The sequence below is a fragment of the Eretmochelys imbricata genome, chromosome 5, assembly GCF_965152235.1.
Source record: "Eretmochelys imbricata isolate rEreImb1 chromosome 5, rEreImb1.hap1, whole genome shotgun sequence".
NCBI lineage: Eukaryota > Metazoa > Chordata > Testudines > Cheloniidae > Eretmochelys > Eretmochelys imbricata.
Genome location: NC_135576.1, coordinates 83,418,375 through 83,562,553, shown reverse-complemented (window position 1 = coordinate 83,562,553; position 144,179 = coordinate 83,418,375). Strand labels below are relative to the sequence as shown.

Genomic DNA, 144,179 nt, shown 5'->3' with positions numbered 1-144,179 from the left:
CCTACCTACATGCCTCCAGCTTTCACCCTGACCACACCACACGATCCATCGTCTACAGCCAAGCTCTGCGATACAACCGCATTTGCTCCAACCCCTCAGACAGAGACAAACACCTACAAGATCTCTATAAAGAATTCTTACAAACTACAATACCCACCTGCGGAAGTGAAGAAACAGACTGACGGAGCCAGAAGAGTACCCAGAAGTCACCTACTACAGGACAGGCCCAACAAAGAAAATAATAGAACGCCACTAGCCATCACCTTCAGCCCCCAACTAAAACCCCTCCAATGCATTATCAAGGATCTACAACCTATCCTGAAGGACGACCCATCACTCTCACAAATCTTGGGAGACAGGCCAGTCCTTGCCTACAGACAGCCCCCTCAACCTGAAGCGAATAGTCACCAGCAACCACACACCACACAACAGAACCACTAACCCAGGAACCTATCCTTCCAACAAAGCCCGTTGCCAACTGTGCCCACATATCTATTCAGGGGACACCATCATAGGGCCTAATAACATCAGCCACACTATCAGAGGCTCGTTCACCTGCACATCTACCAATGTGATATATGCCATCATGTGCCAGCAATGCCCCTCTGCCATGTACATTGGGCAAACTGGACAGTCTCTACATAAAAGAATAAATGGACACAAAGCAGATGTCAAGAATTATAACATTCATAAACCAGTCGGAGAACACTTTAATCTCTCTGGTCACTCAATTTCTGATCTCAAAGTGACTATCCTTCAACAAAAAAACTTGGAAAACAGACTCCAACAAGAGACTGCTGAATTGGAATTAATTTGCAAATTGGATACAATTAACTTAGGCTTGAATAGAGACTGGGAATGGTTGATTCATTATAAAAAGTAACCTATTTCCCCTTGTTTATTCCTTCCCCCCACCCCCAACCCCACTGTCCCTCAGACGTTCTTGTTAAACCCTGGATTTGTGCTGGAAATGGCCCACCTTGATGATCATACACATTGTAAGGAGAGTGATCACTTTAGATAAGTTATTACCAGCAGGAGAGTAGGGTGGGGGGAGAGAAAACCTTTTGTTGTGATAAACACCCATTTTTTCATGGTCTGTGTGTATAAAAACATCTTCTGTATTTTCCACAGTATGCATCTGATGAAGTGAGCTGTAGCTCACGAAAGCTTATGCTCAAATAAATTGGTTAGTCTCTAAGGTGCCACAAGTACTACTTTTCTTTTTGCAAATACAGACTAACACGGCTGTTACTCTGAAAGTAGTAAAGAATGACAAGAATACGTTTTGGGGCCTATATGAAAAGCATAGATGCTGAATTTTTCATAGTACCAAGAATGATACAGTCAAATGCAGTGATAGCTAGTCCCCTCAAAATATATATTGGTATAAATAAATATTAATGTATTAGAGAGATTTCACATTGAGATTGAGTTCTGTTTTTTGAAGTAAAAGTATTTTTTGTTGAATCATTAAAGAAAAAACAATTGGGGAAGGAGAGACAGAAATTTGCCATAGTCTTTAGTTCCATCTGCAAGTCAGCTGAAGCTACAGCATATTAACCATAGAACCTGCATGATGTTTTATAAATAATGTAACAAACAGATGGACGAAACTGACAAAGTTATTGATATTTAAGCTATTGCTGGGCTAAAATTAAGAGCTTCCTTGTTTCAGCTGCGTCTACCCTCTTAGGTTTCATCCTCCCTGATACAGGTTGGCAGCACCAAATATCTTCATTGGCATATGAGACACAGTAGCCAGTTGAAAAGCCACAAGGCAATGTTGACTCAGTGTGTCAGAGAGCATGGGCAGAGTAATAAACATTCATCTGCTTGTGCCTGAGAACTGGGTCTTTTAAACAAATTCGGTTTGAATAAGAAAACAACACAGAACTTGCCATATTTACAAAGCCATGCTCCTTTATCAAGAAAAACAAAAGTGCAACTTTTTAAAAAAAAAAATCAGGCTTTATGTTTGATAAGCCAAATCTTAGCCTGTTGCCTAACTGAAATATCTTTTGCTCATGACCTTTGTAGTGGTAGCTGCTGAATTATGGGTTCTGTTTAAAAATACAAAAAGTATGATAAGACCTTTTCACCTTGAGAAGTCAATAAAAACAACCTTATCGTGGGTTTTATTAAACAACTGTAAATATTTAAGAACCCAGGCAAAAGAGGAATTAGTGTTTCAATCAATTACATAAACAGAGATTGTGGCACATTTTTATTCTTTTGTATAGAGAAAAAAGCTTGCATGCTTCTTGGGTTTTGTTTGTTTTGTTTTCAGAGATAATACTTTTCAACAAGGTTAAAGAGATAACTATTTCAATTCTTGTTGAGATAAACTATCAAAATTCCCCAACCTGATGTTTGACTTGTATCACTAGGATTAGCAATGGAATGTAGATGTAATATTTCAGGATGTTAATTTATGATTCACACTTCCAATGAAGTTGACAACAGACGACCTACTACTATATTTGCACCAAAGGAAATCAAATACAGAGAAACCCCTGACAAAAGAAACATTTTTGTGCACCCAAATGTAAAGAAAAAGAAACTGGAGTTAACAAGTATACATTTGTTATTGTGGATGAAAATACAGAAAATCCATTTAAGGTTTGTAACAAACAGCAAAGCTCTATTAAACACCTGTTGTAAAACAATCTGAGGCAACCAAGTTATGCACTTTACAGGTTCTTCCTGTAATATTTTAAAATCCCAGCAGGAGATTCTTCCCTCTGGCGATCTGTGTGAATCACTACTGACTCCAAAATATTTCCTTCATGAAGATAAAATTTTGCTCCCATATTTAAAAAAAACCAACCAAACAAAAAACCAACAAAGACACAAACCTTTTCCTTATTTTGTTTCAACCAACACTAGTACACAAATACTGAAGCAGACTTCTATACATTTTCAATTACTATAATAATAATTTGTAATAAATGTTTGTTACTGTAAGTGAAATGGTACAATTACTATCACAAGCATTCAATGCAACTCAGGACTTCCTTTCTTCTTAAAAGGAAAAATAATCCAGAAACCAAAAATTATTTCCTCCCCCAAAAAAATCCAGGGTTAACTTTGGTTTCTTTTTAATGTTTTGGAATTTAAAATGCTAATATTAGGTGCTTCTCGCTAATTAAACAACATTAAACACAAAAATTAAGGTAATTAATAAGCTATTATTCCAACATTTATACAAAAGTTCACTAGCTAGTCACAAAAGCTACTCCCATTCAACCCTGGTATATCTTTCCCCTCAACGGTTTTCCTACAGGCCTGTGGAGGACAAGAGATGGGCTTGCAGCATTCGGAGGAGGTTAACAAATATGGGCTCTGGTGGACAAATGGAAAAAAACAAGTTCCAAAACCAAGGACCCTTTCATAAAGAATGCAATGCTGCCAGACCCAGCCCATTTAAATGCCATTTAAACAGAACAGCCTTTTTTTCAATCACCTCTGCAACTGCAACAGTAATGTCTTTTGGGGCGTGGGGGAGAAGGAAGGGGCAGAGTTTCTGTTGTAACCCCAGTTTTCAAACAGTTAGGGTTTCACAGGTGAAAACCAACATCTCAACCACCAGAGAATTGTGGAGAGCCAGGGCAGATCCCAGAGCACTTCTGTGATGTACCTCATGCATGGAAGGTCTACTTAATCAGTGGACATCTGCACTGGCTTCAATTTCCAAATGAGTCTCAAAAGCTAGCCCTTGTCCAGACTCTAATCTTAGAGAAACACTGGATCATTTGTTCCACTGCAGTAGCCAGGTCTAGAGCAGGGTTCATGAACATCATGTGGGGGAGGTTTAGATTGGATATTAGGAAAAACTTTTTCACTAAGAGGGTGGTGAAACACTGGAATGCGTTGCCTAGGGAGGTGGTGGAATCTCCTTCCTTGGAAGTTTTTAAGGTCAGGCTTGACAAAGCCCTGGCTGGGATGATTTAACTGGGAATTGGTCCTGCTTCGAGCAGGGGGTTGGACTAGATGACCTTCAGGGGTCCCTTCCAACCCTGATATTCTATGATTCTATGATCAAATCCCATGTCATTCCACTAACCCTCCCAATAACCTATATATATACACACACACACACAGGAAATATAGAGAAATCATGTATTTGGAAAGCTCCTAATAGTATAGACTCTACTGAAATACAAACTACACCCATGATCCCAATAAAACAGAGCCTTGTTATACCTCACAGAAGAGATCCCACAAGGCAGAGAAGGAATTGCTCAATATTACCCTCAGAGATTTCCCTGAAAAGAGAAGCACAGAGCAACTCCATCCACACCTAGTAAAGGACTCAAATGTGCCAACAGAATCTCATTGCTGAAGTCTTCATACCCAAGGCAACTAACAGGGCCAAAAGACTTAGCATGGATAACCTCTCTCTCAGAAGGAGATCAAGCAATACCACCAGTTCAGTTAAAGGTAAGCCCAAAACCCGGCCTAAAAACTGACTGACAGATGCAATGGAAATTTGATGACCTAGAAAAAGCCAGAGTTGCCAGGTTACCACCTTCTCAATTACTTTCCCCCAAAATATGAAATTGGGTGCAGCTCACGAGTTAGCAACACTGCCAGCATAGAAAGATAGTTTACTGAGCAAAAGATAGGAGGTACCTGCCTTCCACCACATTCCCAATCAGATGTTGACAAGCTCCACCAACAATGGAACCATGTTTCCTCAATAACCCACATCCAGAAATGGATGTGAATACAAGCCCAGAGATTTGTTGCCCAGATTGCCTCAGCACCTCACAGAACAACATGAGCCAAAATTCAAGCAAAGATGACTTATTTGTCTCCCCAGGACACTGTTTTAGCTCCATGGTGGGAGACAGCTCAGCCCACGTCAATGCAATTTTCTCTGTAAAGAAAAACAAATTCTGCACAGCAAGTAGGATTCTATAACCAAGGGGAGGCAGCCTGATTATCTAGGAGATAAACCACTCAGCACAATTCTACTGAGGGACAACTTTTTCTAAAGGCTACAGCGGTGAAAGTAAGCCGGTATGATCTGGAACGGTGTACTGGTAAAAAGGGCTGACGGTACCAGCAGGGCCGCTTATTTTTTTTTTTTTTTTTTTTTTGGGGGGGGTGGGCATGGCGGGGCAAAAAGGGCAGCTGCCCCATGGCCCAGCGATTTAAAAGAGCTCCCAAGCCCCCAGCACCGGTGCCCCGGGGCTCCAGCAGCAATTTAAAGGGCCCACAGCTCCCGGCCACTGCTGTGCCTGCGGACAGAACCTCTGACCCTTTAAGTCACCGACGAAGCCCTGGGCAGCGGGGGCTGGGCAGCGCTGAAAGGCTGGCTGGGGGGATTTTGGCCCAGCCCCACCCCTTCCACCAGAGGTCCCACCCCTTCCAGTGACCCAGAGCCACTCCCCACACACCTTGCCCAGGACCCCAGCCACCCTGCGTACCAGTAATTTAAGTTACTTTCACCCCTGAACGGCTAGCCCCATCAAAAGTTTTAAAAAGCGGTTTAAGCTGGATTTCTGACATGTCATGATCCATTTAGGCCTCATGAATGGTCAGTGAGTCTCCCGTTATGAAACATTTTTGCTCTACAAACAACTAATCATTTTTAAATGAAGTCACAACTTCATGTATTCTTCTACTCACTATCATACTCTGTCTAAATATATGGTTCTTGTATGTGGCCCATCACCTTAGCATCTCAGTACTTGTGTACAGTGATGATAAATATAGCGCTACGGTTAATAAACACTGGCCAGCAGTGCCTTATTTCTTGATTTAAAGTTTAGGTAGTAATGAGCAAAAGAACACAGATGTTTAGGTCTTCTTTGATGTTTACCTTAATGAAAAGACTAATTTGTAAAAGTGACTTAACTAGTGAGGGTAAATATCAAACTTCAGATATCACCTTCTGTACAACTAAGTACAAAAGCAACATAAAATGCTGGAAACTTACATGGATAGCGACACATCTGGTATTAGGAGCACAAAGAAGAAAAGGAAGAAGCCAACATGGAGGTAAAGGGGTAAACAGAAAACAGAAGAGATACAAGTAACCAACCTTATCACTAGAGCAGAGCTTAAGCCATATTTGGTTCAGGCTCGTTTTTGTTACTTCAATTCTCAGGCTGTCAATTAATCACAGTTAATGCAAGCAATTAACACAAAACAAATTAACTAATTAATTAAACAAATTAATTAAACAAATTAAAAAGTCCCATTAATCACAGCTGTTAAACAACAACAGTTTAAATTAAACAACCAATTTAAATTTATTATAAATATTTTTGGATTTTTTTCTACATTTTCAAATATATTGATTTTATTTACAACATAGAATACAAAGTGTACAGTGGTCACTTTATATTATTTTTATTACCAATATCTGCACTGCAAAAAAGATAAAAGAAATAGTATTTTCCAATTCACCTCATACAAGTCCACTCCATCCTACTTCTTGTTCAGCCAATCCCTAAGACAAACAAGTTTGTTTACAGTTATGGGAGATAATGCTGCCCACTTCTTATTTGTAATGTCACCTGAAAGTGAAAACAGGCATTCGCATGGCACTGTTGTAGCCAGCATTGAAATGTATTTACATGCCAGATATTCTAAAGCATGATGGACATACAAATGTTTGTGTTTGAGTGCAGTTATGTTAAAAAAAATGTAAAAGGTTAGATTCAAAGCATGAAGGGGCAAACCAAACAAAGTAATAATTCTACATTTGTAAGTTGCACTTCTGCGATAGAGATTGTCCTGCAGTACTTGTATGTGGTGAATTGAAAAATACTATTTCTTTTATCTTTTTTACCATGCAAATATTTGTAATAAAAAATAATAATATAAAGTGAGCACTTTACACTTTGTATTCTGCGTTGTAATTGAAATCAATATAGAATCATAGAATATTAGGGTTGGAAGAGACCTCAGGAGGTCATCTAGTCCAACCCCATGCTCAAAGCAGGACCAACACCAACTAAATCATCCCAGGCAGGGCTTAGAGGTTTTTAAGACCCAGTTTGACAAAGGATGGAGATTCCACCAACTCCCTAGGTAACCCATTCTAGTGCTTCACCACCCTCCTAGTGAAATAGTGTTTCCTAATATCCAAGTTAGGCCTCCCCCACTGCAACTTGAGACCACTTCTTCTTGTTCTGTCATCTGCCACCATTGAAAACAGCCTAGCTCCGTCCTCTGTGGAACCCCCTTCAGGTAGCTGAAGGCTGCTATCAAATTCCCCCTCACTCTTCTCTTCTGAAGACTAAATAACCCCAGTTCCCTCAGCCTCTCATCGTAAGTTATGTGCCCCAGCCCCTTAATCATTTCTGTTGCCTGCCGCTGGACTCTCTCCAAATTTGTCCACATCCCTTCTGTAGGGACCAAAAATGGACACAGTACTCCAGGTGTGGCCTCACCAGTGCCGAATAGAGGGAAATAATCACTTCCCTTGATCTGCTGGCAATGCTCCTACTAATACAGCCCATATGCTGTTGGCCGCCTTGGCAACAAGGGCATACTGCTGACTCATATCCAGGTTCTCATCCACTGTAATCCCCAGGTCCTTTTCTGCAGAACTGCTGCTTAGCCAGTCGGTCCCCAAACTGTAGCGGTGCATGGGATTCTTCCTTCCTAAGTGCAGGTCTGCACTTGTCCTTGTTGAACCTCATCAGATTTCTTTTGCCCCAATCCTCCAATTTGTCTATATTTGAAAATGTAGGGGAAAAAAATCGAAAAATATCTATAATATATTTAAATTGGTATTTATTGTTTAATAGTGTGGCTAAAATAGTGATTAACTGTGACTATTTTTTTAAGCTTGTGATTAATTGGAGGGAGAGGGTTAATTGTTTGACAGCCCTGATTAATTCTGGAAGTCAAATCCTAGACTGCAACTCCAAGAGATGAGAGCTCTTCCAGAATCCCTCCTGAAATCTTGAGGGACTGAACACAAATTTCATATTGACAGCTCAAGATTTATTGGAAACTTAACCAGAAAATGGAATTTTGATATGATCTCGATGTGGAAAAGGAACTCCAAGAGCCCACACACTCAACAGGACATAGACTTGGAATCAAAGTGAAATAAAACTATTGCTTCCAAAATCAAAAGATAAAATCAGCAGTGCAGGCCAGAGGAAAACGAGTCCAAAAGACTCATCTTCTGCAACTTCTTCTTTTCACACTTTAAATCTCCCTTTCAAAATACAACTTCCTTCCACCCTTGATTAGTAAATAAGGTCCATAAGACTAGCAGTTGAATACACCTCATGATTAAATACTGTTCTTCAAATTTCAGAGTAACAGCCGTGTTAGTCTGTATTCGCAAAAAGAAAAGGAGTACTTGTGGCACCTTAGAGACTAACCAATTTATTTGAGCATAAGCTTTCGTGAGCTACAGCTCACTTCATCGGATGCATACTGTGGAAACTGCAGAAGACATTATATACACAGAGACCATGAAACAATACCTCCTCCCACCCCACTCTCCTGCTAGTAATAGCTTATCTAAAGTGATCACTCTCCTTACAATAAGAAAAGGAGTACTTGTGGCACCTTAGAGACTAACCAGTTTATTTGAGCATGAGCTTTCGTGAGCTACAGCTCACTTCATCAGATCTGATGAAGTGAGCTGTAGCTCACGAAAGCTCATGCTCAAATAAACTGGTTAGTCTCTAAGGTGCCACAAGTACTCCTTTTCTTATTGCGAATACAGACTAACACGGCTGTTACTCTGAAACCTCTCCTTACAATGAGTATGATAATCAAGGTGGACCATTTCCAGCACAAATCCAGGCTCTCTCACCTCCCCCCCCCTTTTTTTTTTTTCCCAAAAACCACACACACAAACTCACTCTCCTGCTGGTAATAGCTTATCCAAAGTGACCACTCTCCTTACAATGTGTATGAAAATCAAGGTGGGCCATTTCCAGCACAAATCCAGGTTCTCTCACCCCCCCCAAAAAACACACACACAAACTCACTCTCCTGTTGGTAATAGCTTATCCAAAGTGACCACTCTCCTTACAATGTGTATGAAAATCAAGGTGGGCCATTTCCAGCACAAATCCAGGTTCTCTCACCCCCCCCAAAAAACACACACACAAACTCACTCTCCTGTTGGTAATAGCTTATCCAAAGTGACCACTCTCCCTACAATGTGCATGATAATCAAGGTGGGCCATTTCCAGCACAAATCCAGGTTTTCTCACACACACACCGCACACACAAAAACTCACTCTCCTGCTGGTAATAGCTCATCCGAACTGACCACTCTCCTTACAATGTGTATGATAATCAAGGTGGGCCATTTCCAGCATAATTCCAAGTTTAACCAGAACGTCTGGGGGGGGGGGGGGGGGGGGGATAGGAAAAAACAAGGGGAAATAGGCTACCTTGCATAATGACTTAGCCACTCCCAGTCTCTATTTAAGCCTAAATTAACAACATCCAATTTCCAAATGAACTCCAATTCAGCAGTTTCTCGCTGGAGTCTGGATTTGAAGTTTTTTTGTTTTAAGATAGCAACCTTCATGTCTGTAATCGTGTGACCAGAGAGATTGAAGTGTTCTCCGACTGGTTTATGAACTTCAAAACTTCAAATCCAGACTCCAGCGAGAAACTGCTGAATTGGAATTCATTTGCAAATTGGATACTATTAATTTAGGCTTAAATAGAGACTGGGAGTGGCTAAGTCATTATGCAAGGTAGCCTATTTCCCCTTTTTTTCCCTACCCCCCAGCCCCCCGACGTTCTGGTTAAACTTGGATTTATGCTGGAAATGGCCCACCTTGATTATCATACACATTGTAAGGAGAGCGGTCAGTTTGGATGGGCTATTACCAGCAGGAGAGTGAGTTTGTGTGGGGGGGGGGGGGGGCGGAGGGTGAGAAAAACCTGGATTTGTGCTGGAAATGGCCCAACTTGATTATCATACTCATTGTAAGGAGAGTGATCACTTTAGATAAGCTATTACCAGCAGGAGGGTGGGGTGGGAGGAGGTATTGTTTCATGGTCTCTGTGCATATAATGTCTTCTGCAGTTTCCACAGTATGCATCCGATGAAGTGAGCTGTAGCTCACGAAAGCTTATGCTCAAATAAATTGGTTAGTCTCTAAGGTGCCACAAGTACTCCTTTTCTTTTTGTTCTTCAGATGGAGATGAAGGTATCAGGGATCCTTAAAAATCCCCCTTGATAGATCAAACTGGAATTAAAACCCTATGTCTTTGGGAATGGTGGCAGTGGCAGAAAGAAATATGTAGTACAAAGAGTATTTTTAGATTCCATTTGCTATGTATATTTTGCTTTTGGCTAGGAAACTTTGGGTAACTGCTGAAGACTGCATATTAAACAGAATTTGGAAAATTATAGGATAGATTTACTTGCAAGTATGCATGGTTAATTTTTTTTAAATATTACAAACTTCAGCAAGACCATGAGAGAGACATCACTTACAAAAAGACCCTGTAAATTATATTGAATGGTATGTGGCCTCTGTAGAGCTGTGTTTCAGCAGGAGAAACTGACATCATTACAGCAGCTGTGGAAGCCATGCCCTATCTAGCAACAGCTGATTGACAGGACAAGCATGCTATATCTGGCAAACTGAGAATTGGCTGGCCATTTTGAGGAGGGAAGCCAGGCCATTGGAGGGGGGAGCAGGGACTGAGCCAAAACGTCAATAGTCTGATAAAGTGCGTGGGACTAAATGGCTGACTCAGGGCAATACATGCACACTGACGCTCTGACTCCCTTAACTCCTTACACCATCAATCACAACTCAGATGGCGTCTCTATTTACCCAGATCTGAAACATATATGGCTTTAAAGGTTGTAAACGGGGGTTGGGGGGGGGAGGAGGGGGAGTGTTACATTAAATCACATTTGATTTGTGAATTTAGTGCTCATGAATGGTACTAGTTTCGGATGGTAGACAAAGTCGATCAAGCAATAAAAGGCTCTCCCCCTCAGATGAGGAAGGGGCCACAGAACCCAGAATTTAATGCATTACAGGGAACAAAAATGAAAAAACAGGAATGGGGTTGCAGATCACTGTATCAAAACAAGGAAACCACCAGAGGAACTGAGACTACTCCCACAAGGAGTTAGAGGATGCTGTGCAGAGGATCTCCGCTTGGATGCATGCATGGATGACAGATTGGAGAAGCCCCCATTCAGCTTTTTCTCCTGGAATGACAACGGTGATGAAGACAGAAGTCCTCCATCACAAAGTACAGATAGTGGCAGTACAAATTTCCAAACAAACACTGCCCCACAACGTGCCTCCACCCTGACCACCTGTAAGAATATGGTTATGTGTCTTTATACAATAAACCGTAGACCATTCTACCTGGGATGGCCAAAAAGGCTGCCAACCACAATGACAGTTTATGTAATGTGGACAACAGTCCACTGGGAATTGGACCTAAATCAGTTACCCCATCTTAAATAACGTAGAAAAAGCATTGAACCCTAATTCTGAAGGAAAGGCACTCAGATTATTTTGGCAAATAGCTTTAGATTTATGAGAGCAATCTCAATAAGAATGAGTTCCAGCATACAACACAGACAAGCTTTTCAAAGAGCACCTTACTGAACCTCATGGTGAATAGATGCTCATACGGTTAAAGCTAGGCAGCATTACGCCATATTGTCATTACATTCTATAGAGAAACAATAACTGAGTATAATTTAAAACAGCTAATAGATCACAAGCTTTAATGCAGTGTTTAGCTTTCAGCTCTGCAATGCCTGAAGAGATTCTGAATTGCAAAAATAAGAGGATTATTGTCGTCCTCCCCCAATAATTAAATGTTACAGAGTCCAGGAACAGAATAGTGGAGGGCAATCTAGAAGATCTCAGTACCATTAAATAATCTCACTTTTATAAGGTGTTTAAATAATATTCCAGTCCTAGAGAACAGACATCTTTATTGTGCACTACATTCCTGCCATTCCAACCTGTCTACAGGTTCCTGTTCATGTTCTATCTTTTTTCTTTCCCCCTTGTAGAGGGTCTCCTTCCATGAAAACATATTGCATTGGTAAATTTCACAGAAACCTAAATTTTCAGATGACATGCCTGAAGTTTAAAATATTACTTGAAAAAAAATGTATCCTTAAAAAAAAAACCTTGAGACACAGACCAGATGGTATAGAAAGCAAATCAAAGCAGCACAAGGGTTATTAAATTGCATCCACTTGGAACTCTTAACTGGCTGACAACCAGTGCAGATGGAGTTCCAAGTAAGCCTAAACATGGGATAAACAGGGATAGAGTTCTAGGCCCTGATTTAACAGCAGCAACTCAAAACAGAAAAATACCATTGTAAATTTAATGAGGAAAGATGTAATATAGTTTTTAACTGCAATACAAGGAAAAAAAGTTTAAACAAAAGAATACTTTAATACAATTTACAACGACCCCCTTGATGGGGAGAATCTGAAGACAGGACACTATCCACAGTAATCTGCTTAAACAGAAAAATTCTTCCACTATAATGTGGAGTGGGAGGGAAATTTAAAAGCCCTAAAAATATGATACTTCCTGAAATTCTCACACATGTATTTTTTCCAACAGAAGACAAAGGTGCTCAGTACGTCTGAAAATCAGCCCACTTTTATTTAAAAGTTTGAAAAGTTTAACCCTACTGCACAATGCACAGGTGTAAGGGTTTCAAGAATGCAAAAATTAGCAAGAGTTTTTCCATTGCATTCAGTAGCTGTATCAGGAATGGAGAGACATAGCGTCTCCTTGTTGCTCTTCAACGCAGGTCCACAACTCTTCAGATACTGCTCACGGAGAACAAAATAGAAAAAAAACCACTCCACAAGAGAGGAGTTTGTTCGCGTTAGAGCCAAAGATTAGTGTAATTACACCACAATAAATCATCAGTTTGGCTACCCATTTAAAAATAGCTGGTTGGCTGAGAAAGCATTGGCTCATATTCTAGAAGGGGCACCATGACAGCTCAAGCCAGAGTGTTCCAGGGCAAGTAATAGAACGGAGCAGTTAGTAAGTGGGGAGGAGGACTTAAAAATAAGTACTTCTACTTTACAACATGTAATTAAGAAGTACCAATGAAATCTAGAAGGAGAAATCAAAATTGAAGGGGAAAAGGCAAATGGACCAGTTCAGGAGGAAAGGGAATTACAGACAGTCTAGAGAAATGGATTATTAATAATATCTAACAAAACTTTTCATCTTCAAAGCACTTCACAATCAGTCTCCTCCTGCTGAGGTTAAGGAAGCATTATCCCTATTTTGCAGATGGTGAAACTGAGGCACAGGTGGCTTGCCCAAGGCTGTAGAGTCATTCAAGTATCAAACCCAGCATCATCAGTTTCTGGCTCACAAGGGATTTTCAGTTGAAAACAAAAGAACAACTCTTGACTAGAAAGAAAAAAGAAAGAGACCAAAGCAATAACTATCAGGAAGAGGTGATGAACGAAGAGAGCCACGCTCTGTTTTTGTTTTTGATGTTTAAATTGAGGGACAAAAGCAGTGACTGGTAAAATTGTCCAAAGCTGAAAGGAAGCAAGGGACAGCTGCACTAGCCCAGGGCCTTGGAAGCAGAAGAAAGGTGAGAAAACTTGTATGTGTTTAATTATTTCTTTATTTAGTTCTCCTAGTAATCCAAGAGGCTGGGAGAGGGGAGGCACTAAAGACTGTTTTGGAACTGAGCTTTTTCTTGGACTCCAGAAATTATGGATAACTTCTGCCTTTACAGACTGTCAGACTGAGTGCTGCCTGGTGACACCATATCCCAGAACACAGCGACAGCTGTGAGTGGAAATCTCAGAACTAGACTGGTGTCTTAAATGGTATTGAGTGTTTGAGGATTTTTTTTAAATTTTTTTTATTATATATATATATACACACACACACACACACACACACAGAGAGAGCACATACCTGCCACTTGATTAATCAGTTCTTTGACTAATACACCTGTTTTCTGGTATCTGTAAATCTATTTCTTTTGTTGTACTTTTTACAACTGTTTTGTTGCAAATCTGGATGGCAAGATAAGCCGCATGAGGCTTCAGGTCGTACACATGCATTGCAACAAGGGAGTCCCATAGATCAAAACCCATGCCTCTTCAGCTTATCTGCCATTTTGAAATACAGTCCATCAAAAATATGAAGAAACACTCCATATATGGTCATTGACAGGAATTTAAGTTTAAATACTAAGGCTCTCCAAAATAATTTACTCATCAAAAATGCAAAGACTGAAATTTGAACATCCTTTAAGGCAGGAATCATTTCTCATCCCTGCTGCACTGGGGAAAAACCAAAAGCTTGATCTGGCTTTAAGGACAGTGCCCAATATTCTCACAGTTAACAACCACCATGAAACTGAGAGCTATTGAAAATAATATATCCAACAATCAAAATTAGAGTCTGTCATGTTTTGGGGTTCTACCCAGACAAGTAGACACCACCCGCCCTGTAAATGCGAGGCCTTGTATGCTCTACTGTTGTGGCTCACAGCCCAGACACCAGCAGCCAAGCATGCAGTTCACGGAGTGTCTATGTCAATGGTGGGCAACCTGTGGCCCACAAGACAGTGTTTACATTGACCATCCACAGGCACAGCCGCCTGCAGCTCCCAGTGGCTGCGGTTCACCATTCCCAGCCAATGGGAGCTGTGTAAAGCAACGCAGGCCGCAGGGACGTGCTGGCCGCCACTTCCTACAGCTCCCATTGGCCAGGAACAGCAAACCATGGCCACTGGGAGCTGCGGGCGGCCATGCCTGCGGACGGTCAATGTAAACACTGTCTCACGGCCTGCCAGCGGATTATCCTGACAGGCCACAGGCTGCCCACCACTGGTCTATGTGCTGTGCAGCCTTGGTTCAGCATTCTTACTCCAGCAACCTCCCTACAACACAACAGTGCCACACTGGTCTTCACGAGCCTGGATTACTACCAACATACTCTCAGTTCTGAATCTCCCCAAAACCATCTGCCCTGAAGTGTCGAGCCCTCTCCTAGAACACTAAGAAGTAATAAGGTTAATTGCCCCTTTTAAAGACACAAAAGCACAACCTATTACTTTAACTAGAGCTAACAATCATTTTAGTTCAAACACAGCACTGAGTTGGGTATAGATTAAAAGGAAAACAAGTTTATTTAATCAAAAAGAGCCAAATAAGAGATGTTTTAAGTGAGTTCAGGTACACGGGATAAAGACAAAAATGGTTACAAGCAAATAGAAGAAAAATTATGCTTTCTAATGGCTAAGACCCAACTTAACAAGCCAGTGTCTTTGTTCAAGGTAGATTTCTTACCAATCTTTCTTTTTTCCAAAATGACTGACTTTTTGCCAGGGAGGACCTTCCACAGAAGTACAAGGTGCTGGTTTCCCTTGTCTTCCTAGGTGAAAGATAAAGATGGAGTCTCTCTCTCTCTCTCTCTTACTTATATCCCCAAAGGGATATCTTTGTCTTACAAGTCAGGAACACCTGATCAGGATTTAGTTTCCTGTGTGTGTCTAACAAGCAGGAACCATGTTCATTCTCCATTTCTTGAGTTCAGGAACAGGATAGTCCCCACTGGTTTAGCTTGACAGCTTTGTTTACTACTAATATGTAAAATGAGGTAAATCCACATTCTTTTGTCTACGACAGACTTGTTTATCATATTTTACACAAATGTCATTGCATTAGTGTATAGGGTATAAATACCAGGGTGCCTAGGGTCACACAGTCCATTATGCAGAAAAATCAGTGGGTGAAATCCTGGTCCTGTTGAAGTCAGTGGAAAAAAAATTCTTTCATTGATCTCAGTGGGATCAGGATTTTACTCTGTGTGTTTGCGAAACAAAACAAAAAAAAAAAGACAACTTACAATCTGTGCCAAAGTCATAGGTAATTCTATACAAGATAAAGACGCACCATCTAAATTTTTACAAATTATCCTTCATATCAGCAAGCTTTGTTTTAGTATCAAACATTATCTATGGGCTGTTAGGAGTCATCTTCTTTCTTTATCTTCCCACACTCTCAGATGCACAGGGCATTCACCAGAGTGTCTACCATTTATTTCTTTCGGTCTTGTGCTGGTCTGTTCAGACTTCTGAGTGTCATGTTGATGAATTTTGCTTCTTTCTGTATTGCTTTGCACAGTGTTTCTCTAGGTCACCCTCTTTTTCTCTTTCCAGGTGGTGTCCACATCATCACTTAACATGAAAGTCATGATGGTGGAATCCTTAAAGTACATCCATCATCTTAAAATTTCTGATGTTGCAAGAAATTCTTTCCAATGGACTCTGAAGATCTTCTGCAGCACTTGCTTTGGAATAAATTGATTTTCTTATCCTATTCTTGGGCGTTTAAAATACCTTATTTTTCTAATATTCACTTGCAAAGAACTGAGCAAACGGTGAACAGTTAGACCATAAATAAGCAAACCAAATGGTATAATCTGCACACTTCTCAATTAAATGTTAATAGAAAAACAACAAAGCAGGTAAAATGGAGGACTAGTGATAGGCAATTTCAAAAGGATACCAAAAAAGCTTGAGATTAAAATCAGTCACTATACCTTGATCCACAGCTAAAAGAATAGGAGTACTTGTGGCACCCTAGAGACTAACAAATTTGAGCATAAGCTTTCGTGAGCTACAGCTCACTTCATCAGATGCATTCAGTGGAAAATATAGTGGGGAGATTTATATACATAGAGAACATGAAACAATGGGTGTTACCATACACACTGTAACAAGAGTGATCACTTAAGGTGAGCTATTACCAGCAAGGGGGGAGGGGGAGGGGAACCTTTTGTAGTGATAATCAAGGTGGGCCATTTCCAGCAGTAGACAAGAACGTCTGAGGAACAGTAGGGGGCGGGAATAAACATGGGGAAATAGTTTTACTTTGTGTAATGACCCATCCACTCCCAGTCTCACTCATATTGACAGAGCCAGAAGAGTACTCAGAAGTCACCTACCACAGGACAGGCCCAACAAAGATAATAACAGAACGCCACTAGCCATCACCTTCAGCCCCCAACTAAAACCTCTCCAACGCATCATCAAGGATCTACAACCTATCCTGAAGGACGACCCATCATTCTCACAGATCTTGGGAGACAGGCCAATTCTTCCTTACAGACAGCCCCCCAACCTGAAGCAAATACTCACCAGCAACCACACACACCACACAACAGAACCACTAACCCAGGAACCTATCCTTGCAACAAAGCCTGTTGCCAGCTGTGTCCACATATCTATTCAGGGGACACCATCATAGGGCCTAATCACATCATGTGCCAGCAATGCCCCTCTGCCATGTACATTGGGCAAACTGGACAGTCTCTACATAAAAGAATAAATGGACACAAATCAGATGTCAAGAATTATAACATTCAAAAACCAGTCGGAGAACACTTCAATCTCTTTGGTCACTCGATTACAGACCTAAAAGTAGCAATTCAACAAAAAAACTTCAAAAACAGACTCCAACGAGAGAGAGCTGAATGGGAATTTGCAAACTGGATACAATTAACTTAGGCTTGAATAGAGACTGGGAGTGGATGGGTCATTTCACAAAGTAAAACTATTTCCCCATGTTTATTCCCGCCCCCCCACTGTTCCTCAGACGTTCTTGTCAACTGCTGGAAATGGCCCACCTTGATCACCACTACAAAAGGTTCCCCCCTGCCCCCCCGCTTTCCTGCTGGTAATAGCTCACCTTAAGTGATCACTCTGGTTACAGTGTGTATGGTAACACCCATTGTTTCATGTTCTCTATGTATATAAATCTCCCCACTGCATTTTCCACTGAATGCATTTTCCACTGAATGCATCCGATGAAGTGAGCTGCAGTTCACGAAAGCTTATGCTCAACTAAATTTGTTAGTCTCTAAGGTGCCACAAGTACTCCTTTTGTTTTTGCAAATACAGACTAACACGGCTGCTATTCTGAAACCAGCTAAAAGGATGTTATTTACTATGTTACTGATAACTCCCGTGTATGTGAGTTGGCCTAAAGTCAGACCTTATTATCTAAGCCATTCTCAGCAGTGAGGAAAGTCATCTGTCAACTTTACAAGGCTCAAAATTTAACTTTTTTTTTTATTTAGTGATAGATCCTCAGATGGCGTAGATCAGTGCAACCCCATTGACTTCAATGGAACCATACTATGCATTAATCTACACCAGCTGAAGATCCAGCCCATATTTTTTGAAGTGTCTTTCTGAACCCATAAAACATAAGTCTTGTAAAGGAACAGATTTCACGTTCTAGCTATGTCCATTGAGACAGAACAAAAATGGAAAACTGACGGGTGAATATTCTATTGTAGTCAGCAGTATAAAAAGCTACGTACCATGTGAGTGAATGAAATGGCAGAGCAATTCTGTAAAAAGTGGTTTCAGAGTAGCAGCCGTGTTAGGCACGAAAGCTTATGTTCAGATAAATTTGTTAGTCTCTAAGTTGCCACAAGTACTCCTTTTCTTTTTTCTGTAAGAAGCGTGTCTGTTGCTGGGCTCTACACTAAAGGCACAACCTGCCACCTACCTCCTGTAAACTAGTCAGAAAAATATTCCATTTCATTTTGAGCAAATTCTTCCTTCAGGATATACCCAGTGTAGTCATGATTCCATTATGCTCTAGGTACTCAAAACATTTGTACTGTAACTGACCTCACTGCAGCGTGCTTCTGTGGTACACCAGACCCCTATGATGACTGGTAGTGTGCTCTGTGAGCTCAGAGATAGGCTCTGGAGGCACTCCAAATGCTAGATTCTACAAACAAGACCTTGGTGAATTCCCATAAACATTTTTGCTTTGAATAACAGATTTGTTTTACTAGATATGGCAAAACATAGGGTGCAAACACACTAATACTTACAGTAAACAATCAGAACAGTTCCTAATTCAGCCACAGGGCAGTCCAGTACATGAGTATAAAAGCAAGAGGGCAACCAGAATTTTCTTATGGATGGGAGGTGGGTAGAGATGGTGATGGCTTGTGAACTTTGGGGGAAGTGGGGCATTTACCAACTCAGCAGAGAGGAGTTGGGAGTTGCTGGGAGGAAGATAGAGGCAACGAGGGAGCTCGGGGTGACCCAAGAGAACAGGCAGTGACTCCCTGTAGAGTCCATCCTGTCCCATTTCCCCTCTATCTGTGCAAAGCTCCTGCTCCCCATAGAGGACTCCACTGTGGGTGGCCACACTACCCAGCTCCCCACATCATCCAACTCTGCCTAGGACTCCGGGTGGCTCCAGCCCCCTCACATCCCTCCCCAGCTTCAGTTCCAGCTGCAGCACCCCAGCTCCCGCCACAATAACCCATTGGCAAGCACCTGCCAGCTTGGAGGACACTGCAGTCCAGGAGAGAAAGAGGCCACCTGGCCTGGGACCATCTCCCCTACCAGGTACTAGCGCCAGGGCCCTGTGTGTGCTCTGTAGCCAGGGCCCCAGGCAGGGGCCTATTTGTAAGGGGACTGTTGCCCCCTTACTAACATTCAGTGGGGGTGTTTTAGTTGCTAGCTCCCAGCACTAAAAAGGGGGAAGAGTCGATGGGGAATCAGGACCCTGAGACTGTCAGCCCCCAGGAACAATGGGGAGAGGCCAATGCTCCAGGTCAGCCTGAATGACAGGACAAGCAGGTTAATCAGGGAGACAGGAGGCCAGAGAGGTCCCGTCCTCCGTGTGAGCTGGATTTGCCTGGGTCAGACAGAGTGGGGCTGAGCTAAGGAGAAAGCAGGGGTCCAAGCTAAACTGGGGAGCAGAGCTATTCCAGATCCAGAGGGACCAGAAAAGCAGCCCAGAGAGAGCAGCCCCTGTCCTGGGAGCAGAGCTACAGCCCAGAGAGAGCAGACCCTGTCCTGGGAACACAGCTGCAGCAACCAGAGCCAGAGGGGCCAGAAAAGCAGCCCAGGAAGCAGGTCAGTGCTGGGAGCAGAGTCACAGAAGCAGCCCGCAGAGCAGACCTGTCCTGGGAGCAGAGCTGTAGCAACCAGAGGCAGAGGGGCCAAAGAAGCAGCCCAGGGAGCTAGAGGCAGAGCAGCAGCAGCAGTGCAGAGACAGAGTGGTGGAGCTGGGGCTGGAGCAGTCCGGAGCTGGGTGCGGTGAGCAGCTAGGGAGAGTGAGGGGGACCCTGGGCAGCGGGCCCAGCACAGGGAGACGCCTCAGCCAAGAGGCTCTGCAGGCCAGGCTTGGATCGTAACCCCGACAGGGCAGGAGCGACACTGGGAAGAAGGGTCCTACCACTTAGAGCCTGAGCGCGTGTGGTCACCAACAGAGCAAGTGTCCAACCCACAGCATCCCTGCAGCACAGCCAGGGCCTGAGAAGGAGGCCTGAGACTTACAAGGAACAGACTGTGAACTGCCCTGACATTCCAGAGACACTGTTTGTGATGTTCCCTGCCACAGAGCGGGTTGATGTGTTTCCTTTAACCTTTCCCATTTTTCCTTATTCTTTTTAAAATTTAATTAAATAACTTGCATTTGCTTTAATTTGTATGTAATGGTCAGTGGGTCAGAGAAGTGCCCAGTGCAGAGAGAGTACCCCGGAGTGGGGACACCCTAGCCCCTGTCCTAGGTGACCACAGCAGGGGTGGGGGTCGAGCCCCCCAGGAATCCTGGGCCCAGCCTTGTTGGGGTTACGAGGACTGTGCCAGACAGGAGAGTGGAAGGGTAGTCCTCAAGGGCAGGGAGGCCACTGGGTAAAGGAAGTGGGAGCGAGGACTCAGATCCTTTCACTAGCTCACTTCACCGGGGTAGTGCAGAAGCCAGGAAAGTTCCTCACAAGAGCGGGACTATTTCCCCCTTACATATTGCCAAGGGGATCACCCTTACCTCATCCCTCCATAGTCCCAGGTTCATTCTGCTCTGGGGTCTTGCCCCAGAAGCTGAAGGACAGGGGGAAAGGGCAGAGAGCACCCTCAGCTGCAGAGCCCGGGGCACACACTGCACAGGGATCCATAGTGTGGCTAAGGAGAGCAGGAAGACCGGGGGCCCAACCCTACACCTCCAGCTCTTTGCCTCTGGTATAAATGTAGCAATTTCAGTGTAACTCCTCCATGCTACTCTCCTACCTGCCAGCCTCTTCTGCTGCAGCTACTGATTGCCCTCTGCCAGCAACAGAGTGAATTTGTTTGGCTCTCTGCCTTCCAGTCCCAGCACCCAGGCTACAGTTCATACTCTCATGCAGCTTCTGGTTGTCTCCTGAGCCTAGAACCCTCTTCCCCCAGATTGTACTTCCCTTTCTCATTCACTGGGGATACTGAGTGAGGGAAGTGGAAGTACCCAATAACTAGCTAGTACAAGGGTTTTCAACCTTTTTTTCCATTTGCAAACCCCTAAAAGATTTCAAATGGAGGTGCAGACCCATCAGAAACCTTAGTCATAGTCTGTGGACCCGCAGGGGTCTACAGACCACCGACTGAAAACCACTGAGCCAGGAGGTTCTATTGCTTTTCTAGAGATGGAAGTTAGAATTGCCAGCATTGTTCTGTTTTCAGAAAAAAGATCAGTATCCCACTGCTTTTCCCTGACCTGCATGCCTTGGAGCAATTAGGGGAGGGGACATACTAACCGCTAGCCACAATCACAGTCTAAAAAATATTCAGCTTTTCCAACTGTTCCAATACAACTAGAATGACAAATTTTTCATTGTTTTCTAATTGTTCGTATTTCTTTTCCTATTTTTCTTGTTAAAAAACAGATTTAAAAAGAGAGTTCAGTGGCTAAGCCATTTTAGAAAGATTGTTGATTTTAACTATTTATGAACAGGCCTACTTTTGCTCTTGTATTTCTGTTTTCCCCCAATAAAACAGCTTTTCATCAGTTGTTAGCACTGATTTATTCTGCAGGCATAAAAACTCTGGATATCTGTGACTGGATCCCTCTCCCCTTTTTCATTCCCAGTACTACATTTCCATTACCAGTGCATCAATCCTGGTCAAGATAATGGAATGGCTGATATGGGACCCAATTAATAAAGAATTACGGTAATATAATCAATGCCAATCAACATGGATTTATGAAAAATAGATCCTGTCAACCTAGCTTCATATTTTATGAGATTACAAGTTAGTTTGATAAAGATAATAATGTTGACATAACAGACTTACGTAAGGCATGTGACTTGGTACCCCACAACATTTTGACTAAAAACCTAAAAGGATATAAATAGCAACTATGGGGGTGAAACCAGACAATCACTATTCTCTCGAATGAAGTCACACCGGAAAATGATAAAGAAAAACACCACATCACCTGTGGGTGAACACTTGTCTGACCTATCCATCCTCAAAGGAAACCTGCACAACACTTGCAAAAGATGAGCCTGGGAGCTTAAATTCACTACTCTGCTAGACATTAAAAATCATGGACTGAACAGAGAAACTGGATTTATGGCTTATTACAATAATCTGTAACCCACTAAGAGCCTGCCCCAGCTGCTTTCCCCCACCCCTTCCATTCCTCCCTATTACTGGAGGGGTGTTAACGGGCCATTTCACTTTGAATGGTCCCTTAAAATGTGTTAACTACTTATGCTAAACAATCTTTGTACCTTGTATTTAGGTGTGACACTCGGAGTACATTTCCCAGGCCTTGTCTACACTTTCACTTTATAGCGCTGAAACTTTCTCGCTCAGGCATATGAAAAACTACCCCCACAGCGATACAAGTTTCAGTGCTGTGAAGTGGCAGTGTAGACAGTGCACCAGCACTGGGAGCCACTCTTCTAGCGCTGGTAGCTACTCCCATTGTGGGGGTGTTTTTTTACAGTGCTGGAAGCATGCTGGTGCCATGGCAGCGCTTTAACATTGGCAGTGAAGACACACCCCCAGACCTGAGGAAGAGCTCTGGGTACACTCGAAAACTTGTCTCTCTCATTAGTAGAAGTTGGTCCAATAAAAGATATTACCTCACCCACCTGGTCTCTATAAAATAGACATGGCACACATTAAATGAATTAAAAGCTGGTTAACAGCTTGGTCTCAAAATGTAATTGTAAATGGGGAATTACCATCAAGCGGGTATGTTTCTAGTAGGTCCTGCAGGGATAAGTTTTTGGCCCTAAGCTATTTAATATTTTTATCAATGATCTAGAAGAAAACTTAAAACCATTGCTAATAAAGTTTGAGTGACAGAAGACTTGGGAGAGTGGTAAATTATGAAGACGACAAAAAGAAAAGGAGTACTTGTGGCACCTTAGAGACTAACCAATTTATTTGAGCATAAGCTTTCGTGAGCTACAGCTCACTTCATCGGATGCATTCAGTGTTTGTCTGTGTCTGAGGGGTTGGAGCAATGCGGTTGTATCGTAGAGCTTGGCTGTAGACAATGGATCGTGTGGTGTGATCTGGGTGAAAGCTGGAGGCATGTAGGTAGGAATAGCTGTCAGTAGGTTTCCGGTATCGGGTGGTGTTTATGTGACCATCACTCATTAGCACCGTAGTGTCCAGGAAGTGGATCTCTTGTGTGGTTTGGTCCAGGCTGAGGTTGATGGTGGGATGGAAATTGTTGAAATAACGGTGGAATTCCTTGAGGGCTTCTTTGCCATGGGTCCAGATGATGAAGAGGTCATCAATATGAGAGCAAGTAGAATAAGGGTATTAGGGGATGAGAGCTGAGGAAGCATTGTTCTAAGTCAGCCATAAAAATGTTGGCATACTGTGGGGCCATGAGGGTACCCATAGCAGTGCCGCTGGTTTGAAGGTATACATTGTCCCCAAATGTGAAATAGTTATGGGTGAGGACAAAGTCACAAAGTTCAGCCACCAGGTTTGCCGTGAGATTATCAGGGATAGTGTTCTTGACGGCTTGTAGTCCATCTTTGTGTGGAAAGTTGGTGTAGAGGGCTTCCACATCCATAGTGGCCAGGATGGTGTTTTCAGGAAGATCACCGACGGATTGTAGTTTCCCCAGGAAGTCAGTGGTGTCTCGAAGATAGCTGGGAGTGTAGGGCCTGAGGAGGCAGTCTACATAGCCAGACAATCCTGCTGTCAGGGTGCCAATGCCTGAGATGATGGGGAGTCCAGGATTTCCAGGTTCATGGATCTTGGGTAGCAGACAGAATACCCCAGGTCGGAGTTCCAGGGGTGTGTCTGTGTGGATTTGTTCTTGTTCCTTTTCAGGGAATTTCTTGAGCAAATGGCATAGTTTCTTTTGGTAGCCCTCTGTGGGATCAGAGGGTAATGGCTTGTAGAAAGTGGTGTTGGAGAGCTGCCTCGCAGCTTCTTGTTCATATTCTGACCTATTCATGATGACGACAGCACCTCCTTTGTCAGCCTTTTTGATTATGATGTCAGAGTTGTTTCTGAGGCTGTGGATGGCATTGTGTTCTGCACGGCTGAGGTTATGGGGCAAGTGATGCTGCTTTTCCACAATTTCAGCCCATGCACGTCAGCAGAAGCATTCTATGTAGAAGTCCAGTCTGTTGTTTCGACCTTCAGGAGGAGTCCACCCAGAATCCTTCTTTTTGTAGTCTTGGTAGGAAGGTCTCTGTGGATTAGTATGTTGTTCAGATGTGTGTTGGAAATATTCCTTGAGTCGGAGACGTCAAAAATAGGATTCTAGGTCACCACAGAACTGTATCATGTTCGTGGGGATGGAGGGGCAGAAGGAGAGGCCCCGAGATAGGACATATTCTTCTGCTGGGCTAAGAGTATAGTTGTATAGATTAACAATATTGCTGGGTAGGTTAAGTGAACCATTGCTGTGGCCCACCATCAACCTCAGCCTGGACCAATCCACTCAAGAGATCCACTTCCTGGACACTATGGTGCTAATAAGCGATGGTCATATAAACACCACCCTATACCGGAAACCTACTGACCGCTATGCCTACCTACATGCCTCCAGCTTTCACCCAGATCACACCACACGATCCATTGTCTACAGCCAAGCTCTACGATACAACCGCATTGCTCCAACCCCTCAGACACAGACAAACACCTACAAGATCTCTGTCAAGCATTCTTACAATTACAGTACTCACCTGCTGAAGTGAAGGAACAGACTGACGGAGCCAGAAGAGTACCCAGAGGTCACCTACTATAGGACAGGCCCAACAAAGAAAATAACAGAACGCCACTAGCCATCACCTTCAGCCCCCAACTAAAACCTCCCCAACGCATCATCAAGGATCTACAACCTATCCTGAAGGACAACCCATCACTCTCACAGATCTTGGGAGACATGCCAGTCCTTGCTTACAGACAGCCCCCCAACCTGAAGCAAATACTCACCAGCAACCACATACCACACAACAAAAACACTAACCCAGGAACCTATCCTTGCAACAAAGCCCATTGCCAACTGTGTCCACAAATCTATTCAGGGGACACCATCATAGGGCCTAATCACATCAGCCACACTATCAGAGGCTCGTTCACCTGCACATCTACCAATGTGATTATATGCCATCATGTGCCAGCAATGCCCCTCTGCCATGTACATTGGTCAAACTGGACAGTCTCTACGTAAAAGAATAAATGGATACAAATCAGATGTCAAGAATTATAACGTTCATAAACCAGTCGGAGAACACTTCAATCTCTCTGATCACTCGATTACAGACCTAAAAGTCACAATATTACAACAAAAAGACTTCAGAAACAGACTCCAACAAGAGACTGCTGAATTGGAATTAATTTGCAAACTGGATACAATTAACTTAGGCTTGAATAGAGACTGGGAGTGGATGGGTCATTACACAAAGTAAAACTATTTCCCCCCCCCCCCGTTCTTCAGACGTTCTTGTCAACTCCTGGAAATGCTCCAACTTGATTATCACTACAAAAGGTTCTCTTCTCTCCCGCCCCACCTTGCTGGTATTAGCTCATCTTAAGTGATCACTCTCCTTACAGTTTTCAGAGTAGCAGCCGTGTTAGTCTGTATTCGCAAAAAGAAAAGGAGTACTTGTGGCACCTTAGAGACTAACCAATTTATTTGAGCATGCTTGTGGCACCTTAGAGACTAACCAATTTATTTGAGCATGCTCAGATAAATTGGTTAGTCTCTAAGGTGCCACAAGTACTCCTTTTCTTTCTCCTTACAGTGTGTATGGTAACACCCATGGTTTCATGTTCTCTGTGTATATACATCTCCCCACTGTATTTTCCACTGAATGCATCCAATGAAGTGAGCTGTAGCTCACGAAAGCTTATGCTCAAATAAATTGGTTAGTCTCTAAGGTGCCACAAGTACTCCTTTTCTTTCTCCTTACAGTGTGTATGGTAACACCCATGGTTTCATGTTCTCTGTGTATATACATCTCCCCACTGTATTTTCCACTGAATGCATCCGATGAAGTGAGCTGTAGCTCACGAAAGCTCATGCTCAAATAAATTGGTTAGTCTCTAAGGTGCCACAAGAACTCCTTTTCTTTTTGCGAATACAGACTAATACAGCTGCTACTTTGAAACCTATGAAGACAGGTTACTAATACAGAGTGATCCAAATTGGTTGGTAAGGTAGGTATAAGCAAACAATATGCGTTTTAATAAATGTAAACAAATAGATCTATGAGCAAAGAATATAGGCCATCCACACAGGATGGGTGACTCTATCCTGGGAAAGCAGTGACTGAAAAAGATATGGGGGAGGGAGTGAATAGTCAGCTGAATATAAGCTCCCAGTGTGATGCTGTGGCCAAAAGGGCTAATGTGATCCTCGGATTCATTAACAGGGGAATCTCAAAAAAGGAGTAGACAGATTATTTTACCTCTGAGACCACTGATGAAGCACTATGTGCAGTTCTGGTGCCCACAATTCAAGAAGGATGTTGATAAATTGGAGACAACTCAGAGAAGAGCCACAAAAATGATTAAAGAATTAGAAAACATAGCAGCAGTTCTCAAAGTGTGGGTCGGGACCCTGTTTTAAAGGGGTCGCCAGGGCTGGCTTAGACTTGCTGTGGCCCAGGGCTGAACCCTGAGCCCCACCGCCTGGGGCCAAAGCCCAAGGACTTCAGCCCTGGGTGGTTGGGCTCAAGTTACAGGCCCCCTGCCTAGGGCTGAAGAACTTGGGCTTCGGCTCTCGACCTCCTGCCCGGGGTGGTGGGACTGGGACTTTGGCTTCTGGGCTCAGGCTCCACTCCCTTCTCCTGGGATCATGTAGTAATTTTTGTTGTCAGAAGGGGGTCGCGGTGCAATGAAGTTTGAGAACCGCTGCCTTATAACAATTGAGCTCCTTGAGTTCATCCATTCGACTTAATGAAGAAAAGGTTAAATGGTGACTTGGGGTATGTTTACACGGCAATAACCCACAGCACAACTGCTGCTGGCCAGGGTCAGTAGATTCAGGCTTGGACTGCAGAGCTATAAAACTGCAGTATAGACATCCAGGCTCAGGCTGGAGCCCAGGCTCTGAGACCTAATAATGGGGGAAAAGCGTCTCATAGCCCGGACTCCAGCCCAAGCCTGAATGCCTACACTGCATTTTTAGCTCCACAGGCCAATCCCCACAAGCCCGAGTCAGCTGAACTGGCGCTCAGACTCAGTGCTTCAGGTTTTTTAGTGTAGTGTAGACAAACCCTTGATTTCAATCTACATGGGTAACAGATATTTGATAATGACCTCTTCAGTCTGGCAGAGAAAGGTATAACAGTCGAACAACTGGAAGCTGAAGCTACACTAATTCAGACTGGAAATAAGGAGTAAATTTTAACAGTAAGGATAATTCACCATTAGAACAATTTACAAAGGGATGTGGTGAATTCTCCATTCCTGGCCATTTTTAAATCAAGATTCAATGTTTACTAAAAGTATACTGTGGAAATTATTTTGGGGACCTTCTCTGCTCTGTTATGCAGGAGATCACACTAGATTATCACAGTGATCTCTTCTGGCCTTGGAATCTATTAACCCTCATTAAGAACTGTAGTGCTACAAGGTTTAAATGCATCACGATTTTTTTAATTTCTCACTTCCCATGATCAAAATCTTCATGAAATAAAGTCAGCATTATCTGCACTAGTTATTTTTTTTTCTTCTTCCCTCTAAAGTTAAAACAACAGGAACTTCTAGTTCAGGATTTTTATTTTAGCATTTTGGTTGGTTATTCTCTTTTTTAACTCTTACAGGCTCATCCGTTAATATATTATGCACCTATGCGTGCACATAAGAGATTAGCTTATATCAAATAATACTTAAATAGACCCTACATTTCCCTTGCTGTATTTAAGTGTAAGATTATTTGCAAGATTCGTCAAAGGAGACTAGAAGATTAATGACCTTCCAACATTATCCTCTGCCCAAGTCATTAACTGTATTCAAGTCTCTGGGGCTCATTTACAGTTTTATTAGTCTTATTAACTTTTTTCCTACTTATCAAATGCATGCAATGATTCCTATTCAGTTGCCAATCTCCGATCAAATGGTTTCTTTTGGCTTTTTTTCCTTACTGCCTTTATTTATTATTATTATTTTAACAATCCAGCGCAATCTACAGTGTCACAGTACATTCCTTTTTTATTGGGACATGTCTGACACCAAAACATTCATTCTCCATGCAGAAATTGCCAAACTGAATTAACCAGGATCAAAGTCAATCTTTGCAGTTCTGTAATGGCAAAAAAAAATCAAATAAAAATACATTGTTTTATTTACAGTTGAAAACAGTTTAAGAAAAAAAATCACATCGTGAACTTGTTTAAGACATTTAATCATTATACTTCAGAACGGAGGCCTGATGATGATCCCCTAGCTTAAGTCTATGGAAGTTCCACTATTCTCTTCAACAGTTGCAGCACTGGGTTCTTAAGATTTTCAAATATATTTCAAAATAAAAGACACATTAAAAGCAGTTCTTAGGTTACCACAAGATGTGACCTAAGCACAGGACTGGAAGCCAGAAATTCCAAATTCTAATGATGGCCCTGACAAAACCTCTCTGTGGTCTACTCACTTAGCCTCTCTGTGTCTCAGGCTATGTAGCTAAGTAGTATTGTTCCAGTTTAATAGCTGTGGAAACTTAGGCCTGGCCCATACCTAAAACTTAGGTCAAACTAGCTGTGTCAATCACAGTTTGAAAAATTCGCACCCATGAGATGCGCGGGCACATCCACACTACAGCCCTAAGTCGACCTATGTTAGGTCGACTTACAGCCACTGCAGTAAATACTGCATTGGCTGATATCCACACTACCCTCCTTCTGTCAGTGGTGCATATCCTCACCAGGGTGAGGGGCTGAAAGCCAGGACACTCAGCTCTGTGCAACTCCCTGCCGTGAGCTCAGCTGCTTCCCTGGGCTCTCGCCTCCCGCCCAGGAGCAACAAAAATAGCCGCCCAGGGCTTCTCACCTCTCTGAGCAGGTAAGCTGGACAGGCGCACCCCGGCGGGGAGTGGGGAGCCAGGGGCAAGGGGTCTCTAGCTGCCCAGCTTTCTTGTCAATTTCACAGTCCCAGCATGGAGCCGTGAAATCGACAAGACAGCCAACAACTGATGTACATAATGCAGGGAGTCCCCCTAACTACACCAACATAAGCACTATGCCTCTTGTAGAGGTGGAGTTGTTATATCCATGTAATAGGGCACTTATATCGGCAGGACAAGGCTATAGTATGTACACCGACATAATTAGGTCAACCTAAACTACCTCATGTTCACCTAACTGTGTAGTGTAGACCAGGCCATAGTTAAACCAAACCTAAGCCCTGATATAGACACTGCTAGGTTGTCAGGAGAATTCTTCCATCAACCTAGCTACCACCTCTTGATGGTGTGGATTTAACTCCAGTGAAAGGAAAAACCCTGTCTGTCGCTGTAGCAAGTAGCTACATTTTTTACAGTGCTACAGCACAGGATTTGAAAGTTTAATTCATGGTTGTAAAATTCTAGGAGATCTTTGAATTTAAGTAACACCTGTTACTTAACCAACCCCCAAATCCAAAGTATTATTATTTACTTGCCAACTCACAATATCTCAAGCATCTAAAGCTGTGTAAGGGATGTAACTCCCTGCTGTGTTTTAGGGGTTACTCATTAACTGTTGGAGAAGTAACACAAAAACCTGGATTCAAGTCTCAGCAGGTAAACTTTTCAGTTCCAATTTTATAAAGCAATATTGTCTCTGTATAGTCCTTTCCATACTTTGTTATGGATTCAATAAAGTACTATACTTTCACTGAAATAACCTGGTTTAACACAAATGGGAAAATTTGTTATCATATTTAACAAAGAGGAGGAAAAATTATCTCAGTGCACTTTTCCTAGGATTAGCACTATATTCGCAACAAAGTGGTTTTGAGAAAACCTGTGGTGCTTAGATCAAACAAAAAGAGAGCGTCTGTGATTTAATTAACTCCTTGCACTTCATCTGTTGAATTATATTACCACTACTTTAATATCTAATGAGTAGCCTTTACCACTAGGGAGTGTGTGTGTGGAGGAGGGAGTGGGGAGAAGGGACCCAAAAAATACAGATGGAAATGTCTGGCAGAGATATTGGCCTTCCACACTGCATGTGATAGAGCAGAACTGGGGGGCCTTTAGGCATCAATAGTATGCAGAGGGTAAGGTTTTACCATCTGCTATGGATAGACACACAGAGAATACTTACATAAATGGCTCCATTTAACATGGGATGCGTAAATTCACTCCCCTGCACAGGATCAGTCCCAGCAGCTGTATATTTGACAGGTTGAAAGAAATAACTGAGGGACGTATGCACAGGAAGGACTAATTCCTGTACTGTTGTTCAATAAGAGATCATTATTTTCCAAACAAAAATATATACCTACCCTTCAGAGTTTGGTATGCCACTGGCAAAGCCAGGGCTGAATTAACCCATAGGCTAATAAGGCTTAGCTTTAGGCTCTCTTATTTTTAGGCCCTACTGTAGGCCCTCCATTCCATACTGAAGTAACAGCTGAGTGATGATAGCAGGGCCATCGGAAATTTTCTCTCTAATTAGATATTGCTTTGTACAAATTAATCCATCAAGATTGTGAATTCAATTCATGGTGGTTGTGATTTTGTCTTCGTAGACTAAGCAAGTGTTTGTGGGCCCAAGCAATATTGAACTTTGTACACAGTAGGCCTACACTGGACAGTAGAAGCCATGTTGAAAAAAGGAGACTGGCAGAAATTGAAGGAGGCCAAAGAAAGACAGCAAAGACAAGATGTAGTGCTGAAAGGTACTCCTTCTTTCCTAACGTTTTTTCCTCCTACTAAGTCTGGTGGTGAAGGCGGCCAGGAGAATACCAGCCCAAGTGATCCTGCTTCACCTACACCTGATGAAAAGGAGCAGCCTCCTGTGACTTCTCTAGCTGCAGTCTCACCCCACTCCTCTGAAGACTTTCCCAGTGATAGTAATACAAAAATATCCTCCTCCAACGATCCAGGCAAGCAGGACATGACTTCAAGATCTCATTTCATATTGGACTGAGAAAGGCCCACAGAAGTGCCAGAATCTAGATGCTGACTTTCCACTGACAAAGTGAGAGTACACCAATCAGAATCGTTATCTGACCAAATCAATGTTTGAATAAGTGAAGCCTAACAGATGAGCCATTCTCGATTGCCAATCTATTCGCCTTCTAAGTATTCTGTTTTTATTGCTGCCTCTTTTCTGATACCAAAATGTGGGGAATATTCAGTGAAGGCTTCAGTGATTGGAAGAATACTGCATACATTACCAATCATGCAATGAGTGAGCAGTGCACGTTGTCAGTTAGCAGCTATCATGCCCAAAAGAAAGTTAGTGGCAGAATTGATACCCAACTGGAAAACCAGTTTTTGGAAGCTCATGTTTATTGGAAGAATATCCTCATATGCACAGTTGAAAACATAGTTTTTCTTGCTAAGCATGGTCTGCCATTCCGTGGCTCATATGAGAATGTTGGATCGAAACCCAATGGCAATTACCTTGGCGTTCTAGAGCTAATCGCTAAATTTGACCCTTTCTTAGCTCAATACATCAATGAACATGCAAGTCATGGAACAGGCTATACATCATATCTATCAAAGACTACTTGTGATTAATTCATTGCACTGCTGGCAAAGATGACACTATCAGCCATTGTAGATGAGATCAAAGATGTGGGATATTTTTCAGTGTCCATCGCCTCAACACCGGCAGTGTCATATATAGATCAGCTGACTGTCATCTTGCGTAACGTGCTACCCAGCGGACCAGTTGAACGTTTCAGGACCTTCATAAACATCACCAGCCACACAGGGGAGAAACTTGCCTCATACCTACTAAATTTCCTCACCGAAAATGGGATTGACATCAGACTTTGTCATGTCCAAAGTTATGACAATGCAAGTAATATGAGTGGCAAATATTCAGGGATGCAGGCAAAGATAAAAGAGCACAATGCTTTGGTTGATTACATACCACGTGCTGCTCACTCACTCACTCGCTTGTTGACCAGTCTGCTGTGGATTGTTGTGTTGATGCAGAGAAAAAAATTGTACAATTCTTGGACAAATCCAAACCGCATCAACCGGTTGATGCAACCAAATGCCGCAAAAGACAAAAGACATGCGACAATGCAACTGCCCACTCACTCAGTGACAAGGAGGCCTTCAGAGTTGCCTTCATCACAATCATCGACAAACTGAAGAGTTCACTAGACCATCGGATTGAGCTTATGAAAATATTGACAAAACTGTTCGTGTGCTGACAAATTTTTCACCTCACATTTCAAGTTCCAAAGTCAGTGAAGGTATTAAACGTCTGTGTCAGAAGTACCCAGATGATCTCCCAGTAGATTTTACTAAAGAATTTCTTCAGTTTGTTGAATTCACATCACTCTCAGATATAGAGAGAAAAATGATGAAAGCAAATCTATTTGGATGTACCGAGTTACCACTGAATCCAATATGATAGAATGTTTCCCAAATGTTGTAACTGCATTATGGCTGTGCGTGTCACTAATGATCACTAACTGTAGTTAAGAACGTTCCTTCTCTCTTCTAACAAGGGTCAAAAATGCCCTCGATACACCATGACTCAAGAGCATCTCAGTGCTTTGTCCCTTTTGAGCACTGAGAATGAAAATCGTCAGGTCTTTGAATTACAATGACATCATTCATGACTTTGCCACAGCTAAAGCAAGGGAAAAAATGTGTTTGGTTGAAGATCTGAGTTTAGTGAGAGTAGAATAAACTTGTTAATTTTACATAAATAATATGTATGTTTGATGACTTCATATTTTTTTGCAATATGTAATTCATACTTAGGCCCTTCCCTCCCATTAGCCCCTCATAACCTTAATCCAACCCTGGGCAAAGCTACATTATTTGTGGCACTAATCATGCAGGACCAGATCTATGAGATATTAACTATAGGTGATAAGTAGTTTACAGGCAAAATATGAACTCAGAACATGTTTATGGAGTCATGTCTTTCAAGTTCAGTTCAATGGGGGGAGGGGGAGAATCCGGGACAAATTTCTGTCAGAAATGATTCCTGGGTCCTGAAGTTTGAAAAAGGTCCATGTTCAAACAAATGCACTTTCCTCCCCATGGTCAGATCTTTCTTCCCCATAATCAGAATCTACAAGCAAGGTTTAGCTTCAGGGCCATTCTCACCACTTTGCTGGTTCACTGAAGCTGGAAATTGAATAAGATCTCATCCCTATTGCAAAAACAGAACTTCGTCTCAGGGAAACAAATTTCCCCTTTTAAGTCTAACCTTTAATTAAGTGAGCCAAAATATAAAATAAAATTGAGCTATTTCCCAGTAACTGGAGGAACTGCACTACAGAAAGCCACTACCTGCCAGAGTCAGACAGAAACAGAGACTACAAAAAAAAAAAAATAGTTTTTTCCACCTAAACTGGAACTCAGCTAACTTGCAGCCTCTCTCAGAGAAACCAATCAAGAATCACTTCTGCTGAGCTGACACTCAAGAGGCACATTTGATATGCCCAGCTAATTAATGACAAAGGTGAAATACTGTGCAAGTTCCCCCACATGATGTATTACAATAAACACTACTCAACATTCAATATATCATAGAATAGCAGTCTGACAAAGTTTGCCAATATACAAAAAGGGAGAGGAAAGTTTGCAAAAAGCTTCTACAGGCCATTCATAGATATGAACAATATTTAGAGAAACCACTGCTGGTTCATGGATGCAATTGAAATTCAAACCAAGATTAATTTTCAATAATTTTGCTGGCAAGTCAAAAAACCTCCCACTAATTTACAGAGAACAAACTTTCTGAGGAGGAGACCATCTTTCCATTACGGGTGGATACAATGCCTAGCACAATGAGACCCCTATTTCTAACTAGGCCTTATGTACTACCACAATACAAAACAACTACAGTAACTAGACAAAGATGAAAAAAACCATACTGCTGGTATCACAAATGTCACTTCACCGCCAACAACCAAAAACACAAAAAAAACCCTACCACCACTAGCAGTCGATCAGAAATGCTAATTGTAAGTCAACATTTCAGGTCCATTATTAGGCAAAACTCATGTAAGTCAGTCAATGGGAGCTTTGTCAGAGAAAGGAGCTCAAGAATGGGTCTTTATTTTCAAATACATTTCAGAGTTTATATACAGCATAAAGGTATGAATTTAAATTGTTCTGTAAATCAGAAACTTTGCTCCCTGGGACAGCCTTGTGCACTACTCATCTAACTGAAATGGTTTCAGCCTTTCCTATGGCAAAGATCAGCTTACAATAGTTCTGAGCAGTTTCCAGAAATTTAACTGATTTAAGTGGTTCTAAAAGATTAAAACTATTGCATTTAATTTTAACATATAATTTGAAAGTGTATTTATTTTATTTGCTAAGCAGCCAACTTTTTGCCCTACTCCAGAGACTAAATTCACCACAGAGTAGAGAAATTTTACCACTTCATAAATATCTTGTTAACAGCTAAACTATGACCTAGGCAGGATACTTCATCACAAAACAGAACATTAAATCATCTGAACTCATTTTTGTTAAAGAGGCAATGTAAACTGTAGCCCTTGCACAGCGAAAAAAAAAAAAATCCCCTATGGAGGGAGGAATGATAACTAAGTAGTAAAACTGAAAGCTCTGGTCTTTTACCCCGGGACCTATGGTTCCAGTCCAAATTATGTTTTTAAATTAAAGACATTTGGTAGTCTCAAGTCTTAGTATATTTTGGACATTCATCCAAATCACAAAACCACCACACATTTCAGTATAACTTGGCAATCCCTCCACAGAAAAGCCCAAATCTGACCTAACTGACTCAGAATTACCAAAGAGAGCGGCCTTGCTAGTTCATAGATAAAAGTCACTGGGAGAAAAGTATGAAGAAACTCGCACAGAATGCATATGTTATATGTACTAAACGGAGAAAGGATTTCACAATTTCCACTTTTTTGTAACCAACAGTATTAATTCACAGAAAAAAAGAATGTTGACGTCTCTCAAATGGTTAAAAGCCAAGCCCATTATTTTTACTGTAGCATTGTAACTCTCAAAATAAAATGGAGGAACTCATCTCTCATCACTGATTCAAATGTAACCATCTGACAGCTGTTCAGTGACTTGAGGTACCTGCCCATCATAAGAGCCACCACTGTAAGTGGCAGGTAGACCAAGATCTGGACACAAACTCCACTCTCGTCTAATCCTTGGAGTAGGGCCCACACTGGTGGAGATGCATGTACTGACAGTGCTATACCTGTTGACTAAGGCAAATTAAGAATCTAGAGTTTTAGGAGATTGGGAGAAAAGGGCCAGAATGAAATTGAGTGTGGGCAGAGAACAACATACCTAATCGGGTGGAAACAGAAAATATGTAAAGAGAAGGGAGAAGTTAGAATGAAGAAACAAAACATACAAAGATGGGGGTTAAAGGAGATGGACAGGGAAGGAGAAAATGCATGATACATGGCAAACATTTATGAAATGCATATTTTTATAGTATTAATTGGCTTTAGTTCTAAGCTTAAATATTTATTTAAATTAGTCTGAAGATTCAAGTTTACTATGATGATGAAGAAGTTGTATGTTCCGAACTATGCAGATACTTGGCTCTGGGCTTGCACTGAGAGATAGTGTGGAGCCAAGTCATCCCAAGGGGAGCTGAGGGAGAGATTGGTCCTAAGGAGGAACAATCCCTCCTATATCTCTCTGGCACACAGTGGGAGCATTCAGCCTGCAAAGTCTATACAGTACAGACCAGTTTACGCGCGGATGTCAGGAGTCAAGCCGCCACAACCGCGTGTTAACGGACTGCGGATTAAGAAGGCCACGCTGAAAAAAGTGTCTCTGATTCACTTAGAAAAAAACGCCGTTTTTTTCTGCTCTTTCTTATGAAGTCTGTCATTTGCCGTAGATGAATGATTTCGATATTTTCCGCATTTTGCTCCTCCATAAATCTTACAACAGTTTCTACAGCACTAAGGGCTTCTGGGGGCAAAATTTTGACCTTTTCAACAACGTCCTCGCCATCACTTTTGTGGTCCGACGTAGCCTCTCAGCCCGTTAATATTTCTTCCTCGGACAGATGTTCTGAAGTCAGGCAATCTTCATCCATCTCCAGCCACTCGGTAATGATTCCAGTGACGTATCCAAACTAAAATCTTTTATCATTTGAAAGGGAAGTTTACCTTTATCCTCTTTTGTCTGCGTGTGTGTTTGTAGAACGTCTTCTTCTGAAAATCATTCGAAATCTGGCTCTGGATCAGTGCCACCGCTGGAGTTTTCCCGAGTCTGAGCTGTCTTTGACAGAAAAGGCATCACCAAGAGCCTTCATCCAGCAGTTTTCAATGGACTTTTGTTTACTCCATCCCAAGCTTTTTTAACTAAATAAATAATTTCCCTCATGTTTACCTGTTTCAGGAATTCGGAAATGCCTGAAGATGTGCATGACACGATCGCCGAAATCAGCTCCCATCGATAATTGTTTTTAAAATTCTGAATAATGCCCTCGTATAAAGTTGAATTTTTGATGTTGTGTGATAGTAGGTACAGCACTCGACTTTTTCCATCACTTGATGCCAATGATTTGGCTGGAGGATGGGCTCGATAATTGTCAAGTAGCGAAAGTGCTTTGGCTTCAAGTTTCTTCGACCACAGATGCTTATGAACAGCTGGAACAAAGCTGTTGTGGAACCAGTCATCGAAAATGTGTCTCATCATCCAAGCATTTTTGCAGTTAGCATATATTACTGGCAGTTTGGCTCTATTGAGGTGATTAAAGCGGCAAGGGTTATGAAAGCAGCCAATGAGAAGAGGGGCAAGCTTATGGCTGCCCGTCTTACTAGTACAGAAAAGAAGAGTCACACGATCTTTTTAAATCCAGCTATTTTCTGTGTCTCGTAATGAAAAGCTAAAGTCTTATCAAGTAGCAGTTTTGCAAATAAAGCTGTTTCATCACAATTATAAAGTTGTTCTTTGTGGTAGTCTTAATTTTGTAAAATAGATTTTAACTCAGTGGGAAACACACTTGCAGCGGATTCATCGGCTTTCTGCAGAAATCGATACCTACTATGCCATGACACTTTTTAAAACTACTTATAAACCACTTGCTGGCTTGGAATGATTCATCCCCCATTAAATTTCCAAATTTTGTCGCATAGGTTAGAAGAATTGGCCCACTTCGCAGCATTCCTTTCAGCTTTCCTGAGCAAACCACGTGCGCATGACTTTGTCTATTGTGGGTTTTGCTGAATAGTGCACACTTTTTCGCTTAAACCCCGCGGCAGAATGAATATTTTGTACAAAGCCATTCAGTTTAGATTTGTTTTTAGCAATCCTCGGAGAGTAGATTCGGCAATCCCAATATCTTTTGGGACTTTGGCCTGGGTTTCTCCGCTATTTACTCGATCTATTGCAGCTAGCTTTTCTTCTACAGCATAGGAATGCTGACGCTTGCCCCCTGCTATTATATTAGGCCTACAGTTAAAATTTTCTAATGTAGTATATACGTATATTACTACATAACTACTATATATCTCTCCAGCGTGACAATGACTAAGCATACGTGATACGTCTTTACCGAAATTATTAAGATAACACGTTTCTGCTCCGCACTTCCTGTCCATTTCTACGTCAGTGAGCAAATCCGTAGCGCTACATAGCAAGTTCCTGTACCGCGTGTTAACAAGTCTTGCGTGTTAAACAGGTAACACTGGGAGGCATGGCGCTACCGCATGTTAAATGGATTCGCGCGTAAATGGGTCTGTACTGTATATCCATGTTGCCTAAAGTGTGGGTGGCATCCCTCAACAGTGAGAGAGTAGTGCACAAATGACTAGTGGGGCTAGGGGTGCAGACAGACCTCAATTCTTCTCCAGAGTCAGCTTTCACCTCTTTCGCCCCCCCCCCCCCCCCGCTTCTTTCTTTAAGACTTTAGCTGTTATGGTTACAAAAAAAAATGAAATAAACCAACAACCACCACCTCAGATTGTTAATCAGGTATAACAGATGTAAAGATGCTTTACTGAGATTGCAGAGAGCCTAAAATCATAGCTCTGAGATATGAACTGCCCCATTCATTTCAATAGATGGTACTCCTCCAGAGTAATCTGGACCTCCAGGAGTGCACAGGGAATACATGTAGTACCTGAACTCTCTGAAGTTCTCAGAATTGTTCCTTGCCATTGGATGGGGTACAATGTCATAGGAAAGAATCAGTCCTGGAACTTTCGCTTCCTCCCCCTACACAAGGGCCAGGGGAGTCTGGTCCTTGCTTAGTAAGACCACGTTCAAAATAATTTCTGTATGGCAAATCCATTGCCTACTTTTGAGGTAGATTTAACATATCACCTCAATGAGATGTGCAAGTTTTCTTCAAAAAATGACATGATCAGAAACAATTATCTAGAATAGACAGAACATTTGTAAGACATTTTTCATCTAATATTTAACCCATGCACACTGTCTGCAACAGCAATTACTAGATTCCCCATTCCATAAAATTGTTCATTCATAAGTATCCCATTCCTAACTTTGTGAATGATTCCCAGAATCCTTCTGTTTGATGCCCCTATGGGCACCTATTAAAATGTTTTAGTAATATTATGATCACACCTCATTTCTTTATAATCTTCATTATGTTAGAAGATTTTGTAAAAATGTCTAATCTATATGCCCTAAAATTTTCAAAAATAAATCATGAAACTCTAGCTAGTTTGATATACTTAAAGTATCAGGATTTAAAGAGATTCAGTAAGTCTTCTACAGCACTATGCTGACAAAAACAGGACAAGGCAAATGAGAGAGGAGCCTCAGAAGGTTCTAAAAGCTGGATAAGTACCCAAAAATTCACATATTAATGTCCAAACCAACTGAGTCTGCAAAACTGGGTTACAATTCTCACAAGAACAGACACAGTCTTTCAAGACATCTAGTACTGCTTCTGGTCTGGCTGGAAATACTTCAAGATTATTCACCCTTGCAGCATTAAATTACTTCGAGCCAGAACTAGGAAGTGCAGTTATTAAAAAAATTAAAACAGCAAAGTTATCCTCAAATAGGTTTGGTTCAGATCCTGTTCAAGCTTGTAATTTTACCCAAGCCAGATCACCTATCCCTATGCAAGGGATTTTGGTCAAAGAGAAGAGAATTTGCTATCAGCCACCACAGTAACCAGAGAATATTTTAAATTTTCAAGGTCCCAAATAGTGTCAACTTCAACTATCAGGGTTCCCAGGGTACTCTAGGTGATGTCTTTATTTCCTGTTCCCCAGTAAAGGTATTCCCCACAAGGTTAGTATGTTTTTGGCTTGTCAAAAGATTTTTTTTCTTCAGCTTTATTTTAAAACATCTCTTCAAGATGATGTATGGTCTACATCACTTCTTTCAACACACTGTCCTAATACTTATGGGGTAATTATGAATAGACACACCTTCTTCCTTGATACTTTGAATTCAGTTTTATCCTAATATATATTCCAACTATACTTTAATTTTTTATTTTAAATATAGTTAATGTTTTAGTAGGAAGGTATAAACTTCCTCTAGTTGGCATGAGATCCCAGTAGCACATAATTTTTATCTCTAGTCCATATATCATTTTTATGTCATAAAAATAATTATGGCAGAAGACTCTCCTACCTGACACATTCAGTTTAAAAATGTTCATTCATTTTTACCTACTATGATGCAAGGCTTAGGATGTAGGTCCTAAAACTGAGCTAAGCAGCATTTGCTGGAGTTTACAATCCAAGTGGTTTTTGAGGTTCATTACCTTCCTCATTCTGGTAAAAGAAGTGGTGCTTTTGAGCATTTGTCTTTAACCAACAATTACCTAGAAGTTTGGCTCCAGACAGGACACTTGGAGGCCAATGATGTCCTATATGGACATTATGGATGGAGCTCAGGAGCATAAGATTTGCGGACATTTGAATCCTAAGTGGCAATCAGCGGTGAGAATATCCTGAAAAGGTCTGTAATAAAATCAAGCCCAAGCAATTAGAAAATATACGGCACACGCAAAAATATTATCTCTCTTTTAGGTTGTTTTAGGTACAAGATAAAAGAGAGTATGTGAATTTTATTCTAAAATTTATTTGAAAGTCCCAATTCAAGTTCTCAAGTTTTGTTAGTAAGAGAGGTTATAAATTAGAACCACACAGATAAGAGATTATTACTTGTAACCTGTAGAGCATCTAAGGCCTTGTCTACACTACACAGTTTTGTTGACAAAACAGTGGAGGTGTACACACTGAAATGCTTCTCCTGCTGACGTAACTCCCCTGATATGCCAACATACTAAAACATGGGTGGCGAAACTATGGCTCGCAAACCACATGCGGCTCTTTTACAGTTAAAGTGCAGTTCATGGAGCTCCCCTCTCCCGCACCTACCAGACTGGGAGAAGGGGGGAGCTTGGGGTTTCTACCATGCAGCAGGGTGGTGGGGCTAGGGGCTTCTGCCAAAGACAACTGGCCTACTGAGAGCTGGGGGAACAATTTAAAGATTCATCTCCCCCAACAGCTTGAGTCACGCACCCCAGACATGCCCCCCCGTACCCTCAGCAACCCCTCCATGCAGCTCCCAAGTCTTAGCTCCACCTAGACATGGAGTGGCAAAGAGCTGCTGCAGGGAGGGGCCACTATTTTAGCTCCATGAGGAGAGGCTTGTTTTGGGAGCCGGTGGGCTCCGAGGGGGTGCTCTAGGCTCTCTCCCCGCAGATGTGGCGCACCAGCTGGATGTCCTTGGGCATGATGGTGACTCTTTTGGCATAGATGGTGCACAGGTTGGTGTCCTCGAAGAGCCCCACCAGATAGGCCTTGCTCGTCTCCCGCAGGGCCATGACGGCTGAGCTCTGGAAGCGCAGATCAGTCATGAAGTCCTGGGCAACCTCCCATACCAGGCGCTGGAAGGGCAGCTTGCAGATCAGCAGCTTGGTGAATTTCCCGCAGGACCATGGTGCTGGGGCAGTAGCAATAGGGCTTCTTCACCCCACATGTGGTGGGGGCACTTTTCAGGGCAGCCTTAGTGGCGAGCTGCTTGCAGGGCGTTTTGCTGCTGGTAGATTTACAAGCGGTCTGCTTGGTACGGGCCAGCCTCACTGCAGCGCACTACCAACCTCTCTATAGCCCAGCAAAAACAGCAGCACTCCCTGCAGCTCCCTGCTGTTTGCTGCTACCTCTAGCCATGGCCACAGCTCCCAGCTGGGCTCTCAGTCCCCCATACTGCCCCTCTTCAGTTGGTGGAAGCACTCCTGGTAAGGACGCATACTACCGACAAAAGGAGGGTAGTGACATCAGGCATCGCAGTAATTAATGTGGTGGCTGTAAGTGCACCCAGCATAGGTCGACTTAAGATGGTAGTGTAGAAATAGCCTAAAGCAAATGTTTCTTGAGTATAAATAAGTGACCCTTCAATATAAACAATTAAAGGGACTAGATATATTAAATCCACCATCCATTTGGTTGAAAAAAAAAATTTTTTTTTCCCTTTGATGACAGTCCACTGGAAGATTTTTAAGGTACAGGGATACAGACAAGAGAAACTGATCTTTCTTAACCTCTCAATGAATCAAAATTACCTTACAGCTCAAATGGAAGAATAATGTTGGGAAATTACAAATTTAAAACATTTTTAAAAAAGAAATTCTAGAGGAGAAATTCTAGAAGTGTATTTTATGGAATTCTCTGGATCTTAGTTGGGAAATGCACATTTATTAAAGTACTGAAAATACTACTGATAGGGCCATATCGGAAAATAAAAAGGGAACTTCTGATTGGCATATCCTTTCACAGACACAGAACTACCATAAGGGTAAATTATTTTAAAATTGTGTACTCTTGGATCTCATGCCAACTAGACTAAATTTACAGGAGAGAAAGTCTAATAGGTGTTGGGGGGTGATGCAGGAAATTCTCTACATATTTGGTGGGAATGCCCAAAGGTAGTAAAATTTTAGAAGCAAACAGTTATACATCTTAAAGAGATTACAGGTCATGACCTCCCTCTTGAGCCACCGATATTATATTTGCATGTCCCAAATGAGAAAGTATATATTTTAGAAAAACAAATTAATGAAACAATTTACTGGTGGCAGCCAGATGTGCAAGTGTTGATGGCTGGAAGAGGAAGGAAGTATCTAGTTTAAAAATGCAGCAAGGCAGAATTTGTATTGATCATGGAAAAACTAGTCTAACAGACATAATAATAAGGAAACGGTATTTCCACGTGCATTAACTTTCATCAATTCTTAAAATTTCTTAGCAAATAAAGTCAAACTCTTTATTTCATATACTAAACAGTATAGATGAAGAAATTATAGATATTTGACCCAAGTCCTGATGTGCAGTATTATGTTACCTTATTTCAGACAGTAGGATTCTTTGATACTCTGATTTGGATTAATGTTGCTTTATACATTTTGTGGACATATTATTGTATTACTGAAGCATTTTCAGGGATGAGAGAGAGTTGAAGAACAAAGGGAGAGTTCACACTGTCTCTCTTTTGTTTGCATACTTCTTTATGGTTGATCATTTTAATGTGTGGATATGCATAGCTCTGGTGTGTGCATATGTTGAATTATTAACAGATTAATGTCTTACAGATGCAGATATATGTAAACAGATGCTGTTCCCATCTTGCTACCAAGTATATACATAATACAAAAGGTCTTGGTCTATATTTACCCCTTTCCTCACATGTGTCTTTATTGTTAACTTAAAACAAGAAAATATGAACCTTAGCCTAAGCTTTTTCTGGAGTTAGATTGTTCCTAAAGTTCTCTCTTCTGAACCTCTCTTTCTTTGTCCCTGGCTCCCTAATCCTCTGAAAAGCACTCAATCCCTTTTCTATATCTGAGTTGGTGCTAATGAAACCCACCTGGTCTGGCTGTCAGGTGAGTCAGCAAAATAATTTTCTGAGATTCTCCCCATATAGTAACCTTATTTAAATGTCCTAGGCTGTAGTTTATGTTGTGATAGAAATTTATTTTTCTTTATAATAAAATTTAAGAGAAGAAATGTATTTGGCTAGTACAAACAATATTGATAACTCTATGCAATTACACTTGTAACTGTTTTTCCTGGGGAAAAAATGTGAGTTTAAAAATTTAATATCTTTTACTCTAAGTTACATGGTACTCCAATCACTCTAAACAAAAATGCTATATTGTATGATCTATAAGGATAATATTTTATTTTAACATTGTAAAGTTCAGTTTACAATTCAGTTGGACAGTTACGTATGTTGTGTTGAAAAGTTAGTTTGAATTAATTGAGTGTGAAGACTAACTTGTAGCAGAACCATGACTGAATTTATCTTTTCTTCATACAACAAAGTAAAGTCATTCTAGTTAAATACACAAAAGTATAGAAAAAGAACGTTAAGGCATTAAGCTGGCAAAAGCAAGGAAAATCAGTTAAAGAAGCCTCTTCATCCTGAAATAATACTTACCAGATGAGCTGTTAATGAACCGCCTAAAACAATTTTAAACAGAACAAGGAGCAGTGACCTAAAGTGATGGAAGAAATGTTTAGGCTATAGATATTCGAAGAAGTAGTTTGTAGCAGTCAGAGCAATTGGAAGCCAGAAATCTAAGTTCAGTGAGGTTCATAGGTCTCCCCAGGTTTCTCAGTGAGTTTTTTCCAATAGGAGAGAATAACACTGATTAATATTAAGACCACTAAGTCATCTAGTCTGACTTCCACTATGTTGCAGGACACGAAATTTTATCCAGGTACTTTATATTAAGCCACAAAGACTTTAGTTAGACTAAAGCATTTCAGTCCCCAGGGGACTTAACTGTGTGCTACAGGCAGAGAACAGGAGAGGCCCAATGCCACCAATGCCCAAAGTTTGTGCAATGGCAGTGAACTGATTAGATGAGATATGCCCAGATGATCCCAGCTGGCAAATCATGTGCCATATACCACAGGAATGCAAAAAAAAAAAAAAAAAAAACCCACAAAACCCTGTTGGTGAGAGAGAAAAGCTTACATGGAGCTCTTTTTAGGTCCTTAAGACCTTGTTTGTCATCAGTACTTTCATTGACCGCCTGTTTATTGAATGTCTGTATAATTGATTACAACTGGTAATATCTTTCAGTGGCTGGTTTCAAAGAATATAACCTTAATTGATGATTGGGTAATACCAAATCTAGTAACAGGCAAGCCCAAAGGACTCGGTCCGTGGACACAAATGGACTTAGGCTCAGCACTGCAATGTCCAACTTCAGGTGCCCTGCCACCACTCTAATGGAATCTCCTGTTGAAACTTTCTCACTTTGTTTAAAATACCTGAATTTTCATTGGGGCAAGGACTTGAACCTGACTCTCCCATGTCTAGGAGAGTTTCCTAAATACTGGAATATAGATGCTGTCTCTATTCCCTCCCACCCCCAGAATATTTCATTATTTTGTACAAAGTAGAACTGCTTCAACAGGAGAGAGCTCTGCTGCAAAATACTCTATAGGCCAGTCAGCTAAGAAGTGGAAGACCTGGATTCAAGTACCTGATCCAAATCAGGCAGAATGGGGATCTGAACCCAGGTTTTCCTGCATTGTGGGAAAGTATTCTAATGACTTGGGAGGACATGTGATGCCACCTCCTCTGGTTGTGCTTTATGCAGGGCCTGATCTGGTAGGTGTGCTCTGAACCTAGTCTGGGACTCCCACTGGGGCTTAAGGCATAAGATAGGCATTGGGCATCAGGATTTAAGCAGCTGTATGCATGCCTATTGGCAGAAACTCAGGCACCATGGGAATTTTGGCACCAACAGGGTCAGGCAGAATCTGAGCATCTAACTATTGAACTTAGGCACCTAAAATAACAACAGACATCTAAATGCTTTGTGGATTTAGTCCAAGGATTTTAAGGCATGGAAAGCATATCAACTCAAAAAATTAGGATCCCCTAGCAAACCAAAATAACGCAAAAGCAACTCCTTGGCAACGCAGTATGACCTTGATAATATTGAAGTAGTCACCTATGTGGTAAAAACCTCACATCATATGTAATGCAAAATATGACCATATCAGGGAAAGAGAATAATATAATGCCTAAAGGGATTCAGAATGCTACTTTACTTTTTGCAGTCTGCATTTAATACAGAATAAGACAATGGTTAAATTAATGTCCTTTACAGGCAGGCATGGTGTAATCTATTTCTAATAATTATGTGCACTGGCCCTCCCCTCTAGAACTAGAATACCCAGTATGAGTCAATTGGAATCAATTGCTGCTAGGTTCTACATTAACTGTAACTACTAGGAAAAAGAGCTGAACCTTGCTGTAGATAGCTCAATTAAAAAGGCAACAAAACCCAAAAAAAAAAGGGTATGTATAAAGAATGGGATAGAAAATAATGAAAATATTATAATACCATTATATAAACCAATGGCTCGCTCTCACTTGGAATATTATCTATAGGTCTGGAGGTAACCCCATCTCAAAAAAGATATGAAAGCAAAAGGAGTCTAAACACCATTGGCCAGAATGATTAGTGAAATGGAAGGATTTCCACACAGAATATGAAAAAGATTGCAACGACTTAGTTTAGAGAGGAGACAAACATAGTGAATGGTATAGAGAAAGTAAACCAGTTGCACCTGTTTAGCCTTTCCTAATACAAGAACAAGGGGACACTAATTTCAATAAGGAAATAGATTTAAAAATAAGAGGAAATGTTTTTTACACAATCTATAATTGACCTGTGGAACTCACTTCCACAACATATCACACCTAAAAATTTAGTGGTATTCATTTACATGCGGCAGTAGACATTTATATGTATGAGAACCTCCACAGTTATATTAGACAGAATAAAACTTTTTAGAAGAGACAGAAACTCACCTAGGATAAGAAAGAATCTCTCTCTATGGGCAGTTATTCCATAACTGTCCACTACAGAGTTTCCTGCACCTTCCTGTGATGTCAGAGAGGGGATACTAGGCTACATGAACCACTGAATGCTCTGAATCAAGCTGTCAATTCCTAAATTTTGGGCCTTTAATTTACCTTTTAAAGTTTTCAAGAATCGCTTACATTGTTCTCTCTTGGCCACTTGTAACAGTTCTAAATAAGCTGGGTACCAAAACACAGTTTGTACTCACAACACAAAAGTGAAAGTTTGTTTCCCCCTTCTTGGATTCATAATTTCCAAATCGGCAAACTATAAGAAACAGAAAAAACATACTAGGAATTGATAGATATGATCAGCTTATTGACTTTTGTGCAGATAATGAATAAGCTAATTGTATCTGTCCAAACTGTTTCGATTTCATTTTGAAACAGAAACATCATTGAAGAGAACTATTTTCTAGAATGCTTTTTGCAACAGAACTAATATTGAGCCAACAGCTCAAAAGGCTTGTACAGAAGTAAATTGGTAAGGGACATTTGACTTCAAACTATTCACATCTTTAGAAGAAAGAATCATTTAAGTTAAATTGTTATTTGTCCCAAATAACTATGCTGCAGGAGCCTGCAGTATTAGTAACAATAAAAAACAGGATTAACAAACAATGCATCTTCTGTCAGTGCAGCAAAATCCTGTTGTTCCTTTTCTTTGAAGCTTTAACTACTTTGTAGTCACTGGATTAGAAGACTTGAGCACTTGCCTACTTTCCAGACATGCTGACCCTAGTGACAACTTCCTTTACAAAGCAACAACTCCAGAGAGAATAAACAAGCCTAAATAGCAAGCCATCCTTCACACAGGGAGCCTAGTTACAAGAACATTACAAACTAAATGAAATATTATAAGCAGCATTTCTTCCCTGTTAAGAGAAACACCACACCGCACTTCTATAAACATACTGAGCTGATGCATAACAAAGGTGGTTCGCTTTATTTGACACGACTGCTGGGCAGACAATGTACGAACTATGAAAAGGGGACTCTGAAAAAAAGAACTTGACTACTGACTGCGAAGTTGTTTCCAATATATACAGAAGCTAAATGCATCTAGCTATCATTTTAACTGAATACAACATTTCACTTGACAATAGAGGTTCTCTGAAGATACAGTCTGAGAAAGACACTAACAAATCTTTATTTAGAACTCATATAATTATCAATGGAGATTCAATACGTCTTGCAACAAGACCCTTTCCTTTTTAATTTCATTCCAACCAGTATTTGTTGCTAAAGCTGCTAGTTTCATAATTAATGAACAAGTACATTTCCATACAAATGACAATACTCAGTACTATTAACACCTTGCCCAAAAGTGCAGTGAATTTAAAAAGAGATCAGCTTTCCTGCAAACAACTGAAAGCTCACTAAATAGGATTAATTCACCCAGCCTGTCAATCTGCCTTTTTCTCTCCACGAAGTTGCATTTCTGTGCTATTTACAGCAGAAAAGAGATTATGGAGAAAAGCATTTGTGATGGAATTGCTATTAACAAAAACAAGACACTCCAGGGAAAAAAAGTTTCAGTGGAAACTTCATTTACCTTTTGACTCAAAGACAAACTGAATGGCTATACAACTGGCATTGTAATTATAACAAAAAAGATTTGTGTCTTGTATGTGGAAAAAAGCTTAGTGAAATGTATTACTAACTGTATTAAGATTCCTCCATTTTCACAGCTGCATGGGAATTAGCCAAATAATCTATATTGACTTTCATGGGAAGTCTCTGGCTAAATCCCATTTATTAAAGTCAAAGGGGAAGGAACGGGTTGGTAGATAAATCCAATGCAACTTTAGAAATTCAAGGTTTTTACTACATCTAGTAATATATTTAAAGGCATTTAGATGTAATCTGCACTATAATAATAACTTTAATACCGTACTCAAAGAAATGTGTTCTCTTCATTAGTAGCATCTACAATTTTATAAAGTGCAGTATTCGTAAAATCATAACACATTTCAGTTTTGATTTCTCTACAAGTAGGAATTTTATTAACAGGAAAAAAATCTTGCACCAATGTCCTGCATCCTTTCTAAGGTACATAAATGGCTGCTATAGGGTCATTAAAATGTGCAGGTCTTGCTCCTAACATTAAAAAAACAACATTTTTAGAGCCCTGCAAATCTGCAGATTCTGAGGATCGGATGCAGATACGAATTCTGTATAATAATAGGAGTTCTACCACATGCATGCTAATATTTTCAGATCAATGTACGTTTCAGCCAACCTAGCTCTAGGAAAAATAAATAGAGGAAAAAAAATCTCCCAACATTTTTTTAATTGCATTTTTTTATTCTATTTTTAGGATCATTCCAGCACAACCAAGACATATTGCCTACAAAGGCAACTACAGAAATAAAACTAGTATTGTCAATAGAATCTCAGACAACAACAAAATTAAGATTGTGCATGCACAGTTTATATCACCCAACCGGGTTTCCTTAGAATATTTTGTCTTCCACTCAGTGCTTTTGTCCCCACCAAAAAGACATTCCCCTACTAATTTCCCAGTAGAGACAACTGCTGCTCACAGGAGATGCAGAGAACTGTTTGGCATGTCTTTGTTTTTGCAGTCAATTATGCAGAGCTGTGTCACTAGCAAACGTTGTGTGACTACACCCTGCGAATAATACTTAAGGGGTCACCCATCAAAGACATCCGCAAGGGAGGGGGAGGGGAGGTTTCTTCTGCCAGCACATGAAGGGAAGGAGTGAGCCGGGAATGTCAGATAATCAATGAATATGCAGATTTGTGTAACAGGCAGCCAAATGTTTGGATTATATTGTTTAGTTACGATGCCATTCATCTATGATTTCACTGCCGAAGCCCTCAAGAGTTTTTCAAGAGTACAGAAATCATCTCACCAAAATCAAACTAAGCATATAAGGCAGTTTAGGACTTTGCCTAGAGACTCTTTGTTGAAAGGGAAGGGAGGCGTCCCGTCCTGCAGAGAAGGGTAGAGTAAAACTTTCTGGAAATCCTGTGCAAGTCCTTCATGTTGGTCCCTAAAAACAGATCCATCTGTTTTGAGAAATTGGAAGAAAATGGTGGGGGAGGGGGATGGTATCTGGCATTCGAGCTGGAACGACAGCATACACCGAAAGATCGCCATCTCCACAGCCCAGACTTCGGAAGGCTTTTAAAGGCACCCACTGAACGTCTGCCCCCCGGCTCACACCCCGCACCGCTAGGGGCTTGCTGCTTGTGAAATTTCGGCTCCGATGTACACCGAAGCTGTGGCTGAAGTTCCCTGCAGGGAAGCCAGGGCAGCAGTGCAGGGCGCTGCAATCTGCTAGCGCTGCCCCCAGGCCCTTCAAAGGGAGCAATAAAAGCCTCAAGAAAAGACGGGCAACGGGAACTGACCCCAAGTCTCTGAGGTGATGCTCCCCTCCTACCCCACCGCCTCCCCCAAAACCCTCCAGCTTTCTCGTGCCTCCCCCCTTCCCTCCATGCTAATGCAGCAAATGGCACGACCGAGGAGCCCAGAGCTGACCAACAGGAAATATAGACATCTGTCACCTCCCGGGGAGAGGTAAATGGATTACGAAACCAACAAAGGAAAGAAAAACCCTTTCAAACATGCAACTGATTAACAAATCCCCTCCAATCTGCAGCATCACTGTTATTCCTTACAGACATCGTCGGGTTCCTCATGCAGGTCAGGGCAATTAAGTTAAAGCCTCTTAAAAAGTAATGAAGAGTCACTAGTTATCAGCCAAACCATTCCGTCGTAAAGTTGACCCAAGACGGACCGGTTACAAACCTGAAATGCACATGACGACTCGGTGTCATCTCCTCCCCAGGATCACTGGGCAAAACGTCTCCGGGAAGGGGTTTAGGGAGCAAAGTTTATCAGCTGGGGGGGGGGCACTTTTCCAGAGAACGGTTTTGAGAGAGATCAAAGAGTGTCGGACTGAACCCAGCAGCAGCTCCCATCGCCCGTTCCCACTCCACAACCTAGGGGAAAGGAAACGTTAACCCTCTCCCTGCCTGCTTCAAGGGGAGGGCCACACAGCTTAGCTGGGCATGAAACACGCAGTCCATGGATGGAGCTTCTCTTACAGGCACTGTAACGCTTACACCAGAGCAGCTCTCCCGCCCCACAGGCTCCCAGAGCTCGCTATAAATCCTGGCGTTGTTGGACCAGGGAGATGCCGGACAAACTGGCAACGTTTCAGCAGCCGCAGCCAGTCCGCCACGGTGCGAGGTCAGATGTTAATAGGGCCAGTTTATTTAGCTCTCCAAACAATCGCAGTGCTTGGTGAACCGAGTCCGGACGCTTCCTGATCCCCAGGGCTGCCCCCTCGGCTCTCTGCGGAGGGTACACACAGGAAACGGGACCCTCCAAAACACACACACACACACAAAGAGAGACTCAATTAAGCCTCCATCAATGCCAAGCACCGGTGCTTCCCCCCCCCCCCCCACCGCACTCAACCTTAATCCCCACCCCCATCGTGACTCTGGCAACACTCAGCAGCCCAAGTAACAACACATTATTATAGCCACTCGATGGGGGGGAAGGACCCACCCTGAGCTCCCCATCAGGGCCTCTGACTGCAACAAACGTCCCCCCTCCCCTTCTTTGCTGCCCCCCCTCCCCTCAAAAAACCAACAAACTTCAGGCCGGGGCACCCATGGCTGAAACCCATTAAGCGGCTCAGCTGCAGGAGCAGCTGGGGGTGAGGAAGAAGAGACGGTGATGGATCACGGGAAGGGGAAGCTTCAAAAGCTTTTTCTCAGCAGTCACCTCCCCCCGCCCCAGCTCCGGGCCTGTCCTGCACAAAATGTAACATCAGGTTTCTATTGGGCCCCCGAAGACAACAACAAACAAACGGGCTCCGCCAGCCCCAGCTCGGAAGGAAGGCGGGCAGGCTTTGCACAGCTAGTCTTCAACCAAGAACACCCCCCCACCACCACAAAAAAGTAGCATCCTCCCTCCGGCCGGGTGGGCAAGGCGGGCAGCCAGCGAATAACGACCGAGCCCAACCAGCGGGGGGGGGGGCACCCACGGTTGAAAAAGCCCTTCCCCCCCCCGCCCCCACCAGCCCTGTAAGGGTGTCCCAGAGCCTCTTACCTGCCGCATAGAGGAGCAGGAGCGAGGAAGCCGCCAGCAGGGCGAGCAGGGAGCTCGCCGCGCCCCGCCGCTGCGCTGGTGCCCCCCTGACCGCCCGGGTGCGGACCATGCTGCCCGCGGGGCTCCCTCCGGTTCTGCTTCGCCTGCGAGGGAGGCGGGCGCCCGGCCGCCGCACAAAGAGCCCTTTGTGGTTCAGCCGCTCCGGTCCCCGCGGCCGCTGCCCCCTCGCAGAGGCGGCCGGGGCTTTTCCACGCCGCGGCTGGAAGCGGAGGCGCTGCCCGGAGCTCGCTGCGCCCGGTGACAGCCCGGGGCTGGGGGGATTTCACCTCCTCGCTTCAGCGCCGCGCAGCTCGCGTCTGCTCCGGCTCGCGGTCCCTCCAGCGGCGGCCCAGTGCCCAGCAGGCGGGGGCGGGGGCGCCCGGGCTCCAGCCAGCGCTCACTGTAACGGGCCGCCCCGGACTGAGCGAGCAGCGAGCCTCGCCGCCGCCTCCGGCATCCCAGCGTCACTGGGGAGAGTCTCACACAGGGGACGGGGGGCGTGCACAGCCCGCGGCTCACGCGCGGCGCCGAGGGGACGGAAAAGCCCTGCGCTGCTGCCCCCTCTGCTGGCAACCCAGCAAATGCCAGGAGGGGGAGGAGAGCCGGACCCTCGGGAGGGGCTTTTCCTGCTCAGTTCAGGGGCGGCTGGCTCAGGTGCAGTCCGATCTCCGGCTCTGCCGCGAACCGGCCAGGAGTCTGCGTTTGGCAATTTACTCCCGTTTTCAGGTAACAAAACAGTCGCTGCTGGGAGAGCTGAGCCTGAGATAAGGGCTGTTAGGGGAAAAGAGGCCGCATTAAGGAATGAATTAAGTGGGCAATATAATATTTGCAGAGGACTAGGCACATTTAGGCCATGCAACAAGCGCGTCCCGTAGGGAAAAGCTCCAGTATTGTTCAAGATACCAAAAAAGGGTTTGAAAAGGAAAACGTGAGGGAAGAAACAATACACCGCTTGATGGGACTTGCCTCCCTTTCCCTAGCAGAAGAAAGAGCAGCTTTTTCACTTCCAGCTCCTGTCAAGTGATCACAAACCATTACTCTTTCCAAGGAAACGTCAAGCCTCATTAGCGCTGTAACGCACATGAGAAGAAAAGGAGTACTTGTGGCACCTTAGAGACTAACCAATTTGTTTGAGCATAAGCTTTCGTGAGCTACAGCTCACTTCATCGGATGTCCATGCATCCGATGAAGTGAGCTGTAGCTCACGAAAGCTTATGCTCAAACAAATTGGTTAGTCTCTAAGGTGCCACAAGTACTCCTTTTCTTTTTGCGAATACAGACTAACACGGCTGTTACTCTGAAACCTGATACATGAGAAGATGAGAGTACCCCGAGAACGTGATCCTGCCTTGAAAGCACAGTGGATACTCTTTAGTTGAAATGTTAAAAATAAATCGTCGAATTTTACCCATGAGGGGCAGGATTTGTTCCTTAAAGCTGCAAGACACAAACCGTAATTTATTACAGTTAGTGCTAAATATTTTGAGCACAATTTAAACTTTTTTTTTTTTGCTTTCTGAAATTTCTTTATTTTGCACATACAAAGAGGTCTTCAATATGAAGAAATCATTCCCTAATGATAATGCAGAAAACAGAGTAGGGACTTGTTCATTCCATGATATAAAATCTAGAGGCCTGATATATTATTTGCAACTGAAATAGTATTTCTAGATATGTATTTGATTTGTTGGAATAAATAAAAGTTGGAATGTTGAAATTTCATCAAATAATTGAGGCTATAAATATATAAGATCTTACAAATATTATTATTCTTTGTTATAGGTATTGTGTGTAATAGCCTGATGCTGAGTAGTGCTCAGCACACACAACTCGCATTGATTTCAGTGCCTCTCAGAATCAGGCCTTGAATGTACATTTCTTTCAAAATATATTATTTTTTCCAAAATTTTCTACTTACCATAAACAAAGACAAACACAGCAACATAGTCCTTTATGTCTTTGTGGCCAGTTTCTTTCCTCTAAGTTTTCCAGTCCCAAACTGAAGATTTCTGTGGCACCTCATAATGAAAAAGGAAAGAGACTGGAATAGTCATAATTTCCTCTCTGGTCATTGCTTAGTTAATGCTAACAGCAGATCATCATTAGGCAAAGAGGCCTTGATTCATGAAAGCAGTTAGGCACTTTTGTGAACAGGGATGCTTTCCTGAATGGGGGCTAGTAATGCCAGGACTACATTGAATCTGTTTCCACCTCCAGCCATCCTCAGGAAACTTTTACCACCAAAGGCAACCTACACAGCCAATATGCCTGAGACACAGTTTATGGGCCCTGTCCAGATGAAAAAATCATTCCTGAGATTTTCAAAGTAATGTAGGGGTTTATGTAATTTCCATTAATTTTAAAAGAAGTTAAGTATCCAGATTCTCTAGCCTGCTCTGAAAATGTATATTTATTATAAAAAAAAAATCTTATTTTAAAGGAATTATTATTACTAACAACAAGTCTGATTAAATTATAACATTAAAATCAAATTTATTGTTAACATTTTATGTTAAATATTGTCAGGCCACACAGCTTGGACAGGAAAAGTAACTAGATTGGTCTATTTCACTTTCTAATTAGTAAACTTCACCTTGCTGGTTTTTATGTACTAGCACACACTCTGCTGCTGCCTTTAGGATTCCAACACAACATTCCAACTTATATCTACTGACTATAAGGACAAGAATAAGATTTTCCCACTTTTTTGCTCCTGTTTGTACTGTAGAGCTTACACAGTCATGGGAGAATAAGGTAGGCTTGATTATTCTTTCTCCTGTGTCTTTAACAAAACTGTCCACTACATTCTGTTGTAAAAATCTTTTTTTCCCATGCATAAATAAGTAATTAAAAATAGTTGAAGTAACTATCCTATCAGTTACTTAAAAGAAAAAAGCTAGTAAGAGAACACTGTAGTTTTCTCAAAAATAAAAGGATTCTAAAGTATGGAAATGTGCAGTGAGCATTATCTAAGCAACCTTAACTCTTTTCCTGTCCCCTGGCAGATCTCACACTTGTTATAAGTAAGGCCATCCTGCTTATAACATGGAGACAGATTCTGAAGCCAGTCAAGTCACTCTGGTGTAAATTAGATCAGAATCTGGTCCAAAGACTGTTAGACAAAACAATGTAGAAACATTTCCTAAATGCATCCTAGCAGAGTTCTTTTCCCAGAACCTCCTCCCTGGGTAACTGCAGGAGAAGCTGATTTTTCCACACACATACCAATCCTCCCCTCCACCCCCCACGATTACACTTTACAGAATCAGATGCAGTGACTGTTCTGTAAAGAGCAATTATGGATAATATATTTACTGAATTTATCAATTAATTTATCAAGGGACAGTCAATACTGAGAATGAACTACTGTACCACTAAAGAAAATTGCACCAGTTTAACTAAAAATTGTGTTTTAAACTGATTTTGTTAAACCAGTACAAAAGGCTGTGCGGACACCCTTATTTCAGTTTAAACCAAGAATATTTTGGTTTAATTTAATCTTTAAATTGATTAAGATTCAGTTTAAATTCAGTCACTCTTAAATGAAGAGTGTCTACGTAGGAATTTGCACTGGTTTAACTAAATCATTTTTAAACCCAATTTAAATTAAACAGTCAACTGACGGCCTATACATAAGACCTAACTCCCCCTATATTTTATCCTTATACAGCTGAGTTTTCTTTGTTATATACACTATGAAGCAGCAAATCCAAATGCATTTACTTTCATGTATAACTCGTTTTCATTATGCACATGTCCCCATAATAATAAATAAAATAATAACATAAATAAATACTTTGCCTTTATTCAGTGCTTTTCATCTGTGGATCTCAAAGCACCTTGCAAAGTAATTAGGATATTGGCCTGAAACAAGATCCTGTGTCCAAATAACTCTGAATTTAGCGATTGATCAGATTCTGATGGAAATCTAAATGAAATATCATTATTCCCATCTCACATAGGAAACTGAAGAACAGGGAAACTTGACCAATTAATGCAACAAACATTTGCATTCAAAGGCATATACAACTAGGTCTCTTTGACTCCAAAGACATGGTTTCATAATATTCCACTTATGAGCATACTGCATGCTCAGGGAGAATCAGTTGGTAGAGCTAAGCATAAGAAACCACAGTATAAATTCCTTCTCTGTATAGCAAGAAATATGTGCTGCAAGCACAAAATGGTACATTTCTTCTGGGTTTGCTCACCCTACTAATTTAAAGTATTAGAGCATTCACTTGTGTTCTTTAGCATATGGTCCCAAACTGTTCTCTTGCTATTTGATTACGAAAGATCTGTGCATGGATTTATTTGAATGACCAAATGGTTTGAAAATGTGCCTGATAGGAGCAGTTTAAAGCAGTAGGTGGGGCTAGTTGGTGGATACTTATTTGAGAATCTGATAAAAAATTGAACAGATTCCTTTTACCATATTACTTCTATATCCCATATTAACCATGTTTTAAGGAGGCTTATGAGCTCTGGTGTGACTTGGGCTTCAGTTCATAAAGTTTCAATGATCCCATAATCACTTCCAAAATCCAGAGAAAATCTAATTCATGCACTAAATCTACTACATAAATCAACGCCTGGTTAGGGGCCCAATATTTATGCTCATGTAATTAGGCCCATGGAAGGCAATGAGACTACTTGCACAGGAAAGGATTGCTTCTATGCCTCAGGCTTGCTGAATCAACCCCTAGCTCTTCACGTGTAGTTTTCATTAAACAGTTGGCAAGTACTTGCCACATAATTCAACTAAATCAATGAAGTTTCACTAGAGATGAATTTGGCTCCTCATTCCTAAACACAACCTTTTCCCACCCCCACTAAGAATGTATGACCTCCAAAATATAAGTTATATTTTTATAGCTTTATACAATGGCAGTATTAATTACTAATATATTTTAAACATACACTACATACAAAAACAAAACTCTAGTTTTATGTTAAAGTTTTCAGAAGACTCTACTAGTGGTAGTAAAACTCAGAGATATGTGACCTTCTTACTACATTGGAAATGGAAATATTTTTAACTTTACAAACTTCAGGCTAACAAAATGGATGAAATTCTTCCCTGTGCAGAGGGTCAGCTCAAGGTCTAAGTACCAGTTAAGTGCCACGTAAGTCCTCAGCATAGGACTTGAATGCTACATAGGCCTTGTGCATTTCACCCACTGTGAATTATGCTCTATGTAATGTCCCTATTATTCAGAACAAATTTGCAGGTTTCCCACATTTTTTTAAAGAGACATAGAAATTACAAAAAGAAAAGGAGTACTTGTGGCACCTTAGAGACTAACAAATTTATTTGAGCATAAATAGTCTCTAAGGTGCCACAAGTACTCCTTTTCTTTTTGCGAATACAGACTAACATGGCTGCTACTCTGAAACCCATGGAAATTACAGTTCTCAATAGCAACCAAAATATGAGACTGGACAAATTATGTTAATTAGAAAGCATTTTTCTTACAGAAGTGTAATAGTGATATATTTTTGTAGATAACTACATATTTTATAGCAGATTACACATAGTGTACATTAAATATTACACACACACACACACACACACACTTGCACTAATTAGTAAGTTAGCACAAAAGAAATAAAGAAAAAAAATTGCAGGAATCTCTCGTCTCTCTCTCTTCTGCTCTCTCTCTCAAGTGCACACACAGGGCAATTGTCTCCATGTTTCTTTCACCTACATAAATATACCACACTGACCACAGATGTTGGTCAGTCTCATGCAGCCAACAGATGCTGACAGGCATTCATGTCATTATAAGTGATATGTTTAAAAGTGAACACATTATATCTCTAGAATTTCCCCTTCCTAAAAAATAAAATAAAATAAATACAACTTTTTATTATTTTTTAAAGTATGCTCAAGAAATGTTCAAAGAGACAGAGCTTGCCCCCATAATTCATAGGTGATCTGGATTATGAAGCTCTGAGTAGTATTTTGCCATCTGAACCCTCTGACACTCATAAAACCAGAAAAATTGAAAAAGGGGGAAAAGCTTCATTCCATCTCTTCAATGTCAGTTATTACTACAAACAATGCAACCAAAGAATTCCTTGCTGATGCTCAAAACTGAACACAGTGTAAGATCAAGCTTCTTTAATAAGGGCAAATAAAAAATTGAAGTGCCCCAACCTGGAAAAAAAATTTCCATTTAGGGCGAAAGTCATCCCTGGTACTCCTCTGATTTCACTGAAGAATGAGTTTGTCTGTTTTAATCCTCCTTTCCCCAAATAAAAATAACTTAAAAGAAAAGGAGTGCTTGTGGCACCTTAGAGACTAACACATTTATTTGAGCATAAGCTTTCGTGAGCTACGAAGTGAGCTGTAGCTCACGAAAGCTTATGCTCAAATAAATTTGTTAGTCGCTAAGGTGCCACAAGTACTCCTTTTCTTTTTGAGAATACAGACTAACACGGCTGCTACTCTGAAAAATAACTAAGATACTCTTTTTAATGTGATTCCCACTATAATTAGTTGTTGATTGCACTGAAAGACTCCTATCAATCTTAGTGCAAGTTATCAATCTTAGATACTTCCATGGCCCCCATTACCATAGTATCTCAGTCTTTAGTGTATTTATCCTCACACTACCCCTGTGATGTAGGGGAGTGCTCTTTCTCCCCATTTTCCAGATGGGGAACTGAGGCACAAAGAGGCTATGTGACTTGCCCAAGGTTCCACAGGAAGGATATGGCAGAGCAGGAACTTGCATCCCAAGTCCTAGGCTAGTGCCCTAATGATTGGATCATCTTGTTTCTCTCACCAAGAAAACTGAAATACAAAAAGAACTTTTGTTGTTCCTAACTTAGATGGGTACAGGGTCAGGACTGTTACAGGTCTAGATACCATGGAACGATATACAAGAGAGATGGTAAAACTAACTAGAAGTGTATTGACAAATATACAGGAGCTCTACAACTTAAAGAACACACAGAACCAGATTTTCAAAGGAGCTCACAGCCAGATTTTAAGTGCTCAGCACCCACAATTAGAGCCAGAGTTTCAAATGGATCTTCCCCATTGTGGGGTGACAGAACCTAGGCTCCAGACAGAGCCTGAATCTCTACATTGCAATTTTATAGTCCTGCAGCCCAAGACCCGCCAGCCCAAGTCAGCTGATCTGGGCCAGCCACAGGTGTTTTATTGCAGTGCAGACCTACTCTTATTTTGGTGCCTAAATGGGACCTGAGCTCTTTTCAAAGTCTGGCATCAGTTGTGGATGATGGGCACTTTTGAAAATCTGTTCCGGTCTCCGGACCACGTAAAACAGGAATATCATAAATATAAAGGGAAGGGTAAACCCCTTTGAAATCCCTCCTGGCCAGGGGAAAGCTCCTCTCACCTGTAAAGGGTTAAGAAGCTAAAGGTAACCTCGCTGGCACCTGACCAAAATGACCAATGAGGAGACAAGATACTTTCAAAAGCTGGGAGGAGGGAGAGAAACAAAGGGTCTGTGTGTCTGTTATATGCTGATTTTCTGCCGGGGATAGACCAGGAATGGAGTCTTAGAACTTTTAGTAAGTAATCTAGCTAGGCATGTGTTAGATTATGATTTCTTTAAATGGCTGAGAAAAGAATTGTGCTGAATAGAATAACTATTTCTCTCTGTGTATCTTTTTTGTAACTTAAGGTTTTGCCTAGAGGGGTTCTCTATGTTTTGAATCTAATTACCCTGTAAGGTATCTACCATCCTGATTTTACAGGGGGAATTTCTTTATTTCTATTTACTTCTATTTTTATTAAAAGTCTTCTTGTAAGAAAACTGAATGCTTTTTCATTGTTCTCAGATCCAAGGGTTTGGGTCTGTGGTCACCTATGCAAATTGGTGAGGCTTTTTATCCAACATTTCCCAGGAAAGGGGGGGTGCAAGTGTTGGGAGGATTGTTCATTGTTCTTAAGATCCAAGGGTCTGGGTCTGTAGTCACCTAGGCAAATTGGTGAGGCTTTTTACCAAACCTTGTCCAGGAAGTGGGGTGCAAGGTTTTGGGAAGTATTTTGGGGGGAAAGACACGTCCAAACAGCTCTTCCCCAGTAACCAATATTAGTTTGGTGGTGGTAGCGGCCAATCCAAGGACAACGGGTGGAATATTTTGTACCTTGGGGAAGTTTTGACCTAAGCTGGTAAAGATAAGCTTAGGAGGTTTTTCATGCAGGTCCCCGCATCTGTACCCTAGAGTTCAGAGTGGGGGAGGAACCTTGACAAGGAATAAGAAGTTGTCTACTCCCAGGAGTCAGAAAGAGGTCTCCAGATGACAGAGCTAACATAACCAGCCTTGTAAGGGTGTATCAAAGTAGGCCACAGCTTTGGAAAAAATAGCTTGAGATATCTAGCTAACTGACATTCCCAAAAAGTTGTACGAGTGGCAAAGTGCAGGAGAAAATAAAATAAAAAACAAGAATTGCAACCTAATATTTATCATGCCCAAGAAAGCAAGTTTGTAGTAACTTTTAATGTGTGTGGTGGCCAGGAAGTGATCAGAACATGTGACAAGCCCAGCCAAACAAAGAGAAATTAAATATGTGGATTTGTCAGTCAGAGATCAATTGGGTGGTAAAGCAGAATTTCCCCTGCTCCGTCGGGCACATATAAGACAGCAAAAGCAACCATGGATAAATATCAAAGACACAAAAGACATCGTTCGTGGGAACATCCACACAAACTAAAGCTGACCGTAGTTGCTGCTTTCTGTGGCAGTTAAGTGCTGTTGGATTTGAGTCCATTTTCTGATGTGCTTTTTCTTGCGTTTTGTGATGTTTTTGAGGAAGTCATGCCACATTTTCTTCCTCTCTCATCTTATTCCATCCACTTTTATTTAGCCCACAGCCTCCTCTATTCCTACTATTTATTGTTCAAATTTTAATTTTAGTTATACAGCCCCTGAAATTGACAAGAATAGGTATGTGTGCAGAAAAAAAAGCTAACTAATCTTTTTTCACTGTCCAAGGAGAAATGCAAAAAGTAAACAAACAGCATGAAAATAAATTGGGCAGCTGGTTAACCCCACTGACATCAGTGGGATTAGGACTTCCCTTAAGAGTCATTGGAAGTCAAGCGACTAACTACCATTTGTGCCTTTGAAAATCTCCCCTCTGAAGTGCTATATCTAACAGGTTTTTTTTTAAATAAATAAATATATTTGACATGTTTTTGGAAATGTTAAGGTTTTTATTGTATGTGGATCTGCTGGCTTCTAGTTCTCCTCTGGCAGTTTTACCTACAACATATTATTTTGTCCATTTTCATCTGCTTTGTCTTACTATATTACTTTCCCCTTGTCTATGCACAATGCAATACACATAAGCATATGGCTCAGAGAGAACAGATATGTGAGAGGAAACCATAAATTTCAGTTCACTCTGTCTTCCTTCTTGTTTCCCTTCCCAATCGTGAAGTCAGAACAATCTGAACAGCTATTTTAAATTACTTTGTACAGACACTAAGGTGAAAGAGCAACTGCAGAAAAAAACAGTCAGCTTTATCCCTGCTGATATGCCATTGATTTTAATGGAAGTACACCAGCAATTAATTTAGTCCCAAATAGCTAAATATTATCATTTCTTGTATATTAAAATTATGCAGTTAATAAACATGCAGTTCTGTGCCAAGATCTCCCTTCTCTATGGGTACCTCTGCCACTCACACTCCCTGCTATTGCTCCTTTTACATTTTTGCCCCTCTTTCATTCACTAAGTGGCAAGACCAGAAACAAGCAGCAGTTACAGAAATTATGTGTATTGTCTATCAGGGCTAAATTGTGACTTCACAATCTGCCCTGAGTAAGGGAAGGCATCAGCTGCTGCATCCAGCAGATCAGACAATAAATTATCACTCAGAGTCAAACTGTCCCCTGCTGCCTCCTTTCTCTCCAAAGGGTGGGGCAAGAGTGGAGGGGAAGTATATTACTTCACCCCTTTTTGTCTTCCCTGAGACCTGACCAGCTCTGTGTGTGGAGTGGGGGCAAAGTTAGGGCTTCTCTCACTCTATTCCCCTCTGCGTCCTCTCTTTGGTCACAGCTGGAACTATTGGGCAAGTTGCTCCTGTTCTCCCATTACATCAAGAATCACAATCTGAGCAAGATCAAGGAAACCTGGCCTTATCCCTTTACTCCCTTCATGACTGAGTAAAGACTCTGACAACTCAACCCTCAGTGGTTTTAGTTGCTGCTGGTGAGACCGTAGTTAATGTTGTGAAAAGGTTTCCATTGTAACCCTCTTGTCACGGAGTCACCGGGCAATCCTTGGAACTACTCCATATGAATCCAGTCAGGACTCTGGGGGAGCGTGCCTCCTCTCTCTGAGCATACTGTCACCAGGGCAAGAAGCTTACACAGCTTCGACCTTCCTGGATCTGACCTCAAAGCATTTAGCATCCCCTTCCACACCCTGCACTTCCTGCAGCAAGTCCACCTGGGCGGAGCTCCTGGGGAAGCCAGAGGGCCCTGCACCCTAGCTCCGCAGTCAGACGTGACTCTCAGCCAGCCAGTAAAACAGAAGGTTTATTATTCAACAGGAACACAGTGTAGAATAGAACTAGTTAGCACAGAAATCAGTGACTTTCAGCCAAGTCAGGCCAGAAGCCCTGGACTCCACCTCCTCCAGTCACCCCAAGCAGACTGCCAGCTTCCAGCGACCCAACCTCCGACACCCCCGTTGCTCCTTCGCCTTCTCTTGCTTCCTGGGCAAAGAGTCACCTGGTCACCACCAGGTTGCATCCTCCTCCTAGGTCTCAGATTACGAAGGGCACCGGTCACAGCACACATGCAGGCAGCTGGAGCAGCCTCACCTGCCCCAGAAGTCTCAGCCAAAGTCACACACCCCTATTCCCACCACTGAGGTACTGGTGCAGCACACAGGGAAACTGAGGCACACACAGTATCCGCGCAAAACAATAAAACTCACATAGGCTCAACAGTAAGATGTGCATAGACTCACATACAACATAACAAGAGAAAACCCCCACTTCGTCACACCTCTCTTTCCACATGTTCATATCTTTCCTGAACTTCACCTTCTGTGTTGAATTTTTTTATGCTTGGCCACAGCCTCAGGGCTGGCTCTAGGTTTTTTGCCGCCCCAAGCAAAAAAATTGCCATCCAAAGCTCCGAGAGCGCAACTGCCCAAGCAAGAAAGAAAAAAAAAAAAAGGGGGTGGCCGGAATGCCACCCCTGGAATTGTGCCACCCCAAGCACGTGCTTGCTTTGCTGGTGCCTAGAGCCGGTCCTGCACAGCCTGAACATGGTATTTGTATGTATGGGAATACAAAGTTGAAGCAAGATACCATCATCTGTGTTTGACTAATAAGTGAATGGGGGAGAAAAAAATCACTTTTCCCATCAGAGAATAGATTTATATGCAGATGATGTAATATTATTTTAATCTGTACCAAATATTTCCCTAAAATTAGTATCTGAAGAAATCAATCACTTTGGGAAAGCATCTGGATTTAAAGTAAATTATGCCAAATCTAGCTATAAATTTACCAGACTCTGATAAGTAATTCCCCAGAAAACTGTTGTCTAATGAGACAGGGTGACTTGCTCCCTTAAGGGGAATGGGACCTAGTGGTCATCTCATAACTTTAGGATGGTAAGGGGCATGGCCCCTTTAAGAGTCTGTAAGTGAGCTGATGTACAAAGGCTGAGGGTATAAGGGGAGAGATGAACTGGTCCTGGGAATAAGTTGTGCTTGGAAGGAATCCTGCTACTGTATCTTTAAGGGCCTGGGACTAGGAACCTTGCAGAGTGAATGGGGCAAGGCTCCCTTCTCCCAAACAATTGGGATGAACTTTGGGAAGAGAACCAGCATATATGCTGCGTCTTCCCTCATAGCAAGACAGACATCATCAGAAGAAGGTTCCAAGCTGGAGAATGAATTTGAAAAAGGGGCTCAGCTGGTTAAAACTCTGCAGCTGGCCTGAACCACTGATGGCCTATGGTGGAGGAGACTCCTGCCTTAAGGAGGAAAATTATAGGGACAGTTTGGACTATAGCCTAGTGTGTGCCAGAGAAGCTGAGGAAACACCAAGAGCAGAGACTCTCAATAGTAACTGGCTGTGAGTAACCACCCAGAAAACCAGGATCTTGGAGGAGACAATTAGAGGATTGAATCAGAGGAACAGCCTGCAGGGCAAGCGTGGTAGGTAGCAGGCCAGGGACACATTAAAGGGTTAGGGGGAGACTGCACCAATGACTTTATACAGGGTCTTGGCCTGGAACCAGAGAATGGGTGGGCATGGGTTCCCGTACCAAACCCAACAAGAGAATTTTCTTAAGGCCTTGAACAAGTGGACCACACATAAAGGGAACAGGGACTATATGCCACTCAGCTAGTGCTACAGGTCTCCTGAATCATTGAACTCTTCAGTACCCTGAAAGAGGAAAGGAGTATCAATAATCCAGCCATAGGACTATGGTCAGGACAAAAGACTAATACTAAGTGAGTTAGATGGCGAGGGGTCTATTGGAGGATGTAAAATGAAGCGGGCTTGCTGTGGTGCTTGGTTTTGCTGCAAGCGGGCACCCAAGCCAGAAGCCAACCAGTTAATGGGTACAAATGAGCAACAAATTCTATAAGATATCTGGGAATTCAAATATCAAACAACCTAGAAGAGCTCTATGATTTAAATGTCAAACCACTACTTCATCAATTGAAAACAGATCTGGAGTGTTGGGGGAAGTATGTAATTTCTTGGTTGGGAAGAATAGCCACAGTCAAAATGAACACTTTGCCAAGGACATTTTTCTTGTTTCAAAATCTTTCTGTAATCACCCCAGATAATCCTCTAGCAGGAATACAGAGAATGTTGTTAGAATTTATACAGAATAAGGAAAGACTGAGTGAGTGCAGACGCTTTATACAGACCCATTAAACAGGATGGACTAGCTGTTCCAAATATTGTACGGTGCTATCAAGCCAGCCAGCTCAACATACCAGGGGACTGGGAGCACTCTAACCTACCCAAAGACTGGATCGTTGTTGAACAAGCAAACAATAGCAGTATAAACATGCATAGGTTACTATGGATTAGTAATAATTAAAAAAAACACTCCAGAAATGTATACACCACCTTTAGCACAAAAAAATTCTGTATGTACAAAGAGGCTGAGTTAATGCCATTGGTGAAATTTTTTTTTTTAACTGCCACCTTAATTTTTCTTTAACATAACAAATAATAGCAACATACTTCTCTATAGTATACTTGAAGAATCCCAGTATTTACTATAGTACATATTGCATGACTAAAATGCAGACATCTCTATGTGCAAACTGGGATACAGAACACTTCCAAGCAGGAGTGAGGAAGAAGGAATTGTTGCCAGAAACTCTGGACCAAATCCCTTTAACAAAGAGTTATAAGATGTTCAGCATTCATAATAGTGCAGACAGGATAATGACATTTAAGGTCTTAGCCAAAAGACACCTCCACCTCCTGCCGTTTCCCTTCTCTCCCCATCATAAATGAAATGGGACTCATTTATTTGCCTTCAGTAGGATGAAAAGTCAATATGACCCTGCCAGGATTTGAACCTCTGGTTCCAGTAAGTCTGTTTAATACTAATGGGAGTTACATGCCTGTATCAATGGAAGGATATAGCCCCCAAAGAATCCATTTAAAATCAAGAAGCTGTTTTAAAGATGGAGATTTGTATCAGAGTATTCTACAATAACTATGCAAGGATTTCAACTTGAACCACACTTAATGGGGTGTGTCTGTCATTCAAACCATGTGTTATCCGCTTGGCATGTAAGGTCTAACACTGTTGCTGTCTGCATTTATTTTAAACTCTGATGAAATATATTATAAAAAAGACTTGAACAATGACAACTAAAATTTGTTGGGAAGACTTGAAACAAAGAGTTGAATAAAGTTGAAAACTTATGGAAATAATATAAATCCGAAATGTTATAAAGAAGAATTTAGTATCCACATGGGAACTACCCTATAATCTTCTTGGCAGATCCTAATCGGACATGTCTAACAAAAGTAATATAACTAGCTTCTATATAAACAAAAACATGCATACCTTCCACCAAAAGGATTAAACATTGAAGTTAATGTACTGTTAGGAGTACCATATATAGAAATTTCATGGCAATGAGCTTTATAAAGAATGTGCAGAAGAGGAATGGAACTATTTCCAATACACATCTATTTAGCTGGTCATCTCTTATTAACTTTATTTTCCATGGTGGAGAATGTATTTATACTAATATTTGCAATGTAATTCTATCAGTTTTGCTCTATGCAGCAACTATTTTAGTCTTTTTAAACTTCAGGAGATACTTTTTTGTTCAAGACATATACTGACAACTATATAAGCCTCTCAAGAACCTGCCATATTTAAACTCCTATAAAGTTTTATTAGTAATGCCTACGTATTTTATCATAATTTCCTATTTAGACAGGCCTGTCAGAACCCAAGGAGGAGTTCAGATGAAGTAATTTATTTCCCAGAGTGATCTAAAGAGCAACTTAAATTACAAAGCACAGACAGTGCATGAAGGGCTAACTAAAGACACAAAACTTGGCAATAGAGTCCTCTTTCATAACAATAATTTGCACTTATATAGCTCTTTGCTTCTGAAGCTCTCATAGTGTTTTAGAAACATGTATGAATAAAACCTCAAAACATAGCCTATGATGTAAGGAAGCATTATTACAGTAGAGGAAACTGAGGTATAGGCATGTTTAAAAAAACTTGCCCAACCTCCCATAGAAAGGCTGTGGCAGATTTGGAAATAGAATCCACATCACCTGTCTTGTACCTTAATTGGAAGATCAGCTGTACTCTCTAGGAAAATCCTTCCTTCTTTCAGCAAAAGGTGAAGCCTCCTCCATGCCTTAGAACTATACCTGATCTCATTCTGATTAGCTTTAACATCTTGAGAGCCACAGTATGGGAGGGGGAGGAAGGGAGAAATATATGGAACCAAGTAAGAGTTCAATGCCTTATATTTCATACAAACTGTATCCCAAAAATGCTTAATAGAATTAAATACAAGATAGGGAATACAGTTACTTTGCAAAACAGCTGCGTAAAGGCACTGGGTAAGATTCTGTGCTATGCTTCTTAGAGGGAGAGCGGGAGTTAAAGTGGTTTTAAATTATCTTTGCATAATCTCATCCCTGAGAAGCTGCTGGCATAATTTAGACAGTATTTAGGAGCTAAATTACAGCAGCCTCCCAGGCTGTCCTAGGGGTGGCAGAAGAACTGACTAGAATCTTTACAACACTGTATACTGTAGTGCCACCCTGCCTGCTATGCCAGGGCTTGCAAGGGAGAGCTTGGAGGTTAGCCTGGAGTTGTCTTCTGCAGCCCATGCATTGGGGGAATCATTCCCAAATCAGAACTTGGGCTTTTAGGGCCCTTGAACTTGGTGAAAAAGGAGCAGAGCAGGGTAAGGATCTCACTCGTGTGATTAATTAAAACAAAACATTCATAAGGCCATTAGTGAGAGGCAAAGAAAAATAGAGAATGATGAGCAAGGAAGAACATATGTTTGGGAATAAAATCTGATAAAAAACAGAGATGAGATATAAGAAGACTGTTGCAGATGGTAGAATAGAACACTTTTGCATTAACTCTTCTGATAACCTCCCCACAAAGAAAGAAAGGGGACCAATGTTATAGGGACCTGACATAAATGCCACTGAAATCAGTAAAAGTCTTTCCATTGACTTCACTGATCTTTGGATCAAACCCTTTGTGAGTAGAAGGAATGGGAGGGGAACAGTACAGGAGTACTTCAACCTGCGAACTATCAAATCTGGGACACATTGTGATACAAAGACCCAACACACAAGATCTGTGTGGAATGTAAGTAACTTTCTGACTAACAGTAGGGACATAAGGGAGGTATGGGGACATGTTCTTTGGGATAGGTTGGAGCAAAGCCATGGAAAGGTTTGGAAACAAGGAAAGCAACTTTGGATCCTAAAATGAATGGGAAACCAGAAGAATAATATGAGGCTGGAGGTGATGTGGTCATGCTTCTTGTAAGAGTGAGAGGACAAGCAGTAGCAATCAGCACATGCTGGAGTCCAGAGAGCTGGCACTTCAGGAGGTCATAGTTTCAGTAATAATGAAAAAGAAAATGGAAAGTAAGGCATAGATTTCAGAAAATGTAGAAATGAAATTGTGGCACACAGGGGCAGTGATTTGAAATGTATGACAGCTGTATCTGAAGACAAAGGAGAGTGAAGGGAGGAGTGTTCTGGGTGACCGTTGGTATCCGGTTAAATGGTAATGGAGGCAAATAGGAGGTCTGCGTTGAGGAGTGATAGATGACATGGAGTGTTGACAGAAGATGCTTCTTCCCTCACTCCTGCGCTCCAAAAGAGGCACTTCTGTTTTCAAGACATCTAATTGAAAGAAGCTGAAACCAAGGACCTAATTCTGCCTCATTTAAATCAATGGCAAAAGTTCCATAGGTTTCAGTGGGAGCAGGATTTGATCCCAAGCCGTGAATATAGACACAAATAGTGACAGAGACATTCACAGTTGAGTGTGGTCAGTATAAAACTGGTAGTTAAATGTAGAAATGAAATGAAAGAAATGCTAAAGAACGAGAAAGGCTCAGAATTGAAGACTGGCGGCAGTGTTAGCATAGATATGGTGCTGTCATCATAGAAAGAGTGCTTTACTAGGCAGTAGTAGAACCACAACAAAGGAGAACAGAGGCTCCCAGCGGAGATATGGAGGAGAATGGAATGCTTCGTAGTGCAAAGGTTGCATTTAAGCAGAGTGAGGAAGAAATAGCATGCTATTGTCAGCAGGATTGAGGCTATTAATAGAGTGTTTGAATTTTTCAGTTGCATAGGCACAGGTATTGAACTATCCAAATCTGTGTATGAAAATGCATTCATACAATGGAAGCTGGGTTGAGAGCCTTCTGAAAATTGGGGTCAAAATTCCTTCTATTATATTTTATTGTGGTCTTTCTCTAGCTTTCATCACAAAGACCAAATATCCGATTTCCAGGCACATACTAGTATCTAGACAAAGATAAAGCGTATGGCAACAGTATGTTAATTTAATCTTCATAGTTTCTAGGGGCAGGAGGACAATGCATGTGGGGCATGCCGTTATCACATTATAAACCACTCCTTGACATGCATTATTACTAATTTTGTCTTACTTGTCTTAGCTTCAACATCCATCGCTCTATTAATTGGCCAAATTCATCCCTAGTGTGCCAAATGGATTTGTACTCCAAGGCCTTATATCAGCAGTGAATTTAACCCAATTTTCCCTATTATAAGGGGATTTGTATAGATTTTTACTTTGAAATTTTCTCCATTTCCTCATGTATCATTTCTGGGAAAGATAATCAAATAATAAATAACAATTAACAACAGTATAGTTTACCTGAGCTTTACCTAATGCTTTGTCTTCTGCTTGAGGAGTCTGGAAGGTAAAAGGACACCGACAAGCTTTCATGCGTTCTGGACTGCTGCATTCTTCCACCAGTCTCTTTGAAGAAACATTTCCCCTGTTTGCTGTATTTATACCGTGTATACCACAATATGGTAATTCATTTTGGCACTCTAGTGCTGCAGCATAAGGATCCTTAAAGATCAGTTCAGTGGGGCTCTCTATCTAGCCACAAAGCACAGCACCTCCACACGTTGCCCCAGGTTGGACATGTGCCAGAGCAGGATTAATGTGAACTAACATCTCCATGTTAGATGAAGACAGTGATACTGCTTTTGCATCAATGGATGTTGCATCATTCCTGGATAAAGGCCGTGGAGGGTTAGCTTCAAGGTACGGTAGCTGGCACTAAAATGTTAATATTTGCCAACAGACACCACATTGTTTTCATCATTACTTCCTGTTCCAAGTAACTGTTGGCCTCCACACTGAAATATAAAGCAATGTGTATTCCAGCCTGATCTTTTTCATACTTAGTTTAACATTCAAGAACAACCACTGACTCCAAAGAAAAATATTATAAACTGAAATGACTATTGCTGTTTAAAACTGTTCAAAATCCACAAGTGACACAGAGGAAAGAAACATCTGTACTACTGATTGGAAACGTAATGCCCCTAAACAATTGAAAAGTTGTGCTATGCCTTCATAATCCATTAGGAACTAAGAGCTGATTTTTCTCATTTCCTAGGTTTGAGGGTCCCATGCCATATCCCAGTGCTTTAAAGTCCTAATTATCATAATTTAGGAAAGCATCCTCCCCATTCATCATTATCTTCAGCACATCAATGTTTTCACTATCAGTTCCTGCAGTCTCAGGTCAAGAAGTTTCAAATGATACAACCTTGGCACTTACTGGATCCTGAATCTCATCCAGACACTTCTCAAAGTCCTCTTGAATCTTTCAGACACTGTTTGAGCCCGTGCTATAGACTGGGATGGAATGGATGGGAAACTAGGAGGCTTTGTGGAAGCTTGTGACAGACTTGCTGATCTCTTTAGCATGTCAGTGTTTTCTAGTCAGGCATTACACAGCACACCTCTGTCTCTCCAACTACTACCATCATCAACACAAATTGCTAACAAAGGCATCTTTTAAAAGCAGGAAAAATATCAGTTGCATGCCATCTACCAATATGGCCTACCTGTGTAACCTTCAGTCCCATACTTTCTTTTATGATCACAGACTTTCTTTCTATCCAGGACTTTTCAAAGTCTGCATGGGAGACTTTGGACCACACTGAACAGCACCTGAACAAACCATGGAAGATGCAGCTACTTGATGCACAAGTGGAAAATCAAAGGCTTTCATTTGTGCAACTGTGGTGAGCAAATCAAATACATCATAACACAGTGCCCCAAATATGGATTCTACAATGAAATGGATGATATCCATAGCACCACAGAGGAGGCCTTGAAATGGCTTACGGACCTACAGCTGCAGCTACAGAATGTTGCTCTACAGATGCAATGCGCGCATGTGAGGACTTTTCAGAGTTTATTTTTCACCACAGGCATAGGAGGAAAAAGTACAATTGAAGACATAGTTTGGGTATGAATAATGACTTGTAGACAACTGTTTTTTATTTTCATTTTTGTTTTCACTGACTGCGAATGTAAATTGAACTTCAGTGCTATTGTGCTTTGTTCTCGCTCTCTGCATAGAAATGTGTTCTGCATTACAGTGCATGGATAAACTAGAACAGTCCCAAATATCACCCCTCAGCTTTTGTATAGCACAAAAGCCAAGAAAAGATAGAGAATGTGGTTTTATGACCAACAGATGGTGTAATTGGTATCATAGATGTTTTTATGTTAAGGGGTCAGAGGTTCAGCCTCCATCTGGAGCCTTCTCAAATCCACTGTATATCTAAATGATTAAAGAAGTTACACTGGGTCAAAACATAACCATCTGCACACTGGGGAAAAATGTGGCTTTCTCCATTTTAGCTGTTAGACTAGTTAGGCTTTTTGTACTCCCTGTTGTACACTTTACGCTGATCAATATACTGATGATATACTAGCCTTCTGTCTCGCAGAATCATCCAACATCCATTATTTCTCCATATCCTCAAAGACTAGTTATCCATGACACACCTTCTGAAGAATAAAAAGTGCAGTTTTCATTACCTTTATTCTGATCTGAACTAATGAATGAACAGAAAGAAACGTTACAATTATATTTGCAATTGGATGTAGAAGTTAATTTTGATGTGCACCAGAGTCAGCCTCGTCTAGTGAACTAGATATGTGTCTAGGACCCAGCAACTTTCAGCTTTCTAAAGAAAGTCTTTTTCTGGGTCTTGGTTTTCTCATCTGTAAAGGAGATAGACCCCAGCTGTAAAGTCTGGCTTAGAATCAGAACATCCTCAAAGGTGTTCAGATACTATAGAGGGGACAGGGCACACAATGACCTGGATGGATGGATAAATAAATCTGTGGCTAAAGTTCAGGCACAGCTCTTAATTTAGTTCTCTCTCAGGGGGCTTGTGAGGTTTAGTTTGTTAGCGAACTACTACAGGTTTGAAGATGTAAAACCCTACAAGGGCTAAGTACAGAAGGTGGGTGAATTTCTGGCCTCAGCAAAGTAAAGGGCAAAACTCTGATTCCAGTGGGCCAGGATTTCACCTGTTTTTCTTCATCTCTTGCCTTATACTGTTACGTAATTTTGCTGCATCACTAAATGGTTGTCACATTTACCCCAGTAGCAGCCGCATTTCAATGGTGATTGAAGTGATTCGTATATGTATAGCTTGTGGAATTATTTTGTAGGATCTTTAGGTCTTTAGGATCTCTTTGAATGAAAGATGCTGAATACACTTGACATTATTAATGCTAAATTACAAATTAAATGACCCCTTACTGTTTTTGATTTGTTGGTTTACAGTACACCAGTGATGCTATGTGTTGTTCCTAAGGAGGGTACATATACACACAGCTACTGTAGGAAAGCATCATTTGGAAATTTTATGTCCTGTTGTCCAGAAGTAGTAATAACTTGATGTATTTTTGGTGAAAAGGGACATGAACGCTTATCCTCCAGGAGAATGTTGTGAGGCAAGTAGTGGATGAATTTAAAAGGGCAGACTCCAGCACCTTTCAAATATAACTGCACTAGGTATTAGAAATGTATTAAAATGGAATTTATGTTATGAAAGCTTAGTGCTCACTTATTACTTGTTTTCTGCCTGAGTTAAAGGTGTAGACAGAATTTTCAAAACAACAGTTTACTCAGAAAACTACCTCTGAAGCAACAACAGACTAGGATTTATATTTTTTTCAGAATATTAACAAGAAATGTAAAGTTACCATCTCATAAAAATCCTGTGACTGGAATGAGATGCACCTACTTGATTTTAGTTTGCCCTGAATAAAACAAGAGATCCTACTCCATTTGGTGTCAATCAATTTTAATACAATAAGACTATATTAAGAAAGCCTTGAGTAGGTATTTTAAAACTGACCAAAAAACTGGGCAAAGGGGTGTGGGAAATGGGAAACAAGGATCAGCTATTTCAAATTAAATGACAGAATTATGCCTACTGTATTGCTTTGTATCCAGCTGCTATCATTGAATGCCACCATTACTTAGATTTAGGTATGTTATGGGTGGAGGGGGGATGTGGATGTGCGTATTTTTATCATAGTTCCAATTTTAAAGAAGTGTGTGTGTGTGTACCATTATGCCGAATATAGTAAAATGGAAGCAGCAACTTTAGTTGTCCATATTTGAAAATCTTGGCCTTCAATATATTTCTTTTTCTCTAGCTTTATTTTTATTTATTTATTTTAAAAGGCAACAAACATCCTGCACAAACACCTTTCTTTCCTTCCCCTTCTTTTGCTCTGTCTCTCCCTCTCTGTTCCCTCTGTGAAGAAGCTCATGCTCTATGGGCTGGGGAACATCCAGTGTTGGTTGGCTTCCTGGGCCAGATGGCATATGGTTTTGCAGCATAGCTAAGTGCCACAGAAACAGAGAAGAGAAGCTTAGGCCTGCAGGCTGTTTCCTGAGACAGACTGTAGCCCAGTACGTGAGAGCTGTTTTTGTAACCAGTTGTAGTCAACTCTCCCAACCAACCCCCTAGGGTTAAGCTCAAGTGGCTCACCTGAGTCTCCACTCCGCAGCCACAACATCCATGCTATTTTTAGAGTGCTTGCTGGAGCCCCCTTATTGCAAGTCTGTCTACCTGAGCTGGGAGGTTCATTCTTGTGGAAGCAGGGACAGAAACTAGGTGCCTTTGAAGGAGCAACCCACTGCTTAATCTACACCAGCACATTTGCATAGGGTGATGACAGATCCAGATCCATGCAACTTTCTGCAATTCCACTGCTCCCCTTTGCTCCAGGCCACCCAGACAAATGTAGGCCCTGCCAAGGTGGCTGCCTTCAAAGTTAAGAAGTAGGGATATAATCACTGAATACCAATTTGAATATGTCTTAATGTCTTCCAAATATTTTTGTTTTGCTTAAAAAATGCTAAATGTCTAAAAGATGTTTAGTGCCTACTCTGGAAAGTTTTCAAAGGGAAGAGGGGGGAAAACTTTGAAAAGAGAAGAAGAAAAAAATAAGATTCAGAAAGATCCGAACACAATCAAATTGTCTATGCTGCGTAATGTGAAGGGAAAGTGCTGTTCAGGTGTGTGTATTTGCATGGGTTTACATGATATAATGTATTATAAATACAAAGACCTACACTTCCAAATTCATAAGAGTAGTTTGGGAAAAAAGTCCACAATCTACACAGCTGGAACTAAACTGCTGTAGTGTTCACAGATCTGTGTCTAATATGCATAAAATTAGAATGTTCAAACAATCAATACAGAATGACAGAGAGGTAAGAAGCAGAAGAACAAAAATGAACAGACTTAGTTAACTTCTCTCAGATTATTTTTCACGCTGACATTTTAAAAATGCAAAGTAATAAACAAAAGAAACAAATTGCAACAAGAAGCACAAGAATTGACAAAACAGATTAGAACAGATTTCAAATCTACCATACAAATGCCTATTCAGAAAATTTTAAAACTTGGTATCATGAGAACCCATGTATGTATTTAGAGACTGCTTACTAAAAACCTTTTAGAAAAGTAGCAGTATAGATATGGGGGAATAATTTTCATAACATGGTTTCTTTGCTCACCTCTTTCTGTTCAAATATCTGAGAACAGCTCAGGAATTTGTTATTCAAAACTATTTTCTGAATAATTTCCAATAGTTTGTGATGTGTAGCTTGTCTGTGAACATTCTGAGGGTTTGCTATAAAAATCTGAGCTATTTTGATTGGACACAAGTCACATGGTATGTTTCTGTTCTCTGAAAATAACTCTTACAAATCAGAGTCCCCATGCAAATACTTAGGAATCTGAAGTTTGCTTTCTGTGAATATTCTCCAGTACTCATGGTTTCCAAGGTTATTAGAATATTCACTGGGAGCAAAATTCACTGTCATGCAGAGGGCCAGCAGCAGGCTAAAAAGTCCTATGTACATCCAATTAAAACCCTCAAATTAGGGCTTAAATGAAATGTAAGTAAAGCATGGGCTTTGTGGTCACCCTCCACTCTGGGATGAATTTCACCCAAAATGAACACGAAGTACACACACAGCCAAAGCTAATTCATTTACAAATTATAACATAAATCATGGCAGTATTTTTTTTTAAGCATTCATCCAGATCTTATGATGACTGACTGTACTTAGTAGCCATTCCATCATCTTACCTCATCACACCCAAACCTAGCAAAATTATTAAAGGGAATCAAATCATTGAGACGTTTGTCTCTGAGTAACCCTGCAGTCTTATAATTGTTGTCCTTGCCTTCCTCTCCTCTCCTCACACCCTTCAATGTCTGTCTGTCACATGTTTGTAGTCTCATGTTGAAGTTAGATTGTGTGTTTTTCAGACCGGAACAATGTTTTCACTTTACAGCATGAGATAGCTAGCACATTTTTGGATGCTTGAATAATAGTAAAATACTTGATCTGATGGAAGACGTATTTTGAAATTGAAGCTGGTTTTGAAATACGCAAATAGGAAAAGCTCTTTTGGCCCAAGTGATTAGCCAATATTCAAGACCTTGCTGGGTTATTTTCATCAGGAATAGAAATTGGGGATACAAGGTAGGTATTTCTTTGGTGCAGTCTTGTTTACTTACAAACAATGCGCACAAAGTCCTGTTGCCCTGAATGCTGTAGGAACAAACAGCAGGCAGTTAAAATTCAAGTCTGCCTTTGCAGCAAGTGCTGTGTCCACAAGAAACTATCTTTCGTCTTCCTCCCACGGCCACAGTCACCACTAGTTCATTTGCTTCATGCCTCACGGACTCACAGCTGCAAACAATGAACCCCCTAGCTCCTGCATTTTATGATCAAGCCCAGGGAAAGCCCTCAGCCTACACAGTTTAGCTTATGATTGGCCTTGTCATGTGACCTTTTGCCTTGGGCAGTGGCTCACTATTGTTTCCAGCTATCACTACATAATACATTTAATTGCTTCCATTTAGCCTCAAAAAAAAGTGCTTAGCACCCTCATCAACTTTAACAAAGTCTGAGATTGTCTATTGTTAGCCATTAACACCTCCCAGTCTAAAAAAAACCCAGCTTAAACTGACACTATTTAGAAATAGATTTTTGTTTCAGAGTAGCAGCCGTGTTAGTCTGTATTTGCAAAAAGAAAAGGAGTACTAGTGGCACCTTAGAGACTAACCAATTTATTTGAGCATAAGCTTTCATGAGCTACAGCTCACTTCATCTGATGCATTCAGTGGAAAATACAGTAAGGAGATTTATATACACACAGAACATGAAAAAATGGGTGTTATCATACACACTGTAAGGAGAGGTTTCAGAGTAACAGCCGTGTTAGTCTGTATTCGCAAAAAGAAAAGGAGTACTTGTGGCACCTTAGAGACTAACCAATTTATTTGAGCATGAGCTTTCGTGAGCTACAGCTCACTCCGATGAAGTGAGCTGTAGCTCACGAAAGCTCATGCTCAAATAAATTGGTTAGTCTCTAAGGTGCCACAAGTACTCCTTTTCTTTCTACTGTAAGGAGAGTGATCACTTAAGATGAGCTATTACCAGCGGGGGAGGGGGGAGAGAAAACCTTTTGTAGTGATAATCAAGGTGGGCCATTTCCAGCAGTTAACAGGAACGTCTGAGGAGCAGTGGCGGGGAAGGGGGGAGGGAAGGGAAATAAACATGGGGAAATTGTTTTACTTTGTGTAATGACACATTCACTCCCAGTCTCTATTCAAGCCTAAGTTAATTGTATCCAGTTTGCAAATTAATTCCAATTCAGCAGTCTCTCGTTGGAGTCTGTTTTTGAAGTCTTTTTGTTGTAATATAGTGACCTTTAGGTCAGAAATCGAGTGACCAGAGAGATTGAAGTGTTCTCCGATTGGTTTATGAATGTTATAATTCTTGATGTCTGATTTGTGTCCATTTATTTTTTTATGTAGAGACTGTCCAGTTTGACCAATGTACATGGCAGAGGGGCATTGCTGGCACATGATGGCATATATCACATCGGTAGATGTGCAGGTGAACGAACCTCTGATAGTGTGACTGATGTGATTAGGCCCTATGATGGTGTCCCCTGAATAGATATGTGGACACAGTTGGCAACGGGCTTTGTTGCAAGGATAGGTTCCTGGGTTAGTGGTTCTGTTGTGTGGTGTGTGGTTGCTGGTGAGTATTTGCTTCAGGTTGGGGGGCTGTCTGTAGGCAAGGACTGGCCTGTCTCCCAAGATTTGTGAGAGTGATGGGTCATCCTTCAGAATAGGTTGTAGATCCTTGATGATGCGTTGGAGGGGTTTTAGTTGGGGGCTGAAGGTGATGGCTAGTGGTGTTCTGTTATTATCTTTGTTGGGCCTGTCCTGTAGTAGGTGACTTCTGGGTACTCCTCTGGCTCTGTCAATTTGTTTCTTCACTTCCGCAGGTGGGTATTGTAGTTGTAAGAATGCTTGTTTGTCTCTGTCTGAGGGGTTGGAGCAAATGCAGGTGTATCATAGAGCTTGGCTGTAGACGATGGATCGTGTGGTGTGGTCTGGGTGAAAGCTGGAGGCATGTAGGTAGGAATAGCGGTCAGTAGGTTTCTGGTATAGGGTGGTGTTAATGTGACCATCACTTATTAGCACTGTAGTGTCCAGGAAGTGGATCGGTCCAGGCTGAGGTTGATGGTAGGATGGAAATTGTTGAAATCATGGTGGAATTCCTTAAGGGCTTCTTTGCCATGGGTCCAGATGATGAAGATGTCATCAATGTAGCGCAAGTAGAGTAGGGGCATTAGGGTACGAGAGCTGAGGAAGCGTTGTTCTAAGTCAGCCATAAAAATGTTGGCATACTGTGGGGCCATGCGGGTACCCATAGCAGTGCTGCTGATTTGAAAGTATACATTGTCCCCCAATGTGAAATAGTTATGGGTGAGGACAAAGTCACAAAGTTCAGTCACCAGGTTTGCCGTGACATTATCAGGGGTACTGTTCCTGACGGCTTGTAGTCCATCTTTGTGTGGAATGTTGGTGTAGAGGGCTTCTACATCCATAGTGGCCAGGATGGTGTTATCAGGAAGATCACCGATGGATTGTCGTTTCCTCAGGAAGGCAGTGGTGTCTTGAAGATAGCTGGGAGTGCTGGTAGTGTAGGGCCTGAGGAGAGTGTTTGTTTGTGTAGGGGAAATCACTCAGATTCTGGGCCTTTGCATGCCAAATTTCAGCCTGCACTGAATGTGCATGTACTTTGGTAAATACTATGTCTAGTGGAAATATGCATCTGACCAAAACACTGGCAGTGTAATGAGACAGTATTATAATATGTTCTTTAGGTGCTAAGGGAGATATGTCTTCTAAGATGCAGTCTACTCCTACTGTGCTGGGTAATTGGAGGCCTCCAAACTTATTTTTCTTGTAGTCTTATTATATAAATTGCAGAAGCATCTAGAAATCCCAGCTGAGATTGGGACCCATTGTGTTAGGCATCATGCATACATGTAGTAAGAGACAGTCTTTGCCTCCCAAGAGATTTTAATCTAAATAGATCTCTTCAAGAGTTTATAATCTAAATGGATATCTTAAGTCTGAATTTTACCTCTTCCCAAGTTTTAGGCCCACACACCATCCAGATCTCCATGCTTGTGGTGGTTCTGTGTCCAATATCCACTCCAGGTGTCATAGTGCCATTCCAATTCCACTTCCTCATTTGGCTCCAACACCAGTGGGCTACAGCAGAAAAAACTGTCTTCCCTCATTGCCTTCCCCTGCTTGGAAGGGTGACTTCAGTTCTACCTCTTAGCTTCCCAGTGTGCACATGTGCCTAAGTGGGGTGTATGAAGCCCCATAAACAGGTGAGGTGGGAAGGTTGTGTAACACCCTCATGAGTGTTGGACAGTGGATCATGAGTACAAGAAGATGGGGAGATGTGATCACAGCTGGCAAGAGAGTTGGGTGCAGGCCCATGCTACATTTTCAAAGGGCCCCTCAAAAGGTTGCTTTGTTACTGAGTATCTCTGATTTCTATATGCCTATTTTAGAGTGATTCTAGCATAGAGGCCAGGAAACTAATGTTTGAACAATCCGGTTAGTATCAAGACAGAGTAGACCTATTTTTTATTAGCACAAAAACTGCCAATGAACATAAAACACAAGACACGTTCCCCCAAATGTTTCCTTTTATTGGGACACTGAAACAGTTTAATGCTCAAATGCTTTGGGTTAACCCTAAATATTCTCTTTTTTTAAGGAGCTTTTACAGCTCATGTACATTTCTTGTATCTTAGGATGCAAAATACTTTTGCAGTAGCAGCTTCATAGATCAGTGAATGCCAACACCCCGCAACCTAGTTTAAAATAATAAAGTCCAGATGGAGTGACAGAAAGGAGACAGTACACTATTCTCTGCAGTGACCTGGATCATATTTCAAAAGTGTAAAATCAAAGCTACTCAGCCATACCTTCACTTCATTCTTAACATTTTCCTTATGTATTTCACCTCCCATCCAAAAAATAATGATCTCTACCATAAACAGAAAAGGGAATTGCAGATTTCCTTAAAAAAATGAAACTAAATACAATCACTTATTTTCAAATGTTCAAGTAAATAATCTTCTTTGTGTTTATAATCTTTGAGAAACTGATGGCGTTAGGCAGCATGGAATTATGAATTTTAACTGTAAAGATAATTTTGCAAAAGGAAATTATCTGGTTGCCATCAAAAAATACCCAATCTATATTACTGATCACTGGCCACTTTAAGAGGACAACTTCAATAACTCACTATTGAATTAAGATTTTATTTTTTTCCCTAGAAACCAGATGCTAAATTTTACTAAAAGTGTTAATGCTCATTATTCTTGATCAGCTACTTTTAACTTATTTTTATGGCACATCAACCTGCTATCCCTATTGAGGTGAAACCCTCAGGGCCAGAACCTTAGCTGCTGTAAAAAAATCAACATATCTCCAAGAATCTGGACCTTTAGCTGCAAGAGAAGCATTGAAGTCTAGGATGAGGCTCACATGGATTTCATCTTAATCCCACCTGAATTTGATGAATGCTTTTCCATGTACTTTAATGGGAACAGGACCGGGTCCGATGTATGTTACTTGAAGAAATACGCCTTATGATGAAATACATGACCAAACTGATTTATGCAAATATAACAACAAAACACCTTTGCCCATAAAATTGTCTGTATATGGTTCATGCAAACCTAAAGTACTGAAATTTAAAGTGTCCCAACTAAATATTGCAATCTGTTAACTTCCTAGTGTGAAAAGCTTAAACAGATTCACCAACCATCATTATCACCATTCCCTTGCCCTGGCCTACATAAAGAAACAGGGCTAGATTCAAAAGAGGGACTTAAGAAGCCTGTTGCCTAATGGAATTCACAAGCCAAGTCAGGGGCCCAAACATAGTATGGGGAGAGTTAGGCACCTAAAAAGGGATTCATAGAAGCCATCTCACTGACTAGGGAGCTGCCTAACCTACCCAATAGGAACTGCCAAGAAGAGGGGTTGGTCTCACGATTAGTTATTTTTCTAAAAGATCTGCTCTAGGAATTATTTTCGGGAAGTTCTATGGCTTGTGCTAAACAGGAGATCAGACTAGAGGACAATGGTCCCTTCTGGCCTTAAAAATCTATGAGTCAAAGGGAATTAGGCACCTAAGTCTGGCCCAGAGGGAGTTGCCTCCCTCCCTTCAGGATTCACAACTATCCTGAAGTTAGGTGCCTAAGCCAGGTCAGTCCTTTCTCATAGCCAGAGGTGGTGGTGGTACAGCTTCTGCCAGCAGTGCACCGCCCCTCACACCCAAGAGTCCCGTGGTTAGAGCACTCAGATAGAATGTGGGATACACAGGTTCAAATCTCCACTCTTCCTGATCCAGAGCAGGGACTTGAATCCAGGTCTCCCACATCCTGTGGGAGTGCCTTAACTACTGGGCTTTTGGGTGTGGGGAGGCACTGGTAGTAGCAGCAGGACCACCATCTCTGCCTGTAACAAAAAACTGATCCAGTGAACATTTAAGTGTTTCATACAAAGTGGAACAGCTTCAACAGGGGAGAGTCCCACACTAGAATACCCTCCATTAGGCCAATGGTCAGAGTTAATCTCAAAGGAAAAACGGGTAATGGAACGGACATGAGCAACACATCTCAAAGAACAACAGTTACGAAATGTAGGTAACCATTTTTCTCCTTCGAGTGCCTACTTTTGTCGATTCTATTCTAGGTGACTCACAAGCAGCATCCATGGAGGTGGGCTCGGAGTTCACGGCCGTGCGGCTTGCAACACTGCTCTAGTGAAGCCAGCATCATCACAGGCCTGCTGGGTAAGTGCGCAATGAGACGTAAACATGCGGATAGATGACCAGGTAGCAGCCCTGTAGATATCTTGAATCAGCACTTGGGCCAGGAAGGCCAATAACAACGCTTGTGCCTTAGTCGAGTGGGTGGTTACAATTGCCAGTGGAGACACTTTCGCCAGATCATAGCAGAAAAATGGATTAAGGCAGTGATCCAAGATGAAATTCTCTGGGCGGACACTGGAAGACCATTCATCCTGTCTGCCACTGTGACGAACAACTGCATCAACTTACGGACCGGCTTGGTCGTTTTGATGTAAAAGGCTAGTGCTCTCCTGACGTCCAGAGAGTGTAATTTGCATTCCTCTTCTGACTTATGAGGTTTTGGAAAGAAGACAAGCAAGTATATGTCCTGCCTTGTATGAAACTGTGAAACCACCTTGGACAGGAAAGTCAGGTGTGGTCACAGTTGGACCTTGTCCTTGTAGAACACCGTATAGAGCGGCTCCGAGGTAAGCACTCTCATCTCAGAGACCCTGCGGGCAGACATTATTGCGACCAGGAAAGAAACCTTCCAGGAGAGGAGGAGAAGGGAATGGGAAGCCAGAGGCTCGAAGGGGAACCCATGAGCTGCAACAGCACAAGATTCACATCCCAAGGAGCGACGGGGTCCCAGACGTGGGGATAGAGTCACTCCAGACCCTTAAAAAAATTAAACATCATATCGTGAGCAAAGACTGACCTGTCCTGAAACAGAGGGTGGAAAGCTGAAATAGAGGCCAAGTGGAACTTAACTGATGAAGGCCCTAGAGCTTGAGATGTGGAAGATAGTCCAAGATCGACTGCAGCAAGGCCTGCTTAGACCGGATACCCTGATCCGAGGCCCAGCACGTGAACCTCTTCCATTTGGCCAGGTAGGTTGCCCCGGTGGAGGACTTTCTGCTACCCAACAGGACCTGCTGGACAAGGGTCGAGCACTCCTGCTCTTTCCTCATTCAACCACGCAGCAGCCAAGCCATCAGGTGCAGCGCTGCCAAATTCGGGTGTAGTAGACTGCCATGGTTCTGGAACAGCAGATCCAGCCAGAGAGGCAGCTGCAGCGGGGTGGCCACCAAAAGGTCTGGCAGCATGCCGAACCAGTGCTGATGAGGCCAAGTTGGGGCTATCAGGATTACCTTCGCCTTGTCCTGTTTGACCTTCATGGGGACTCTGTGGATTAGTTGCACTGGCAGGAAGGCAGACGTTAGAGCCCCGACCACAGGAGCAAAAAGGCATCTGACAGGGAGCCTCTGTCAATCCCCTGAATCAAGCAGAACACATGGCACTTCCTGTTCTGTTCGGACATGAACAAGTCCACCCGAGGAGTCTTTCACCCCGCCTTTGGAAGATCACACTGACCACATCCAGATGGAGTGACCATTCATGAAGAGAAGGACCTGCTGAGGTGATCCACTAACATGTTCCTGGCCCCGGGGAGGTGGCTGGTCATGAGATGAATGGCACACTGCACACACAAGTCCCAGAGATGGACAGCTTCTCAGCAAAGGGCTGATGACCTGGCTCTGCGCTGCTTGTTGATACATAACATTGCGGCCATGTTGTCTGTCAAGACCTGTACCACCTTGGCCTTCGGGTGGGGCAGGAAAGCCTGGCAGATCCAGCAAACCGCTTTGAGCTAACATTTATGTGGAGGGAACAATCGTCCCGTGACCACCAGCCTTGTGTGCTGAGATTGCCCAGGTGGACTCCCCAGCCCAGTCCCAGGTATCGGAGACCACAGTCAGCGACAGGGACGGGGCTGCAAAGAGACCTCCTCACAACACCAATCAGGGATCCAACCACCATTCCAGGGACGACCGTATGTGATCCGGCACCCTGACTACTAGGTCTCGATTGTGCCTGTTGGGGATGTAGACCAACAACAACCACGCTTACAGTGGTCTGAGATAGAGCTGGGCGTGATGGACCACTTAAGTACATGCTGCCATGTGGCCTAACAACCTCAGGCTGGTGCGAACAGTGGTGAGCAGGTGAGCCCTCACATGAGAGATCGGGTCTGACATGGCTTGGAAATGGGCCTCTGGAAGGAAGACTCTGGCCTGCATGGAGTCGAGGACTGCCCCATGAATTCTATCCATTGCACCAGTATTAGCGTCGATTTCTTTTTGTTTATTAACAGGCCCATATCGTGGGAGGTGGAACATACCAGATTGAGGCTCCTCTGCACTCGATGCCGAGATCTGCCCTTGATGAGCCAATCGTTGAGGCAGCAACAGAGAAGTGGTGTGAGAAGAGCAATGGCATAACCAGCATGCCCCACACAGTTCAATATGGCTACTGGCCTTGCTGCCAGGTCAGCACTGTGAAAGCTGAGGTGGTCTCAGGCACCCACAAGGGACACTGCTGTTGTAGTGAGAGGCCGAAGTCCCGTTCCAATCCAGATGAGTCCCCTTCTGGTGGCCAGGGTGGAGCCACAGAAGCTTTTGTCTGGCAGCTGACCGTAGCCAGGGGAGAGTGATGCCTCGAATAGGAAGACTGTTTTTCCAGAGACCAGTGCCGAGAGCAGTGAGATTGTTGCCATGCTGCTGATTGGTCCTGTAGTCAAAGGGAACAATGCACCAAAGGAGATCTAGGCCGAGGGATTGGCTGGATGATCAGTGCCAGAGGTATGGCAAGAGGTAGGCAAGCTATGCTGTGCTGATGGTGACTGCAATCATGATGCCAGTGCCCTGTGTCATCTAACGAGCGACCTAGGCTTTGGAGACAGGGAACACCACCTCTTCTCTGATAACCGGATGGCGTTCAACTGCCCTCTGGGGCAGTCTCAGGGCTGGCTTACCCCCATGGGGAGCCTTAGCCGGATCCAATGCCATGAGCAGTACCAGCAGTGCCAGGAGAGCACTCTGATCCCTGGATGCCAGGAGAGCCTCAGATGTGGACAGCCACGCCAAATGTCTGGGCCCCTACCACTCCCGGGAGTCGGATCCCAAGGGGGGTTGGGGAGTCTGGTCCGAGAGGTATTGTGGCTCTGGAGAGGTCAGGTGGCCCAAACTTGGTCCTTTGCCCAACACCCCTTTGATCTTTCTTGCTTGGTGCAAGGGAGTCTCGCTTCTTCAGCTGCTTCTTGGGCACTGGTGAAGGGGAGCAGTGCAGTGCACTGTGTACCAAGGCAAAGGTGCTGGGTGTAGAGTCAGAGTGGGAAGACTCCAACGCCGGGCAAAGTGCGCCCTCCATGAGGAAGGCCCTTAGACGAATGTCACGCTCCTTTTGAGTTCTAGGATGAAAGTTCTTGCAAATACAACACTTGTCCTTCATGTATGACTCCCCCAATCACTTTAGGCAGCTGCTATGGGAGTCGCTAACAGGCATAGGCCTATTACAGGCAGAACACATCTTAAAACCCGGGGACCAGGGCATGCCTCCCCTCGGGGCTAAGTCCCTGCTGGGACTCTCCTTCACTGACTAACACTACTTAACACCTACTTACTAACTACCGTAAACAACTATATACAAAGCTAACAATGATAAGAGTTGGAGAGAAAACAGGTATCCACTTGCAAGGCAAGGGGAAGGCGCTCCGACCATCATGGGTGGAAAGAAGGAACAGAGGGCACAGGACCAAGTAGCGCCGAATATACCGATGCATGAGTGTGCACTCCAGAGGGCACCACTGCCAAACCTACAGATACCGTTTAGGCAGAAATCTCCAATGACTGTGTACATGGGTGCGCGCACACCTAGAATGGAATCGACATGAGCAAGAACTTGAAGATGAGCCATCATTACTGCACAAGGTGAGTAACTTCTTCTTTCTTCCCTCACCAACAGGAGAGGAACCCCTTATTGCTTTTTACCTCCCCCATCCTGGATGAGCCCTCTAAACACTGGACTATCGAGAGCTCCACCACCACCACCACCTTTTGTGCATGTCACGCACACTCAGAGCATGCCTATGGATTGAGCCTCACAGGCAAGATAGGTAGGGGAATGCCTCGTCTGTAAATCCTCTGGGGGCTAACGTGAATTTAGGTGCAAAGTAGTTGGGTAGTGTCAGGACTCAGGTGGCTTTGCGTATGCCCACTGCCTGGAATGTAAGCACCTATTCTATTAGATGGTAGCTGAGCAGTGGTTATGTGAATGCCAGTGGCATCTAAATGTTGGACTTAGATGCCTAAAGGAGGAGTTAGGCACCTAAGTTCGCTTTGTGAACCTAGCCCATCATGCTTTTTAATAAATAAAATAAATAAATGCTAAGATGCAGCAGGCCACATCTACCTAAACCAGCACAGGAACATCTATCCCAGTGCCAGCTAGCCCCCCTGTACCTCAGGGAGGAATTTACTTGAACGATAAGTGGCTTTTTAGCCTGGCTGTAGTAACATTCAGTACCAAATACCTGTTAATGCTAGCCGTAACAATTCTACTTTACATCAACTAACCTCAGGTTAACTCTATTAAGCACTATCATCACTGGAAAAAGGATTTTCTGTTGATCTCAAAAATAGTAAGGGCAGGTTTTCAGGTGAGAAGAGAAATTTTACTTTTTTAAAGACCATGCAGAAGTTAGCGAAAATGGGACGGACTATAATGCACATTAAAAAGAGGGGGAAATAAGCCATGATTAAGTCCAGGTGTATTCCTGGACTTTGAATTTGTGGTGGAATTCTGTCACTTACTATCAAATATTGCTTCAGCATCTGAGCTTTAATTTTTAAAATGTTCCTAGCTCTTTTAATTGCAAAGAAAACCCTTCCAAGGGTAAACAGAACATAAATCAATAGTAACCTTTGAGCATGCAGATAGCCCGAAATAAAAAGTGAGAAGTGAATGTGGTATTGACTCAGATACCTAATATTTCAGCGTTGGTCAGTGTTATGATTACATGTTAATATGTTTATTATTCACTCCCAACCCATTTTCTACGCGGCCCTAGTGTCAAATGCCTGAGATGGCCCCCACCTACTGTCAAATGCTTAACTTTGCCCCAACAAGTTTAACAATTCAGTTGTGTGTTAATACAAAAATATGGCATACTGAAAGCCTAGTGGCAGGATAAAATTAACTTAAAGAATACTGTGTGCTTATTCATTTGCACATTTAAGTCAGGAATAGGTTCCCAGAATAGTATAGCATTTAGGTCTAGCTTGTTGCACAGTAGAAGGGCCTTTTATTCTGGTCCTCTGCCAGAGAGATTTGGGAGTTAGGATGCTCATGTGATTTAGACAGAGTCTCAAGAGAGCTGGGTTCTATTCCCAGCTCTGTCACAGGCTTTTTCTGTGAGTCTGGTGTCTGTGCCTCAGCTCCCGTCTTGAAAGTGGGGATAATACTCCCTTCCTCACAGCCATGCCTATTCAGATTGTCATCTCTTCAGAGTCTTTTACTGTTTCTTCAGTACCTAACAAAATGGGGTCTTCAGCAGTTAGAGATCTCTGGGGTGCTACTGTAATACAAATACTTAAGCCATCCCTTCACATTTGTGTGAAGGCCTCTCTGTGCAGTCAACTTCAGGTTACTATTCTTGTTGCCAGCAGCAAATAGTGTCAGTCATGAAGGTGTACTAAACCATACAGTGTACTAAAATGGATTGCCCTTGTAAAACACAATACAGTGGGATTCACTCTCTTTTGGGCCAATGGTTTTCTCTGAAAGGGTTGCATTAGAAGGGGATGTTGACCTAGCTACAAGATGTGCAGAAACAAATTCTCCCATATCTGACTGCACAACAGAAGGTAAAGCACCTGCACGGAGTTAAGAGGGAGCTGATGAGGGATAGTGAAGTTGCAAGCTTGTTTCCCAGTGGCTGGACACCTCTGATATAAAATGGAAGCATGTATCCTGAATGATGTGGTGATACCTTAGAGAGAGCGCATTTGTGGGAGGATATTCTTGTGATGTTCGGCTACCTCTACAATGAGCTAAGTGAGTCATTCCCTGGCTTGTGTACACATGTTAACGGTAGCTCAAGTATAAATAGCAATGTCGCCATGGCAGCATAGGTAGCAGCAGCCCTGCTTAGGCACATCAAGTACAAGCCTGCCTGAAACTGGTGGGTACCAACTTAGGACAGCTAAACCAGGCCTTTGCTTACGCCAACTACGCTACCATGGCTACGCTGGTATTTATACTTGCGCTAGCTCAGTGAGAACTAGCGTATGTATACACGAGCAAGGGAAGCCTAGTCTGAGCTTGCAGTGAAGGCACAGCGATCAACTGAAGCCCAAATGTAATTACTGCACACAGAAACTGCTCCTATGACCACACCAAATGGCATATGAATTGCATAAGCAGAAATTCTCTAACCAGTTAACCCCTGCTTATTTGCAAGTCCTCCTCATTCAAAATGGTTTGTTTGGCAGTTGAAAAAGATAAGATGCAGGACCTGAGTATCACAAAGGTTTAGGAGTCTAACAGAGTAATTGACAAGCAGCATTTTTGGATGAAGTTTTTTTGCGGTTTTTAGCACAGTGTTTGCACCCTGTGCAAGTTTATTGTTGGCAGCACACAGGCACTGTTCTTAGAGCATGCTCCGCTAACATCCTTAAAAAAAAATAAAAATTTCCTATGTGAGCTACCTTTCCATGCTATCCTGACATAGAAAGGAGATGTCTTCAGTTTCCTGTAGCCCAAGGCCTGCAGTCAAAAAGAGAGGAGGATCTGTCCTTGTTCTGAATCAGGATTTTGGCAGTACCTGCTGATAAAATATACTGTCAATACTTCCAGAAGTAGGGCTCTGAAGGAATATAAAATACTCCAAGCAGAACACAAACACCACACAACTTTGGTGGTGTATCTGAGTTCAAATATCTTGTTATACTTGGAAAGACAGCACACAGACAACCTCACTATGTACTGAAAAATTTGACTGAAGTGCCGATGTAGAACATTCCACAAAAATTTTAAAATTTGGTAGTAATTTTACTGTGACACATGACATTTTGAATCAAAGATGTTTAACTTTATTTAAACAAAGTTCTTTCCCAAATATAGCACTCTAATCTTTGTAGCAGCAACCAAAAAAGACATCATAAAACAACCCAGAATACAGAATAGGCAGAATACAAGAAGTGTTTTCAAACACAGTTAGCTTTTCTAAAAGGTCCTGGAGTACACAGTAATGGTTCATATGTTATAAAAGTCACAGTAAATTATGTCACCCTCCCTCAGTTGTTGTTTTCCAAGTGATTGGCGTTATGTTTGTACCCTCATCTGTGTTTACTGCAAACCTGCACATGACTTTAAGGTGGAGATTTTCAAAAGTACATAAGTTCAGTTGTATCTCAGTGGGACTTGTACACCTAAAATCCTTTAAGCATTTCTGAAAATCGAAATCTAAATTATAGTTATTGATAAGTAAACCACAGCATAATTTAGAGATCACGTTTCAGAACTTTCACATTGTTATTGTTGGTATACGGGGGGGGTGGGGGGAGGTCAAAATTTTGGTTAGTCCCCCACCCCCCCGCCATTTAAAGTCTCTCCTAGATCTCTTCAAACTAGTAGTCTTTAGCCCAGTGGTGGGAAACCTGCGGCCCGTCAGGGTAATCCGCTGGTGGACCGTGAGACAGTTTGTTTACATAACACATCCCTGAGGCCTGCGCTGCTTCCTGCAGCTCCCATTGGCCTGGAATGGTGAACCACGGCCAGCCGTGCCTTGCAGACCTTCAGTATAAACAAACTGTCTCATAGCCCACCAGCCGATTACCCTGACGGGCTGCAGGTTGCCCACCACTGCTTTAGCCCCTTGGCTGCATACAGTATATGAAAGGTAGCAAATTCTAAAACTAGATGTGAGTTAATCATAAGAAAAACCTCATCTATAACAGTCAAACCAACATATATTTACAGATCAAATGCATTAATCAAACTGTATTTGATGTGAATATCTCTTTTTGGAAAATGGACTATTATAGGGGCAATGATTAAGAACTGGTTTCAAGGAATGGTTAACCAAAGAAAGTTTTAGTTTATAAATATAGGCTGTATAACATTTTAATAATAAAGTACTTACGTACTTAGTATAGCTCAAAACCAAGAATTCCTTAATACGTTAACTATTTAGCTTTTAAATATATTAGAAATATCTTGAAATAGGTAATATTTTAAACAAAATTAAATTTACTTTATCGAGATTATATTAAAAGTTCCTACATTCTCATAATGCTCATCAATCTTGAGAGAAATGGAGTGTTTAGATTTTCAGGGGACTGAGGAAAGTGTAAGGCCTTTACAAAAGGTGGGGGGGAATCAATATAAAATACTGCTGCACAATAATGATATTCAATTTAAAACAGTACTAGAAGTCGAGTTTGTACTCTTTACATATGGTGTATGTCATTTAGTAATTCCAAAATTCATCGTTTTTCCCCTCACCAGATCTACACGATTTTGGAACGGTCCCATTAATTATCAAGGTTTCAATTCTATCAATGGGTGAGCCATAAACAGCTGGAACCTTTGGAGCGGAAGCCAAGACACCATACAGTGGAAAATATTTTTTCATAATGTCAGGATACAAGTATCCAAATCAGCAGTTTAATTCAGTACAGACTCTGCAGCTTCCCTGATAATCGATGCAGCTTTATCCAATTCTTCTTCAGTTTGTTCCACTGTTATCACTACTCGAATACTGAAAAGACAAAACCAGAAGAGTTGGCTCTTGTAATGGCAATGACACTTATTCCTTGCTTTGTTTCTCCTGAACCAGGTTTTAATTTATATCAGAATTGTTGGGTAAAAAACTTGGTTCACACCAACTTAACAAGCTTTATTAATTTTAAAGCTTTAATGTGAGAATTTTAGAATATACTACCACCTTAATTAAAACACAATATAAATGCGTAAATAAAACAAAGAAGAAAAGGGCAGTAATCAGTTATCTGATCGGGGGTGCAGGAAGGCTGTTTCTTTCATTACCAGATCCAGACTGGTTTGATCTTGTGGTGGGGGTGGAGGGGAGGGTGTGTGTTCTGCATTGCTTTGATTATTTTTATGCTTACATAAGCCGTACATTTCTGCATACTCATACCTAATCACTTACTTCCCTTGTCATATCGGATATATTTCATGCTATGTACAGGCTACATTTTTTATAGAAAACACCCTTCTAATTGTTCCCTCATATCGATTACATGCAGATCATGCATAGCAACAGTGTCATTTTGCCCATTCACCCTATTCATATGTTTGCTATTTTTCCTCAACTTATCTACTTTGCTATCTGGAGTACTTGTTCCTGATGTTTGGGGTCTAAGGTACTTTGTTCTTCTCAAACCACCTATTTAACTTTTAGCAAGAATCTGTTTTTCTTAACTTTTAGTTAAGACACAATCTGACAGTTTAGAACATTTGGTCTAATAAACAAGGTTATGTTGAACTGAGCAACTACATTTTCCATTCTTAATAAACATTACATAGATTATTAAAGCTTGCTAAGGGTTTGGTTCATTTAATGATAAAGTCCTTAACTTAACAGGCCCCTTATCCTAATAATAAAGAGACTAAGGCCTAGCCTTAACTCTTTACTCTATTTAATGTAACTATGACCCTCACTCAATATTTTGATTCTCCAGCAGAGTGAAGGAATGGCTCCCTCACTCAAAGGCAATGTTTGGGCCATGAACTCAGGCACAATGACAAGTAAGGTATACGGCAAGATAGAGAACTTGTGAAGCAATGGCTCTCTAGCAAAGCAAATGGACATAGTATCTCTTTCCAATTCGGCATTGAGCATGTCACTTGCCTACCACACACCATCTTATTCTCAGATTTAGATGTACTTTCAAGTTCAGTGGGCCTCTTATGAAAACCTGTGTGGTAAGCAGCCAAGGTAGTAGTGAAAACAATACAATGCTGGTACTGAAGATTCAGTTTATTTTGATACATTACCTTGTAAATAACCATTATAACATGCCGTAATACCCATTTAAAGTTTATTGTAGACAGCATATTTCCCATTCCTCACCTGGCAAACTATTAAAAGGCCTAAAACAAACAGCTTTTTTTTTTGGGGGGGGGGTAAAAGTCAGGTGGTTTTCTTCATTCAAGACAGATAAAAAGAAACAGAGGTTTCTGAATTTCCACTCACCTCGGCGGCGGAAGACATTTCTCTTCCTTCTCCAGATAGCGGGCCTGAGTTAATGCAATACTTCTATTCATACACTGCAGACATATAAGTAAGCAGTTATGCAACTGGGAACTTTGATACCACATTACCATTACATTCTATGAACAGTGGTTAATGTCTGGAAGACAAACATGGCAGAATTTCATACAGCACAGTCAGAGCAGAAAGAAGTATACATCAAACCAACACCAAGTCCAGTATCAGAAGAGAATTATTAGCATCTCTCTAATTAGCTGCAGTAAGAAACATTCCTGCATGCAATGCATCCTTTAAAAGTTTAAAATTTTAGAAACTCATTTGAGGCTTTTTTAAATATAGGTGGCTGGGTTATACAAGAAGAATAGAGATAAGGGGGTAGGTTTGACCTGTCCTTCTACAGCTTATGACCAGCTTTTGGGAGTGGTGAAGTTGTTTTTTAGAGAAGGAGGCCTGAAATGGAGTATGATGACTGCTCTCCTAGGTATTTCATAAGTCAGTTGAAGTTCTTACATATACATATACCAAACTGGGAAGACTAAGGATAGGCTTCTTTAATTTCACATTTGTCGAAGTTCAGCTCAAAAATGTTACTTGAAATAGGATTAAATTGCCTATTTACAGAATAGTGATATTTAAAACAAAAAGGACTAAAGAAATCCAACTATGTCGGCTTTGCTTCTATGGACCAACATTTCTATCTATCCTAGGATGCTTCATAAATTGTTCACGTTGGTTAATATACACTGACTACATGTCTGTATCTAGTAACCTTGTCTGTAGAAGTCGTTGCTGCTGGAAGTTAATACAACTACTGTGACTAGATTTAAGAGAGGACTGATTAACTTCATGACTTAACATTTGTAGCTATACTGGCAGAGAATAAGGTAACTGCAGTCTTTAAGGAATAAAAAGTTATTGTAGGTTATATACCATGAGTATTATCTTATTCTTTAATAAAGACTCCCATGGAAAAAAAGGAGAGCGCTCCTCAGCATAATGACTGTACATTATTCAACTGGTACTAAAACCACCAAGGCAGGCAGTTACTGGGCATATATAGAAAACTGTTTAATATGAACGCTGACATTTAAAAGATTTCTTAAAACAGAAGAGCACCTCTTTCAAAGAGTTACATTCTTCGAATTTGGATAAGTTAGATGAGCTCAAGCACAAAACAAGTACTATCATCCTCCCCCCACCCCAAAATGCACAAGACACATCACTCATCTATAACATACTTATACACTTCTCAAATTGGGTGTCTTGAGAATTAGTTTCAGAGTAGCAGCGTGTTAGTCTGTATCCGCAAAAAGAAAAGGAGGACTTGTGGCACCTTAGTGTATAGTGATGATGGAAAGTGCTTTAAAGTGCTAAACATTATAAAAGTCTGCCAAATAATAATAATGTTCATGGACTCAAATGTAAAATTTCATCCTGTAAAAACAAACAGCTTTATAAAAAAAATACAGCTGAATCACAAATGGTTCAGTACAGCAACAGAACTCTGCTCATAGAGAATAACCTGAATTTCTATAAATCTCAAAAGTTCTCTCCAATCTGTTCATACACATCCATTCTCTTAAAGTTAAAGAGAAACTTGTGTTTTGATGTGTCTGTGACATGTATTAATGTTGTCCAGTACCAAGGTCAAATATTTTATTGATGATCAAAATCAAAGCGGGAGAGGGGAGGGAGACTGCTACCATGGGGTGGATGATAAAGACGACTTTTGCAGCTGGGGAAGTGAGTTTTTGAGTGGATGTTTCCTCCCCCTCAGGCTATTTTCCTAACCTCACCCCACTCCTGTGATTGTTTTTTTTTGTTTACACCATTTCCTCTACATTACCATCTCACTTACATTTTCAAGAAGTGAACACAGGCCTCTGCTGTTCTCTCTATTCAACTACTATTTTCCCAGTGGGATCTAGAACACTCCAGGTCATACAGTAATTCAACCAACTACATGCCATGGCTTTGCACAAAATTATTGCTTTGCTAATAATTAAAGGGCAGATATGCTTTAATTGCAAAAGGAACACTTACATAATCTGCAATTCTCTTGAGTAACTTCATATCATTCTCTCGAGATCCACTGGTCTCTTCTAACTGAAGGTGTAATGCTGGAGAAAATGACTCTCCCACAACGAGTAGACCAGAGATTCTGAAACAAATCAAATAAATAGTTTCAGTGTACATCTGATCAGAAGCGTATAAATAGACAGCGAAAAGATGCTATTTAAAGGCTTGCTCAGTTTTGGTGGTATTTCAGGAAAACTTTCTAAGTTGTTTTACATTGGGAGTATTTGTTACAAAACAAATTCGGACGCAAACAAAGCTTTACACCTTTGAACTTCTGTATACCAGCAACCACAATACAAAATTTAAACTATGTAGCCATGAATTACTCATGAGAACATCTAATTATTGACCAAATCAAACAACCCACTCCACATTGTTTCTTTCACAAAGAATGCTTACTCCTGGTGAATCTGGGCAAGATAGAGGATTTATTTTAATTTAGTTTTATTGCTTTAAACAATTCCTATCCCATATATTCTTCATCTGCTTTCCTCTGATTCCCCCCGGCCCCCCGCAAAACTAATTAACTTTAATAGCTTGTCCTGCTCAAACAAAAAATTTACAAAACAAATGGGGAATCAGTTGTCTGCCATAGCTAATGTTAATTTTTAAAATAAGATTTTATATCAATTGAATGCCCTTCCTTTAGAGTTCCTTAACGTTTGTAATACACGAACTTAACATAAAACTTATTCCGTGATTTTCAAGACTCTGATCCTTTCAAGAAAAAACAAAACAAAACAAAAAAAACCACCAAAAAACAGAACACTTGAGGCAAGATGTTCACGTGCAATGTGTTTTACCAATAAAAAAAGACGACACCTGGACACCGCAATCATAATTTAGAATCAGTAGTGGGAGAGGGGAAGAATCACCTTCTCTCATGCAGAGCTGTAAATTCCCTATCAAGAAAGGATGAAAAAAGCCAATCCTTTGCTCCCAAACATTAACAGCATATCACATATATGCACTATTTTGCTACTGTCAACTTTAACTTAGATTTTCTGACTTTGGTCAGTTTGTATTACACACAATGTGTTGTAAATGTATAAAGTATTTTTTATCCCCATATTAGTTTCCTATTATAAAGAGCAGCAAGCAGTTAGGGTCTCTTTAGAAAACACAAGCTGTCAAATCCATGGGAAGAACAGAGTGCCACAGACACAATGAATAATCGAAAGAGATGTTTTAAGGTCTGAAATACGCCTTGTATTTCCACAAAGCTCTACTGATTTGGAGCCCAGTTTTGAAAGGGAACTTAAACTGGCCCTCAATTTTTGCAGCAACAAAACTGCACTCACAATTGGTGTCATGTAGATATAAAATCTGAAGTTGTTTCTAAAAAGAGTCATGCAGTTAAAGAGCAAATGTTCAAATCCTGGCATATATCTTTAGAAATCCTGGGGAAGACAATAAGTGGTAACATATGGAGCCATGAGAAGCAGTCTGAGGCCATTCTGTAATGCAGAATCACAAATGGAATATATAGCATGACAGATGTCAGTCATTAGGTATGTTCTATGATAGTGACCTGATGGTATAGAAGCACAATTCTAGAAATTAACAGATAGGCACTGTAGTCAGACATGTTACTATACAGCTTAAATTAATAGATAAAAAGGTTTCCTTGCAGCAAATAATATTCTCTTAGTTTTAAGACAGAGTATATATCCGCTAGAACTTAATGAATACTTGCTACTAACAATGAGATTTTCTCTTTAAAGGCTGTGCATCAATATATTAATGATATCAGTAGCTAATTACATAATATGAAATTATTTTAATTTAAGCTAGGTAAAGCATTCATGAACAGCCTCAAAAAGAAAGGAGGGGAGGGCAGGAGAGGATGAGTAAGAGTTAACGTATTTTAAATCAGGAAACCGCCTTTGTATCACTGCCAATTCAAACTTTGAATCTCACTGACTCTGCCCGGACAACAATGCCTTGTATTAACTATACACACTTGACTTAGAGGCTGCTTTGCAAATCCCAAATTGATGTATAATTTGAAGTTCTGTCAGTTACAACTCTAGTTAATAAACCCTAATCCGACTCAAGCAGCTGTCTAACCAAGGATGAACAATAAGAAATGCAAAAAAGCCAGTTCAGCACAGTTTTGTCAGAGAAAGGGACATTCAGTATGTGAAAGAAACAAAAGGTTGGCTGTGCTTTTCTTGCAAGCTTTGGTTAAGTGAAATAACATTTGCAAGTCCACAGCATGCACAGAGTAGAACATCCCACCCCGCCCCCAATCTTAACTTTTCCAGTGAAGCAGCTAAATTATGGAACCTTGCATAAAAGTGTTTCCCACCTCTAATCACTGCCATTCATCCATTTTTAAAATAGGATACAAATTCATACTATTTAAAGACAATATTGTATAGGAATCTCATCCAATGCCTTGTCTGCTACCTCAAGAAAAGGCGAAAGAAACTTAAGAACAGAGAGTGATGGAATAACTTTACTATCGGGTTTAGGAAGAATTACATCCTCCCCACACTCATTAGCTAATGGTTGGCTTGTGCCCTGAAGCATGAGGCCTTATATATACTTACCTCCTTATTTTAACATATATATGGGAAATGTGTATTTTCTCATTATCCTTATGAAGATCTAAACCTATTCTGAATTCTATTAAGCTCTTGGTATCAGTGATATCTTGTGACACTGAATTTCAAAGTGCCTACTTGTGCACTGTGTAAAAAAGGATTTTTTGCTGGTTTTAAATTTGCTGCGTTTCAATTTGCTTGTTTTTGTGTTATGAAAAGGAGGAAAATCACACACTCCTGTTTACCTTTCATTATTTTATACAGTTCTATTGTATTTTTCACCTCTAAAAACTTATATCCATTCTTTTCAATCTTAGTTAAACTGTATAGATATGTATATATGGGAGAGAGAGAAAAATCAGAAGTAAATACCGTATTCCAGACAAAGGCATACTACTGCTTTATATAATGGCATAATACATTCTGTATTTTCTATATACTTTTTTTTTTTTTTTTTTAATACATCCTATTTCTCTCCCCTCCCCCGCTATTTTGGCAGTCACTGCACATTTTATAAAGCGATTATTAATTTAAAATCCAGCAATATGCAAGAGTAGTTCAAATTATTCCTTCTAACGTGTTTTTACGTTTGTCAGGGAATTTCATCTACCCTCGAGTGCCCACAACTAGCACCAGTCTTTTAGTCTTCTCTAATGCTGCCGAACTTAAATAATTGTGTCCTCTACAGTAACTCCTTGCTTAATGTTGTAGTTATGGTCCTGAAAAAATGCGACTTTAAGTGAAACGATGTTAAGCGAATCCAAATCCCCACAAGAATTAATTTAAATGGGGGGTGGGGTTGGGGTTTAGGTTCCAGGGAAATTTTTTTCACCAGACCAAAAAACTGTGTGTGTGTGTGTAATATATTTTAAAACAATTTAATACTGTACACAGCAATGATGATTGTGAAGCTTGGTTGAGGTGGTGAAGTTAGAAGGGTGGAAGAGAGTGGGATATTTCCCAGGGAATGCCTTACTGCTAAATGATGAACTAGCTTTTGGCTGAGCCCTCAAGGGTTCACATGTTGTTAATGTAGCCTCACACTCTACAAGGCAGCACAAATGGAGGGAGGGGAGACAGCATGGCAGACAGAGACACACACCCTGTGTGTGTGGTGGGGGGAGAGAGAGAGAGATGCGCATTGCCCCTTTAAGTACACTGACCCCACTCTTACGTGCACTGTCTTTTTAAGTCGATCAGGAAGTTGAGACAGCAGCTGCTGCCCCAAGCTCTCTGTCTCTCTCCCTCTGTGTCCCCAGCCTGTTCTATATGGACGAGGGGTAAGCGGGGTGCAGGAGCAGGGGGGAGGGGGACACCCTGACATTAGCACCCCCTTCCCCCCACACACAGCAAGCAGGATGCTCCCAGGAGCAGCTCCAGGGCAGAGGGCAGGAGCAGCACATGGCAGTGGGGGTAGGGACAGCTGAACTGCCGGCAACTGATAGCCTGCTGGGCAGCTGCTGCATAGGGAACTTAGGGGAGCGGGAGCTGATGGGAGGGCTGCCGGTCCACACTGGTTCCAAGCCCCCACCAGCTAGCTCTAATGGGCTTCTCTTCCTGCAAGCAGTGGACAAAGCAGGCGGCTGCCAACATAAGGGAGCACTGCACAACTTTAAAAGAGCACGTTCCCTAATTGATCAGCAACATAACAAAACAACGTTAACCGGGACGACTGAGTGAGGAGTTACTGTACAAGTTTTGCCATTATACAGTTGCTCAAGCCCTTATCAAGAAGAATGTAAAAAAGGCCATACTGAGTCAGACCAATGATCCATCTAGCCCAGTATCCTGTCTTCCATAAATGCCAGATGGTTCAGACGGAATGAACAGAACAGGACAATTTCAAGTAATCTATTGCCCGTCATCCAGCCCCAGCTTCTGGCAGTTAGGGACACCCAGAGCATGGGATTGTGTCCCTGACCATCTTGGCTAATAGCCATTGATGGGCCTATCCTTCATAAACTTATTAAATTCTTTTTTGAACCCACTTCTACTTTTGGCCTTCACAACATCCCTTGGCAATGAGTTCCACAGCTTGACTGTGTGTTGTGTGAAGCAGTACTTCCTTATGTTTGTTTTAAACCTGCTGCCTATTAATATCATTGGGTGAGCCCTAGTTCTTGTGTTATCTGAAGGGGTAAATAACACTCTCCTATTCCCTTTCTCTGCACCATTCATGTTTTTATAGACTATCATATACTGTCCCCTCAACCCACGCCGGTCATCTCTCTTTTCTGAAGTGAGCAGTCCCTGTCTTTTTTTAAAAAAATTTCATATGGAGGCGGTTCCATTCCCCCTAATAATTTTTGTTGCCATTCTCTGTACTTTTTCCAATTCTATTATATTTTTTTGAGCTTGGGCGACAAGAATTGCATGCAGTATTCAAGGTGTGGGTGTACCATGGATTTCTATAGTGACACCTCCCCCACCCCCCAAGCCGTATTCAAGGGTGGGTGGGTGGGTGGGAGGGTGTGGGTGCGCGCGCCACTATATTAAAAAAAATACACACACAGTTCCAAACATTGTTAGCTTTTTTGATAGTGATATTAAATACCAGCCCTAGTACCGAATCATGAGGCACCCCATTGTTAGCCATTTGTCAGATTGACACTTGACCATTTGTTAATCCTACTCATTTTCAATTTTGCCCAGTTCCTAAACCGTGACAGTACTTGTCTCACCCTGTGCTTAATTTTCCATAACCTCCTCTTGTGAGGATTTTGTCAAAGGCATTTTGATAGTTAAAATAAATTGACATCCAGCTCTTAGACACTTGTTGTAGACACCAAGAGTTCTAATAAATTAGAGGTGCACAATTTCTTCTTACACGCGGTTTGTCCCTATCACTTTCATCTACGTTTGTAAATATCTTTGTAACCAATTTTCCTCAATACTGAAGTAAGGCTCTTGTCTGTATTTCTCAAGATTATTACTAACAGCTTTTTAAAGGTAAATTCAAAGTTTCCAGTGTAGTAGCTGATTTTAATGAGATTTTGTTACTGACAGTTTATCTACGTGACATTCAAACTTCTAGTCTGTTCAGAGTGAATTTGTTTGAGTCTGCTATTGTTCCTCTAGCTACACATTAATTTCTTAAGAAAAAGTTTACATGGCTCCTATATAAATACCTACAAATATAACTACAGAAGAATAGCACAGTTACATATCTGCTATGACCATTTTACCTCAGTTACAAGTTTCAATCATCAATTGTTTAGTGCCCCCCATTACGATTAGTTGTAAGAGAATTTAAGCTTATCAAGCAACATTGAGACCAAACAAACAGTTATTGGCACAGAAGCACAATTCAAGGAGACCAGACTGTTCTGGACTACTTACATCACCTTACAAGGAAAGCCTTAAGCAAAAACTGACTTTATTTCTTTATCAGAACCATTAGAAATTTTTTTTCTAGATTACAAAACTAACCACTAAAAGACTATCAGAAAGAATACAGATAAAGCAAATACTGTTGTGAAATAAAAAGTAGAATATTGTAATTGCTTGACCACTGCTAAAAATCAGTGGTCATTAAAACTGGATTATAGATTACTGCAATAACTGACAGAATTTTAAGAAACTTTAATCGGATATAGAAATTGAATTGGAACTATAGAAGCAGGTAGGTATTTATTCTGAAAAATACATAAGGTATCAAATCTAGAATACTTACTGTATTATCAAAAATCTGTTGCTAGAAGAATTATATTAAACTAATGTAATTTTAGAGGGTATTATATTCATGATACTTTGTGATCTATAAAATGCTGAGCAAGTTGACAGTAGTCAAGATCAAAGAGTTTACCTTTGCAAAGCTTTGTGAATCCGTTTGCATTTCTCTCGTAAAATCTGAAAAATGACTAGACAAAAAGAAAAAAGAGCCTCAGTCTCTTGCTGTATATTTCTATAAATCCCAAATAAATGTTTAAAATATTAAAGTTTAATACTAAAGTTTGAGCCTCTTTACCTCTTCTTGTCACTCCTAAGGGGTGACAAATGTGTTCTCTCCCCCTCACCCCGCCACTGCTATTCCAGTGGAGTAATTTCTGTCTATAACTTTTTTGTGTGAGCCAATTAAAGGACATCACATGGAGAATCAAGACACTATAGGCTGAAGGAATATACTTGGAAAGTAAGAAGGGGCTACAACCTTTGATAACTATGTCCCCCTTTTTTCCTTAACTTACCTTGAAAATTACCAAATATGTTCTGGTCAAATGGGAGGAGGGAAATCAGTAGGACATTTGTTCATAGTGAACAATAACAGTTTTTAATAAGTATTCAGTGGCTCCCTTCTCTGGCTGTTTCCGTGTCCACTTCTCTTTTTCACTGTGTGTGAAAAAGGAAGGGGGTAGGAAAAAGATGTATGATGGGAAGAGACAGTGGGAGGGAAAGTTGAGAGAATGAGTGAAAAGGAGATAATGACTAAGATGCAGAAAGAGTCAGTGGAAAGGGAGCAAAGAGAATGAACGAAAGAAATGGAAAAGTAAATGAGGAAGTGCTGGACTAAGAGGGTGAGGGATGGAAGTGGGGGAAATTATGCCCACAGGCTATAATCTTGAGCTCCAACAGTTAGTGTTCTCTCTGAACAGAATAACTTGTCACATTACAAAGTATTTGATTTTTCAGAATGAAATACCTGGATTTTCTTCCATGATATTGAGGGCCTCAATAGCAGCAGCAGCTAGTAGGGGAGGCAGAGAGGCTGAAAAGCAGTAACCCTGACCCGACAATCGCTGAGAAAGAAAATGAAAAGTCAAACAAAGCTGAAAAGCTTTTATATCAATTTTGCTTGTTCACGACAGTACAGAAAAAAAAATCTTTAAAGTCATTTGGTTTAAATTAAGGAAAAATCATAACTGAACATTGGTTCTCTAACTCATCCACACAATCTTTCTGAAGAAGTGGTCTTCTAAATGGAACAAACTCCTATGTAAATCATTTATATCAAGATGCAGCTTACAAACAGAAGTCAAGTCACTGTCATTTCTTAGAAATTCAGTCTGCTATTCCATTTAAAAATAAGAGGTGGCATACCTGATGGTCAATAACAAAAGATCTTCCACAGCAAAATCCTCCAATAGAAGCCAGGGAATTCTCCATGTTTGCGCTAATCAGATCTATATCATCAATCTGCCATTCAATTAACAGAATATATTATGAGAGAGGAATGAGGTGGACAGAAGTGAAGTGATGCTTAATTAAATCAAGGTAATTTACAATACATAAACTATGCTTCAAATTAACATGTGTACTAGGGCAAAATATACCAGGCTACCTACCACGCACACACAGTTTCAAATTAAAATGCAGACAGTTCAGCCATAACTATGTTAAAATGACACAAACAAGGAGCTTTAAAACTATGTTTTTAAGGATTCATATTTATTTCACTTAAATGTTTTCAGGTATTGCAATATATGCAGCATGTAACAATAAAATTATGCATGTGTAGGCCCCGATCTAATGAAGTACTTTGGTACCTGATCTATTTTAAGCATGTGAGTTGTCCCAATTAAGTCAATGGGACTGAATGTGATTTAAGTTACTCGTGGCGGGATTCTGCGCCAATGTGGAGGCGCAGAAGTCATATGGCCTGCATTTTTCTGTGCCCCCCACGCAGAAAAATGCAAAATCTGCCAGGGGACACGCGCCTCTTCCCTGGCAACGCATCTGTTCCAGCATGCCTGGAGCAGCCTTAGAGATGGGGGCTGGGCGGGGGGAGGGAGGGAAGGGAAGGGGGGAGAGAAAGGAAGGCTGAGCACACATGCATGCCAGTGACTGTACTCCTAGGGGGATTCTGCGGGTCTGAGCGCCCGCAGCAGAAAATGGCCCACCCTCCCCTGTCCCCCCACATTTCCTGCTTTTCCCTGCAGAAAATGGTAGGGAAGCCTCGTGGGGGCGCACAACCACACGTGCAGTTTTTTTGCGGGGGGCTGTCCCCCAAACAGAGGTGAGGCATGGGGGGTGGGCACACAGGGTTATGTGCCACTGCCCCCCTCAGAGGCCATCTCTGGTCTTGGGCTCCGCTGACTCTGCAGCTGAACGCAGCCTTCTGGGTCCCAGTACTAGTTCTTCTTCCATTTTGTGTTTTGGGAGCCTTCCTATTTTTTTGTGGAACAGTGAGTTCCTATGGTGGGGTTGGGGGAAATGAGGGAAGGTGGGTAAGGAGGTGGGTGGAGAAGAAAAAGGGACAGGGGAATCAGGGGGAGGGGGGGAGCAGAATCTCAGCAGGCAGTGTCCTCTTGGCAGCAGCTGGGGCTCCCCCATTAAGCAGGCCCATCGAACCCTCACCCTGAGGATCCCTACCCCCCTACACCTGGATCCCTCCGACAAGTCCCCCACACCCAGACCCCCACCCCACTGAGCCCCAACCAGCTGCACCTGGACTCCCATTACCCAGACCCCCCCACACTGAACCTCCACACCCAGACCCTCCCACCAAGCCCTATCTACCCCCACCCGCTGAGCCCAACCACTATCACCTGAATCCCCTGCAGAGTCCTATTGCCCTTGCACCCAGAACCCACCAACCAGCCCCTGTGCATCCAAATCTTCCACTGAGCTACCCACACCCAGATTGCCCCCACAAAGAAACCTCTCGCCCCACACTAAGCCTCTCCACACTTGGATCCTGCTGGGCTAACCCTTCCTACTCACACCTGGTGCGCCTGGCACAGAGAGGCAGGGCCCTGAGGTGTTTCTGGGGCAGGCCCAGCTCTTGCACTCTGCAGGGTCAGGTGCAGCCTCACTGCCGAGTCCCTGTACTGGGGGAGGCGAGGGCTTCAGGGTGATCTCCTCCCACCTCAATGCAGCCAGTGGCCTGTGCTCCCCACTGCCATGCTGGAGCCACATTTATTGACAAATAAAAATTGCAGAATTTTGCAGAATTTTGAAATATTGGGCGCATAATTTTTTATTTTTTGGTGCATAATTCCCTCAGGAGTATTTAAGTACATGCTTAACTGGAGTTGGCTTTAAATCCGAGAAATACCTAATTGTCCCATTAACTCATTGGTTACAAACAAGTTCTCTTTTTGAGGTGTGCAATACAGCACATAGAAAGAAATGGTCTTTACCACAAAGAGCTTTAATTCTAAATAGACAAGACTGACAAAGACCGGGGATGGGCAAAGAGATTTTACAACAAGCCAAGCAATCAAATGATGCTTGGCAAACACCATGGTAGTCCCACTTGCACTGTGTTTCTTCAAATTGTTTTTTGATTTTTTTTCCAAATATATTATGTGGGTTGGATGAGTTAGAGCAAATGAGCAGGAAACAAAGGCAGGAGAAGTGGAGAAGACATGGGAGTGCAATGTTGGGAGAGATCAGCAGAGAAGAAAGGATGCCAGAAGTCAGATAGAATTTGACATTACCAATGTTCAGAAGGTTGCAAAAGTCGCTTCTGCTGAGGAACCACTGCCTCCAACGTGCACTTTTCTTCCTTCCCCAGCTAACGGCTGATGACGAGACGGGCCCCTGGTGGCCTCACTATACAGGTCATGCCAAACCAGTGTTCCCAAGCATAGGGAACCCACTGAATTTACGAGCACAATGAGCAGGGCTATGGCTAGAACCTACCTATAGAAAGTCTGACTTCATATGCCAACCACCCTGTGCCCCACTGAAGGAGAGTCAGGAATGGGGGCAAAGTACAAAGAGAGGGACTTGTGACCTTCCCTACCAGAATATTTTTCTGTTAAATGTAAAATTTTGAGTTTGTGGTGGTGTAGGTGCGGGCAGTGAAAAAAATGCCTGGGCCCAATTTATAAACTGAATGGACTTAATTTATCTTGAAAAAATGGCAAGTATTTTTAGAGACTAAATTCAGTGAGCTGTCAAATAGAGAGAAGTTAATTATGCTTTCAGTGAAAAGCGGAATGCAACCTTAACTGTGGAGATACCTCCACAGTACCTTCCACTTTAGCTTTAAGATACCCTCTTTCAAGTCCATGTCTTGGTGTTCTGAAGTGTGCCATGCCCGAGTACAGGCTAAAACAGAGATATTGGTACCTAAACAAAGTATGATACAAATGTCTTTGGAGAAGTTACAATAAGTTGTGCCCATCTGTAGCATGGTGATATTTAATATTCATGCACTTTAAAAACATTCTTTCATGTAAGCAGGATTGATTATTTTTAAACAGCATTTCTTTCCCACTTAACATTTTGTTTAAGAGTAAAAATATTCTACTGCATTTAAAATTAAAACTCATCTCTACTATCACACATGCAGGCTCACATTACTATGTAAACTGATGAGTCTGTTGCCACACGTGTATGAGCAGAGTATTAGACTAAAGACTCCCCAGTGCCAAATGTATTCCACCTACAACCCCAAGTACAATGTCCTCATAAGACAAAAATAGCATATCACATTCACTAGTCCCCTCCATTCTAACAAGAGATATTTTTTATTCTAACAAGAGATAGTTTTTATTAAGACTTTTCCTAAAAGTAGTTCACTCTTCAGAGAACTCTGTGCAAAATTCAAATCCAAAGTGAATGTTAATGGCAGATGATAAAAGGGGTCTTTTAAAGGGGAACAGTGCCAACTCCACCTACCTCCAATGCTGCTATTTAAACTAAAAAATTAAGTGGTTGTATCTTCTATTAAACAAAAAGATCAGCATAGTAATTGGATAGACAGATTGACTTAAAATTCCTACCATACACAGATGAACACTTAAAATCTGTAGTACTGTCATTGCCAAAAATATACAAGAAAACCAGTATCAGAACTTGTTCTAGGCTACAACCTTCTTGCCAACACAAAATAGTCCGAATGGAAGAAAAAAGAGCCTGGCACTTACATTTATTCCAAAGTGTTCTGTAACACCTCGTCCATATTCTCCGAGGACTCCAAAGGAAAGACTTTCCTCCAAAAAAATCCTCACTTTATATTTATATTTCAATTTTATCTGCAAATTTAATAGTACAAATGATACAAGACAGTCTGATATTACTGACATAATTTGCAAAGAAATAAGTACAAGATACATGTACAAAAGATTGAAAATCACATGAAAGATCCTATCAAGTGAAACGTGAAACGGTTAATCCTACCAGAATACTCAGCCACTGTGTGCGTTTTAGAGTCCTACACACCAATACCACTGTTTAACACTTAAAAGAAGTATAGGAAATCTAAAATGCCCATAGTCATTTAGGAGACCTAACTTGGATTTTCTTTTTAAGAAACAGGCTATAAAATACTTTAAAATATTACCTAAAATATGCACAGCACTCTCTCCATCATCAGGAACAGTGTTGTACACAAAATCTATATTTAATAGAGAAGGTTGTACTCCCTGGAGACAAGCGTACTGTTTTCATTATTTAAGAGACCAACCTCAATTTTTAAACTAAAACAAAAATGTGATTTTAGTCTAAACCTATCATACAGGTATATACTCTGTAAAAACGGATCATTGCTATAGGATATGTACATTACAGAACTGCAAAATTCCAAACCTGATTATGAATACCTCAAAAATGTCAATTCCAACAATCCACTTTGTAGCTAACACTTACTCTTAAGGCTCAAACATGCAATATTAATATTTTATTAATAATGTGTGTATATAACATACCACAGCTTAAACAAACAAAACTGAAACCACTTACCAATTCTGGAAGAGGACAAATATCTCCAGTATTCATATATAGCCCTTCCACCAGAATAAACCTTCGAGTTACACAGGCCTTACGAGGATTCTTCAGAGAAAACGTATGTTTCAGTACATATGAATTGTTCAACAACAAAAAATACAAACTTCTATTAAGATAACTATTTGTTTTGAAAAAAACTTTTATATCCCTAGTTGGACGTTAGTATTTCAGCTCTTATAACCATATTAAGTGTCTTACAGTTGGCTATTTGGCTTTATTATTTTTAAAGTTGCTGTATTTAAGATTCTGTGCCTCTGTGTAACAAATCAGGGACTGAATACCACCGATTCAGCTAAACTGCATACTTACACTAAGGGAAAAAAATTCAGGACTGTATATTTTGAGACCAGGTCTCTACCACAGAGAGCAGAAATGCTCCTTTAGCTGTGAACAGTGTTCAGGGTGTACTTCCTCTTTGTCATGAAAAGATAAGTGGAAACAGTGCAGTTTAAAGACTTGTAGGGCTTTTCAGCATAAGGTCACTGCAGTCAGTTTCAACTCAACAGAATCCTGTTACAAGGGCCCTTTTATAACATACCTCAAATACATTCTTATAGATTATGAGGCCAGAAGGAACCACTGTGATCATCTAGTCTGACCTCCTGAGTAACAAAGGCCCTAGGACTTCCCTGAATTAGTTCCTGTTTGAACTCTCTCTTTTAGAAAGACATCAATTCTTGATTTACAAATTTCCAATGATGGAAGAATCTCTCACAATGCTCAGTAAATTGCTCTAATGGTAGATATATCCTCACAGTTAATATGCACCTTACATCAAGACTGGATTTGTATACCTTTACCTATTAGGTTGAAGAGCCCTCTTATCAAAGTGTTGTTCCCTATGTAGGTACAGTAAAAGCTGTGTTATCTGGCCCTGTACCAACTGAAAAGATCTATAAACCGGCATTCCTAATCTTCATAGAAAGTCTGGTTTATAGTTTGGTTGGTGCAGGGCCAGCAGGCTCGCTACCGGGGTCTGTGTGGTTCCCCAGCTCCGTGTTCGGAGTGCAGGAGGGGGATCAGGAGGGGTTTCTGGGTGTTGGGGCACGGGAGGGACACTTACTTCGGGTAAGTCCCCACAAGTGGCAACACGTCCCAGCTGCTCCTAGGCAGACGCGCGGCGGACAGCTCTGCATGCTGCCTCTGCTTACAGGCGCCGCCCCTGCAGCTCCCTTTGGCCGTGGTTCCCAGCCAATGGGATTTGCGGAGCCAGCGCTTACGGCAGGGGCAGCATTCAGAGCTGCCTGCTGTGCCTCCGCCTAGGAGCTGCAGGGACAGGTCGCTGCTTGCAGGGGGCCGCCTGAGGAAAGCGCCCCCTGGATCTGGCACCCTACATCTCCTCCCGTGCCCCAACCCCCTGCCCAGAGCACCCTCCCGCATGCAAACTCCCTCCCAGAGCCCATGCCCTGCACCCCCTCCTGTGACCCAACCCCTAGCCCCACACCCCCTTCCAGAGACTGTGCCCTGCACCCAAACTCCCTCCCTCCCTCTTAGTTAACTGGCATTTTTCACTTACCGGGACCCCCCATTTCCCCAACATGCCAGATTAAAAAAAGGTTTTACTGTACTTATAGACCCATCAAGTTACCCCTTACATTTCTCTTTGATAAGCTAAACAGATCAAACTCCTTGAGTCTTGCCTATAAGGCATGTTTTCCAATTCTTTAATCATTTTCCTGGCCCTTTTCTGAATCCTTTCCAATTTACCAACATCCTTCTGGAAGTGTGTACATCAGAACCAGACAGTATTCCAGCAGTGGTCACACCAGTGCCAAAAGCATACGCTATCTATCCTCTTTACTCCTACTCACAGTTCCCCTGTTTATACATCCAAGGATTGCATTCGCCCTTTTGGCTACAGCATCACATTGGAAACTAACGTTCAGCTGATTATCCACAAGGACCCTCAAGTCTTTTCAGCGTCACTGCTTCTCAGGATAGAGTCCCTCATCCGGTAAGCATAGCCTGCATTTTTTTTCCCCTAGATGTAGGATGTTATATTTGGCTGTATTGAAACACACTGTTTGCTTTGGTCCAGCTTACACCAAGTGATCCATGTTGCCTCTGTATCAATGACCTATCCTCTTCATTATTTACTACTCCCCCAATCTAGGTATCATCCGCAAACTATCACTCAAAGCTATATTTTCTTCCAGATTATTGATAAAAACGTTACATAGCACAGGGCCAAGAACTGATCCTTGTGGGACCTGACACACCTACTCAATGATCTCCCATTTACAGTTACCTGCTGAGACCTAATCAGCCATTTTTAAATTAAGTGTGTGTGCCATGTTAATTTTGCATGGTTCTAGTTTCTTAATCAAAATGTCATGCAGCCCAAGTCAAATGCTTTACAGAAGTGTTAGAATAGAACTATTTCCTCTATTAACTAAACATATAACCCCAAAAAAGGTAAGACATTTTTTCATAAACCCATATTGATCAGTAATTAATTATATTACTCGCCTTTAATTCTTCAGGATTAATGTCACACTGACTGGCCTATAATTACCCAAGTCATCCTGTTTACCCTTTAATATTGGCACAACATTAACCTTCTTCCAGTCTTCTAGAATTTCATCAGTATTCCAAGACTTATTAAAAAAATAAATAAATAAAAAATAAAACCCAACATCAACAGTCTAAAGAGCCCTTTGGCCAGTTCTTTTAAAACTCTCAGATGAAAGTTAACTGGACCTGCTGATTTAAAGAGGTCTAGCTTTCGCAGCTGCTGTTTAATATCCTCCCAAGTTACTGCTTGAATGGAAGTATTTCATCATCATATTTGACTCTAATGATAGTTTTTATAAAGAGGAAGCATGTGAAGAATACATGAGGAAAACCATCTCACCTCTTCTATAGTTCTGGCCTATAATTATTTATTTATAAAGTTAGGTCTGTTCTAACAGTTTTGGTACGGATTTACTTATAGTGGTTTGGAAACTGATAGTTAATCAGTGTCACCCCTAGGATGGGGCAGTTACACAGATTTCAAAATAAAAGTGTATAGGTACAAAAAACTGCATTTAAATCACAAGCCCTTAGTGACCACCTCCGTCACCTACTCTTAATACAATTATGGTAAGCGAACACAGCAGCCAAATCCATTTTAACTATATAAGCAAAATTAAGCATTCAGCAGGGATTTATATAAAACAAATAGACTACGAGTACTGGATCTATTCAAATATACAACCTACTTAAGAAGGGCAAAAGACTACAAAGAAATTTTACCTTTTGATCTTCAATCTCTTGTTCTTTCAGAAGTCGCTCAAGGTCAGCCATATCATTATGTTTAAATAACTTAACGTTACTTCGAGATGCCTGTAATCCTTTCTGAATAGCAAAGCAGGCAGCTTCATCTCTATAAACAGAGAATACTCTTTCATTTTGCACTTGGTTTGTTAATCACTTTTAAACAACAGCATAGGTCAATTATGTTTTTAGGCCTGCTTTACTTTTAAACTGCCTTGTATACTTATGTGTATAAATAAAATCTATGTTTTATTACACACAACTTTAAATAATTTAAAATTGGTTTCTAACACCTGTTATCCTCTGCGGCTATGTGGAGACATCTTTACACTTTCTAAAATGTACATTTCACAACTAGTTTCTCTCTAAAGCAAGGATCAGTGCACAGAAATCATACTAAAGTATTTTCTGGTTTCCAAATTATACTGAACTGTTCATATGAAATCACAACAAATATATGTAATTAACTATTTCCATTGAGAAGCCATTTTACTGTCTCTGCATCTAGGATGACTATCCGGCTTATTCTGTAGTTACCTATTTTTCATTGTGGCAGTTAAGGCTGGCATAATTCCCAAGACCAACATTCCATCAATAGGGGTATTATACTCCTAGAATTATCCATTGGTTCAAGTCTGAGGATGTGCCTGACCTCTCTTACCAGTCTTAAGAGTACTCATACTCATTCTTCCTCTTTTATTTCACCCTATGGGGAGCATTTGTCCCAGTTTTCCAGGCCTGGTAAGCCATTTCTTCAGACTTAAAGATGAATATGTAATTCTTCCCCAACTAAGTTATGCTTTTTGGTAATTTCTTAATTGGATATACCCGGAATTCCTTTTGAAGTTGGAAATCCCTCCTTCTGCATATACTGAACAATAGTCATTTAAGTTTTCAAACATCAAATTCATAACATGATGCTATGAATACCCCTTTTTTGTCAGTGATAAATACTGTGTGCTACTGAAGCAGAGACTCTTAGGGCACATTTATACTTAAGGCAGCGTGCAAGGTACAGACACCACATTCCCAGGTAGCATGGGTACAAACAGCAATGTAGATAGTGAGACACATCTTAGGCAAGTAGGGTGCCCTACATTCCTGAAGCCTTAGGTCATATTTCCTACACAGGCTCTCTACATGCCTAAGCAGTGCCTCTTCCTTGCCAAAGCCTTTCCTGGCTACAGTGAAAGGCTTTGGCAGCTCTGCCGCACGTAGCTACATGCTGCAGTGACAAACAGGGATGCAGCCTGACTCACTGCAGCGTGCAGCTACACATATGGTGCCCATACTTTATACACCACAGTAAGTATAGATTATAGCCTTACTGCAAAAAGAATAAATATGCATGAATTCAGCATATCAAGCTTAAAATATTCTGGTCACTCAATGCAGTGCATTTTAATTTGCTTTAATTTAAAATGTGAATACACAAACTGCAGCTTTTATTAAAAAGTCAAGAGAAACAAGTTAGGGAATGCAGCCTTAACCATGAGTCTACTGCTACTTATTGCATGGGTTTTTGTTCTCGCAGAATACAATCTAAGTTAACTACAGCCTATTTTCTCATCACAAAGTGGGATACATTTCTTTGGAGGAAAGAGGTTAGGTCTGAAGCTTTTCTGTTTATCCAGCAGAACCTTTCTATTGTAGCTTTGTGGTTGCAGAAACATTTTGCATGATAGGAAAGGCAAGATTTACTAACTCCCAAAGAAAGCATTCAGCTAGTAAGCACTTTTTCTTCATTAACTTTGAAGTGTTTTGTTATTTTAGACATTTGATACCAAATTTTGTCAACTGCTCTCCATACTATTGCAATAACTGCTTGTCAGATTGTCATCAACTCATTTTAATTGACAGTGTGAGTGAGGTAATTTGAAAGTAACCATAAGTTGTCAGCAGTATTTAATACAATAACTTCCAAAGATTTCTATAAACTAGTTATTTTTGCCCATAACAAGAACAAATGTTATCACTTATAAGCTTAGACTCTCTACACATCAACTTAATGCATTTTTAAGCATGCTAGAATCACAAAGATAGTACATTTGGGTCCTGACTTCTTATCAGATGCAGTTAGCTCTATAACTAAAGTTTCAAATTTTTTGCAATGTACCAGGTTTAAAGATTTAGGTTTTCTAGACCATCTACAGATTTTTTTCCTTTAAGCACTGTGTGCAAACCATTATGCATCAGGCATCACTGCTTCAAAGCAATGTTTAAAAAGCATACCCGAGTCTAAAGCACTGTTTTAAAATAGTTTACCTAGTAAATGGGTTTTTTTCTAAAGCTGAGTATGTTTTAGGTAGAAATTAAGATAGGCAATTAGGCATGGAACTGGTTACTTTGTAAAAGTGTCAATCGATTTTTAGAGTAGAACTAGATGTTCAAAGTTAAAATTGAAGCAAGCTGATTTTGTTTTAGAAGATAAAGATTGCAAATTCCTTGAGGTAATGTACTCATCATCCTATTTCTCTGTAAAACATCACATGCCACAATGGTGATCTGCAAATAATTTCGTAAGTTTCTATCAGAAGTGTAGTTTGTGGTACAACCCCCTTTTTTTTTTTTTTTTTTTGGTAAAGAGGGAAAGTAAGTCATTGCCATAATGCAATATAGGTAAGTGTAGCTTGAAATGTCACAGGGAAACCAGAAGGCAGTAGAAATATTTCTGAAAGTTATTTTATTTTTATTTAATATTCAAGTCTCTTCGGAATGAGTTCAGTACCTCACAGAAGCTTGCCTTCAAGCTGCTCCATTCAATCTTGCTTATGATTAAAATTCTTGCTCTGTCACAGTATTAGTTCTTTCAAAGATAATATTAGTCTTATGATAATTTTTGGCATGACAGAGCATCTGAATATCTAAGTATAAAGTGACCTATAGCCCCACTATCTGAGAAAGCATGTACCTGAGTTCTCACCTTCCATAGACAATTCAGGATTTAGACTGGCATGAGTGTTGTCAGACTTAATTTGTCAATCTGGGCTGGCCTCTCTCTCCCCTGACCCTTCTAACAGTTATGAAGGCATCAGTGCCCTGCAGGCAAGACAGAAAAACCTGCCCATCTCAAATGAGTTGCCAACGACACTGCACAATGGCTAATAGAGGAAAATTAACCACTGCAACCTTGCTATTCCTTGCATACATGGGGACATGTGTTCCCTCTTTAGGTGGCAATCATTGCCAAAGTCTGATTTTCTTGGGTAACAGCAACAACTGAAAGCTAGCAAATTTGGTCTGAAGAACAAATCAGAAGAGATAGGAGTTTTAGGCCCACTGATCAGTTTACATGTTAAATATTGTTATACAAACAAGGTTAAATTGCTCTACAAAGTGGTTTTATTAAAGTTTTCCTTTTATTCTTAGGACATTTAAACTTTTTCATTTTAATCCTGTCTGACTTTCAACCTACTGATCAAGCTTAAACCATTTCATGACAGCTTCTATTCATTGTAGACATTCAACTTTAGAAATATGTTCCAGATTCTCCTCTCTGTTCAGGCTGCTTTGCAGTGTGCAGCTGACAAGAAGTGGCTCTCCTGCAGTTGGCTATGCCATATTTAGGATCATCCCTGTGGGGCACAAGACCGTCTAGTGGCACAGAGTTGGTTTACAACTTCCCCACCATGACCCACTGAGATCACCAGTAGGTGATGCCACTTAAAGTGAGTTTCAAAATGTTCTAATTTAAGCCAGGGGAATTGCTTAATACACAGCCAGCCCAAATAGCCATCTTTGCATCCCTCCTTCTAAACTGCACTGTACGCTTCTCAGGAACAATTGAACATTAAATGTACAAATCTATGTGGAGATGCTCTATGTGGAGATGCAGTTATCTGGCTACAGAATACCAGAGACTTTTGAACACACACAATCAACGAGTTCTTCAAGATCTGAGTAATATTCCCCCCTCCCGCAACCCCCCCCTCCCCCAACAGAAATTTTACTCTGGGATCTCTGCAAGATAAGTGTTACTTACACAAACACTATGTCCCCTCGCTTTGAATATGCTGGAATAGCACTGGCAATTGTGGCAAATCCATATGAGTATATAATAGATTCCTCTGTCCTCATAAATTTTGCTAGTCGATCTTCCAATTCCAAGTGTACATCTGAGGAAAAAAAAATAAAATTCTTAGACAGTTAAATTGTTCTGCTTTTGTCGCAGAATGGCTTAACAGTTTGTACTCAGAAATGTAACACAGCCATGTATTGAAACAGAAATTTGCTAAGGAAGAGTGCAATTGTTTACCTCTAGTAACAGTGTCACAGTAAATGAATCACAAAACACCAAAGCTGATGAATCCATCCCTGATGGGCATTGAGTGGTGTTTGTCAAATTCAAGCATCAGAAGTTCTAATAGTTGTCAAACCATATACTGAAATATTTTTAAGTGTTACATATTTGTAGAGCTAATATGCTTGTGTACTCAGAATAGCAATGAGAATTTCCTTACACTTAGACTGTAAACACCATGGGGCACGGACTGCCTTTTTGTTCTGTTTGTACAGCGCCTAGCGCAATGAGGCCCTGGTCCATGACTGGGGTTCCTAGCTGCTACTGCAGTGCAGACAGTAATAAGCAACGCAATTTCCAGCAATTAACTTAATCCTGGCTGGCTGAACTTCTGTCCATCCTAACTCAGAAAAATCAACACAACCCAATATACTTGCCCAACACTGCACTGAAGCTTACGCCTTATTGCTTTGTTTTTACATGAACAGAGAAAAAGTGAAAAAAGGTAGACCATTCAGTAGTCTACAAATATTCTACTGCCCCAAGACTGATGTGTCTGTTATGGTATCAACGTTAAAGATGCAGGTTTTCAGATTTAAGAAAAAAAAGAAAAAAGAAAAAAACCAAACAGGAATTGCAGCAAGATCCTGGATTTGACCCATGATCTCCACATCATGTGAACCACAAATATATACCATTCCCCAGAAGTGTATTCTACTAGAGGCCTCATCTGGAGTACTGTGTCCAGTTTTGGGCCCCACACTACAAGAAGGATGTGGAAAAATTGGGAAGAGTCCAGCGGAGGGCAACAAAAATGATTAGGGGACTGGAACACATGACTTATGAGGAGAGGCTGAGGGAACTGGGGATGTTAGTCTTCAGAAGAGAAGAATGAGGGGGGATTTGATAGCTGCTTTCAACTACCTGAAAGGGGGTTCCAAAGAGGATGGATGTAGACTGTTCTCAGTGGAAGCAGATAACAGAACAAGGAGTAATGGTCTCAAGTTGCAGTGGGGGAGATTTAGGTTAGATATTAGGAAAAACTTTCACTAGAAGGGTGGTGAAACACTGGAATGCATTACCTAGGGAGGTGGTGGAATCTCCTTCCTTTGAAGTTTTTAAGGTCAGGCTTGACAAAGCCCTGACTGGGATGATTTAATTGGGGATCGGTCCTGCTTTGAGCAGCGGGTTGGACTAGATGACCTCCTGAGGTCCCTTCCAACCCTGATATTCTATGATTCTAAGTATATGTACATATTACTCTTTGCATATAATAGGTCTTCCCACTATAACCCTCATCCACGTGATCTGGAGCCATTTTATCCAGTCCTTTCAATACTTTAGAAACTGGAAGCCTTGGTCTACCACACCTCAATTTGCCTAGAGTATCACTGGTGCAAATAACCGGCTTTTAGTCTAAAATTCAATTTTTAACCACAAACCCTTTGTCAAAAAAAAGTTATTTCTGGCACTTAGAACCTACACTGATCAACATCTTCCAAATGGAGACAGCTGGAGTACCTCCCTAATGTAAGGGGACTGTTGTCCCCTTACTAAGGCTCAGTAGGGGTGTTTTGGTTGGCTAGCTCCCAGTATCAAAAGAAAGGGGAAGAGTCTATGGAAAATCAGGACCCTGAGACTAACAGTCTCCAGGAACGATGAGGAGAGGCCAATGCTCCTGGTCAGTCTGACTGACAGGCTAATCAGGAAGTCAGGAGGCCAGGGTGGGTCCCATCCTCCGTGTGAGCTGGAATTGGCGGGGTCAAACAGAGAGCAGGGGCCCAAGCTGAGCTGTGCCAGCCAGCGGGGCCAGAGATACAGCCCAGAGTGAGCAGATCCTGTGCTGGGAGCAGAGTTGCAGCCACAGAGCCAGAGAAGCAGTCCAGGAGGCTGGAGGAAGAGCAGCAGAATCAGTGCTGAGGAAGGGTGGAGCTAGGGCTGGAGCCAGGTGTGGTGAGCAACTGGGGCCAGCCAAGGAGGAACCCTGGGCAAAGGGCCCAGCACAGAAATACACCCCCAGCCAAGGGTCCTTGCAGGCCAGACTGGGAAGGGGATCTTAACCTGATGGGGGGCTGACGCTGGGAAGAAGGGTCCAACCACCCAAAGCCCGGAGGTGTGTGACCACCACCAGAGCAAGTGTCCAATCCACAGCATCCCTGCAGCACAGCCAGAGCCTGAGAAGAAGGCCTGGGACCTGCAAGAAACAGACTGTGAACTGCCCTGACATGCCAGAGATACTGTTTGTGACGTTCCCTGCCACAGAGCTGGGTGATGTGTTTTCCTTTAATCTTTCCCATTTTTCCTTATTTTTTTTAAATTAATTGTTGATTAAATAACTTGCATTTGCTTTAGATTGTATGTAATATCAGTGGGTCAGGGAAGTGCCCAGTGCAGAGACAGTACCCTGGAGTGGGGACACCCTTGCCCCGCCTAGGTGACCGCAGCAGGGTTGGGGGTCGAGCCCCCCAGGAATCCTGGGCCCAGCCTTGTTAGGGTTACGAGGACTCTTCCAGACAGAAGAGTGGAAGGGAAGTCCTCAAGGGCAGGGAGACCTCTGGGTAAAGGAAGTGGAAGCAAGGACTCAGATCCTTTCACTAGCCCACCTCACTGGGGTTGTGCAGAAGCCAGGAAAGTTCCCCACAATACAAAGCATATGCAACTTAATCTTGTGGGGGCCCCTGTGGCATGGGGCCCTGGGCTGTTGCTCTGCTTGCTATACCCTAATGCTGGTCCTGGCTTTTATATGCAGAAAAACAGTTGTTGTGGCACATGTGGGCTGTGGAGTTTTTATAGCATGTCGGTGGGGGCCTCAGAAAGAGAAAGGTTGAAAACCCCTGGTCTAGAGGGGAAAAAAAAGAAAGCTTTCTAGAGAGGCGTATGTGGATGACTTATGCCTTTCAATAAAAATACTTTATATGAAAGCTCAGAACATCAGGCAGCTATCTGGGGAAATAGGGAGAGAAGACTACATCTATAGATTTACTAAGCTTTAATTGATAGATACAAACACCACACACACAGTGAAGGGGCTCTATATACAGAAAACATTGTTATTTGCAGCAACCAGGAAGTGAACATAATCAGTTTCTCATTTAAAACTTAATACTTGACAATCATGATAAGTTACAAAAGTGTTGCCAATATGTAAGAGTCCGAACACTCAGGTCTGCTAGAGGTGGGTAGTGAGACTACTGCAATGAGTGAGAAATCTGTAGCACACCCAAAGTATACACAGCACCAAAAAAGAGAATGAATTTTATGTAATACAAACAGAATACGGCTTAACACAAAAAGTAAGACCAGCAGGACTCTATTCATGATCCTGAAAAGCTCAAGTCCAGAGAAAGCCAGGAACCTAGTCTGGGACCTAGCCAGAAAGTTGACTGAACAGATGAAGCTGAAATTGAACAGTCGCTGACTTCTCAATCTCCTTGCCTAGGTCTGAGATTGGGTGATAATGTGAAGGTATATCACGCACAAGCATTAATAGTGAAGGGACATCACAGATATATACCACTTTCCTTGAGAAACCAGGACAGTCAGATCCCCAAAGAACCCAGAAGATCACAGACAGTGACCAAATCAAATGCAAAAATATACAGCCACCAGTTAGAAGCCCATGATTCTCATATTGAAGAAGACTAGAGACACCAGCCTGGAGCCTCTCATTCACAAAACACCCCAACTTGTCTCCACAATCCATTTGAAGAAATTACTAAGAAGGTGAGAGTCACTTAACTAACCAAGAGTTAGTCTGGCCTCAGCCATAAACAATGCAAAGAACATTAGCCCTGGTCTACACTAGGAGTTGAGATCAAATTTAGCAGCGTTAAATCGATTTAACCCTGCACCCGTCTACACGACGAAGACCTTTTTTCGACTTAAACGGCACTTAAAATCGATTTCTTTACTCCACCCCTGACAAGGGGATTAGTGCTGAAATCGGCCTTGCCAGGTCGAATTTGGGGTAGTGTGGATGCAATTCGACAGTATTGGCCTTCAGGAGCTATCCCAGAGTGCTCCATTGTGACTGCTCTGGACAGCACTTTCAACTCAGATGCACTGGCCAGGTAGACAGGAAAAGGCCTGTGAACTTTTGAATCTCATTTCCTGTTTGGCCAGTGTGGCAAGCTGCAGGTGAGCGCACAGCTCATCAGCAGAGGTGACCATGATGGAGTCCCAGTATCGCAAAAGAGCTCCAGCATGGACCAAACGGGAGGTACGGGATCCAATTGCTGTATGGGGAGAGGAATCCGTGCTATCAGAACTCCATTCCCGGTTTCAAAATGCCAAAACTTTTGTCAAAATCTCCCAGGGCATGAAGGACAGAGGCCATAACAGGGACCTGAAGCAGTGCCGCGTGAAACTTAAGGAGCTGAGGCAAGCCTACCAGAAAACCAGAGAGGCAAATGGCAGCTCCGGGTCAGAGCCCCAAACATGCCGCTTCTATGATGAGCTGCATGTCATTTTAGGGGGTTCAGTCACCACTACTCTAACAGTGTGCTTGGACTCCGTCAATGGAGAGGGAGGCAACATGGAAGCAAGTTTTGGGGACGAGGAAGATGATGATGATGAGGTTGTAGATAGCTCACAGCAAGCAAGCGGAGAAACCAGTTTTCTAGACAGCCAGGACTGTTTCTCACCATGGACCTGGAGCCAGTACCCCCCTGAACCCACTCAAGGCTGTCTCCTGGACCCGCCAGGTGGAGAATGGACCTCTGGTGAGTGTACCTTTTTAACTAGTATACATGGTTTAAAAGCAAGTGTGTTTAATGATTAATTTGCCCTGGCATTCGCGGCCAGTACAGCTACTGGAAAAGTCTGTTAACATGTCTGGGGATGGAGTGGAAATCCTCCAGGGACATCTCCATAAAGCTCTCCTGGATGTACTCCCAAAGCCTTTGCAAAAGGTTTCTGGGGAGGGCATCCTTATTCTGTCCACCATGGTAGGATACTTTACCACGCCAGGCCAGTAGCAAGTAGTCAGGAATCATTGCAAAACAAAGCATTGCAGCGTATGTTTGCTGGCGTTCAAACAACATCCATTCTTTATCTCTCTGTTTTATCCTCAGGAGAGTGATATCATTCTTGGTCACCTGGTTGAAATAGGGTGCTTTTCTTAAGGGACATTCAGAGGTGCCTTTCCCTGCTGGGCTGTTTGCCTGTGGCTGAACAGAAATGTTCCCAGCTGTTAGCCACGCGGTGGTGGGAGGGGTTAGCCCAAGTGGTGGGTAGAGGCAAAATGCGACCTTGTAATGAAAGCACATGTGCTATGTATGCAATGTTAACAGCAAGGTTCACCGTGAAAGAGTGTACCCATTGTTCTATAAAATGTGTCTTTTTAAATACCACTGTCCCTTTTTGTTTCCTCCACCAGCTGCATGTGTTTCAAGGATCACAGGACCTTCTCCTTCCCAGAGGCTAGCGAAGATTAGAAGGAAAAAAAAAAAAAAGCACTTGCGACGAAATGTTCTCTGAGCTCATGCTGTCTTCCCACACTGACAGAGCACAGGAAAATACGTGGAGGCAGACAATGTCAGAGTGCAGGAAAGCACAAAATGAACGCGAGGAGAGGTGGTGGGCTGCAGAGAGTAAGTGGCGGGCTGAAGATAAAAGGTGGCGGCAGCGTGATGACAGGAGGCAGGATTCAACGCTGAGGCTGCTGGAGGATCAAACTAATATGCTCCAGTGTATGGCTGAGCTGCAGGAAAGGCAGCTGGAGCACAGACTGCCGCTACAGCCCCTGTGTAACAAGTCGCCCTCCTCCCCAAGTTCTGTAGCCTTCTCACCCAGATGCCCAAGAACGTAGTGGGGGGGGGGCATCCGGCCACTCCACCCCAGAGGATTGCCCAAGCAACAGAAGGCTGGCATTCAATAAGTTTTAAAATGCTGTGTGGCCTTGTCCTTCCCTCCTCCACCACCCCACTCGGTGCTTTCCTCCTCCACTACCCCTCCCGGGCTACTTTGGCAGTTATCAAATTAATAAAGAATGCATGAACGTGAAGCAACGACTATTGCCTCTGCAAGCGGTGATCGAAGGGGGGATGGGAGGGTGGTTAGCTTACAGGGAAGTAGAGTGAACCGGGGGGGGGGGGGGGGGGTCATCAAGGAGAAACAAACAGAACTTTCACACCGTAGCCTGGCCAGTCATGAAACTGGTTTTCAAAGCTTCTCTGATGCGCACTGTGCCCTCCTGTGCTCTTCTAACCGCCCTGGTGTCTGGCTGCGCGTAACCAGCGGCCAGGCGATTTGCCTCAACCTCCCACCCCGCCATAAATGTCTCCCCCTTACTCTCACAGATATTGTGGCGTGCACAGCAAGCAGCAATAACAGTGGGAATATTGGTCTCGCTGAGGTCTAAGAGAGTCAGTAAACAGCGCCAGTGCGCTTTTAAACGTCCAAATGCACATTCTACTACCTTTCTGCACTTGCTCAGCCTGTAGTTGAACAGCTCCTGACTACTGTCCAGGCTGCCTGTGTACGGCTTTATGAGCCATGGCATTAAGGGGTAGGCTGGGTCCCCAAGGATACATATAGGCATTTCAACATCCCCAACAGTTATTTTCTGGTCTGGGAATAAAGTCCCTTCCTGCAGCTTTTGAAACAGACCAGAGTTCCTGAAGATGCAAGCGTCATGTACCTTTCCCGGCCATCCCACGTGGATGTTGGTGAAACGTCCCTTGTGATTCACCAGTGCTTGCAGCATTATTGAAAAGTACCCCTTGCGGTTTATGTACTCGGCGGCTTGGTGCTCCGGTGCCAAGATAGGGATATGGGTTCCGTCTATGGCCCCACCACAGTTAGGGAATCCCATTGCAGCAATGACCTGCACAATGACCTGCACAGCAATGACCTCCACATTTCCCAGGGTCACTACCCTTGGTATCAGCAGACCTTTGATTGCGTTGGCTACTTGCATCACAGCAGCCCCCACAGTAGATTTGCCAACTCCAAATTGATTCCCGACTGACCGGTAGCTGTCCGGCGTTGTAAGCTTCCACAGGGCTTATCATAAATATAAAGGGAAGGGTAAACCCCTTTAAAATCCCTCCTGGCCAGAGGAAAAATCCTCTTACCTGTAAAGGGTTAAGAAGCTAAAGGTAACCTCGCTGGCACCTGACCAAAACGACCAATGAGGAGACAAGATACTTTCAAAAGCTGGGAGGAGGGAGAAAAACAAAGGGTCTGTGTCTGTCTGTATAATGCTTTTGCCGGGGACAGAACAGGAATGGAGTCTTAGAACTTAGTAAGTAATCTAGCTAGGTATGTGTTAGATTATGATTTCTTTAAATGGCTGAGAAAATAGCTGTGAATAGAATGAATATTCCTGTCTGTGTGTCTTTTTTGTAACTTAAGGTTTTCCCTAGAGGGATTCTCTAGGTTTTGAATCTAATTACCCTGTAAGGTATTCACCATCCTGATTTTACAGAGGTGATTTTTTTTTTATTTCTGTTAAAGTCTTCTTGTAAGGAAACTGAATGCTTTTTCATTGTTCTCAGATCCAAGGGTTTGGGTCTGTGGTCACCTATGCAAATTGGTGAGGATTTTTACCAAACCTTCCCCAGGAAGTGGGGTGCAAGGGTTGGGAGGATTTTGGGGGGAAAGACTTTCCAAACTACGTTTTTTCAGGAACCCAGATAAAGTTTGGTGGTGGCAGTGGAAGTCCAAGGGTAAAATAGTTTGTACCTTGGGGAAGGTTTAACCTAAGCTGGTAAAAGTAAGCTTAGGAGGTTTTCATGCAGGTCCCCACATCTGTACCCTAGAGTTCAGAGTGGGGAAGGAACCTTGACAGGGCTATTGCCACTCGCTTCTCAACTGTGAGGGCTGCTCTCATCTTGGTATTCATGCGCTTCAGGGCAGGGGAAAGCAAGTCACAAAGGTCCATGAAAGTGCCCTTACGAAGGCGAAAGTTTTGCAGCCACTGGGAATCATCCCAGACCTGCAACACTGTGCGGTCCCTCCAGTCTGTGCTTGTTTCCTGGGCCCAGAATTGGCGTTCCACAGCATGAACCTGCCCCATTACAGCACCATGATGCCCACATTGCCAGGGCCCGTGCTTTGAGAGAAGTCTGTGTCCATGTCCTCATCACTCTCGTCACCACGCTGATATCGCTTACTAGCCCGGTTTCGCTTTGGCAGGTTCTAGTGCTGCATATACTGCTGGATAAAGCACGTGGGTTTAATGTGCTCCTAATTGCCAAAGTAATCTGAGTGGGCTCCATGCTTGCTGTGGTATGGCATCTGCATGGAAAAAAGGCGCGGAACGATTGTCTGCCATTGCTCTGACGAAGAGAGGGGCAACTGACAACATGGCTTACAGGGAATTAAAATCAACAAAGGGGGTGGCTTTACATCAAGGAGAAACAAAAACAACTGTCACACAGAATGGCCCCCTCAAGGATTGAACTCAAAACCTTGGGTTTAGCAGGCCCATGCTCAACCTACTGAGCTATCCCTCCCGCCTGTATTCCAGGCAGGACTGACTCTCCATTAAACTTTTCAAGGTGCCCCTGATAAACCTCACCGAAACGATTGTTGGCCGTTGATTTCACGGAAGGAGGGAGAGGGGAGCAAATGAATACAAAACAAATCTGGTCTATTTCTTGTTTTGAAACATTCCATCTATCTTTTACATCTTTGGCTGGCAGCAGACGGTGCAGTAGGACTGCCAGCCATCCTCATCTCCTGGCTGCTCGGCAGAAGACGGTGCAATACGACTGCCGGCGGGACTAAAGAGAATGACCTGGTCGAGTCACTCCTATTTCAGTCCCTGGGCCCACGTCTGCCCAGGCGCTCCTGACCGATCTTACCGAGGCGGCCAAGAGCACCTAGGACATGATGACGACGGTTATCAGGCCTATTGCACCGTCTGCTGCCACAAGGCAATGAGCTACTGCTGTGTAGCAATGCAGTACCGTGTCTGCCAGCACCCAGGAGACGTACAGTGACAGTGAGCTGAGCGGGGTCCAGGCTTGCCATGGTATGGCGTCTGCACAGGTAACCCAGGAAAAAAGGCGCAAAATGATTGTCTGCCGTTGCTTTCATGGAGGGAGTGAGGGAGGGCCTGACATGTACCCAGAACCACGCACGACAATGTTTTTGCCCCACTAGGCATTAGGACCTCAACCCAGAATTCCAATGGGTGGCAGAGACTGCGGGAACTGTGGGATAGCTACCCACAGTGCAACGCTCCGGAAGTCGATGCTAGCCTTGGTACTGTGGAAGCATTCCGTTGAGTTAATGCTCTTAGAGCATTTTGTGTGGGGATACACACAATCCACTATATAAAAGGATTTCTAAAAAACTGACTTCTATAAATTCGACCTAATTTCGTAGCGTAGACACACCCTTAGACTCAATCATAGCTCGCCTGCATATCGGCACAAATTCCACATACAAGATATCTCCTCTAAAGCCTTTGAGCAAGTTTTTTGAAGTCCCAGAAATTACCACTGAACTAGTGACTCCTGGACACAGGGCTGCCAATATATGGTGAGGAAGTCAAGGAATCAAAAGCATCCATAAATGCTCACTAGTAACTATTATTAGATGGCTATCGCCTTGGTTGGAGAGGCAGATCAGATATGTTGTGACATTAATGAACAAAGTCTGCAGGATTAAGTCTCAAAGGCTGCAATGCAACAATCTTGCTCTAGCAAATATGAAATATTTATCAAATTTAAACACAAAGTGATTGCCTGACCACTCAATAGGGCTGACCTGACTAAATGAAATATCTAAACCAGCCTTCTGGAGAAATCAAACATATGGTTGATGCCAAGGGAGCTCTCTACAACCATCTCTGTTAACAAAAGAATCCATGACTCCCAGGGAGTGACATGAAAGCTCACAAGACAAGACAACATTTTAAGCCTGTAACTATCCTGCCCTTTACGTCTGAGTGGAGACAGCAAAGGAATAATAAATGCCATAATTCTGTAATGAAATATTAGAGAAGCTAGTTTCACAACTAAGCTGATTATAAATAAAAAAACCAAAAAAAAAAACCAAAAAAACAACCTACACATTGAAATTTGTCACAACTAGAACTCTTCCCACCACAAAAAGTCTTAATGTTTCTTGTAGAGGATATTTCATTCTGAATACAGTATTATACAAATAAGACAAGTTTCATCATTAGAATTTTAAAATATACAGAAGTCAGACTGCCCTCTTGTGGTCTATTTAGCATTTAATGAAGGAGTTTAAAGTGCATTTCTACTTCAACCATTTTAAACACGTTTCCCAGTATGGCAAATTCCACAGCATTATAAACAAGTGAAATTTTGAAACATAAGGAAGCGTCTAAAGAGAAAAAAAGTATAGTAACAATTTACTTGACAAGTAATTTCTATATATCCTGGCTGTTACTGACCTTATGTATTAGAAGACAGTTGGGTAGCTAGTAGTAATGAAAATAGCTACTTTATTACATCTTTTAAAAACACTTAAATATTTCTCAGTCTTGACTGGATTGTGCATATTCCCTCTTTTAGACTCAAACCCATCATCATTTAATTGTACTTATTTGGACTCTAGTTTATCCACATTCTCTCTATGGTGCCCTAAACTCAATACGTCAAATTCAGCATTATGACTTGGCTAAAGGATCTGTTAGATGGACTACGTGAGAAGCGCCTTTTGTTTAAACACTTGTTTAATTTAATTTAATTTTAACAATGATAAGCATCACAGATCATTAGCAATCATACCAAAAAGTCTGTTGTGTGCCAGCCATTCCCTGCATTGAGAAACAGACAGCGTACAGAGTACCTATTTTGGAAATACCCAATACCTCAATATGAAAATCTTTAAAATAAGATGAATTAAAAGCATGTTAGTAATAGAAAGCAAAGTTATACTTACCAAAAGTGCCGTAAAACCCTCTAGGTCCACAAGTACCAACTCCGTACTTCCTCAAAGATGCCTGGGCTGCATTCTTTAGTGAAAACATTACATGAGAAACAACATTTAGCTTATTTCTACAATAATATATTCTGCACAATTCACATTGTCAATTTTACATAATTGTCAACATTGTTTTTCTTGTTCCATATAAGTTATACAGCCATAGAACCAAATGCAATTAAAATGTTGTACAACAACTAATTTTGTAAACTCATTTGCCAATGAGACTTTACTATTTTAATCAGGTATTTAGGCTTAGTTTACTGTATAACAATATTACACCGATGGTACACTGAGGAAAAAAGTACCTAGTAGGTACCAATAAGTTAACTTTAAAATCAAGCAACTATATACGATTCCATACCTACTGAAATATCAGCCATTTCAGTAGTACTGTTCTAGCTGAAGGACAAATTTATATTTCACAAAAAGGCAAAGATTATATTCTACCACCACCTCAGAAGTGTATTATTTACTTTGTCCTTTATTTCCTTCACACAAAGAAACTAAGGAAAGATTTTCAAAAGCACCTTATGGAGTTACACACCACTGCAAATCTCACTGAGACAACAGTTGCCTTGAGATGTTTAATTTAATAATAACGTAACAGTCACCTACTAATTTAAGAACTTTCATTTTGATGACAACCTATATAGTAAATGTCACCCTATCTACTTTGGTATTTCACATAAGTAAACTATATTCCTTAAAACTTCAGGAGCATGAAGAAAACTAGCTAAACTCTCTCTCAAAATGAAGAAAAGGAGTACTTGTGGCACCCTAGAGACTAACCAATTTATTTGAGCTTACAAAAGCTTATGCTCAAATAAATTGGTTAGTCGCTAAGGTGCCACAAGTACTCCTTTTCTTTTTGTGAATACAGACTAACACGGCTGCTACTCTGAAACCTCTCAAAATAAAGTTTTCAAGCCGACACCATCCATCAATGACTGCACTATACACAGCTATAAACTAGTTATAATCTTCTCTGTTTTTATCAATATCAGTTGGGGAGAGTGCCTCTTCAACACCTGAGGAGAAGGAGGAAGTCACTTCTATCAGATTACCTCCTTTACAATAAGAAAAGGAATATTAGATTAAACATTAATTGAAAAAATTATTCAGCTCTTGCAACAAGATTATATATAGTTCTGAATACAACCTGAACAAGTTATAAAAACTGATTTGACTTTGTCTTCTTATACAGAAAGCAGTTTGAATGGAATACTCAGGGCCATGAAAAGATCAAAGTTTAAGCGCATCGCCCCCTTTCCTGCAAAGCATGGGCATGATCCTGTTAACACCTCAATATTTGGCACAATGCGTACTATTGTACCATGATTAGTCTCACTGAAGCCAGTGAGCGTACTGAGAGTAGCAAGCACTATGCCACAAAGAAAGAAGTCCATAAACTCCTCTATCAGATGCCATTTAGAATCTCAAAGTTTTTCACTAAGTTTTTCTAGAAGATACTTCCTGAAGTGTTTTTAAACAATTCTCTCTGTAGTCTTTATTTTTGGTTACAAAATTTAAACTCTGTCACTTTTTCTAATCTGAAAGAATGACAGGGTAGATGAGGCTGTTTATTTCCCAAAGAATTCTGTTTGGTTGTGCTAAAATTGCTAGCCCATATAAAAGCAAGGATAATCAAGGAAGGGGAAAAAATTGATTATCTACCCAACTTTGGAAGAACTTACATATAGGGAATTGTCCTTTTCAAACCTATAAATGCCTCAGAATTGAACACAATTATGGATAAAATTTTGTCACAGCAAAATTAGGTAAAATTCACGGAACAGTCATGGTAAAAACGGACAAAATCAGTGTATGGTCACTGCAGGGCTGAAGCCTGAGCCTGGCCACCCAGGGCTGAAGCCTGAGCCCCACCACCTGAGACTGAAGCCCCAGAAGTCACAGACATCTGTTAAAGTCATGGAATCTGTGACCAAACAGTATCTTATTTATAATATACAAACTACAATGATGCATATACTGCCATATTTAAATGTTGATTACAGTTTTGCCATTTAAATTCCTAGCACTTTCACACTTCCAGTATACACTGGAAATAACTGAGGCATAACACAAGTTATTGCTATCCATTTATTTCATGTTGTTACCAGACTGCACTCAAGTGGAAAAACCCCTCACCCAAGAATACTTATTTAATATTTGCATATGGCTTTGAACATGTCTAAATATAAATGCTAAATGTTTTTAATTTTGGTAATTCCTATGAGGTAGGTATGTAAAGATCTTTTCTTTACAAATAAAGAAATGTAAGCAGAGGTGAAGTGACCTGCTCAAGGTCACATGGTAAGGCATCAGCAGAACTAGGCTTAGGATGTGATGTGGATGAAGACTACTACTATGCTAAGTGTTTGAGAGAGTCATATTTTGAAGTCATCCCCAAACTCAAGATAAAATGCAATAGCACATTTTTAAAAATCCCTTTGTATATAACTGTGCAATCATATAACCCACTCACCTTTACTCTTTCGTTATCCAGAAGTCCAAGAAAGTTAAAGGATGCAAAATTTATACATTCCTTGCCGTTCACTATAATTTTATGACTTGGGGGGCTACAAAAATATAAAAACAGTGCTATAGTTAAAGTTAAATATTTGTCCATTTCATAATGGTCAACCAGTACACGGATTTTTTTTTTTAAAAACATAGTAAGATTAATTAAAACATGATTTTTCCCCCCCATTCTGCCATGTTTTCAAAGTCTTAATTTTACTCTGAACCTAATGCCATGTCTACACTACCACTTATGTCGGCAAAACCTTATGTTGCTCGGGGGGCAGGGGGGGAGAGAAGAGAAGAGAGGGAGGTTCACAACCTCGAGCGACACAAGTGGTAGTGTGTACAGTGCTATGTCAGCAGGAGAGCTTCTCCCACCGACATAGCTACCGCCGCTTGTTGGGGGTGGTTTAATCATGTCGATGGGAGAGCTCTCTCCTGTTGCCATAGAGTGGCCACACAAGATCTTGCATCGGTACAGCTGAGGTGGTGTAAGCATTCTATGTAGACATAGCCTAAATACAATACAAACAGATATATTAACCACAGCATCTTGTCAAATTCCAGTTTGAAAATTATATTCTGCCTACCTAAAATCCCATCTCTTAAACTAAATGGAGTATTCTCCGAAGTTCTGTTCTGAACTGTTTAGGATTGCTGCTTGTTTAAATAATTGCTGGTTCATGTCACAAAGGTGATATATTTAAGTAATGGTTAAAACTTCTCCTTTGTATAATTTGCAAAATGCATTTGGGATCCTTTGGAATAAGAGATGCTATATATAAACAAAAGATAAAAGTGGGATTTAAAAGTTCCCTCCCACTTCGCTAACAAGAGTTAACTAAAAAACAATAGTTTCATCATAAAGCAAGATCACCCTTGCAAACACGTATGGAAAAAAGTTATAAAAATAAAAAGGCACCAAGTTTGTGCAGACACTGAACACAAGATGCTTTAGAATGCTTGGGAAATCTGACATGCTAGATTTCATTCTGTTTAATTCATAGAAGTTAAAGTAATTCCAGGAACTGTTTTTGCTAGGAGTCAGCCAGCCAGCCAAAGAACCAGGATTTGGAAATAAAAATCAAGCAATGACGACAAAAAATAGTGCAGACAAAAATGTGACCAGAGCAAAATGTTCAGCATAATCTAGAACGAGCAGCCTGTACCAGGAGAATAATGAAATCTTTTACACTGCAAGCATTTTACCAGACACCTTTACTGAAGCAATGAAAAAATCTGATTATTTAAGAGTTTGCATTAGCACTAGCTAACTCAGTTTGACTTGCTTTTCCTAAATTTAGGCATCAGGCCAGAAACCCCTAATGTCTAACCTACAGATTAATCAGACCTCGGTGTTTTATACTTTCTAACAGTGATTATAAATGCTAAAGACACTACTAACTCAACATTAAAGTTTTGTTTAATAACAAAGTAACAGGAAGTAAAGTACTAACGTAATGATTGAATACAAAAACCATTTCTCCAAGCTTGTCTAAGCAGGGAATAAACAATATTATGTGACCTATATATACACAATCAAAACCGACCAAGACCGCTCAAATATCAAACTTCCTCGGACAATTGCTTCAAAACTGTTTTCTGACCCTAGTTCACCAAACAATTTTTAATACATTTTGAATGAGTTAAGTTTGGAGAAAGTTTTAAGTTGAACAAACCACAAACAGAAAGAGGCTAAATTTGAATTCACTACAAATTGTAAGAAATGTTTCAGCTTACTGCACACAAGGGTTCATAACTTTGAAAAAACATGGATTCAGTTTCCTTCAAACTTGTTAATTCCGAAGATCAAACTAATGAGAAAAATCAGCAAAACAGTTTTGAAAAGTGTTCAATTAACTCGCTGTATGTCCTTCTGAAATGCATCTCTAAGGTCCTGGCCATTTAAACATGCCCACAAGTAACCAGACAGGTTAGTAGTCCCGTTGAGGTCAAAGAAGTTCTCATGTACATACGTTTTTGCAAGTTCAGGGCTGCTTATTGCAATGATCAGTACATTCCCAGATGCAATTTTTTAAACGCTATTAACTTTGGTAATTAAAATAATTCCCCATCACTCCCCAACCCCTTAGGCCCAGTAAAGACACACAGTGTTCACTGAGAGCTTGCCATGGACAGTCTCAAAACTGTAGCCCTACTTAAGGAAGGTATGGTCAGATTCCACTCTCATATTTCAGATTGATAAGATTTTGTTCAAGCTTCTAAAGAAGCATTATCCTTGGGCAAAGACCAAACATGGAAAACTTCAGTCCAAATTGCAATTGGAAAGCTATAAGCATATGGAAACAAGATACTGAATTCTGTAAACAACTTTGCAACCTCAGTTATAGCAGGTGCTACAAGATGAAAACTTCACAAAGAAGCATGGGAATGTGGAGCAGCCTTAAAGCATTAGTGTTTTTTTATGCTCCGCAGTTCCTACAGTATCACCTATGGGACCACTAGTTATAATCAGACATTGTTTTTATATAAACTAAGAATGTGGGCCACTCAAAGAATTCCAAGTGATGTTTATCCAATCAATACACATGTAGATTCCATGATGTCTTTTGGGGGTCCTAAGACTCCAAATCTGTGCTTGGGGCTTTCACTGATATCGGGAGTTGCAGACAGAGGCAAACACTGAATTTCATCTTCAACATAAAACACAAAGATATATCAAAAGTTATAAGAAAACAAGTAATAACGTTTTATTAAAGTTAGCATAGAACAAGTACTAATGTTTAGAAAGTTTTTTGGGGATTTTGTTGTTTCAGGAATACACTTCATTTTTAGCATTTACGTTTCCAACATTTCATTATTTTTCCCTTAAACATTAAGGTGCATATTTGCTGAATGAGAATTCAATATGATCCTGTCCAAATAGGCTATCTTGCAGATAGTTTCCCTAAAAAGAATAGGCTATTGTATTTCATGAATCAGTTAATTCAACATAGATGCTCTTCGAGTGGTCTTTACATAGCTTTTAACAGTAATTAACTTAAAATTGGTTGCTCTTTGTTAGGAAAATCCTCTGCATTGCTGGTTTTGCCACCATTAACAACATTAGCTGCTGGAACTTTTGGTTAAGTAACAAATTCATCTGTTTAGGTCAGACAAGAATCTATGTAAGCGAACTGAACATGAGGTATAGAACGGTCTTACACAATATGGTGGAGGTATTATTCTCCTTTGTAGGTTAGAATAAATCAAGAGTTTTCATTCTACTTTTAGCAGACAATATTTCATACTTCTTAAGGTGCTGTCAGCTACATATGCTTCAAATCTACAAGCTGTATTAAATATGGCAATAAAGAACCCCCACCACATACCATTATAATTAAGAGATGCATTACAGGCACTTTTGTGGAAGATTAACATCAAAATCACTGAAGGAAGACTGCCGTTACTGTCAACAGGATACCTGAAACACTAATTTAGCAGGGAACAAGATGGCTCTTGAACTGCCAATAGGATATGGAAATTTTCACTTGTATATTAATTCTAAGACATGAACTAGGCTGACAGCCCAAGTTACAATCCAATGGCTGTTCAATGGCCTATGGGAAGGTAGCTAGTTGGTGGTCTTAGTGTTACCAGCAAGGTGCCAGGATTCTTCTTCCTCATCCCTTAACTATTAAGTGTAGCAGCCCTGAAAGGCTTTGAATAGTTTATTTGGGCATTTTTTAACTCAAATGAAAGATTTTCAAACACTGAATATTTTCCTTCATCCCATACGCACCGAGACATTTTGATTGTTTCCCCACACCCTTTCCCAACATCTTTGAAAACTGCTCTAGACAGGGAAAAAGTGACCAAAAGTATCCACATCATAGAAGCCACAATTAAACTTGGCCCCCATTTTTTTTTTAATTTTATTTATTTATTTATTTTTTAAAGCAGAGCTGCTTCCTCTTTGACAAGGTACAGGCACATTGCCAGGCTAACATGCGAAAGCAATCACTGTGCTGCTTGTGCCACACTTGTTTCATGAGTGGATGATTTTAAAATTACTAGTGTTGTTAACCTGGCATCTTTCATGAGCACTAAAATATACTTTTATTTTTAAATGCTACCAACATAAAAGTTAAAACAAAAAATGTACCATTCCTGCAGTACTATGATGTACACTCTAGAAGCGTACTTATGTTTGAAATGCATCTGTGTTGCAACACGTATGGGAATTGTGGATCAGTATCACTCTTCTGAGAGCTTTTCTGTCTACACAGTGCATTAGTTTGCACCAGGGTGTCACACACTAATTGGCTAGTGCTCATTGGTGTAGTCCCATTTCAAATTTGTAGACAAGCCCTAAGATGTTATAGCCAAGATTTCAAATGACTCCACTTTTGAGAGCCCAGCTTGAGAAACCTTATAGTAGTGTAATTTACGAAAGTGCCAATCCTCTCAAAAATCAGGTCCCTCCAGTTGGAAACCCAAAAACACTAGTTGCTTTTGGAGATTTAGGCCTATACCTTTACAAAACTTGCTTCATTTTGGTTATTAATCATCAAACAGAAAAAGATCCTGAATAAGATACCAAGATGAAGCCCAATTACTTAATAGTTTACTATAGATAATGAATAAAAGAATCAGATTCTCTATACTATCGTATCTCCTCAGAATTTAATTCTGTTTCGACAAAGATATAATGAACTTTGATAGGAGACTTTAGCATCAGTGACAAACCCAGTCCTGTAATCCTAATGCGCAACTCACTCACAAAGATATTCCAGGAACATTAAAATCCTCATATGTTTAAAAACAGAGAAATTTGAAAAAGAGATTTATATTGAAGTTGAACATAAGACTATTTTGTGCTAAATTTACCCTGAAACAATTTTGTAGTTGAGAGCTGGATGATCTTTTGATACAGGAGGAACAAGAGGTTCTGGTTGCCACTCTTCAATCAATTCTTCCTTTTCCTGAAAGGATCAGAAGTCAAAGTACCCAATGTTTAGTATCTTTCAAATATGATTTCCATTATAGCAGATTATGGTATGATAAGCAGATGGGTATAGTTCTAACCAAAAGAACTATATCAACATGTGGCACCCTTCCAAGTCAATGTTGAACTATTACCCCCATATACTATACAGAGGGGCTCTGCACTGCTCAAGGTGACTTTGAATTAAAGATCTCATGGCATGTTTTGTAAAAGAAGAGGTGTTGACTCTGTGTCCTGGTCAAAATTTTAGCTAAGGCGATTTCTGATTACCAACTAGCAAAATCACCCTCTAATTTAATATTGGATACAGTATTCCTCACTTCCCGTCCTCAACCATTCTATAGCACTATTTAAGCAAACAGCTCTTGCATTAGAGTGCTAAGTGAAGTGACACAACAGAAGTAACAATTACTAATCAATTTATCGCAATCTACACATTGGGTAATATTGCACAGCATAGCATGTCATAACTACTAATCCTCGCAACACATGCAAGGTAGGCAATTGTTCCTGTCCATTTTTTAGATGGAGTAACAGAGGTTATGTCACTTGCCCAAGGATACATAGTGAATCAGAGTCAGAGCCAACATTAGATTTCAGGAGTTCCTTAGTTCCACCTATTCCTATGCTCTCTAACCCCTGAACTACATTGACACTAAGTAGGGCTATGATATAAGCATTAGCTATTAAAGGGATGTTAAGTTTGAAACTACTTTTAACTTATTTTAAAAGACTAACTAAATTTTTAGATACTGTGACTACCACTGACAACCTCCACTCTTTGGTTTTATAATTTAAGTAATTCTGTTGCACTGAACGAGCCCCATACATAGGATATGGGCAATTAACTAAGGTTACATTTACACTAGGATTGATATTGCCAATATATCCTATTATTGTTCTTAGCCCCAGTGTGGAAAAGGCTCCACTCCAGGAAGGCTTCTGACATTTTAAGTACCATTCTGTCTAGCCCAGCTACACAACAACGTTTAAAATGTCACCAGTCACTATGACCATGAGTTCTAAAATGTAACACCTCCCTTAACACTGTTGAAGAGTAACATTTCCTAGGAGTTATTTACCAGGTATAACATCCTACCTATCCTTGCAAAAAGACAAAGAAGGCCAGACACTCCTGATGATCTATTCACAAATGCAAAAAAGCTTTATGATATTGGATTTTCACATCAATATTGTGATTAAATGTCAATATAAACTGTAAGGCTAATGGAATATTTAAAACTATATGACCTACTTACTGATACTTATTACAGGATTACTTTAAGAAAATCCATTATTTTAGTAACTTCAATTTTTGTTTGAAGATTCTGATGCAGAAAGCTCATACTTATATTTAAAGAAAAAATTTCAAAGTCTAAATGACAAAAAAAGATTAGAATTAGGAAAGGGAAGTGTACACAACTGTAAGTTTGTTCTGTTGTGGTTTCAATATTTTCCTTTTATTTAGATGAATGATTGTTTTTGAACTGTGACATATTTGAAGAGGATCAAAATATAAAAGGCCCTATGTTTCAGAAGAGATTTTCTTAAAATTGTTTTAAGAAAGTGTTTAGACAAAACATTTGATCTTTTACATGTTGTATTTCTTATTGGAACTATGCCCAATGGCCATATGTTTGAAAGGAAATAAAGTGACATGAATGTGTGCAACAACATTAAGTCTAAATATTTGTTTAATATTTAGAAATAGCTACAAACATGTTAGAATGTGTGCTTGGCTACTACTGAGATTGAAAGCTAGTGTGCTCATGAATGTAATTATAGCACATGCATTAGATTTCTTCTCCCCCACCCCCATTTCTTAAGCAGTCTGCAAGGGGTTAAGAATTCTCATTAAGTTCCATCAAGTATTTAGCTAGTGTTAATGCTGCTAGCCTAGCATGTTGAGGGTGACATGCTATCGGTTTTTTTAACTAAATATTGTAGTTTTAATACTGATCTCTCTGTTCTCTATCAAACTGTCAATACCGTTTATTGCTGTGCAGCATTGTCCAGCAATATCCATATTCACCATTATCACATAAAGAGATCTGGGAGATGATGCCTGAAGAGTAAAGGCAGTGTCATACTGGTGGACAGAAGGTGAGTATTTAAAATTATAACATACAATTATATTGGTTAAAAATCTCAGGAACCCATGACCTGCAGTATGATAGCCTGCTGGTGGCAATACTTCTAGCCTAAGCAGATCCACTAAGGCCTCTCAGCCCCTTATTGACTACTAGGTACTAGTACAGAGGAAGTCATGGGGAGCTCCCCACCATCATCACTACTTTTTAGAATATAATGGCTCTGAGTACGAGGTGAAGTAGGAGAACCAAGAAAGAGAAAAATGAAGTACTGATGTTTAATTCTGATACTTACACGTGTAGTCCAACTGGAGTCAATGGGACTGCTAAAGTTAAACAAGAGTACAACTGTTTGCAGGAATAAGTTTAAAAGTTTAACAGAATTTTATCTCCCCCGATGTATAAAAGTTCTCAATCCTTTCTTAAAATTGCTAATATCTGAAGCGTTAAGTGCAGTATTTTATGCTGACATTCTATTTCCAGACTGATGATTTAGCAATTGCTTTCCAGGACAACAAAATTCAGCATGAATTTCAATTTCTCCAACAGATTTAAAAAAAAAAAACAACAATAACAACAACTACCTGAAGTTTCCATTGTTAAAACAAATCCATTCAAAAGTAGAGCTGATACCAATTTCATCTCTCTAGAAATTTAACAATTAATCCAATTCCTTCAAATTTCTGATTTCTAACTTTCTAAAAATTAAATTTTCCTCTAATTGGTATAATATTTATGATCAATCTTTTTTCCTGCCCAAAAACAAAACACATATTGAAAGATCTCTTACTCCATTTTGAAGTCACTAGAAATATCACCTTATCACAGTGGTTTCAATTTGTGAGGTGACCACACCACACTCTGAGTGTCACAACAGACAAATGTATTAGTATTATAAATTGTTGCTATAAGGAAAAAATCTGCATATTGAGAAGAATGTTATTACAATATACCTTAGGTGTGAGGTCAGATCGCTCTTGAAGTTTATAGGTTTTAGAGAAAAGAAGTCTGATTATCCACAGTATTAGAATTCCTTCCAAAATAAGATGGTAAGCAGGAGCCTAGAAATTAAAATAAATAAATAAAAAGTCCATATAAGTTTTAATCAGCTGGTATTTTTCCTTTCCATTATTAGATTTCTAAAAGAAACAAAGTTGCCTTGCATCAACTAGAACTGTTCATACATACCTCCTTTATTTAAAAGAAAAAAAAAAGCATTTTTATGGAAGTTCATGGCTTTGCAGATCCTGCCTTCTGAGTGTTAAAGTGAACAGGTATGTGTTAGCAGAAGACATAATAAACTGCTCTCAAAGTTGATATGTTAGGCAGTTTCAGTTCTAGAAAGGTGCATGGGAGGATTAGCGAGTACACTGCAGGTTAGCCTAAATTACACTAGCAAAGATGTGGATAAGGAGTTTGTATGGAAATGAATTGCATACTTTATTGGCTCAGCGTCACTTTTAACTGCATTAAATTCATACTTAAAAAGTTACACAGAATCACTGCTAGACAGACTACATTTGATTAAATCTGCAGCCGAATTAATAGAAACTGCATAAGGCTAAACCCTGCCCACGTAAGGAACAAGTTCATGCTAGACATAAACCTAATTCTAAAACGTATCAACACTTTATAGCTCTTTCAGAACATGCATTTAGCTATGTTTAGCTGATGTTGTGAAGGCCAAGACTATAATAGGGTTCAAAAAAGATCTAGATAAATTCATGGAGGATAGATCCATCAATGGTTATTAGCCAGGATGGGCAGGGATGGCGTCCCTAGCCTCTGTTTGCCAGAAGCTGGGAATGGGCGACAAGGAATCGATCACTTGATGGTGACCTGTTCTGTTTATTCCCTCTGAAGCACCTAGTCTTGGCCACTGTCAGAAGACAGGATACTGGGCTAGATGGACCTGTGGTCTGACCCAGTATGGCTGTTCTTATGTTCTATTCTATTTTAACAAGGGTCCAGTATACAAAATGGACATCAGTTATTTTTCAAGAACCTGATAGAGACACCCTTCTACCCACTCCATATAGGAATAAAACTGTGAGAAGTTATTTCCAAAAACAGTTTAGTATTTTGCAGTTTAGTATTTTGTTAGTATAGGGCCTACAGAAATGGAGGAAGTGGAATGCAAATGCACTGAGAAACAAAAGTAATAACAATTACCAATACAGATATTTCGATAGCCACCATAAACGTGGTAATAAGGACATATGCAACACATCACTTCACGTGATGACAGAAGCTGGTATTTGAAGAGCACTTTTCTTTTAACCGACATGAAAACGAAGGCACAAATTTCCCTGAGGTCACATGTTAGCAGAAGAGTTGGAGACGTTTTGGAGAAGAGTTTACAGCTCCATATTTAACCTACAACACTCCTGTTCAGTTCCACCAGTAGTAATAACTAGTGCCCTACCAAATTCACAGCCATGAAAAACATGTCACCGACCATGAAATCTGGTCTTTTGTGTGCTTTTACCCTATACTATACAGATTTCATGGGGAGACCAGCATTTCTCAAATTGGAGGTCCTGACCCAAAAGGGAGTTGCAGGGGAGGGGGTCACAAGGTTATTTTGGAGGGGGGTCACAGTATTGCCACACTTACTTCTGCGCTGACTTCAGAGCTGGGCATCTGGAGAGCGGCAGCTGTTGGCCAGGCACCAAGCTCTAAAGGCAGCGCTCTGCCAGCAGCAACACAGAAGTAAGGGTGGCATGGTATGGTATTACCACCCTTACTACTGCACTTCTGCCTGCTGTGCTGAGCCCTCAGTCAACAGCTGCCACTCTCCGGCTGCCCAGCTCTGAAGGCAGCAGTGCAGAAGTAAGGGTGGCAATACCATACCATGCCATCCTTATTTCTGCGCTGCTGCTGGCTCTGCCTTCAGAGCTGGGCTCCAGGCCAGCACCCGTTGCTCTCCAACTGCTCAGCAGTGAAGGCAGCACCCCACCTGCAGTGCAGAAGTAAGGGTAGCAGTACCACAACCCTTCCTACAATAACCTTGCAACCCCCAACTCCTTTTTGGGTCAGGACCCCTACAATTACAACACTGAAATTTCAGATTTAAATAGCTGAAATCATGAAATTTACAATTTTTAAAATCCTATGACTGTGAAATTGATCAAGATGGACCAGGAATTTGGTAGGGCCCTAGTAATAATGGTAGAAGTGCTATAGTAGACAGGCATCCGGAGCCACCAGAATTTAGTAACTTTAGCGTACAATTCCCAATGTATTGCTCATTTAAACTAGAATTTGCTCTAAACAATCCAGTGGCTACCAAAGCCTTGTTCCACTGTGATCACCAGAGGAGAGGAACTGGTGGCATCAGTTAGATAATTTCAACATTAGAGGGAAATAAAAGAGTATAGATAGTGACTCTCTCTGGCCTTGTTGTCATAGTACCATTGTGAGACCTCATGGTCTCCTTCTTTTGGGTTAGCACAAACAGGCAGAGTACCAGGAATGATACAGCCACAAGATCATAGTAGTAGTAACAGCAGAATGCGTTATATAAGAGGAGACAGAGGCAGCTCCCCTCCGGGTATTGCTGACTCCTGACACTTTTGCTTCCCCCCACCAGGCAGGAAGCACCCCTGACCTTCTCTGACTACACTTACTGGGGGATCCGCGAGCAGTGAGCGACGCATTGGCAGGTGATTTAGCAGGTCTAGCGAAGACCCGCTAAAATCGACCGCAGATCACTCTCCTGTCGATTCCTGTACTCCACCAGATCGAGAAGAGGTGGGGGAGTCGACGGGAAAGCGTCTCCAGTCGACATCGTGTAGCGTGGATCCCGCAGTAAGTATATCTAAGTGATGTCAATTGAGTTACACTATTCACTTAACTCAAACTGCGTAGCTTAGATTGAATTTCCTCTGTAGTGTAGACATGGTCTTAGTAAACAGGGAACTGAGAAGAGAAAAATTCTGAAGATATTCTTTCACTGCTCAACCTCCCTATTAGCTCTGAAAGTGATCAAATGAAACCCAAAATCCACTAGCCAAGGGGCAGGTTGTACTACCTAAACAATTACCTAACTTATTCTCAGGTTTCAGAGTAGCAGCAGTGTTAGTCTGTATTCGCAAAAGAACAGGAGTACTTGTGGCACCTTAGAGACTAACAAATGTATTTGAGCATAAGCTTTCGTGAGCTACAGCTCACTTCATCGATGCAGCTCTTGAAAGCTTATGCTCGAATTCATTTGTTAGTCTCTAAGGTGCCACAAGTACTCATTCACCTGAACATCTACCAATGTGATATATGCCATCATGTGCCAGCAATGCCCCTCTGCCATGTACATTGGTCAAACCGGACAGTCTCTATGTAAAAGAATAAATGGACACAAATCAGATGTCAAGTATTATAACATTCAAAAACCAGTCGGAGAACACTTCAATCTCTCCGGTCACTCGATTACAGACCTAAAAGTCGCAATATTACAACAAAAAGACTTCAGAAACAGACTCCAACGAGAGACTGCTGAATTGGAATTAATTTGCAAACTGGATACAATTAACTTAGGCTTGAATAAAGACTGGGAGTGGATGGGTCATTACACAAAATAAAACTATTTCCCCATGTTTATTCCCCCACTGTTCTTCAGACGTTCTCGTCAACTGCTGGAAATGGCCCACCTTGATTATCACTACAAAAGGTCATCTCTTCCCCCCCCCCCCCCCCGGCGCACGCTTTCCTGCTGGTAATAGCTCACCTTAAGTGATCACTCTCGTTATAGTGTGTATGGTAACACCCATTGTTTCATGTTCTCTATGTATATAAATCTCCGCACTGTATTTTCCACTGAATGCATCCGATGAAGTGAGCTCTAGCTCACGAAAGCTTATGCTCAAATAAATTTGTTAGTCTCTGAGGTGCCACAAGTACTCCTTTTATTAAGGTTAGAGTTGCTGCTTCTTCTGTGAGCAGTACTTTTCATTGCCTGACCTGCTAGGTAACTCAAACAAGATTCCAATACACGTAAGTAGGTCACCACCTGGATTATATGTGGGATAGAAGAGATTAGAGCAACACCTTTACCTATGAAGTGGCAACCAGGTCATCAATTTGTTTCTAACACAGAAATGCCTGTTTCTAACAGTCTGGAAATAATTACCCATGCTATTCCATTAGCATAAAATGACAATAGAGTCCCTCTTAAGAGAAAATAAATTCAGAGTTTGAATTCATAAATCTTTGCCTTTCAATAATAGTACTAAAGGTGTAAACTAAAGTCTCCTCTTATTGCCTCCACTCTCTTACCAAAATGATAGATTTCGACTCAGAAAATAAGTGTGGCAAAAACAGCATGTACCAAAATATAGCATACAGTTTAACAGAAGTAACATCACAATATGGAACAAACTGCCTCCAAGTCAGAAGTGGCTCATAATGATGACGAGCACATGGCATAAATTCTCAAGGTGAATGTGAAGCCCCACCACAGATGGATACTAGATTTACCTTGAGACACACAAATGTCACCATATTTTAACTTTGACAAACATGCACAGCATCTGCCAATATAGGAACTGCTCTTCCGGACCGGACCCAGCGTCCTGTCTCTGATGCTTCAGAGAAAGGTGCAAGAACCTGACAATAAGCAGACAGGAAGTAATCTACCTCCCACATTAGGTCTCATCCTAGTCTCTAATAGTTGGAAGTTGGTTCATACATGATGCATAAGGTTTAATACCTCTTCCAAAACCTGATAATAAATTATGACAACTATGGATTCCCAGGGGTCATATAAATGTCCAATCTCTTTTTGAATCTTTTTGTTAATTCTTGGCCTCAATGACTTCCTATGGCAGCAAGTTCCACAGTCAAATGACAGGTCATGTAAAAAACTAAGTCCTTTTATCAACTGCAAATTTCCCACTTTTTAATTTGGCCAAACATCCCCTTGAACTTGGATTAAGTCACAGGAAGATACTCCTGCTCTACTGTCACTACTGCATTTGTTATTTTCTATACTGTGATCCCCTCCCCTCCTCTGCAAGGTCAGCAATCCCACTTCCTCACACCCTGAGTTTCTCCAGGCCACTCAGTCATTCTCCTTGCTCGTCTCTGAGCCCCACTCAGGTCTGCGAGAAGTGACCAGTGCTGCCTGCTCCAGTGGTCTTATCACTGAGGTCAGCAAACTATGGCCCGGCCTGCGGGACCCTCCTGCCCAGCCCCTCCCCCACAGCCTCAGCTCACTGCACTGCTGGTGCAATGCTCTGGGTGGCGAGCTCCTGGGGCAGCGCAGCTGCAGAGCCCGGCCTGACCTGGTGCTCTGTGCTGCGCGTTGGTGTGGCTGGCTCCAGCGGAGCAGAGCGGCTGTAGCGCCACCAGCCATCGGTGCTCTAGGCAACACGGTAAGGTGGCAGGGAGCGGGGGGGGTTGGATAGAGGGCAGGGGAGTTTGCATGGATGGTTGGGGCGGGGGTGTGGATAGGGGTAGGGGCAGTCAGAGGGCAGGGGGGGTTGAATAGGAGCAGGGGTCCCGGGGGGCAGTCAGAAAGGAGGAGGAGTTGGATGGGGTGGCCAGGGGCAGTTAGAGAGCAGGAGGTGGTGGATAGGGTGGGGTCCTGGGGGGGGGGGCGGAGGACCATCAGGGGGCGAGAAGTGGGGGGGGGGGGAGGGTAGAATCACAGAATAACGGAGTTGGAAGGGACCTCTGGAGGCCATCTAGTCCAACCCCCTGCCCAGAGCAGGACCAATCCCAACTAAATCATTGGATAGGGGCTGGGCCACGCCTGGCTGTTTGGGGAGGCACAGCCCCCCCCAACCGGCCCTCCATACAATTTTGGAAACCCGATGTGGCCCTCAGGCCAAAACGTTTGCCCGTCCTTGCCTTATCATCAGCTCTATCGTACCCTGCCGCGCCGACTCACTGCCCCGCTCCCTGGGCGGCCAGTACAGCCTGGTGCTTGGCTCCTGCTGGAATCACCAGGGCCATAGGGTCCCCCCCCCCCCCCGCCAGGGCGACACAACACCCCTCCCCCGAGAGCTGGTGTCACCAGGCGGGACCGTCACCCAGCGCCCCGCTCCCTCAGGCTGAGCTCGCGGCCCCGCTGAAGGGGGGGCGGGGCGGGGGGATGCCGGACCCGGCTCCAGCGGGGGTGGGGAGAAGGCTCACCTCATAGAAGGCCTGCACCATCTCCACCAGCACCCACTGCTGCCCCATCCCCACCGCAGCCGCCGCCGCCATGGCTTCCGGGCCCCCGGAGCGCGCACTGACGTCAGCCGGCATGACGGGACGGGAGAGAGCGCGCGGCTGATACGTCACCAGGCCGTGGCCACGCCCCTCCCCGCCCCAGCCGCAGGATTCAGGGCTTCCTCTGACGGCTGCGGCGGGGCGGGGCGGGGCCGAAGGGCGCGCCGAGCAGAACAGGCCGGCGGGGGGCGCTGGCTTGGCCGGGGACGCGAAGCGTTTGTAAATCAGCGGCTCCCTGCCCTGGGTAGCCACCGCACGGGCCCGAATGATCGTGGGCTCAGTGCATAACTGGCACGTTGTCAAAGCAGGGAGGTCAGGGAGGCAGATGGGTTGGAAGCCTGTGATGAATAGTGACTAGAAACGCCTCAAGGAAGCACGCTTCATTATTAATTACAAAGAGAAGGGCACAAAATAACTGGCCATTTTTGCTAACCTGTACTAGACATTGGCCCAGGTTCACACAGGGTATATTCCAGCTGGGACAGAGGGCCTGAGCGGGGGAAAGTTCCCCTGGGGGTGGGTGTAAATAGTTTTCCTGCCTATAAGGACAGTATTTTCCTCTTTTGGAATAGGTGAATATACACTGTGTACACTTGTGTTGTTTTTACTTAGTACATTGTTTTAAGCATTACAAATCGTAATACACCTCTTTTTAACTTCCATGTCCTTGGGACTGTTGATTTATACAATAATTATAAGGAATTATACAGCAGGAGAAATTTAGTTTAACATTGGTTTACCACTTACTTTGATTTAATGGTGTCTTATGCTTGACAGAAGCAGAAGTGGATAATCAAGCTTGATCTAAAACTCTGCCAAACACAGAATTCCAACTTCTGCTGTAGATCATGAAAGGACAGCGTACAGGGGAGAGATACTGAGCAGAGATAAGGAAAATATTAAGCACTGAAAGAACAACTTTACACATTCCCTGATCCCAGAACTGGAGGAAAGCAAGAGTCATGCTTAAGTAACCTTTCCAGGATGAAAATATAAAATATGCTAATCTCGGGGTCATGGGAGAAGAATAAATGTACTTGTTTTTGCACACTGACCCTGTTAAAGTTGCTGGACAACACCACACCTAGTTGCTTCTAGAATCATAGGAGAAGAGCTCTAACACCCCTCAACTTCTTACTTAGGTTTTGAGATGCCAGTTTATAAGCCTGAACACTATTCATTTGTTTCTTTTTCATGATGTTGGGGCAACATGCTTGAAACTTGCTTTAAAACAGTCTCTGGGGTTAGTTTTGTTCATTGTCACCAATTTCTTTTATTTAGAAATTGGGCTTGGTCCTTATATGAGTGACTTTATCCTAGAAATACCCTGTGTAGGTAATTACTAAACTTCCTAGAAAAGTTATATGAAATTATATGACTGGTTCTTGAGTACATTTATTTGGCATGATGGCTAGTAGGATGTTGCTGTGTAGAATCTTTCCATTTCTGTTTTTCTATAACAGTTTTGATAAATGTGTCAGCTGTTTCTAAACAAGCACTTACAAATCAAAATTTGCTTACTGCGTCCTTTCACCTTTCCCATAAACCATGGACCGCCTCACAGTTCAACTTCTCTTTATCCCAACTTAACCAGTTCTGAATAGTAGAATGATTTTATTGTACTTTAAGATATTAAAGATACATATTACACTATGTATTCTCTAATGCTATCTTTGCTATTATAATAGTCTTTTAAAATTATATATTTATTTAAATTCTATATCTATATAGTTGGGTAATAATGCAACACCTGTTAAAAGTTTAATGACAAAGGTGAAATCAGGTGACAGTAGGAATAACTTCTAAAGGTGAACTGAGTAAACAGATAAAGAGACAAAATAACTTTAAATATAGGTATTTTGAACGTAAATGCCAGTAAAGGCTAACTTTAAACTAACTTTTTAGTTAAAGTCAACAAATGAATTTCACAATTTCAGGAAATTTGGAATGTGCTAGATTCTGGTCTTAATTATAGCTATGTTCTGGACTTTCCAAGGTAACATGGCAGCAAAAAAGGGGAATGATGTAGTTGTGGGCTGCATACACAAAGGCATCAGGAACAGGAAGGTAATTGTCCCCTCTCTGTGTACAACTCTGATGCAACAGTATCTGGACTATTATGTTAATTTGTAGGTACCTTATTAACCAACAGATGATGACAAATTATAGGGTGTGAACCCACAAAAAAAGAAAAATAATTAGTGAGTGGAAAGAAGGATGTGAGAAAAGATGAGAGAGAAATAAGTATAGCTTTTCTAAATGATGACTATGGGTGGGACTATGATAAGAGTGTACACATATTGAAGGTTATAAACACCATAGAAGGAGATGAGTTGTTTAGCATAATAAAAAAAGGAGTGTAAATAGGGGAGGTTGATTATAATTAAGAAATGGATATTTTGTTATTTGGTTCAGGTTTTTAGGGACCTTTCCATGATACTATCTGAGCATCTCTTGTGAGTTAAAAGATGACATTGTTCCCCCTTCCCTGCCATCAAGAATCCAGCTTAAGTGGTGTGCTTTGGTTTGTTTTTAAATGTGTCTGGCAGAATGAGGGTACTATTTTGTGAAACATTGGATTAAAAGGCAGGTTTTGCTCTTAACTCTGATTGCAGCAAGATTATAGATGTTCTTAATGCTTCTGGCAGTGAATCCTACATCCTTGGTTCTGTCTCTCATAGTCATGTGCCTGTCCCTGTTGTTTGACAAAAAGAAAAGGAGTACTAGTGGCACTTTAGAGACTAACCAATTTAATTGAGCATAAGCTTTCGTGAGCTACAGCTCACTTCTGTAGCTCACGAAAGCTTATGCTGAAATAAATTGGTTAGTCTCTAAGGTGCCACTAGTACTCCTTTTCTTTTTGCGAATACAGACTAACACGGCTGCTACTCTGAAACCTGTTGTTTGACGGTTTCACTGTTCCAATGGAATACAGTTGCTATGGGAGGTCATGTTCACAGAAGCAGAGGCATCACTCTGGTATCTAGAACTAATTCTCTTTAGAATGAGTATCAGTTAAATCTTCCAGAGGGTGGGATTCATTGGGCCATATAAGAATGGCTATATTGGATCAGATCAATGGTCCATCTAGCCCAGTATCTTGTCTTCCGAAAGTGACCAGTGCCAGATGCTTCAGAGGGAATGAACAGAACAGGGCAATTATTGAAGTGATCTATCCCGTATTGTCCAGTTACAGCTTCTCCGCCCAGAGCCTAGGGTTGCATCCCTTACCATCTTGGCTAATAGTCATTAATAGACCTATCCTCCACTAACTTATCTAATTCTTTTTTGAACGCAGTTATACATTTGACCTTCACAACATCCCCCAGCAATGAATTCCACAGGTTGACTGCATTGTATGAAGAAGTACTTCCTTATGTTTGTTTAAAACCTGCTGCCTATTATTTTCATTGGGTGACCCCTGGTTCTTGTGTCATGTGAAGAGGTAAATAACACTTCTGTATTCACTTTCTCCACACCATTCATAATTTCACATCTGCCTTTAGTTGTATCTTTTCTGAGATGAACAGTCCCAGTCCTTATACAGAAACTTATCCATATCCTTAATAACTATTTTGCGTTTCTTTGTACCTTTTCCAATTCTATTATATCTTTTTTAAAATGGGGGCAATCAGAACTGCACCCAGCATTTAAGGTGTGGGTGTATCATGGATTTATAAAGTGGCATTATGATATCTATCCTTTTTGTAATAGCTCCTAACATTCTGTTAGAAGTCTCCGAGAAGTGGTAGAAAGCACATCAGATGTGACTTTTCGAACTAAACTAAATAAAGCACTAAAAGAACAGGGAACAATCCTGTACTGGAAGGGAGGAGGACTGGATGATCTAATTGATTCCTATAAATTCTATGACCAAGTTCAGCTGGGAGTTTGGCATTCAGCCAAGAAGATGTCAACATCAAGCACAGAAGGTGTCCTAACTCAGTTGAGAGCTTAGCCTCAA

The 144,179-nt window shown here is 41.5% G+C and overlaps 2 protein-coding genes across 4 annotated transcripts; both read right to left on the bottom strand.

Annotated features, from left to right (window-relative positions):
• Positions 1-41,036: 41,036 nt before the first annotated feature.
• Positions 41,037-41,603, bottom strand: LOC144265377 (histone H3.3C-like). The gene is given in 3 exon segments (XM_077818022.1): positions 41,037-41,274; positions 41,276-41,435; positions 41,561-41,603. Coding segments are annotated over 3 exon segments (441 nt in total).
• A 45,961-nt stretch (positions 41,604-87,564) lies between these two features.
• SPTLC1 (serine palmitoyltransferase long chain base subunit 1) lies at positions 87,565-140,246 on the bottom strand. Of its 3 annotated transcripts, XM_077817416.1 has the most exons (15): positions 140,138-140,246; positions 133,960-134,067; positions 130,799-130,893; positions 125,931-126,024; positions 123,401-123,473; positions 112,277-112,409; positions 108,274-108,403; positions 104,992-105,081; positions 104,178-104,285; positions 100,399-100,494; positions 100,001-100,097; positions 99,167-99,221; positions 92,777-92,894; positions 90,716-90,789; positions 87,565-89,257 (listed from the first exon to the last, which is right to left on the bottom strand). In XM_077817416.1, exons 1-15 carry the CDS (start codon positions 140,207-140,209, stop codon positions 89,164-89,166), a joined length of 1,437 nt encoding a protein of 478 aa, XP_077673542.1. In that variant the 5' UTR covers positions 140,210-140,246; the 3' UTR covers positions 87,565-89,163. The 3 variants fall into 3 exon arrangements, with proteins under 3 accessions (XP_077673542.1, XP_077673543.1, XP_077673544.1); XM_077817417.1 differs by lacking the exons at positions 125,931-126,024; positions 140,138-140,246 and adding an exon at positions 133,302-133,332 and having other exon boundaries at positions 133,960-134,062; XM_077817418.1 differs by lacking the exons at positions 123,401-123,473; positions 125,931-126,024; positions 140,138-140,246 and adding an exon at positions 133,302-133,332 and having other exon boundaries at positions 133,960-134,063.
• Positions 140,247-144,179: the final 3,933 nt, after the last annotated feature.

What these genes read in the sequence shown, in the direction of transcription:
- SPTLC1 (XM_077817416.1), bottom strand. Translation starts at nt 140,209, where the DNA reads ATGGCGGCGGCGGCTGCGGTGGGGATGGGGCAGCAGTGGGTGCTGGTG. An exon ending in AGGGTTTTACGGCACTTTTG is followed by an intron (nt 112,410 to 123,400) that starts GTAAGTATAACT and finishes TTTTTTCCTCAG; the next exon opens with ATGTACACTTGGAATTGGAA. An exon ending in TTTGTCCTCTTCCAGAATTG is followed by an intron (nt 104,286 to 104,991) that starts GTAAGTGGTTTC and finishes TTAAATTTGCAG; the next exon opens with ATAAAATTGAAATATAAATA.